Here is a 142344-nt window from a genome sequence, read left to right as displayed (position 1 = left end):
GACTTGGGCACAGTGCCAGGAGCCGAGCCCTGGGTGGGGTGTTGTCCTGAGTCAACCTTTGGTTACAGATGTGTGGCAAGTACTGAGAATGAACTTTCTAGATCCCCAGAGACATCAGGTCTCCTGGCTTGCAGCCTCCTTCAGGACCAGCTCCCATAGTTTTCTGCTTTCCATATTCACCATGATACGTGGATGCTGGCCCAGTTGATCAGTACCCTTCATATGAGTATTTTGGTCTCATCTCTTGGGTGGGGTGTGTCTAAGAGTAGATAGCACATGGTCTCCCTTTGCTGTGTGATGGGATGTGAGCGTGATGTTGTATCTCTTATCTGCAGAGCCTGCTCAGTCTATGTCCCATAAGACACAGGTCTCGATACCGAGCCTTCGGACTGTGTTCTATTTGCTTTGATGAAGGTGGTACCCATAGAGGGGCAGAAGTTAGGCTGTCATTTGGTAGGTGTGACCGCATAGAGGGGCAGAAGTTAGGCTGTCATTTGGTAGGTGTGACCGCCTACTTTATGGTTATTACTGCATCTTTTGTGAGCACAGGGGCAGAGGGAAGGGTACATGGACCAAGGGGAAATCACTCAGCATGTAAGGCCCATAGGAAAGATCCTGGTTCTATGGCAAGGGCCCAGAGAGGGGTCCCTCTTTGCTCTCCAGTTGAAGGAGTTCTGGTTGAGAGTCCTTGTGGCTAAGACTTGGTGGAATAGTCCCAAGGTGTTCTCAGAACCATTTACTAACATAAGATGGACAGCCACCCAGAGTGCCCCCAAGACCAGAAGGGACAAGGAAAGGAGAAGGTCTCCAGATGGCAAGAAGAGCTATAAGCACAGGGCTTCCCAAAGAGGGCTCCTGGGAGGTCACAATAGCCTAGAAGTTCATACGTGGCCTGGAGTACTCTCTGCCCTCCAGACTCCTGTGGTTTCACCCGTGTCCAGGACAAAGACCAGTGTTGAGTCCCTGATTGGAGGTTGGCATTATGCTTCCCGTCACTGTTATGGCTGGTAGGATCACATGTCTGCCAAATTTCGATAATTATACTTCAAGGGGTGGTGGTATAGGACTTGGCCACAGAGATTTAGAAGCTACCTGCAGCTATGCCTGTCCTCAAGGCTCAGATCCAAGAGAGCATCCCACTTTCCATGACAACGGCCTCTCCAGTGAGGTGCCCAGGGAGCCCAAGCTGAAGTATCCTGATGTGTACATATATCTACATGTGTGTGGCTGTGAGTCTATGAGTCCCTGTGTGTCTCCTTGTTCCCTGCAGTATCTCCATGCTGTGTATCTTTGTGTTGTCTTTGGGTCTCTCTGTACCTCCATGTCTTACCACATAAGACTCTCTGTGTATGAATCTTATGGTGTGCTATGGTGTATATGTCTACATGTTGACTCTTTGTATGTCAGTGTGCCTGTCTCTGTATTACCTATGTGTTTCCATGTTGTGTCTGTGCAGTCTGTATTTGTTTTTGTGTGTCTCTGTGTCATCTGTGTATGTCTCTTTGTACATCAGTGCTGTCTTGTCTCTGTGTCATCTGCGTGTATGTCTCTATGTGCATCAGTGCTGTCTTGTCTCTGTGTCGTCTGCGTGTATGTCTCTATGTGCATCATTGCTGTCTTGTCTCTGTGTCGTCTGCGTGTATGTCTCTTTGTGCATCAGTGCTGTCTTGTCTCTGTGTCGTCTGCGTGTATGTCTCTTTGTGCATCAGTGCTGTCTTGTTTCTGTGTCGTCTGCGTGTATGTCTCTTTGTGCATCAGTGCTGTCTTGTCTCTGTCGTCTGTGTGTATGTCTCTATGTGCATTATTGCTGTCTTGTCTCTGTGTCGTCTGCGTGTGTGTCTCTATGTGCATCAGTGCTGTCTTATCTCTGTGCTGTCTCTCTGTTGTTTTCAGTGTCTCGATGTGAGTTGATGTTGCCGCGGTGTGCCTTTCTCCATGTTACCTGTGTGTTCCTGTGTCTCTGCGATTTGTTGCTTAGCATATTACTGTGGCCTCTGAGGCAGTTTCTATGAGAACACTTCTGAGTTAGGCATGCACAAAGGAGGGCCAGCTCCATGCTGTTTTCACACACTGGGCAATGTCTCTCACTGCAGCTCTAGGTTCTGCTTGGGAAAATTGTATCCCAAGCCGTACTTGAATTCCCAGAACAGAAATACTGTTACGTTGCCTCTCCTCAGGCTGCTGAGGCTGGAGAGCTAATCCCAGGTGATGGCCAGACTCTGGTGCCTGAAAACCTGCTGCCCGCTGGGCAGACTGTTTGCTTTTTGCTTAAATATTTCATAGGGTGTGGCCCTCCTGGTAATCGGTAAGATGCCGCTAGCTCTCGGCGAGCTGTGCCAGCTCAAGTTCTGTCACTTTGCTGTGAAAGAGGTCTCGCTTTGGTGATGGTTAACTCGGCTTAGCAAGAAAATGCTCCGTGTATGTCCTGTTCTCTTCTTTGCTACATAATATTTAACTTGGCTTCTTTTTTTCCCCCACTGGAGTAGGCTAGGGTTTGAAATACCACATCTCTTTATGGGAAGAAATTTTCTTTAAATAAAGCAACAACATCCAAAAGGTAATCAGAACTAGGCCAGGAAGAGCCTGAGTTGGAGGCCTCAGGCTGGGACTGGGTTTCTTGGTACTAGTGCAAACCCCGCAGCAAAGCAGGGGACTTTGACCTGGGGCATTCGAGAAGACAACAGCTCTGGTGTCTCCTGCTCCCGTGGGAGAAACAAACACGTGAAAACATGCATGTCTGGGTGACACCCACCCTCTCCAATCTACTAAAGACGGAAACTCACAGGAGCATTTGTGTTTAAGAGGACATAAGGCCTTCCCCAACCTGTCGGAGAAATAAACACATGAGTATATCTGTGTCTAAGGTAACCCAGCCTGAGTCAAAGCAGCCCTGGTTGCAGAGGAAGGGACTGAGTGAAATTGGTGCTGTTCACATGCAGATATAGACCTACAGGGATGCAGCTGTGTGCGTGCGTGCGCGTGTGTGTGCGTGCGTGTGCGTGCAAGTGTGTGTGTGTGTGTGTGTGTGAGAGAGAGAGAGAGAGAGAGAGAGAGAGAGAGAGAGAGAGAGACCACTTACTGTATCCATGTATAAGCGAAGAAGACAGTTTCTAAAGCTGTGGGGCCAGGGGAATCTGTTAAATGTGAATGGGTGGGGCACTGGGAAACCATCTACCTGGTAATGGGTTAATACCCAGAATAAAAGGTCCTTCTGTAACTCTGTGGCAACTAAAACACTCAAATAAACCAATTTTTAAAAAATGGACCAAGGGGCTGGGGATGTAGCTCAGAGACAAGGCACTTGCCTAGAAAATAGCCTAGGTTCTATCGTTAGCACTTCGGGATGGATAAAAGGACTTTACAGCTAGAAAATTGGCTCCTGAAAAGATGTTCAACTGACTGATTAGCAGAGACATGCAGGTCGGGACTGTAGCTAAGGCTGAGGGTGTAGCTCAGGATTAGAACACCTGCCCTCTGGCTTCTATCCCAATACCAAAATACAGCCCCAAGCCAAAATAAAATAAAAAAGAGTCCAACCCACAATGAAAAATCACTTTATACTCCTGATGGCTATTTTTTTTAAAAAAAAAAAAGTTGAAAATATCAAATAGTATCAAGGATGTGGAGAAATGAGAACCCCGTGCTTTGCTGACAGAAATGTCAGTTTTCAGATACAGGCCCTGGAGAAGACAGCATAGAGTTTCTCAAGGGTTTAGATTTGGAGCTCTTCAAGGTGGCCTAGAAGGAAAGGCACCTGCCACCAGACACGAGAGCAGGAGTTCAATTCCTGGGACCCATATGGCCACAAGAGGGAACTGACTCGCATCCATTGTCTTCTGACCATACGACTGTCATGGCACATGCTCTCCCACGCTTTCACACACACCTATACCATAAATAAATGTAATAAAAATTTTAATTCAGTTATGTAACAACCAAACAACCGTTGCATTCCTACATGTGCTGGGGTACAATCAGACAGACGGATCTTTGCACACCCACATCCGGAGTGGTTTTGTTCTTAGCCGTAAAGGTGGAGCAGCCCAGTGCCTGTCGGAGGTACTAGTGGTGTGCCGTGAAGTCGTGGGAGATGTCTACGTAGAGCCCCTGCTCTAGGCCAACACAGAACCACTCATGCCAAATACCGTATCATCAGATGGACTCTTACAGGAAGTAGGCAGGTCCCAAATCACACTCGGGCTGACAGAGACTCTCTGCTGCTTTAACCCTTTAAAAAGAAGTAACCTGGGCTAACCAGTCGGGTCGGGTGTTTCCTGTGGGTCTGTGTCCTGTTCCTCTTACAAAACTCACCAGCCAGTGTTGGTGCCTCTAAATAAAAGGCAATTAGACCCCTGGCTGAGTGTGTTAGAATTTCACCTGTTGACAACAGAATGTCACCCAGCCTTTATAAAAGGACACAGGGGGACGGAAAGGCAGTGTGCCCAGTGACAGAAGGGGATGCATCTGGATAGTTCTGCTTATATGAAACTGCTGGATTGTCACGTTAACAGAGACAGAAGGTGGTCCAGAGGTGGTGGGGCTGTTATTTATGGGGGTGGAGTTTCCACTCTGTAAGATGAGATCTGCATTTTACCAGGTGAGGCTGTATATACACAGGGTGCACAAGAGGGGCAGTATGCCTAATGCTGCTGAACTTCACTTAGAATGATGGAAATAGTAAAGTTTATTATATATATATATATATATATATATATATAGTATTCATTTTTATTTAGGGTTTTGTATGTATGTGTGTGTATGTGTGTAGCCACATATATACCAGTGCTTTTGGAAGCCAGAAGAGGATTCAGAGCCCCTGGAGCTGGAGTTACAGACACTTGTGAACTGCCTGACGTAGGTACTGGGAATTAAACTTTGGAAAAGCTATAAGTGCTCTTAACCACTGAGCCATCTTTTCAGCCTTAAAATGTATATTTTATCACACACACACACACACACACTAGGAAAGAAGATGCAAACAGGAAATCGAGGTCTGGCAAAACCACATCCTCCCTGTTCTCCCTTCCTGGAGGTGAGAGCACTCTCAGGGAGATTGGAGGGTATCAGTCTGATTAAATCAATTTACACTAAGGCAGTTGTTCTCAGAGGAGTCCTTTATCATCTAAATCACTCACAGCAAGACATTCTTTGAACAGTTATTTTTGTCTAGGGATCTTCCTGTTGCAAATTACATTCTATTACCTGTAGCTGTGGTCCATGTACACACACACACGTGCACGCACACTCCTGTGTACACAGGTAGGCAAACTATCTTTGCTATAATGGAAGCTCTACATGGTGCGTCGGAAGTTATTTTCAGCTCAGAAATCCTTTTATTTGCTTTGCGCTTTCCTCCTAATTTTAAAGGCAAATCATTATACCTTAGCATACCATCCCATGCCTGTAGTCTCAGCACTCATGTGGTGAGGCAGAGGGATTTTCCAGAGTTTGAAGTCAGCTTGGACTGCTTAGTGAGTTTCAGGATAGCCTAGGCCATAGAATCAGACCCTGTCTGATATAAATAATAGAGACAAAACAAAACAACAATAAAAACTAATTATAAACCCAACCAAACAGAATTTAAGAAATCAAGTGGCTGGGCATAGTGGTACATGCCTCTAATCTCGTTACCAAGGAGTAGAGACAGTATGGTAAGGTCCAGCCAGCCTGCCTTAGAGTGAAACCACAACAACAACAAAAAAAATGAAAGAAGGAAAACAAGGCAGCTGATACTGGTGGTGTAACCACTCTTCCTCATGACTTACAGTGAGGCTGAGCCTCAGTTTCTCGTATCCCTCGAAACTGCCATGACTCAGAGTTTCTGCACAGAAGTCTCTGGTACAGGTGAAGCCAGCAGCTTTCCAAAGGGAAGGGGCAAACTCCACTTCCCCAGCAGACGCTCAAATGGGCCCTGGACCCTGTGGCCAGCACAAAGGCCAAGCGTGGACCACCTGGGATGGGGTCTGCTGCTGTAAATTGGTGAGCCTTCAGCCTTGGGCTCCAGCTTCCTCCTGGGAGGTGACGGAGTTGAGATGAAGCTGGTCTCCGCAGGTATTCCTAGTCAGTCACATCTCTGTGCGCTCTGTTGCATCATCATTGGTGCTAAGTGATTGAACAAGTTGGTCTGCCTCTGTGATGTGGTGAAATTAGCAAAAGGGAGTGTGAACAGGACATCTGGGTGCTGACTGTTCTCTCCTCAATTACTCTGCATACATGGCTGTCTCCTCTGTGATTCTTGGGAGCCCCACCTAGAGGCCTGTGAATCTGCAAGCAAGGACCAGATGATACATGTGCATTCAGTATACCATACAGTGCTGCTGTGTCTGCTCCGTTTGACAGACAGACCCCTTGCAAAGCTAGTGCCCGGTGTGTCGTCTCCAGCACTGTGAGGACGGAGGGTGCCTCTCTCGCCACTCAGAGCCTGTGCTGATCAAAAGTGATGGGTGAGGAAGGGTTGGCTACTCAGAATTTTTTCTATGGGAAGCCAACACTTCTGGGTGTCAGGGCTCCAGTGGTGGGCTGAGGTAGACTCAGGCGCGCTCCACTCCTAGTGGATGCTGGGTGTTTCTAGATGCCTTCCTAGAAACTCTACATTTGAATTCTTTCCTGGCTCTGTGCCTCAGCTTGAGAACATTTGAGGTGAGCCTGCACAAGCCAGTGCATAGATCCTCCTTGCCTGGGGAGAAGTGGGGTGGGTGCAGCTAAGGAAGATGTACAGACTGCGTACAGGCCAGGAACTGGGCATAGGCCCTCTTGGGTCATTCTGAACTGGAATTTTTCTAGTGCTGAGACCCTACTGTAGTGCTGGATTTGCTGAGGAAAGTCTATAGCAGGCATCCAAAGGTGTGTGCAGAGGTGTCTGGGGCTACCGCACCACCTGGAACTCAGGAGCCAACAAAGAGCCCTGGGTGGGGAAACAAGACTGTGATGTGGGGGGGGGACCTCAGAAAATTGATGTAAGTTCTTAAATGAGACATCTTGCCATGGTTAAAGCCTTTGCTTCCAACTAAATGCCCATAACAGATCCTTTAAGAAGGAAATCAGAGCTAAAGGAGGTTGTAAGGTGGCCCTGGTCTGATAGAACTGTGACCTTACTGGAAGAGAGATCTCAGGGGCTCCCAGAGGGAATAAAGAAGATAGTTTTAGGGCCCTCAGCAAACCAAAGAGAGAGGCCTCAGGGACACCAGCCCTTCTCGGCCTCTCGGGGAAATGCCCTGCAGACGCATGGCTCTCTACCGCTTCTTATCTACCTTCCCACTGTGGCCCACTAGGAGATCAAGGTAGGCTACTTGGCCAGCGCTGTAGAAGTCTCTCCCAGACCAGGTGTTTGTCATTGCTCACCAGGGAGTCCCCTGAAGCCACCTCTGCCAGGCTCTGCTGCAACCCCTCTGCTGGCCACCTGCGCCCTCCCTGAGGCCCTACGCTCCTCTGATGCCTCCATCTCGTTGCTTGGCAACTACAGCTTTCTTGTCCCTCCGGACTAGATAGCCCAGGGCTGGGACAGCCTATGTTCCTGGGCAAACCAATGCCCCTGGTACTGCTGGGCCTTCATCTCCGTGTCTACAGAACAATGATCCCTAAGGGGACTCAGAAGAAAGCAGTGTAAAGTGAACAGCAAGGACCAGCAGCTTGAAGTTAAAACACTGTCCATCACTTCTTGCTGTTCACCTGTGCCCATGAGGCCTAGGGGTTGGGGGGATCAGGATTCAGGCGCTCCTGGTGTGCAAACCAGCCTGGAACCTTGAGCTCCTGGTGTTCAGGCATTCACAACTAACCTGGCACCTTGGAGACTCGATGTCCTCCTTTACCTGGCATAAGCTAGCTAAGGGTTGCCCCTACACTGGTGTGGGCAGGAATTATAGGTCCTGTGGGCTTGGATCTCTTCCAGCTTTGGGTACAAGAGAGACCTATGTCTTCCCAGGAACAGTCCTCTACCACACTGGCTTATACGCAGGCGTGCCTAGGACATGTTCTTTGTACCCATCCAGCCCAGCACACCTCTGCCGCTCCCACTCCTTGTGAATGTAGCCTGGACTGTGAGATGCTGATCCCCAGCCAGCTGCCACTAAACATAGCTTTTCACAGGGGGCCCCTGAGGATAGGATGGCTCCTGTGGGAAACTCTTAACAGATGCAGAGATAATGTGCATCCCTGGTCAACATGTGCGGAGTGTTCTGGGCATGAGCAGAGCTCAAAGGGTATAGTCTCAGTTGCATGCCTCCTATGTGCTGTGTGGTTTGAGGATGCTCTAGATGCAGGGATGCAGGCAGGACACATGCAGACATACGCTGAACACTGGCATATTCTAGTATCTGTGACCACAGTGGTCTTCCTGGACAAGTAGACTTCCCTACAGGGGTAACTTACAATGACAATGTATCCTGGACAAGCAGGCTCCCCAACAGGCGTTACTTACAATGACAATGTATCCTGGACAAGTAGGCTCCCCAACAGGCCCAACAGGCGTTACTTACAATGACAATGTATCCATGGAAGGTTACAGGGATGGGATATTGAAGTGGAGGATAGCCACCCAATGGGTCAAGCAAGACTCATGTGGCCACTTACTGGAAATACAACTGAGTCAACTTCTGACAACTAACACTAAGCTCACTCTGATCCTTTCCTTAGGTACGCTTGTTCCTGGGGACCATTGGTCAGCCAGTTGAGGGGACTTGCATGACCCTGTTACTTCATTCTCAGAGGAAATGATTCTTACTACACTTCCTGGTCCTGGTCTCTGTCAGCTATGCCTTTTGAGGACATACTGAGCCACACGGCATTGACTGAGAGTGTTCCACGCTGCTTGGGAACTGCCTTTCCATTCAGGTGCAGTGTGGCCACAGCATCAGTAGTTAGCATTCCCTCCTAGGGAAGCCCTGCCAGGCAAAGGCCAAGGGATACAATCCCCAGAGGTGGGGGTAGCCTGGGGTATAGGACCAGAGGGGCTCCCACAGGGGACCTGCTGCTGCTCAAGTTCTCCTTATGCTTGATGAGCCCCTGAGCCAGTCTGCAGCTCTAGTGGTCAGAGCTAAGAGAGGGTCACCTGTATATGAAGCCATCCAGGTGTGCTCATTAGAAGACGTGGTGTTATCAGGGTAAAGTTCAGGCTGCCAGCTGCTCAAATGCCAGGTCCCAGGGATGCTGAACATTGGTAGGAAGGAGTCAGATTTAAGGAAGGACAACAGACCTGAGAAGGCAGGGGCTCAGTCTTGGGTAACTCAGAGCCACAAAGGGCTTTTGCAGGGAGGGAAAGAGTTCCAGGGAGACAGTGGGTGGGGAGACTACTGTTTCTGGGCAGTTGTTAAGGTGTGTCTAATTCTCCTGCTCAGGAATGCATGCTGGACTTGGACCTCCTGGGGACAGATCTGCCTCTGTCTTTTTAGACTGATCCCTTCAAGAACTGAATATTGAACGGGAGGGGGCTTACTGAGGTCACTAGAGGTCCTGGGATCTGAATCTAAAGAAAGTCAGTGTGCTGCAAAAGATCGGGGATAGAAAAGGATAATGGAGGCATGGCAGCCTTGTAGAAAGTTGCCAGGAACGACTACCCAGAGAGCTGCCTGTCCTGCAGCAAGGTGCCCGTGTGGAGGAGAGGTACCTGTCTGAGATACGTTTCTAGTGTGCTCCTGCTGTGCACACCTGCTGTCCTTGTCTCATAGGGCCATCATGACCCTCCCCCATCAGTGTTTCTGTCACTGTAGCATCCGGGCTATCCCATTATACTACTGTGCCTACCTAGCTCAGACCAGAAAGTGCATCTTGTCTCCATAGCAACTAAGCATTTAAGCCCTGGCCCACTGGGCTAGCGCCCTTGTTCTTTGGGACTTCATGAAGGCCCTGTATGAGGTGTTCCCAGGAAGGCTGAGCATGGTAACCTAGCACTAGTGGACAGCAGTGTGGGACGGAGAGGATAACTTGTGCCCTAATTCCTAATTTCTTCTGGACCTAAGCCAGAAATTCAGTGATCAGAGCAGGGCAGCCAAAGGGGGTCCTCCAGTGGCCAGGTCATTTGCTCAGAGGGGAGAAGAGGTAGATACCCAGGTGGGTCATTATTTCTATTGGACCACCAAAGCCTCTTGATTCTGCCTCACAGGACACCTTCAATTAGGCAGTCCTAATCAGCCCCCTCTTAGACCTTACCTCGGGGATGATGTCACCAACATTTGCAAATCCAGATTTCCTTGAAGTGAAGGTAGCCCTCAGTGGAACTCTGGGTGAGTGACATGTTCCCTTTACACCCCTGCCTGCATTCTGTAGTAATCAGTGACATCCTGTGTTTTGCTCGTGTTTGATGAGAGCTTAATTTGGAGGCTCAGCTGTGGCTTTAAACCATTTTAGGTAAATGTTTTGCTGGATGGCTGCTTCAGAAGCACCCTGATTTCCTGATGGTGACATCAGGTAACTGTCATGAAACAGGAGTACAGAGCTGCAAAAACACTTGGAATTGGACCAGTAAGCCAGAGCGGACAACAGTGGGGTGCCTGGCAGAGATGCCAACGTGATAGGGACAGTAGTCCTAGCCTTGTCCTAGCAGAGAGGACCTGTGACAGCCCCCATTCACATGCTAACCTCATCCCTGACCTCTAAAACTGCAATCTTGAGATGTAGGACCCTGGAGATCAGCTAGTGCTGCACACAACGCCTGTCTGCGCTCTATGTGCTACCATAACAGTTCGCGAGCTTTGGGCAAGGGGCTGGAGGTTAAAACACACAAACACAGACAGAAAGAGACATGGACCTCTAGTCACTAGAAGGAAGCCCATTATTCAATAGCACCACGGAGGCTTATATACCCAACAGGTGAAAACCTTATACACTGATCCTCAAGGCAAGGCAACATGTGCTCGTGAAGCAGAGATAGTAAACAACTTTGACACAGCTTTCAGTAACTCAAATCAGAAGGAAAGTAAAGATCTCTAGCAGGGAAGAGCAAGTGGAGGCCAGGACTCCAAATGGTCCCAACAACCTAGGAGAGCCAAGCTGTTGGACCTTCCCCAGGATGGGTGACATGCTTTGACAATGGCCTCTGTGAGCCAGGAGGCTGGCTATCAGCTATCCTGACTTTCCAGAAGAAATGTCTGTCCTTCATGAGTTACACAGTCTAGGGTCTCTTGCAGCCTAAAGAGGCTAAGGCAGACGACCAAGCGCTGTGTTTTTCTCGTCAAAGTTTACTGTGGTGGTTATTTTTGGTTGTCAGTATGGCTGCATCTGGAATTCACTGAAACCAAAGCACCTGTGGGGGATTTTCCTTAATTAAATCATTTGATGCAGGACGACCTACCCGAAATTATCCACCTTAAATCTGGGCCACACCTGGTGGCAGCCTATATAAGGACGTGGAAGTGCTCCTTCTTTGCCTGTTTGTCCTCACTCTTGGAAGTTCATTCCTTCACTGGAATTGGAGCCTGTCTCTTTGGGCTACGTCTAGCGTGTACTGAAGACAATCTGAGACATCCAGCTTTGTGGACTGAGCAGCTACTGGATTCTAGGATTTTCTGTTGGTAGACAGCCATTGTTGGACTAGCTGGAACACTGCCTGTAAGCTACTCTGATTATTCCATAAATAAACGTGCGTGTGTGTGTGTGTGTGTGTGTGTGTGAGAGTGTGAGAGAGAGAGAGAGAGAGAGAGAGAGAGAGAGAGAGAGAGAGAGAGAGTGTCAGTGTGCAGCTTCACAATGTGCCGGCTGATCGGTAGCTTGGATGTTCCCCTTTCTTATCTGAGCAGGGACTGCTGTGGTGGAAGAGCTAACGCCAGTGAAGCCCCTGAGGGGCAACTCCTGGTTGTGAGTGTGGAGTTCACTTGGCTGGAAAGGGGCTCCTTGGCCAGCAGGTTCCCCATGTCCTTGTGTCTTGTGTGTAATGATCTCTAGTGGCTTTAAACCCAGCTCAGGTAAATGTTTTGCTGGACAGCTGCTTCAGGAGCACCCTGATTTTCTGCTGGTGACATCAGATAGCTACTGCAACAGGAGCACAGAGCTGCCAATGCGCTTGGGATCAGGGTTCCCCTTTGATAAACATGGTCTGCCAGCTTCTAGTCGTTGGGAAACAGAGCCACCTTCTTCAGTGGAACTAACTCCTCCCCTAGCCACTGCGATGCAGGGGGTGGGCACTGAGGAAGGAGGGTCACTGGGTGGGAGGGTGTGCTGAGGAAGGAGGTCACTGGGTGGGGGCGACGGGTGTCTCAGGAGGGTCGACTTTGGCAGGGACAGCGATGGGCCATGGAAATGTGACTGAAGCTTGGAGTGGCCTTTGTCTCAGGGGGCCTCCTCCTTCCATTTGCCTTGCAAATCCTAAAAAGGAGTTCCTCCCTGAGTCTCTAGCTGTCCTGTTTTTTCCTGGAGCTCTTGCAGGGTCTCCTTGCACCTGGGAAAGCCAGAACCCCCTCCTCCATCTTTCTCCAGTCCTAACCAAGTAGAAAAGGAAATAAAACAGCGGTTCCAGGCTCCAGGGGTCAGTCTACTCCTCTGCCCAGTAACTGTCCTTACAACTCAGAAGCTGTTGCCCAAGTGCTGAGGCGGGAAGTGGGAAGGGGGAATCTTCCAGGTAGGGTTTCCGTGAGTCACAGGCATAAGCATATGCCACGGTTTCTGGGAGATCCTGGAGGATTCTGGGTTGCCATCTCAATGGAAAAGCAGAAAAATCACTCAGAGGTAGACTCTCAGGTCCACCAAACAAAAGCAGTTTTAGGATTTGTGTATGATTTTTATTAACTCCTTAGGTGGCTGAGGCTGGCCTTGAACTTCTGGTCCTCTTACACCCCCCACCCCAGTGCAACACCACACCCAGAGTTGTGTGACCCACGTGGAGAAATAAAACCAAGGCCATAACATCCAGGCCTGTGTGGGAGCTTACACTGTCCTGCTTAGGGGGAAATGCAGAAAGGGCCCCTGCTGCCCTGCTGGCCCTGACCCTAAACCACACAGCTTCATGGCCAGGTGTGACAATGACAGAAAGCAGGTGTGGTTAATCACTAGTTTCTAGCAGTGGTAATGTACAGCCTAGAGAGCTGGGCTCTGTGGTGTTCCTGAATGTAATCTCAGCCAGTCTTTTATTTCCTTCCTGTTTAATCATGTCCAGAAATTATATCCAGCGGAGTGGAGCTGCAGCCTCCTTCCTGAAACAGTGGGTGGCTCCTGAGATTTCTTGGGTTTATTTGTGTGACTGAAGCCCTGACGACAGCCGCCAATCATATGCTGGGTAGAATTTGGCCGATGTCAGCTAGGCAACCGGCCCATGCTTTCTCATCCCCTAGGGATCCCAGGAGGAGGATGAAAAGGGCAAAAAGATGCCCTTATATCAGGGAAGCAATGAAAGTATCTCTGGTCACCTTGAGCCTGGAGTCAGGTCAGATTTCTCGTGGCGCCCTGTGTCATCAGTCTGTGAAGCCCCAGAAAGAAGGGGAGACGTAGCCGGTGCATCCTAGGCTTTGCTCAGAATGTGAGTGAGGTAGCACTCTCTGCTCTCAGGCCAGCCTACAGGGATGGATAAGGAGCCAGCATCAATGGCAGTTGTGACTATGAGGGACTCTGCAGAAAGACATAACCGTGCTCCAGGAACAGCAGCTCTGGGTGCCTGATCTTACCATGACTTGCAAGGGTGCGGCTGCCTTTCCTGAGAAGTGCTCTGTGTGGTCATCAGATTTGGCACCTCGGGATCCCACCCAAGACCTGCCAGAGCGGCGGGGTCGTGTGGGCTGTGGGGAGAGTAAAGCAGAGACAGAGCAGGTAATGGGGATTCAGCCATGCACAGAGAAGGAGCAGGTGTGGCAGATGAAGCCACAGAACACTGCCAGGATGGGAAGGCAGCCAGGGTGACTCTGAGGCTCGTGTGTCTGTGGAAGCAGGTGTGCAGGTGTGCCTAGTCTAGGACAAGCCTGAGGGGAGGTGGCAAGGCAGATTCTGCTACTGTGGGGGAAACCGAGGCTGCTCCAGGTAGATCTTAGTCAGGGTGTCTGTGTCCCTTTCCAGAGACATTTTATGAGGCTCCATTATATGACATTTAAATAAGGGTCAAGTCTAAGGGTGTAGTTCTTAGGGGCTGTAGAACCTGTCTTCAGCAGGACCTGGACTCCTCAGGGCCACAGCTCAGCCTGCTTCCCCAAGGACTCTAGTTATGTAGAATGTCCACTGCCAGCCATCCCCGACAGGTGCTTCAGGAGCAGATGGGCACCAGAAGCAGCACATGTGTGCTCACACATACAGCACATATAATGTGCACACTTCACAGGTAACACAAGTGTGCTACACCTCTCTGGAGTTCTCTTAGCCTGTCAGTTTCTTGATGATGGATGCAGTTCTTAAATTTTTTGAAAATTAGTTCTTTCTGTTTTGTTTTTTGAGACAGGCTTTCCCTGTAGCTTTGGAGCCTGTGCTGGAACTCAGTCTGTAGACCAGGCTGGCCTCGAACTCAGAAAGATCTGTCTGCCTCTGCCTCCCGAGTTCTGGGATTAAAGGCGTGCACCACTTCCTGGCAGAACTAACGTTCTTAAAAAAATTATCTGGATATAGTGAGTGTCATCGAGAGTCAGGGCCTGTGTCCCTCCAGGCCCAGTCCTCAACAGGTCAATTAAACAAGTAATGGTGAGAAGCAGGAAAAGGTGTATTCAGTATGGCTACATTTGGAAGAGGAAGAGATGCAGTGATTCCCCTGACCCAGTCTCCTGGATGTGAGGTTTAGATTTAGAAGTCAAGATGGATGCATGACTAAGCAGTCCTGGTTCCAGTGTCATTCCACCTATCACTATTGTCTCAGCTCCAGCCTATCCTACAAGGTGGTCAGAACTGACAGACTTCATTTTTCTGGAGGTAAATTGTCCCTCTGGGTAGCACTAGGCTTCTTTTAGCCTCTTCCTTCTTCCAGCACGAGATTCCTGAGAAAATTCTAATTTCTCGGAGGCCCATAGTTTCAATAGTTTGATAGCCACAGGGAGGGGCACAAGTGTCTCAAATATCTTCATTTCCGCCAGGATGGTAAGTGTTGTTACTGGATTCATCTCCAGTTTCTCACCACTCAAAAGTCAATATTCAAGAAATATAAGCTGGAAGGGGAAACCAGATTTAATCAAAGAAAATGGAGGGTCTGTGTCAACGCTGTCTGAGAATACTCCAGACCTTTCCCTGGGAGGACGCCAGGCATGGAATTATTGACAACCCACCCACAGCATCACCTCAGCTCAACTAAACCTTTTCAAAGAAGCAGTTTCCCATCAAGATCTGTTCTTCTGGGGTCAGGTCGTGTACCCTGTGATTCCCAGGCAAGACCCACTGTGGTTGGGTAGCATAGTGAAGTGAGAACTGGTGTGTGAAGAAGCAAGCCACCTGGGGATGGATTTCCACGTGGCTTCCCAGAAACATAATTTAATCCCCCCATTGTCTTTATAATCATCCCTAGATCCACAAGGAGGGAACTCCCGGACTCCCATCCTGGGGACAAGATGGTGTTAGATTTCAGCAGTGACTCCTGTAAGGCATCAGGTCTTTGGAATGTGTTGCTTAAATCCTCAAGGCTTTAACTCTTTTCTTGTGGTCTGTCTGTGGCCGACTTTCTGCTCATTCCTTTGTGAACAGAGGTCACATTCTCTTTTGTTCCCATGCTACTGGAGGTGAGAAGTCACAGTGGAAGGGTAGCTCGGTGGAGTAAGAAGCACAGTGTAGGGTGTCCGGGTGGAGAGAGAGGTGCTCTTATGCCAGCTTATTTCATCTTCTCTTGATCTTGGATTTCTGATTTTGTTCTGTGCAGGGTTTTCTTTTTTTCATCAGTTATCAAACCTGGTGTTTTGAAATCTCTAACTTCTCACAGCAAATTATCCACTCCTTATTCTCTTAGGTCTGCAGCCCTTCAGTGAATGTCAGGAGTATATTTTCTTTTACCTCCTTTGGGATTGAGCAAACAGTATTGATTTGTTTGTTTTAATACTAGGGATCGAACCTAGGCATGCACCGCCAGGGACTTGTTCTATAGCCGAACTATATTCCTCTCGCAGAAGAGCAAGTTTTATAAGCAGGAATCCCATTCTTAGAATGTGGCCCTAGGTTTTCTTGAAGCAGCTGCCTGTGACTTCGTCAGAGGGCTCATAATTAAGGCCATTTGCACCTAGACCTCTGTGCACTTATGAATTACAGCCCTACCCCTCAGGCATGCCTGTTTTGGACTCTGTTCCACACAGCCCTTGCTGCACTGTCTAGGCAGTGGATTAGATTTACCTTCATGGCCCCCATATCTCTGGTCTGTATTCTGAACTTTCTCAGGACCAGGCCGTCTGCCTGAATGCATCCTTTGGTTTTATGGGTTTGAAATTGTCTTAATTCTGCCTTCATCTTCAAGGAGACATTTGCTGAATGGTAATTTAGGTAAAAGACATCCCAGTCTCCTCGGTCCACCCTTCTTTTGGCTACCAAAAATAAGAATTCTGCCATGGCCACAGATGAGGTTAAAATAATGTGTTTGCTTTTGTTCTTTTAAAAATTAAGTTCACTTAACTGATATCTAAAAACACAAAGTTAGACAGTGCACGCACGCACAAGTGTGTGTGTGTGTGTGTAGAGAGAGAGAGAGAGTTTTAAATCAGGGTGAGCATATCTCTCTCCTCAAACATGCACCACCACCCATGTGATAAATCATTCACAGCCTGAGCACAGTAGAGCTACATTACCTGTTAACCAACTAACTGTTGGGAATATTTTCTAACACGAGCTCACTGCCGACGCAAAATAATCCCAATCAAACCAAATCAGACCAAATTAAAAGATATCCAGGTTAAATTTAACTCCTGCGCTCTTGGGTGGTCCATGGTCCTGAGGGGAACTGGAAAGCCTCCAAGATGACCACAGTTGGGGGCCGGGCGGGTGCTTGACCTTTCCTGGGGAGGGGTCAAGTTTTGGTGGGCTACCTTGACCCTCCTCAGGGAGGAGTCAAGGTTCAAGGGGCATAGGGATGGGGCCTCCATCGGGATTTACACTAACCTGTACTTGGTGACTGTGATCTCTCTCTCCCCACTCTGCTCCCCTCCCCCTCCCCTTCCTCTCTTCCTCCTCTCCTGTCTTCCTTTTTCCTCTTTTCCTCTCCTTCTATTAGGGCTATTTGTATTGAACTCAGAGCCTCATGCATCTGGGTAAGTGCTCTGCACACCTCAGCCCTAGCCCTGCCTCTAGAGAGATTTTATTTTTTTTGGTCTCTGGATTCATCCCTGTCCTGCTAGTGCACATCTTTGGTCTGTGCAGTTTGTCTCATATAAAGGACCTAGCTTCTAGCTGTACCTTGTGGAGGCTGACCTGGTAGAGTGAGTTTAGATTTCTGAAGGCCATGTGATGTTCATGTACTTCAATAACAATCAAAGCTCATTTTCAAAATATATTTTTAACTCATGCCCCGAGGAAGTAGAAATTAATGACTTGCATTATTTGCACAAAGAAGTTCACTCCTCATGGCAGACAGTGTGTTTGTCTGACTCTGTCATGGGACATAAGCCAAATATTTAAAGTTTGAATAAGGTGATTAAGCCAAGAGAGTTATCTAAGTCAGCAACTGCTAGGCAAACATACTTCCCCTTTTCTCTTCTTTTAATGAAATAGAAGAAGAGAACTGGGGCGAAGAGGTAGATTTTAGTCTTTAAAGCAAAATTTGAACTTTAAAACTTGAGTAGAAGAGAAGTAAGTCTGTTTGGCAAGTGTTTACTTCCCTTAGCAATGTGCATGCAGATCCCCCTGGCACACGCAGAAAAGCTCACAGACTGAATATTTCCCAGTGTGTGGGGGAGGGACCACCCATGGTGCCTGTCTTCAGCCCCTGTGGCCTTGCTGAGTGGCTGCCCCTCAGGGTGCAAAACCTGGCTGGGCAGTCTTACTCATTTATCTGGAAGTCATTCTTCTGGGGTCCTCTGGGTTTTGAGGGGCTGGCATTATTTCCCAGCAGAGCTGCCCTGAGAAATGTCTGAGCCCCAGGGTGAAAGGGCCTAGGGTAGGATCTATGGCCCCTCCAGTGGGCTGAGGGTCCTGCAGTAGCTTCTGCCCTGCTTGCTAAGGTGTCTTTGTGTAGCATCAACACACCCCAAGAGTCTGTAAAACTGGCCGTTCTCACCTGCCTCCAACCAAAGAATGACCTTTGTCACAGTCCTGTGTTACCTTATCAGGGCTAGGTTAATAATAGGACAGAGATCGCGGTGGAAGGCAGCCTGCTAATCTCTGGGCAATGACATCTGGTTAACTTAAAGGATTATGAAGTATTTTTGTCTGGACAGTGCTGCACGGGTTACACACTATGCTTGGTTTAGGCAGGGCAAGAAAGTCATCCCCTAGCCCTTCCGAACAGACCACACCATGCGCGTCTTGTTTTTCCCAGATAGATTGTATGTGAATATGTGGTTCTCTACAAAAACAGTGGACACCTTTAACTACTTTTGTTCTACTTAGATATATAGCCCAGGAACTGTTCTGTTTACTAGGGGGAACTCGTTTAACAAGAAAAAATGATTCACAATAGCTAAGAGGTAGAAAGAACTCCAGAGCCCACGAGGTAAGCAAGGCAGAGTCCATCACATGGTAGAGTGTTACTGATCTGAAAAGGAAGGATGAGCCTTGAGGACATTGTGCTCAGCGATCCAAGTCAGTCACAAAAGGACAAATGACTCCACCCACACGATGTCTCTAGAGCCGTGGTACTCATAGACCGGAAGAATGGCGGGGTCAGGGGCGGGGGCTTCTTGGGGACAGATGGCAGTTTGGGAAGAGGAGAAAGTGCGGGAGATGGGCCATGGTGATGCTGTACCACCACAGGAAACATTTCAGGCCACAGAGCTGTGTCCTATAGCTACGGAGTTAATATTTATGCTGTTTACATTCTTTTTTGCAATCAAACAGAATACATTCTTTTAAAAAGGAAAAAGCAAAGCTGTGTGTGTGGATGCATACCTGTGATCCCTGCACTTGGGAGTCAGAAGCAGGAGGTTGAAGAAAGTTCAGAGGCTAGCCCGGTCTACTTAGTGAGTGCCAGGTCAATGAGGACTATGCATCAAGACCTTGTTTCAAAATAAGCAAGCAAACAAACACCCACCTCTGAAAACTAAGTCCTTCCCCCAAACCAGGAAAAAGCAGTCAAATAACTAGATTGATTTTTTTTTTCTTTTTTATTCATTAGTATATGAGAGTGGTGTGGAGCAGGGATAGGCCATGGCATGCACGTGGCAGTCAGAGGGCAACTTTGTAGACTTTATTCTTTTCTACCTTTATTTGGGTCTTGACTATCAAACTCAGGTAATCAGGCTTGAGTGGGAAGTGCCTTTACCCACTGAGCCACCTCGCCCGCTCGAAGCAGATGTATTTAACAAGATGCCAGCAACAGCTAGAGGGACAGTGACTGCGGCCAGCGGTTTTCATGTGACGTGTGACATCCGATGGCCACAGCTACTCCGCAAGGAGGAATTTCCAACTCGGATGGATGTCAGCCAGGATTCTGACACTGAGTGGGTTTTTTAAGTCTCACCTCCAATATCTCCTTGACCTTGAACAGTCCACAAGGGGAGGGACTGGCTTGGTCAGAGGGTCAGCATGTCTTGATCTTCAGTCAACTGGAAGGAGCATGAGTGAGTTGATGGTACAGCTTGCACATCAGACATACCAAGTCTAGAGCATGCAGGAGTACAGGGGAGAAGAGGACCGTGGAGGGAGGAGGTGGCCCTCTCTCTGCAGCCTGAGACAGAGCCACACCTGTCCTGTGTGAATTCCAGATGCCATCTGGGAGCTGTGACTTAGCAGTGGACTGCTGGGCCGAGGAGGTTGGCTTTGGACTTACCCTGTGACGCAGGAGCCACACGTATCTTCTAGGCAACTCACAAGTCACAGGATGCCTGCGTGAGCATCTATTCTGGGCTGGGATGTCCACCTAACTGCTTTTCCCCAGCAGAACCTCCTGAGCTCCTGAAGGCAGCCCGGGCATGTGTCCCATGGGGCCTGGACAGGACACCAATGGGCAGAGACTTCCTGGCCCTTCCATTCACTCCAGGCTTCTAGAACTTGTTTTCTTATCTGCCTCTGCTTATCTATCCTTCTGATGGGTGTGTGACCTTGAGCAAGTGACTTGGCCACCCTGAGACCCACAAAATAGACATTATATTATTACTGTGCCTACAGATGTTTGTTGTCTTCTCTTCCAGGGTAATTTGGGACTATGCACCCAAAGGGGTTAGGCTGTGTATTAGGGTTCTCTAAAGGAACAGAACTTACAGAATATATATATATATATATATATATATATCCCTTCTACACCCGTGCTATGGGGGAACAGAAATGTGCAGATTTTCATGGAGGATATTTTTCCAGTTGACCCTGGGTGAAGGGCACAATTGAAGGTCACAAAGGGATTCCGATGGCAAATCTGTACCAATTGGCAGCTGCTGATGACAAACAACATTGCAAGCTAGGTTTCCTTGTCAGCTTCTGGGGGCCACATATGGGGTCTCCTGCCCAGCCAGGCTCCCATAGCTTGGAGGCATCTGAGCAGTGAACTAGATTTGCCAATCCCTACAGCTGAGCAGAAAGTCCCTGAGCTGATAACAGTGATGGGCAGTGCAGTCTGAGATGATGACCAGGCAATGACACTGAGCAGTCTTTTGGGAGACACCCTGTGTATGTCTCTGGTCTAAGTGGAATGGTTTTGTGTGAAGAAAGAATAGCGTTCGGGAGCTGGTTGACTGAAGGCAGATGGATCTTACTAGAGTCCGAGACTGGATGCCTCTGTCCCTAGCTCAGTCCTCACAGAACAGTGCTAGGTGGACCATTCCTGACCATGGCAGGAATAACGTGCCTTGGGGAAGCCCTATAAGATGTAGGATATGGCCTTGGTCTAACTCGAAGGCATCCTCCTAAGGAAGGGTTCAGCTTGGGCTGACCCTCAGATGCCAGAGCCTAGCGTTGTGGGTGACAAAGCCTAGTGGCTACAGGAAGATGCTTTCTGCCTATGGTTATGTGCACCGAAGCCCTGGGTCTTTTATAGGACAAGTAGTCACGGATGGGTGATACCATATCATTGGGGGTTGAAAGCAGCAACAGCTCTGCCTGCACTACACCACTGTGCTGACCTCAGCAATACCTGGCTATCAGTTTCTTGCCCAAATGGCTAGCAAACTCCATAAGGAGCATCTTCGATTTGCATCTTATTTCTTAGTTTTGTGCTTTAAAAGCACTTCAGGAGGACTGGGGAGATGGTCTGATTGCAAGTGTTTTACTGAACCCCAGAACCCACACAGAAATCTGGGTACTTCATACTTGTAATTCCAATGCTCCTGGGGGATGGTGGGTGGAGACCCTGGAAGCTCAGTGGCCAGTTAAAATTATGCCATGTGTCAAAGTTCCAAACCAGTGACACACCCTCTCGAACAAAAGCTAGAAGGTGCCTAAGGGCCCACAGTGGAGCTTGGCACATGCACTGTCACACACACGGGGGAGGGGGCATAATGAAGCATACGATACATCTCTCAGTGCAGCTGTAGAAATCTTACAATGTAGTGCTCATTGAATAACATGTTCTCAGAGTTTCCCAGCCTTTAGCCTCTGCACATATGGTCTCATGTCAAGAAAAAACATGTATTTTCCTAGGTTGAGTTTTTACCCATCAGACTTTTGTGTCCTATCTGAAGCAGTTATAAAGCACAGATACATTTCCTTTTTATAGTCTTTGAAATCAGCAGAATACCCCTTAGAGTTCCCGGAAGGTCTGGTAGCTGGCCCACTGGTTCAATGTGAACGACTTACTTTCATGTTAAAATACTTGGGGCTGCATTGGTCCTGAGACTCTCCACACTGGGTTGATGGAAATCTTCTATCTCTACTTAGTGGTAATGAAAACACCCCCACAGGCTGCTCTGTCCCATTCTGTGGGCTCTTCCTTCCGTGAGTCAGACAAGCTCAGCAGATGCCCCTTCACCCCTTGACCTCCCAACAAACGTGAGTGGGTGCCTCCATGCTCCTCCTTGGTTTCACTGGGTGCAATGCTCAGTCTTGTCTGAGTTCTTCAGCTTGTGGGTACAGGAATAGACCTTGATGTGTGACCAGTCAGCCACAGGAAATGGGACTGAGGGACAGACACGTTTGAAAAATGAACTATAGCTGGGCATGTCTGCACATGTGTGTAATCCCAGTACTTGATGTTGGGAGCAGTGAGACCCCAGATCCTGAATTTCTTGTAAACAACTTGTTTTCCCCTGATCTGAGTGCCTACAGCTGCTCTGAGCACGAGAACTTCAGGAGTTCCTGATGGCAGGAGAGTGGTTTCTGGTGGGTTTGGCTGGGGCGTGACTATCTCTATATAATCTGCCCCTGAACAAAATAAAGAGAGCATTCTGGGGGCTTTTGGTATCAGTGTTTAAAGGTCTGCATGTCGGTCTGTCTCTGCATCTGTGTCTTCAACCTCCGGCCCCTTGCCCGAAGCTCGGGAACTGGGTTCTAGCGCATAGAGTGCAGACACGGGGGCACGGTGCGCGGCACTTAAGAGGTAGAGGCAAGATGATTAGAACTCTAAAGTAATCTTTGGCTATATATTGAAATTTGAGACTAACCTGGGCTACGAGACCCTCTCTTAAAAAAAAATTGTGGGGGGAGGGCAGGGTGATGGGGGCCTAAGTATCAAGTGGTTTTGTTGCCTGTCTGGAGAGGGTCACTTGTGGGGAGCTGAGGTTGAGAGGGTCCCCAGGAGGGCTTCCAGAGCCGGCAGAGTTCTGTCCTGACCCGCTGCTATGAGGGGTCCTTGTACCTGGATCTGCTCACTCCAGAAGGGCTCTGATCCTTCCAGGTGACCCTTTTGTGCTCATTTTGGGGATGAGCCTAATAGTGTCACTGTTCAAAGAGGGCATCACTTAATTTTCAGTGCTGAATTCCCTGAAACTGTTTTTTTGGGAGGTTGAGAGCTTGCCCTCAAGGGATTGTTCTTAACTGAGTGGATACTTTTGTCCCCCTCCCAGCAATGCCTCCCTATCTTTCAACAACACCCCCCCCCAGGATGTTCTGAGGTCACTGTTGAGGTCCAGCTGATCTGGGGAAACAGGTGCAAGCCCCTCTCTGCTATGGATAGCTCCTGGAGGGAGTTGGGGTGGCAGTGTGGACCCAGCAAGCTGCATCCCACCCTCTATAGGAGCTGGAGTTAACTGTATAAGGGGTCATTTCTGAGTGGGCCATGCTTCCTTCAAGCTCCTGACCAGAAGGGCCTTCCTGGTAAAGGGTAGAAAGGAGCCATGCTGGGCACAGTTGGGTTTTCACAGAAATGGCTTTTCTGAGTTGGTTTAGAAATGTTTTATTCTCATTGGTAGTATATGCAAAGTCCTGTAGCTCCTGTGTCCCAGTCTGGTCACTGGGGTGTCAGCTGCCTTCCAGACCTTGTGCCTGGTTGAACTGGGCCTGGCCGTCCTGACTGGCACGGTTTCACATGTTGTGAGTAGCAGCGGGTGTTTCTGTTTGACCATTTAAAACTGTTTTGGGTGATTTGTTGCACCTGAGGGCTATGGCTTTCGTGAGGTGTGTTGGGAATGATAACCAGGGTCTCTGAAATGGTAGGGAATCCTATCCTACTGAGCAATACCCCAAGTTTGCCCCTAACATTTTAGTTCAATTCTTCCCTGATGAGTATTTGATTGCTGACAGTTTTTCACGAGTCTTTCATTGAGAACAAGGTCCTGAAAGGAAGAACTGTGACTTCCTCTGTGTTTGTATTCTGGAACCCTTTGCTCAAAGCTTCCTGTTATTACCCTGGGAAGTTACCATATTTCCTTGGAACCAAACTCAAGGAAGGAAGCACCATTCTCCGAGGTTGGGCTGCAAGGCTTTCCCAGGTTGGGTCGAGGGACACTCCTGCCAGCAGGTACAAAGAGGCTGGGGCTTGGCAGGCTAAACCCGTCCCAGAGGCCAGTGACCTCTTGGGTGGAATTAACCTCAGGGTGCACAAAGCCCCAACGAACAGCGCCCCTGGCTAGCCATAGACCATTCCCTGGACTAGGTTAGCAGCCTGACCTGGTGAGGGCTCCACCCCACATTACCGGCGTTGTAGGGATGCTGAGCTGCAGACAGGCTGAGAGAAAGGGACCTTGATCTGTGGAGAGCTCCACGGGAGTTAGGAGAGAGAATGGGAGAACTGAAACTAAGGGCAGGGAGCCTGTGTTGTGAACAGGGATGTGGAGGGGGAGACGCAGTTCTGCGGGCGGAACTGGAGTCTCCCGGTGCTGCGGGAGGTCTGCTTCTGCGTAAAGTTCATTCGGCGGTGGCCTCTAGGGATTGGGTTTGTGGGAGCAGAATTTTTGAGGGGTACAGTGTTCCGGAGGGGTAACCCAGGGACTATGGCCTACAGGGGCGGAGATGCAGGAGGGCGGAGCCTTGAGGGGGCGGGGTCACTTGGGAAGCCGCCCCGCCCGGGGCAAACTTTTCTTGGGCCGTGGGGGCGGGCAGGTGAGATCACGTGGTGGCCGGGGCGTGCCTGGCGGACCCCGCCCCTACGCCCGAGTCCTGCGGCAGCTCCGGAGCACCGGCGTGTGGCTGCAGGGGACAGCCAAGTCTAGCGGAGCCATGCCCACGAACTTTACTGTAGTGCCGGTGGAGGCGCGCGCCGACGGCTCCGGGGACGAGGCTGCTGAGCGTACGGAGGAACCGGGGTCCCCCGAGAGTGCGGATTCTGCCTGCCCTACCTCGGGTGAGCTTGGCCGCACCTGCCGCGGGACAAAGGCAGAGAGACTGGGCCCTCCCGCCGCCGCTGGGCCGCTCGGGCTCGTAGGGTGGCAGCGGCCCGCGGCGCGTAGCGGGGTGATGGGAAGGGGTCAGGAGGGTTAGCCGGTGCTTGCCTGGCTCAGAGGAGTGACCCGGGACTTGGAGAGAATTCTTGTGCTGGTAGTTTGTTGGTCTTGTTCATTCCCGTCCCTAGAATTCACTTCCCTGCGTCTTGCTCGGGCTGCACGGGTAGCCTAAGTGTCTGTTGGCCTGGCTCGATTAGCCCTGGGGGCGCGGTCTCCACCTCTCTGTAAGGCTCGTCTGGAGCACTGAGGCTTGAGCACCGGAAGCGACTTAATCCAATAAGTGACGGGACTAGGGAGGAGTTGCAGAGCTGCTGGAGGTACCTATGGAAACGGGAAGGCCCAGGTTCCCAGGAGGCACCTGGGAGAGCTCGAAGTACAGACCCCTGAGTGGGTGGTCTCATTGACACAGAACTTCCTCTGGGCCTGTTTTGCTTTGCTCCAGACCGTCCCAGGGCGGTCGTCTAATAGATCTGACTGGGATCCCAGATTTGCCTCCACTGACCTTGTCCCAGCCAAACCTCCTTTGAGATCTTAGAGGAAGGACAGAGGCCCGCGTCTGACTGGGGAGGGGGCTGCGCTCTCTGAGCGCGGGCTTCTCTTTGCTCTTCTTTGTTCCCAGGATTCTGAGCTCTCTCTGGCACTTTCACTTTCTGCAGTGTGGGGATGGGCCTGGGAATCCATCTCCATCCCAGCTCCTAGAACCCAGCTTCCCCCTGTTGAAGACAAGTCACCTTGAACTGGCTGCTTACTCTGATTCAACTCCTCTCTAGACCTAGATCCTATCAGGCCCTTTGCTTGGGCTGTTGAGGTGAAAAGACCCATCAAAGACTCACAGCTGCAGCTGGCCTTGTGCATGCCCCACAGTCTCAGGTTGGAGAATCAGGCTCCTGGCTCTGGGTTTGGAATGGAAAGAGGGTGCAAGTCTCTTCCTTATGACTTCAAAACTTTTGCCGCCCAGTATATAGGCAGGAAAAGCTGTGCTTCCTCTGGTCACACTTTTAGGAGCCTGCAGACACAGGCTAGACATGCTGGCCAGGAAGTGGCTTAGCACAGGTTAGCCGCCTGCCCTTCTCACTCAGTGACCCTTCCCATGGGGGGGGGGCTGCTGGACTGTTCAGGCTTTCTCTGTGTAGACAAACCATGCTATCTCTCAGAGCAGCTGCCTGGCAAAAAATGTAACACCAGTTCAGAGGTGGAGGCAGAATCTAGAAAGCCTAGGGACACTGGAGGGAGGGTGGACAGCATCACAGTGGTCCTCAAGAGTGGAGCCCCAACAGTCCTTCCTGGTACCCAGTGCCCCGAGGCAGAGACAGTTCTACACATCTGCTGACATCCAGTATTAGTGTCTCAGCCGGAGGTAATTTTCGTTTTGATTCATTATATTTTTGTCCCCTCTGCTATCAGGGCCCTTAAGTGGTGCCTGAGGTCAAGACTGAGGATTCAACTTCTGGGAAGGCAGGTAACTGTTAGGACTCTTATTGCCTGCACATGTTTAGACTAACAGGAGGACAGGCCTGCACTTTTAATTGATTGTTTTGAGACGTGGTCTTCTGTAGCCTTACAAAGATGACCTTGAACTTCTGGTTCTGGTGCCTCTACCAACTGCTTGGATTACAGTAATGTGTGGCCACACCTGCTTTTTTTATTTTTTAAATATACTGCTGATTGTTATTGAACCAGGGCTTGGTACTTGCTAGCAAACATTCTACCCTCTGAGCACACATCTCCAGCCCTGTGTATGTCTTTTAATGATCCTTGATGGTCCAGGTTGAACTTAACTTGGCTGGGCTCATGTAGAACTTGTAGTTATTTCTATGAAGATGTTTTTGGAAGTTTAGCCCGCGCTGCCATGACAGGGTGAATGTGCTGTATTCTCAAGTCTGCTGGGTTTGCCCTGTTTCTAACAGGAGCTTCAGAACCTAGCCCCGGTGGTAGGAAAGGGACCTCACACTTGGTTGTTGGGAAAGTCCAGATCAGGCAGGAAGAAGGTTTTCTAAAGGTCTGTTGTGTGGATCTTAACCATGTATGTGGGCAGCAGGCCAGGGCCAGCTTGCCTGACCACAGGAGTCACCAGGGTACACTGCTGTCTTGTCCTGCCTTCTGTACAGATCCCTTGACTGTCCTTGGAAGTATTGCTTTCTGGACACGTGTGTACTGGGTGTTGCTTGTGCTAAAGTGAGTTTGGGAGACTTTATCTCATGTGCCTACACGGCTCCAAGCTACGGTGGAACTGGCGGGGCCTCGTAGGCCACCCCAGCTTACACAGCCAGCGTCTTTGGGACCAGAACGAGGGTCTGGCAAGGCCGGGTCTGTATAGGAAGTCCTTCAGCCTGTAAATACATGGCTGCCCTCTTGAGCCTCATGCATCTTCTATCCTAGGGAAGCAGATAGCATGAGGGTAGGAAGTGGACCTTTGCCTGGCCCATACAGTGGCCATCTTTACCTTCACACCACCCCCCTCCCCTTAGTGCTCTGTGACCCAGTCAGAGCCTGGGCTGGCCGTTTAGTGGCAGAAATGAAATTGGCCCTATCTTCTAGTGTGTCTAGTTAAATAGTGTTCAGATAAATATATGAGGAGCCTGCCTCCCAGCCCATATAGAGTGAAAATTGGGGAGGGGGAGGGGCAAGTGTGGAAAATGTGACACCCACATTTTTCTTCCTCCATTTTTCACCTTCTGGTTTCCACTCACAAAGGGATTGTTCTCTCAGGGCAGGGATCACACCCCTTAGCCTTTCTGCAGGACAGAAGTTGGACCTGGACTATATTTATTGTGAGATTCTTCTAGAAGCGGAAAGGGCATGTGAATTCGTGGTGTTATGTTGGAATATTTTCAGTGTGTAGGAGCAGAGAGGACACTGCGTGGGGCCAGGACACTTCCTGTCCTACCTCAGAGTGTGGAGCATTGTCAGATCTCAAGACTCTTTGGGAAACCATGTCAGGGAAGGTGAAAGGTGAGGTGTCTCAGCCCTAGGAAAGGAGTTTCCACAATGGGCTCTTGCTGGAGTTCTTGCAGGGTAATCACTACTGGTGGCCCTTCCATTCCAGGTCAGAGCTGACGTCTGCGCCGGCTTCCTTCCAGTCTGATTGCAGGTCCCCTTTCAGATTCCGTCCACGTGATTTCGTGCTCTGTGGTGACGTCATCTTAGTTACCTGGGGGACCCTGTCCACTGATACACTGAGGCAGCCTGAGTCACCTTTGGCTGGGCTGTGGATAGTGTTGTAGGTGTCCCTCAGGGCTGCTGCTGCTAGGTGGTGAAGGGCTACTCTGCCCGCTTGGCCATGGGGGTCACAGTGAGGAAATAGACTGAGCATGAGACTCCAGGCTTTGCCCCACTAGGCTAGGACAGGAACTACACCTCGTCCTGGGATTTTTCAGGAAAGGATATCACATGGGTGCTGAAGATCCAGGCGGGCTGGGGAGCATGGACTTGCACCCCATCTCGCCAGGAGTCCTTGAAGGTGGGACTGAATATGTGAGCTTAGACCCTAATACCGTCTTGTTGGGAGTTCTTCAAGGTGGCATTGAGGGTCATTTACAGAGTCAGCAGCATCTGACGTGTGCGGAATCAGAGTAGGAGGGGGAAGCATGAATTCAAACCAAAGGTGGTGCTGGAGTTACTGGTCAGTGGTAGGATGCTGGCCGGGGGCCATGGGTCTGATCCCCAGTATTGTAAGACAAGGCTGTACAAAGCAAGTAGAGGAAACAAAGGATCTCACCAAGCAGGTGCCTGCTGGGAACCCAGATGGTCGTGGGCTGTGCCCTACCTCCTGCTAACTGTATCCATGCAACAAGCCCTTCCGTTAGGAACCAGTGGTACAGGTGTCAGCACCCGCTTATCATGCCTAGCCCATGTTCATGTGTGTGAGCATGCATATGAGGGTAGAGGTTCTGGTTCCTCCCCAATAGAACCAGTATTGAGCATTGTCCTTTGCTATGGTCAGACTGCTACTAAGTGTTTGGGTGTCACTGGTGTGACCTTCAAGAGTGAGGCACCTGTGTTTGCTAAGTCTGACTCTTTCCCCAGCCATTTTTTTTTTCTTGTTTTTGTTTAAAGTGAGGACCTCCTGGGTCTGTGTCCTTTTCTGGAATGTTGCCCAGGCCTTTTGATCACTCTGCTGGGTGAATGTCTGAACTGCTCCAAGGGGTTGAAGAGACAGACAGCTTCTGTGATGAAGGGCTTTCTAATGGTCCAACATAATGCCATGCCCCTTAAAGTCAAGCAGACTTAGACTGTCTGGGAACTGGATATTGCAGTATCATTGATCCAGAAAGAACATTTACTAAGGCTGTGTCTCTGTTGGGCCTGGTGCATTCGTGTCCAGATGGATTCCCTGCCTCATCCTGGCACAGCAGGAGCCCAGTATGTTATGTGGTACAATATGTGATGGAGGGTGAGATCTGGGTATCAAGGAGATGCATGCAGGATGCTGACGTCGCCTATAGGAGCAGTGGGAGAGTGGCGGGCATGCATTCCTTTGGACACGGGGAGCAGTGAGGACCCTTGGTGGGTGATCAAGGAATGGATGTGAACCACACACCAGTTATGGTAGAGACAAGCAAGTAGTTGGCTTCCAGAAATGCAGCCTTATATATATAGCCTCAGAGGACATGTGAAAAGCCTAGGCTTAGCTTTTGATGGTGAGTCAGGGTAGCCACGGGGTGCTGAGGTGGCTGGGGGAATTCCGTAGGAAAGATGGCTTTGAGCTTGTAGGTAGAGCCCTGTGTGCAAGTGTGTGCATGCCGTAGGGGCCAAGACAACTCCAGCAGAACAGTCTGTATGAACTGTAGTGGGGAGAGGCTTGCTTCCCTTAGGAAGAAGAAGCCAGCAGTGAGTAGCATTACTGTGGCTGCTGGGCGATGCTTCCTTAGCATACTGCTTCACCTGTTTGTGCTGGGCGTGATCCTGTGGCGTTACCTGCTGTTTCTAGTACATCACAGGTGTTGTATATGTAATCTACAGCAGCCAGAGCCGCTCTGGGCGTTAGACTCTGGCTGAGTTGCAGCTAACCTAGGCAACCACAAGCCCAAACGCTGTATCACCTTCTGAACCGAAGAGAACCCCCATTTTACCTTTTGTTCTGTACTCAGCTGTGGGAGAACACTAGGAACCTTCTGTGAGGGACGTTCATGGATTTCAGGGTGATTTTCCTTTCGGTAGGCTGCCCCAAGTGTCCCTTACTTAGAGTTGTGTGGCTTGTGGTGTGGTCAGGAAGAACATTCAGAAAGAGGAGGTGCCCAGCGAGGAGGAGAGAGGTTTTGTCGAGAGCATAGAGTTTGTTACACAGAGGAGCTTTCAGCAGTGTCTGGCTTCACGGGACCTTTGTGCATCCCAGCCAGACATCTCAGACCTTAGCAGGAATTTTGACCACATCCAAAAGACCATTTGGGAGCTATCACCCTCTGTCTGCCTGGCAGTGAATGGAGTGCAGATGTCAGTGCCTCTGCCTGCTGGTTGTAAGACTTAGCAGACTCCTAGATCCAACCAGGGAGTGTCAAGGCAGGCCTGTGCTCCAGTGTTGAGGGGCAGTGACATTGGACCAGAGCCACTGCCTTCTGGTGCTTTAGACAGTGACTCCCTCTTGTCAGCTCTACAGTTGGGTGTAATGTGGGGGTCAGACACCCAGTATTGCAGCAGGGAGTTCAGCCTGCTGGACTGCCTGCAGTTCCTGTTGCTCTCCAGACTTCAAGCCCTGCCTTTGCAGGCAGAGGGCAAAGTTTGATGTTCACTGTTAAGTATTAACCATTGCTCCCAAGCTCTCTTGGTCAGGCCCTAGCCAAGTGGCCGGGTGGTGTCATTTGAAGTGACAGCTGCACTGGAGGTAGCTACTGGAGTGTGATTCCTGCTAGGCTGGGCCTTTCAGAGGGCAGACTTCCTTACCCAGAGGCTGTATAATCAGGAGTGAAAGATACTCAGGAGTAGGCACAGGTCTTGGGGCTCGAGGTGCCAGGTCCCAGTGAGCACTGACTGAGTCTCCACCAAGGTTACCACCTTCCTTTATGCAAAGGAGGAAAACTGCTCTTCACGGTAGGCTGTGAAGATAAGCCTTCCACTTCTGCTCAATAGCCGGCCCACCTTGGTGATGAGACTGCCAGCTCTCAGTCCATGTGTATGTCCATGGTGGCCAGGCCACAGGCAGGCCTAGGGTATCTAGTTTGGGGGTTCTAAGTGTGTAGTTATGGAGTTCCTGGGTCTGGGTTGCTGAATGAGCATGTCAGTTGACCTCTGGAGGTTTCTGTAGGATCATGTCCCTGCTAAGTAAGGGACTGTGCTGCTGGTGCTGGTGTCTTGGGGTCTGGGATGCCTGCAGGTGGGAGGCAAGACTGGCACCACCAGCCAGTCGCTGGGGTCCCCAGGCTGTCTCCTCCTTCTTAGATCTGTGTCCTTTAGGGTGACCATTTCTGAAGATGGCAGACGATTCTTGAACATTTCTTTATGCCTCAGTTTTCCTCACCAGGACCTGGTCTCTTACGAAGATGGCTGTGACCTCTCATCTTTTGTCCCATCCTTCTGTTGGGTCTTTGGCGCCAGCAGGCTGGGCCTGGCTTTCAGGGAGGCTCAGCAAACATCTGATGGTCACTGGGGAGAGCCGAGCACTCTGGAGGTCAGAGCAGAGAGTGCCAAGTGGCTCTTGGGTTTCCCTTTTCATTTAATGGAGGGACGTGCCCACAGTCCAGACAAGTTTGTAACTGAAGCTGTCCCCAGGAGGGTCTACTGGTGTCCTGCAGGGATGCTGATCCAGGCACGGGTCCTGTCTTCTGCTTTGTCCTTGGCCTCTCGCATGCCCCTCCTCAGCTCTGATGCTGCTCTGGCTTCTGGGGAGGGAGACTGGTGACAGGGGATTTTGGAGAGTGAGGTCACCAGAAGCTGCCTTCCTGAAGGACATGTCCTTTAGATTGAAAGTCCCAGGCCTAACTGCTACTGTTGTAACTTCTAGGTCTGTGGTCCCATAGATGCCCGATGTCCTGGGGTCTGTTTCCTCAGTGGCAGAATCTGGGGGCTCTAACTTCTTGTGGCTTTGTGTGCTGTGTATGGTGCCATGCAGATGAACAATGAGGATGTTTGTGTGCATGTGGATATGGATGATATGCACAGTAAGTGCAGTGTACACATGATTGTCACGGTGTATATATGAATGGATGAATACGTGTGTATATACGTTAGTGCACATGTCTGTGCACCTGCATGTGTATATGTGTATACTGTGTTGGAAATAGTGTAATTATGTGTGACAGGCCCTGACCGCTTGTCTGCAGAGAGACTTTTGAACAGCAGGCTGCAAAACTCTCCTGTTTTAGGTTGGTTTGAATTTCAGATTTAAAAGCCTATTGGAGGAGATGCCTACCAGGCTGCCTGCTAAGGACCTTGTAAGTGGGTATAAGGAAGGCCAATGACCTTGTGGTCCTGTTTTGGGGCTATCCCTGCCTATTTCAGGGTAGGAGATGGAACAGGCTATGCTTTGGGAAGCCTTGTCTCACTTGCTTTCTGTTCCCATGGGTCTTTTTAGTGTTCCTCTGAGAATCTTTGCTCTTCTGAACTGTGTGACGTGTGGTGCTCCTGGGTTGGGGTGAACAGGAGAGTGGGCAGCTAGTTGTGTATGTGGGTGCTAACCAAGGCTTCGGGGCTTCCAGTCCTCCTGGGCCTTGGCCTTGCTCATAAGTTTGGTTTGCCTGCTTCTGCTCAAAGCTGGACCTGCTCCCATGGAAGCGTATGGAAAGAAGTGGGGTGGCCTGCCACTCTGGAACAGTTGCCCTGAGAGGCTAGGACGCCACTCAGTGTGGGGGTGTGTTATCAGGGCCAATGCGCCTCCACCTGTTGGCCAGAACCCCCCTGCAGGTCAGCATCAGTGCAGCGTCAGCCTTGTGGAAGAAAGGGAGGCTGGGCCCGAGTGCTGAGGAAGCTCTCTAAGCCACTACAGAAGTTCCCACACTGTGGAGACTCCATCTCCTCTGAATCCTGGTGGCAAAGAGGCCAGGTGGGGCCTGAAAGTGTTGAAGGAGACTTGGGACAGGTGGGAAAGGGCAGGGCCTGTTTTCTGAAGGACTCTTTACAGCTCTCTGCTGGACCTCCCTGGCCTGGAAACCTGAGATGGGCGCCGGGGTTGGAGGAATGTGCACGGAAAATGCCGCAAGAACTAAGTGGCCCCCTTGGGCTGGAGTTGTTGTGGGTGGCTGTTTCTCAATATTTCCTTTGTTTTCTTTTTAGAAAGGGTTATTCACTCAGCCAGCAATTTGTTAGGGGTGCGAAGGCCGTCAGCCCGGGGCCTATCAGTCAGGCGAGGCTGGCTGTCAGTAGCTATGCTCCGAAGGCCGTCCCACTGACCTGGGTTTTCTAGGTTGCTGGGATTTTAGGATGCATGAAGGCTCAGAGAATCTGGAAGGCAGTCAAGGCCAGTGGTCATTCTTTAACTTTCAGGGCCCTGGGACTCTGAAACTCATTCTCACATATAACCATTTCCCAGTGCACTCACCCGGGAGGGTTTATGGCAGTGTTCTCGGCTAGGCCCTTAGGAGGCCAAAAGACACCTTTGGTTACTGGGTGGGACTCCATTTTGTTGTGGGTGCTTAGTAGCTAGTGCTGTCAGCTAAGAAGTCTGCCTCCCTCCACTTCCAAGCCTCTGTGTACAGACTGGGTTCCTCTTGACCCATGCCCCATCTCCAGTGTTGCTAAGCTGGGTAGACTTTCCGCCTACACATTGATTTCAGGAAAGGGAGGAGGCTGCTGGACTTCGCAGCCAGCTCTATTGGCTAGCCTACTCAGCTGACCAAGGGCTATGGCTCGGAGTCTCAGAGGTTGCTTTCCACCCCTCCCTTGAGGCATTGAGGGATTGGTGGTGATGCCTTGGAGCCCCGCCTCAGGAAGAATGGGGGTGGGAAGAGGGCAATGTGTTGGCTACAGTCAATGGAAGAGGCCATGCCTGGGTCACGCTGTTAAGGTCTGGCTGCCTGGGAATGGGTCTGGGGGCCTGCCAGGTTGTGCCTGGTTTCTCCCTATTAAGATACTGTTCTGCAGGGAGGAGGCAGGGAGTGGGACTTCAGCTTGCTGTCCAGGAGCAGATCCTGGGCTGAGGGCCAGCAGGGACTCTGGCCCTGCTTGTCAGTGCCTATGAAACTTGGCTGAATACCACAATTACCTGATGTTTGTCTGATGGAGAGGTTGTTTCCCATGCCCAGAGCCCTGGCCACCTCTGACCTATGCTCACACCTCTCCTACGTATATAGTTAGATTCTCTGAAGGGGCAGTGTTCCTGAAGCCTGCAGTTTGTAGCCCCTCCTCCCACGGGACTTGACTCTTGAGACTGCTGCTGCAGGAAGACATGGTGCATTTTGTCACCTGCTTGCTGAAAAGAGATGCTGCCTTTGCATGCCTTAGAGGAATCCAGTGAGACATATTTGAGAAGCTGGACCTGAGGTTGCCTCTGAGGACAAGGGTCTTTTTTTCTCATTTTATTTTTTGTTTTTAATTGATCAGTACCTTTTCCCCCCACCTTCCTCCTTTCCTCCCCTCTCTCCTTCCATCCTCCCCCTGTCCCCGAGGACAAGGACCTTAATGGGAGGGTGTTTGAAGGGCTTCTAAGTAGCAGATGGGTAGCAAATTTGCATTTTTATAGGTGAGTCACATCCAAACACAGCCTTAGGTGGCTTTTCCAGGCACTGTGCATGTGCACTCTAAAACGCGTCAGACCTCAGAGTCTATAAAGCAGAGACAGCCTATAGCTGGCCGGCATAGGCTAACATCAGGTCCCCACATAAGACGACAAAGTGCAAAACCAAGGTACAGCCTTTTCTCCAAGTTGAAACCCATCCTTGTAGCCTGTATGGTAGAGGTCAGAGTTGGCCAGAGTTTCATGCAACTTACAACGTCTTGCTGAAGCATTTGATCTGCCTGTAAGAAAACTCTGTGATCTCTGTGGGCCCAGGGCTGTGGTCTGAGCTGGGCCCACTGACCAAATGGTATTGGTTTATCACAGGAGGCCCTGGAGTGGCTTTCCTTCTGTAAAGAGCTGCAGCCTGTATGGATAGATGGGTTTGTGGGCACTGTCAGACCTTGTGTGGTGAGGAGAGGAGCCAGTGACAGTGGCCAAGCCCCTTCATGTCATAAACAGGATGCCTAGAAACCCTGACCATCTACGTCAGCAACAGGGTGTTTCATCAGATGGATCTCATAAGTCCTTGGGGTTCCAAGGTTGACAGGTTGTTGCAGTGGCTGGTCAGGAGCTGGGGCTTGGGTGCTGGGCAGGAATGATACACTCCAGCCTGACCTCATGACAGAATTGGGAGTCTGTGCTGGAACTAGTTATCACTAAAGAGCCATGATTCTGGAGGGTGTCTACCCACTGAAGCCTAGGGTTCTGTGGGTTTCCATTGATGTTTTACCTACATGTATGTGTGTCTGTTCCCATGGAAGCCAGAAGAGGGCATTGAATGTTTGGAACTGGTGTTACAGATGGTTGTAAGTCACCTGTGGGTTCTGGGAATTGAACCCTGGAAGAGTAGAATGTCCTCTTGATCCTGTCCTGAGGATATCTAGTCCTAAGCTGTGATAGTTTCTCACACTCATTTCTGATAACCTGACAGGCCTGGGAGTGAAGAGGGATCCTGGAGAGTTCCCTTTGTGGGATCATGTCACATTCCCCGCCTGGGTCTGTGTCTGGGGAGGAAGGATTCAGGGGATGAGTGCTTGTCTTCATTCCCTTCATCTCGGTGGTTCCAGTCTTGATCGCTGAGTACCTATGTCTAAAGCCCCTCTCTACACTGTCTCCACTCTAGGAAGCTCTCAGAGAGTTGGCTGCCCCATCTCTTCTCTGACTCATCCACAGTTAGCCTCTTTAGCCTTGGGTTTGTTGTAGTTGTTTTCAGCAGATGACATGAGACTTACGGATACTCATCTGGTATTCTGTCCTTCTCTGGGTTCTGTTCAGGCCAGCTGCCCCTGGGATGGTCCTTTGCTGCTGAGGCATCAGCTGGTAGCTTGTAGTTATTACACAGGACAGGCTTTGGTTGACAAATGGGACATTGAGGAATTCTAGAGTTACGAGCTGCTGAGCTGCCTGAGACCTTTACACATGCATCTTAAAGGCCACAGGATACAGATGTCAGAAAGCAGCTGCGTGTGGTACAAGAGAGACACGATACCTCCTGTTTGGAACCGCAGTTGTATCTAAGAGTCTGGCTGACTTCCCTTGGTTTTGAGGTTTGTTGTTTCTGCAGTTGACTCTGAACTAGTTTTAGATGTGATGTTGCCAGGGTAGGCATCAGCTCATCTGGAAGGCTTGACAGACAGACGTGCATGCCTTCATGAGGATCCTCCATGAGGAACCACCCTCTACTCTAAAAGCAAATGCCCTCAGTACCTTAGGTCCTCTCTTCTATGTCCCAAGCCCTATGCGTCTGTGGACTCAGACTCTGGGGGCTTGCGGCAGACACAAGATGACAGCTGAGCCACTTTTCTGTTGTTTGCTGGTAGGAGAGGAGTGCACCCGTAGCTCACTTGTTCTAGTTTAGGTTTTATGGCTGAAGATCCTTGTCTTAAGATCTTGTTTGTTGTTGTTTTTTTGTTTTGGTGAGCTAGGGACTCTCTACTTAATTGGGTTGTCCTGAAACTTGCTGTAGACCAGGCTGACCTTGAACCCACAAGGATCAGCCTGCCTCTGTGATAGGATTAAAGGTGTGTGCCAATACTACCAGGCTTTGTCTTATTTCTTAATAACAAAAGCAGCTGGTAGAGATAATCACTGTGAGAAGAAAAGAGATGCAGAATGACTTGTCTGCATCTCTGTCCCCCATCATCCACCCTTGCAGACCCAAGGTTATCTCTAAGTGGTGCCGTTCTGTCTCCCCATTTTGCATTTAGAGGGAGTGCATGGCTTTGTAATTTTCTAAATGTTGATGCATCTCAGCTGGGGAGGGTCTGGGCTCAGCCTGCCCTGACTTCCAAGTGAGCTCTTTCTAGTTGTTCTGCCATGAAGTGGGAGGCCATTGCCACCTGGGTGTGAAATGAACAGATTTTTAAAAGTATTTCTGAAAATGAGGGAAGTTAATCACTTTTTATCCGTAAGTGTGGAGGTTCATCAGAAATGAGTTTGTCTTCTGATTGCAGAAGAAAGGCTGACTTTGTTAGAGAGTTAGCCTTGTGGTCTTGTGACCTGGCCACATCTTACCCACAGGTGGAGAGAGTCTGTCTTCCTGGCTTCTTTCTCCCTGCAGAGTACCGGTGCCTCGGGTTTTCTCCCAGCTGGGGGTGAAGCCTGTGTTATGTGCTTGGCTGGCAGCGGATGCCCACCCTATTATCCATTCCTCATCATGCCATCCCTCTGCCTAGGATGCTTCTAGTTGTTATGAATGAGTAGTCTGAGAGAGAGGACACCTCAGGTGAGCTGCTTTGCCCTGGTGCTCAACAGTTTTCAGTTCTAGTATAACCCAGAACCCTCAGTGCAGCTCAAGGCCTGGCAGATGCTGGTATAGGAGCATAGGGTGGGGATAGTGAGGGGCTTGTCTTACCTGTGCCCTCTCCCTCCGTCAGCAACACTGTCGTCAAAGCCTCTGTGTGTGCGCAGAAGGCCTGGTGACTCCTGAGCTCGCTTGCGCGTGCTCGCGCACTCTCTCTCTCTCTCTCTCTCGCTCTCTCGCTCTCTCGCTCTCTCGCTCTCTCGCTCTCGCTCTCTCGCTCTCTCGCTCTCGCTCTCTCGCTCGCTCTCTCTCGTTCTCTTTCTCTCGTGCTCTCTCTCTCTCTCTCTCGTGTGCTCTTCTCTCTCTCTCTCTCTCTCTCTCTCTCTCCTCTCTCTCTCTCTCTCTCTCTCTCTCTCTCTCTCTCTCTCGTGCGCTCGCTCTGTGTGTGTGTGTGTTTAAGTTGAGGTTTCCTTGTGTAGACTTTATAACATACTCAAAAGTATGGTTCAGATTTAAGTCTTATTTAGATATAAAAGTCATTAGGGAAGATCTGAAAATTAGCAATCATCTAGGTAATAAAATGGATCCTGGTATTTTCATGTAAATACAGGTAGACTTCTCAAATGGAAGTGTTTGATTCTTAATTATCTCTTGACTCTGGGGGAATTCAGCAGGGAAGACTCTTGGATGCCCTCTCAATGCCCAATAAACACTCCCCATTTATTTGGTTCAGGTGTGACCCCAGCTGATAGTCTCCCTGAATGTGCCCAGCCAGAGTTCTCTGGAGCCATGTGCATGGGCATTGATGATGGGGTGTGTCTTTTAACAAAACTGGTATGAGGCTTGGAGACTAGAGAGAATGCTGTGGTTGATCGCAAGCTTACAAGTCTTCAGTGCAGCCCCAACTGGAGGAATTTACTGAAATTCTGATGATGTCTTTTGCTGTTTTTTTTTTGGGGGGGGCATGTTGTGTTGTGCATTCATACATTACTTTGATGAGCAATAAAATGAAAACGCAGAGGTACAGAAGCTACATAGTATGAGCCACCACAGCCTCAGCAAGTCAGGTTGAGACTGTCACATTGACCCCAGTCTCCCAGCCTTTGTTTGTGTCCTTACATTGTCTTCCAGCGTTAGCAGGCTTGGCCATGCTATACAGTCGTCCATTGAGCAGGTTTGAATGACATCTGTCCCTCAGCTTCCCAAGTGTGGTGCCACCTCATTAGTGCAGGGCACTAGTGCCCCCCTCTCCTGGGAGTATTTGCTCAGTCTGTGGGAGTGATGTTTCCTTAGATGAGCGATCGTTGCTGTATCTGTGTATCTGGGCAAAGGGTCAGATAAGTTTCTTGAGGACACCAGCTACGACTGCTCGTTTGGCATTATGACTGCACTTTGTGAGAGACCCAGGCAGGTGACTCCTATGCTCAGGTCATGGGTGCAGGCTGGAGGAATGGTTTCTGAATAGCTCCTGCCCTCTGTGTCCTTCCTTATCGTCCCCTCTTCCCTGGAGACTAGCAACGTGAGCTGAGCTGGAGGGGAGCAGCAGAAACTTTTCTCAAGGTCATGAGCTTGAGCTGGCTCCATCTGAGCATCTAAGGTAGAATTGAAACCCTGTCTCCTACCCTCTGGAGGGTAGTCGGGCTTTGAGTCAAACCCTGGTCCTCTCTGTCCTCAGAGCTTGTGACACCAGGGCCTGCTGCATGTGCTACATTTGCGTTCCCTGCTTTTGTTTATTTCCCAAACAGGTTCTTACTATGTAGCCATGGCTGGACTGCAACTTGCAACTATGTAGACCAGGCTGGCAACTATGTAGACCAGGCTGGCTTGTAACTCACAGAGCTTTTATCTGCCTCTGCCTCCTCAATACTGGGATTAAGGCCACCACATTTGGCTTCTTTAACCCTGGTATTAACTTCTTTCCAGACATCAGAAAAATTGTAAGAACACAACGAAATCTCTCCATTGCTTGGCCTCTCCTCATGGGGCATTTTCCCAAGTTGAAGTATTCTTTGTCTTTTCCTTCCTCTGCATCTGTCTTTCACACACAGATTTGTTCTTAAACTAAACTGCTTGAGAGCATGCAGAGACTGTGAGGCCCTTTTGGGGGGATATACTTTTCCCCCAAAGCACATTTTCTTTCAGAATCTCTGTATGTAGCCGTTACCAGATAAAAGAATTAGCGTTCACATGACAAAGATCTTATTTGAGTTTTCACTAGGTCGTAGCCTTGTGATATCACCACAGAAAACCTTCATTCCTGTCTTATTCTAGAATTTTCCTGTCTTGCCTCTGCTTTCTAGGCAGTAGAAACAGCAGGCTTGTGTCTGTGGACCCTACAGTCTGGATAGTGGCGTGGTGGGGACACCCCACTGACGATGCATAAAATCAGGAGTGCTTATTGTCCATGTGTCCTTTACTGTGATGTGGTGGCTGCGACCCCTAGATGACTCAGCTTGGCCTGCCCCGCTAGGCTATGTGCCCCCCCCCATTGCCTCCCAGCCACAGGTTCCAAAGCAGTCTCTTCTTCTAGCCTGACTATTTCTGTACACCAAGGTATTGCAGCTGGTCGCCATGGCTTGTGTGGTCCTCAGATGTCTGTGTCTGTGTGTGCTCCAATGCCTAGATGGCCTTGGAAGTGGTCACAGGAGACTATCCAGATGGTGCCTATTGCTTTTGGATTGTGCCACTGACATTTTCTGGCTACTTTTAGTCTCAGCATCCATCCCCCTGCTTTAGCGCTGTAGTTGACAGCTCTCCTGAGATGGTGTGTGGAAAGTGAGCTAGAGGGCCCTGCGTCTCGGCCTGTTAGCTGACATAGCTAGGGAACTGCACATGTGCATGCATGTGGTAACATGTACACACACTATGAAAAGTCCAGAGTTTCCGCTCATACTTCAGTTTTTATCACACATCTGCGTCTCCTCCCTGATGGGGAGAAACGGGTCTCCACTGTCCATAGTATACTTGGGTGCTTGCTAAGTTTATATCACATTTATCAGAAGACATGGGGTGCTGTTCTAGAATGGTTCTTTAAGGATGAGGCTTCTGTGTTTGGTTATAGTGTTTCAGGGTGGTCAGCATAATATGTGGGTTCAACGTTAGGTTATACTTCTTTCCTTTGGGGCAGTTGTGTTTATTTATGCCCACTCTCTCATGCAGAGAGCAGAGTCTCATCCAGAAGTGTAATCTCTCATCTGGCAGGGCTTGACAAAGTATGCGTAGCTTGTGGAACCATTTCTTGTCCTCTTAGCTGGAACCCTGTAGTGTGTGGGAAAAGTGAGCCTGCCTGCCATCTAGGTGTATGCTGGCAGTTCTCTTCCTTGAGGGTGGCCCCATTTCAGAGTATCTCTGTGTTTCACTAGTATATCTGTCTCTGTTTTGACTCCTCAGACAGCTCCATGGTGGTCAGGGTACAGAGAAGTACATGTAGTGTCCTCCCCGCCACACCTGATAATTTTTAGAGCTTACCCAGTGTCCCATCTGGCATCCAGCATGCAGAAGTCTAGTGTGCTTAGTGGCTTTGGGAAGAGGTTTGGAGTACATCTCCTATCAAGTCCCTTGGCCCTGAATATCCTTCCTTCCAGGAACATCAGTGGGTTCTAAGCTGCCAGTAGGAGTGTTGTATGTTTATTTGGGTGACCATAGCTGCTAGATGGCAGAAGATACCTTAGCTTGCACATCACTTTCCCTTTTGAGGGGACCCTGGTTTGACTGGGGAGGAGCCACTCTGGGGAGGGAGATATATGTTGATTGAAGTTTGCATGTTTCTGAGAATGACATCATGGGAGCTGTGATCAGGGACCCCATGTCTGGTGCCTTGCCTGGTGTTATGTGCTCCTATGGGAAGGGGGCCCATGTGGGAACAGAGTGAGCTAGGGAAGGTTCTACCCTCCCTCTATTGTGGAGACCTGGTTCTCCTGGGCTTCCCAGCATCTCTCGCTACAAGTCCAGTATTATGAACTCCGTTTCAGTGAGTCCAGTACCTACCTTACATTTCCAGTTCTGTTCCTAGGGTGTATGGCCTGGCTCTATGCCCTCTTTCTGGCCCTTTACTGGCAGCCCATACAGAGAAGTCATAGTAGGAAGTTGTGGGATGGAGTTTTGGGAGTCAGTCATTCAGAAGATTTGAGCTACACTGGTCTCTTCTCTCCTGGCCAGAGTCTCTTAACACCTGGTGAACTTCTACCTTGCCGTGATCCACCTCCCCTGTGTCCTTTGGTGGTCCTTCATCTGTCCGTTGACTGTCTTGTGTCTTCTACATGTAAGATTTGAAGCTGGTGAGATGAGGAGACCCCACACCTGGGAATACTTGAGAGTACAGGTTCTTGCCTCCAGTGGAAGGGGGCTGATTTACCTGATGCTGGCCTGGTGTCTGTGTGGTGGTGGCAGGTTATGAGTTTGTTGGGTACCCAGGGAGGTTGTGCTTCGGCTTATAAGCGTTCACTTGTGTGACAGGCTCTGCATGGTTATGGTTGTGCTAGGGTGAGCATGGATGCATAGGTCGATTCACAGACCTCCCTCTGCCCCCAGCTTCCTAGTGATCTAGTAGAGGACCAGCCGGTCATGCTTTCAGCTTCAGTCCATGGTGGGCCATACAGTCCTATCTCCTCCTGCTTGCTCTGAGGTCCTGATGTGAGCGGAACTTGAAGGGTGTGAGGTCCCCACGAGACTGGATAGTGTGCCCAGAACACACAGGGTATGCAGGCCTGCTCTCTGGGTGGGACTGTGCCTTGCTATTTATATCCCTGTGTCCCCAGAGCTCCTGTCCTGTCGGACACTGCGGACAGGTGTAGTGTGGCTGTATCCTCAGCTGTCTGCTGCCCCAGAATTCTCTGCAGAGGACCGTCATCATAGTCCTCTTCCTACCTTATCTCTGGGGAGGCTAAGGACCATGAATTAGGAAAACCAGGAACACCAGGGGAACTTGGAGAATCTTGGTGATTACTGGCGAGGGAATCTCTGATTAGAACAAAGCCGCTTCGGGTTGTGGGCCCTAACAAAGGTTTCTCCCTCTGCTTTGGTTTTGTGTCTGTAATCAGATGCCACGTTTTTTAGGGGAGCCTGCTTAAATTCAGGACAGGGCACGTTGTGTTTCTTTGTTCCCTGACCCCTGATGACCTTGATTATTGGAGCCTGTGACTAGGACCTGGGTCAGGTGGATCCTGAGGCAGAAAGGGCCTAGTGAGCACCAGGGAACTGCGTCAGCCTTTTCTGCGCAGGTGCCATCCGGATTGGTGGTAAAGCCATGGTCTGAACTAGCTTATAGGGTAGGAGGTGTGTGGGGGCGTGTCCGGAAGGCTGGCATAATCCATTGGGATTTGAGGAATTTGAAATTCAAAGCTCCAGTCAAAACAAAACAAACCTTGGTGTGTATGTGTGTCTGTTCTCAAAGAGGGCTTTAGTCTTTAATGGGGCCAATCTGTCCGTGGAGTTATTGGCTTTTAAGATAGTTGTCTCCAGAAGTATCACACACAGAGTTTGTGAAACCTGAAAGGGGACATAATGTAACTTGCTGTTCAGAGTTCTTTTTACCTGGTTCCTCCTTCCAAGTAGCTGCCTTGGAAATGTCCAAGTAAAGAATCATTGTCCTGCCTCCCAGTCGTCGCCACACTGTGCTGCTAGCCCAGGATATGTATGCTCAGGGGCCATGGCTCTGGTTCCAGACACCAGCTCAGGGGACTCAAGCCCATCACATCAGGATTCGGTTCTTGGTCCCCAGGCAGCCCTTTCTGTCATCTGAGGTTCTGTGTCTTAGTCGTACTGCCAAGAGGGGACCTGTGCTCCAAGAGAGAAGTCGCCCACTAGAAGTGCCTTTGGGTCCTTCCTTTTTCGGGGATGCTCCCTTTCTGCAGACTTCTGGCTGCAGTACCTTGGGATCCCTGCGTATCCCTCAGGGGATGCCCGCCTATGTCCTCTGTGACTGAACAAATGTTTACATCCTTGGGCATCTGGAACATGAGATATCGAGGCCATGGGCCCAAGCCTTGGTACTCTGTGTTCAGGAACCAAAGTCCCTGAGGTGTGTTCTCCTCTCATCCCAGGGGCCACGAGATTACACTGGTTACTGGACCTGCCTGTCCAGGGCCTTGAATTGACTCTGGACACGAAGAAGCAGCAGAACTGAGGATCCTACCCAAAGAGGGTAGCTATAAGGGCTAGGTACCAAATACCAAGCTAGAAACTCCCTTACAGTATACTAGTACCGGCCACACTGTGGGGCCTCACCTGTTGGCATCACCTTGTCCCCCTTTCTCTCTCTCTCTCCCTCTCTCCCCCTTTCTCCCCCTCTTTCTCTCCCCTCTCTCCCTCTCTCCTTTCTCTCATCTCTCTCCCTCTCTCTCTCCCCCTCTCCCTCCCTCTCCTCTCCTCCCCTTCTCTCTCTCCCCCTCTCCCTCTCCCTCTTTCTCTCCCCTCTCTCCCTCTCTCCTCTCTCCCTCTCTCTCCACTTTCTCCCCCCTCTCCACTCTCTCCCCCTCTCTCCTCTCTCTCTCTCCTCTCTCTCCCCCTCTCTCTCCTCTCTCTCCTCTCTCTCCTCTCTCTCCCTCTCCCCCCACTCTCCCCTGTCTCTCCCCTCTCTCCCTCCCTCTCTCCCTCTCCTCCTCTCCTCTCTCCCTCTGTCCCTCTCCTCTTTCCCTCTCTCCCCCGTGCCCCTCTCCTCTCTCTCCCCTTTCTCTCTTCTCTCTCCTCCTCTCTTCTCTCTCCCTCTCTCTCCCTCTCTCTCCCTCTTTCCCCCTCTCTTCTCTTTCTTTTCTCTCTCTCTCCTCTCTCTCTGTCTCTTGTTCTTGATTTTTTTTTGCCCCATCTTACCCCGCCCCCTTGTTCCTACTCTCCTAGACCCCCGAGGCTTCTCATGGTAGCTCTTTGATTGATTTCCCCATATTATTCCCATAAGGTGCTTGAGCCATGGCCCCTGGGCCATGATAAGGTACTAGGGCTCCAAAGAAGTGCTGCCCACTTTTCCCATGAGGCCCTCCTCTGTGGGACCCTTCTCCCATGAGGATCTGCCTTTTGTGCAACTGTCTTCCTGTGGTGACCTCTCTGTGTGGTCCAACTTGGCCTGGGTTTGTTAAGTGACTACACCCTGCGTACCTGGGTTGCTCAGCCTTGTTCTGAACTCCCAGAGGTATCGATAAGGCCATATGCTGTTGGGAGCAGTGAGACCCCAGATCCTGAATTTCTTGTTTTCCTCTGATCTGAGTGCCTACAGCTGCTCTGAGCACGAGACCTTCAGGAGTTCCTGATGGCAGGAGAGTGGTTTCTGGTGGGTTTGGCTGGGGTGTGGCTATCTCTATATAAGCTGCCCCTGAACACAATAAAGGGAGCATTCTTGGGGAATTCAAGGATGACTCGTGTCGCTGTCTCTCTGTCTGTGTATTTTAACCTCCAGCCCCTTGCCCGAAAGTTGCAAACTGGGTAATAGCGCACAGGGCGCAGACTGGGGGCACGGTGCGCGGCAATTGGAGGTCTCCACCGAGATATCGATATTGGCAATTGGAGGTCCTAGCTGAGATATCGCGAACTAGGGAATGCTGAGAGGTTGCCCTCAGAAGGTGAGGGTGAATTGGGGTATGTGTTAATCCTGACATCCTTCGCTCGGTTTGGCAGCAAGTGGAAGTCAACTGAGAAAGGGGTAAATGGACAGGGTTGTCCCCGGCCGGAGGGGGATGTATGTATTGGGAAATGATAGAATGTATATAGCTTAAAAAGATGTGTACAGATGTGTGATATGTGGATTGTGTTGTCTTTTGTGTTCTGGACTGGAGAAAGACATTTGATTCTAGGAACTGCTAAGAAAGGTATCTTGTGTGGGCCTTAGGGCACAGAAGCTCAGCACTACCACGACAAGGCCCGTTGGCCTGGACCTGTGCCGCACCGCGCCTCCACCTTCCAGCTCAGTGTGGAGGTGGAGCCTCCGCCTCTCCCCCGTTACCACGACCAGCGTCCGAGCAGGACTGGAAAATGACAGTAAATTGCAGTAAATACCCCTAAGAATGCAACGTACCCGCTCAGCAGGAAGTAGCCAGATTGATAACGCCCAAATTCCCTAAAAGATAATTTAAGTGGGGCCCCTTCAGTGGTGCCACGGGGGTATGGCAGCTGGGGTATGTTATTTAGGGGACTGCTGAAGGAGCGGTGGTTTCTGACTGCTCCTGGGGTCATGGCAAAGCCACTCCTAAAAGTCCCGAGTCTGAAATGGTGCACTTGAGGGGAAAAGGGTGTGTGGGAAATAGTATGAGGAACCAACAGTCTCTGGGATACTTGAATCTACCTGTCTTACAGACTTAAGTTGCTCTCTTGTGTTCCCTAAAAGCCAGTATTCTGAGGAGATGCTGTCACTCTCTCCTGAGTACAGGTTCAATAGAGTGCTGGCCAAAGTGAATCTAGGTGCAGTAGAGACCAAAAGGCTGTGTGGTCAGGAGGGTCTTCTGCTTCATAAAAAATTTAGGGGGGAGATGTTGGGAGCAGTGAGACCCCAGATCCTGAATTTTTTTTTTTTTTTTTTTTAATATTTATTCATTTATTTATTATGTATACAATATTCTGTCTGAGTGTATGCCTGAAGGCCAGAAGAGGGCGCCAGACCTCTTTACAGATGGTTGTGAGCCACCATGTGGTTGCTGGGAATTGAACTCAGGACCTTTGGAAGAACAGGCAATGCTCTTAACCACTGAGCCATCTCTCCAGCCCAGATCCTGAATTTCTTATAAACAACTTGTAATGAGACCCCAGATCCTGAATTTCTTATAAACAATTTGTAATTCCCCTGATCTGAGTGCCTACAGCTGCTCTGAGCACGAGACCTTCAGGAGTTCCTGATGGCAGGAGAGTGGTTTCTGGTGGGTTTGGCTGGGGCGTGGCTATCTCTATATAATCTGCCCCTGAACACAATAAAGGGGGCATTCTTGGGGAATTCAAGGATGACCCGTGTCGCTGTCTGTGTATTTTAACCTCCAGCCCCCTTGCCCGAAGCTCAGTAACTGGGTGCCAGCGCACAGAGCGCAGACACGGGGGCGCGGTGTGCGGCAATATGCCAGTATACATGTCAGTCCTATCTCATGTGGAAACTGAGGCAGAGAGGACCAGTCTATGAACTTGGTGGCACGAAGCGTGTCCTGTGTGCCAAAGGCTGAGGAGTTCCTTGGAGGTACATCTCTTCCAGGACCCTGACAGGGAAGGAACTAGAAAACAGAGTCCTGTCCCTACTGACTTGGCCACTCCCCAACTCAGGGGGGCTGGAGAGCTGTGATTCAGGACAGATGTCCTTCCCAGAGTCGTGTTGAGCTATTTAGGTGGACCCTGGGAGTGGATCGGGTGGACAACTTTAGGGTCAGAGGTCAGAAACAGGAAGATACACCCTGGTGTTGACATCCTGCCACCTGAGGACCCAGGCAGGCTCGTTTGTGGGTGCTCCGAGAAGGCTGTGTGACCATGCCTGCCTCTTGGGCTGTGAATCCCAGCTGTCTTGTGGCTGGATCCTGAGCGGCCATAGTTCTCTGCAGTTTGCGTGATACCTCTCCTGTCACCTACATAGGGAACATTGAACCTGGAAGCGTTCAGCCCAGGGCTTTCAGGTCCCATAACAAAGTATGAGGAGACCTTCTGAAATGGCAGGGTGCGCAGAGAGGACCAACAGGTGCTCCTCTACCAAGGGACCAGCCCTACTAAGGGGAGTAGACTTTCAGTCCTCAGTAGGCAATGTGAACAAATGGGCTGATGTTTCATTTTACACGAAATTACCTGTGCTGGGGATACACAGACTCTTGTGGGATGTGGACATGTGGGCAGAAAGAAAGTTTAGACAAAGTGTCTTTAGCCAAGGCCACAGATAGGGACTGGTGGTCATGGGAATGAGGTACCTGGTGCCTGCTTCCCAGAGCTGCATGCTTGGCTTCTGCCAATCCTCCTGAGACTGACCTGACTGTCTTCCACAGGAGATGGAAACCCCAGGGAAAACAGCCCATTCATCAATAATGTGGAGGTGGAAAGAGAGAGCTACTTCGAGGGGAAGAACATGGCACTTTTTGAGGTAATTTTGTTTTAGTTTCTACACAAAGAAGTGACTTTCATGTGGAAAAGTAAAGGAGCAGTCATCTCCCGCATCCTAAGCAAGGCATCCTCAGCCCTGATGACAGCAAGATGCTTCTGTCTGAGATCCTCTGAGATGATCTGTCCCTGATAAGTGAGCCTCAGCTTGGGCAAGTCCATTCCCTATAATTCCTGAAGCCTTGGGGAGTCTCTCAGAACCCCTCTGAATCCAGACCTGCCAAGTAGGTATCTCAGGGTGCACAGGTTTGGGGGCTTCCATGCATCTTGACGGTGGCTCTGAGGCTCCACATAGTCCTGGAGTAGAGGTATCTGCTGGGTCCGTTACCTGCTGCCCTAGGATGCTGATGAACCTGGTTCCTACCTCTCTGATGTTTTGTACCCATTAGGAAGAGATGGACAGCAACCCTATGGTGTCATCGCTGCTGAACAAACTGGCCAACTATACCAACCTGAGCCAGGGTGTGGTGGAGCATGAGGAAGATGAGGACAGCCGGAGGCGGGAGATCAAGGTACCGGTGCTGCCCTCTGTGTGGACAGCAGCCTTGAAACTTTCTGGTCAGAGAACACCCTTGCTGGGCTTCCACATCACACCTATTCTCCTTCATGGCCATGCTTCATCTTTCTGGTACTGTGTCTCAGTGGATACTTCCAATGCCCTGTGCTTCTGGGAGACCCACAGACCTGGGTGAGAAGAAACAAGGTCTTAGTGGTCCTGTGCAGACTGTCCTGCCCACTCTGAGTAGGTGTCTGTGGGGCCACAAACTCCAGGGAGTACAAGAGTGGCACTAAATCCTGCCTGAGATCTGGTGGTGTACTGACGTTCTGTCTCATTTGATTTATTATTTGGCTGTGTTGTGTGTGTGTGTGTGTGTGTGTGTGTGTGTGTGTGTGTGTGTGTGTGTGTGTGTGTGTTTTGAGACAGTCTCACTCTATAACCCAGGCTTCCCTGGAACTATGTTGCCCAAAGTTGGATTTGAACTCACAATCGTCCTTCTGACTCAGCTTCCAGGTATTGGGACTACAGATGTGTGCCACTATGTCTGGTTTAAAGCTGGCACTAAAGATTTTGACTTTTATTCCCTTTTTATTCTACCTCCCAAAGGCCCCTGTTTTCTCTGGAAGGAGGAGTCCAGTGCTGGTGAACACAAATGAAGGTGTTCATTCGTGTGACACCTGCCAAGTCAGGTGACAGCCAGCTCATATGCCCTCCACCTCTCCCTTCTGTGTCCACCCTGTGTGCCACATCCCGCTGTTTCCTGGGTGTTTCCCATGAGCCGGTGCCCAGCCTGACGGTGGCTCCAGGGAGGTCAGACCACAGAGTGGCCTTAGCTGCCTTCTTTCCCTCCTAGTGTGAGCCCAGCAGAGTTAGTACTGTGTTGCAGGTCTTCACGATGTTCAGTGCTTTTGAAACTGGTCGGATCTGGGGGCCTTGTGGTCTTTGGGGACAGGGTTAACAAGGGCATGAGCTGTCTTCCTGGCTTCCTCAGATGTATTCTCTGGTCCATGCCTCTTCCTGCCCCTTCCCAGGTCCTCTGATCAAAGTCACAGCTTTCCAGATTGCTGAATGAGGAGAATGTAGGGGCTGCATGTAGACGGAAGTTTCTGTACCACCCAGTCCCACAGTCATTTAGTCCCAGAGAAACACAGTCTTATGTTAATCATAAACTGGCCTGTTAGCTCAGGTTTATTATTAACTAGCTCTTACAACTTAAATTACCTCATGATTCTTATCTGCATTTAGCCATGTGGCTTGGTACCTTTTCTCAGTAAGGCATTCTCATCTTGCTTCCTCTACATCTGACTTGTGACAGGGTTTGCACCTTTCCTTTTCCCAGAATTCTCTTAGTCTGGTTGCCCTGCCTATACTTGGTGCCTGGCTGCCGGCCAATCAGCATTTTATTAAACTAATACGAGAGACAAATCTTTACAGTGTACCAGAGCATTTCCCACAGCAGCTGTGGAATAGGTTTCTCACTCAAGTGCTTTATTGGGGTTTTGCTTTTGTGCTCCCATCACTGCCTCATGGCCCTACAGGCTCTTGGACCTCAGAAACGCCAGGCCTTCCCTGTCCATCTGCCCATCTCTTTTGTCTGCTGGAATTTGTAACCAAGGAAAACCTGAATAGATACTGGTCTGACTGAATCTTAGAACTGACTGAGGGTCAACTCTGCTCAACTAAGGCACTGCTCAAATTGATCCCATAGTTTAGTTCTTATTACCCACGAGTGGAACCCAGTAGGCTTGGCTGCCATTCCCCACTCCCAGGGCTCCTTGTAAACAGAGCAGTCATGTTTGGAGAGATTATACTTAGTATATTTTACCCCAGCCCAACATATAGCAATTCTTTGGTCAGTGTTTCCCTTGGGGACATGGCTCCTGGACTGGGTTTCAGTTGGTAAAATATTCGGTCCTCAGCAGAGGTGCTTATCTTGGTTGGACGTGAACAGCTGCCCTACTTAGGGATCCATTGGGTGGACGGGACAGGAGTAGAGCCTGACTCTGGTGTCTCCTTTGATGTCACAGAAGCTTGTCCCCAGAGACAGGCATCACTTTTCATTGCTCTGTCCTCTGGGCTACAAACAGGTTCAATGTGTCTGAACAAAGCTAAGCATTCAGGGTTGGCCGTTCCCTTTAGAGGCATCTGGGACCCCAGGGCACTAGGATACTGGGGAGACAGCTAGCTCCTGAGCCTGTATCTCAGTGGGAGCTGAAGCGAAACCATGTGACCTGGGCAGCTGCTTGTGCACTTTCAAGCTGCCCAGTAATGGCCTGTTTACAAGTTGTTCTCTGCCATGCTTCTATGGGCTGTCTCTAATGTCCACCTCACACTGTGACCTTTAATTCTTCCTTTCTTCCTTTCTTTCTTTCTTTTTTCTTTCTTTCTTTCTTTCTTTCTTTCTTTCTTTCTTTCTTTCTTTCTTTCTCTTTCTTTCTATTTTGTTTTGCTTTTCAAGACAGAGTTTCTCTGTAGCTCTAACTGTCCTGGAACTTGCTTTGTAGACCAGGCTGGCCTTGAATTCACAGAGAACCACCTGTCTCTGCCTCCTGAGTGCTGGGATTAAAGGCGTTTGCTACCATCACTGCCCGGCTAATTCTTTAATTAAATTGTTTAATTTAACTGGGAAATCTAACAGATGCTTTGGAGAGAGGGCTCAGCAGGTAAGGGTGATTGCTGCCCTTCCAGAATTCCTGTGTTGGGCAATTCAGAACCACCGATAACTCCGTTCCCAAGGGATCTAGTGCCCTCTTCTGCCCTCCATGGGTGCTTGTACTCACATGCATGTACCAACACATGCGTACACGCACACAACATAATTAAAGATAAAAATATTTTTAAAAAGTTCAAAGGCATTTCTCCATCTGCCAGCTTGCAGAATTCAAGCCCACAAAGACTTCTGCCCCAGAATGCATGGTCCGCACCTCAAAGACAGGGAGGCCATGGGGTCAAGGCCTAGGTCTCCATCTTGTTATATCTTTCCCTTTAGTGTTGCCCGCTGCTGCCCACTGGCCCTGGGCTCAGGGCTAAGGCCTCCCGGCTTTCAAACCCAGAGCTTTCCACATATTCTCTATTTTCCTGTGAGACCTCTGGTCTCCAGTTGGTAGAGCTCAGACTGCCCTGCTCTGGGGTGGCTCTCTGGGACGGCCCTGTGCAGGCCTGAGCTGCCATCCTGTTCTCTCAGGTTTAAGTGGTCAGTTTGTTCTCCTTGGAGTCTGTTCTCTGGCTACGCACAACCATTCAGTACCACTCTTTAGCTGCTGGGCTCTCCCTGCCTGTTGTCAGGCTGTGTGACATCCTGTCAGGCTTCTATGTGAGCATCGCTCTGGGCTCTCCCTGCCTGATGTCAGGCTGTGTGACATCCTGTCAGGCTTCTGTGTGAGCATCACTCTGGGCTCTGTCTGTTGTCAGGCTGTGTGACAGACGTCCTGTCAGGCTTCTGTGTGAGCATTGCTCTGTAACAATCTTGTGATCATTACCCACAGGGAATGCGCCAAGCCAATCCTCCATGGTCATTCTGTGCTCACCTACACTGAGATGAGCCTCCTTTGTGTTGGGGTCTGGCTTCCGACCATTGTGTCCTCAGATCTTCAGTCTGTTCCCTGTTATGTTACTCGGAGACTCTTGAACTTTGCAGGCAGCCTTACCTGTTTCTAGCTCCTCCCTGGCCTCCCCTCTTTCATGCCTCACGCTTCCGGGATCCAAGGCTCAGGCCCCTAGCTTGGCTCACAGATCCGGCAGGGATCCTATCTTGCTGTTCAGACTTCCCCCTCGGAATCTTCTCCCTAGTAGGGAAGCAGACCAGGAGGCTTGTCCCTGTGCTCTGCCTCGTGTGATTTTCCTCACTTATGGCTCAGTGCCCTAGACAGCTGGGGTCAGCTCTAGGACCATGAATCTCATCTTATTTCTGACATGGGTTTTTGTCAGGCATCTTTGCTATCCTGTCTCTTCACCATGTTCCTCCTGGTTCCTCTATTCCTCTAAACCAAAGCATGGGTCGGGTTCGAGGCTGGTTTTAGTGGGTACAGACTGTGGGAGACCCCTGACATGTTTCTCTCTGTTCCAGGCCCCACGCATGGGCACCTTCATTGGCGTCTACTTGCCCTGCCTGCAGAATATCTTGGGTGTTATCCTTTTCCTGCGCCTGACCTGGATTGTGGGGGCAGCTGGTGTGCTGGAGTCCTTCCTCATCGTGTCCATGTGCTGTACTTGTGTGAGTGTTCTCAGCTGGTCCTGCGGCAGTTCCCGAGGAGCTGGGACTGGGGCCCTGGAAGATTCCTGTTGGGGAATCAGGCTTGCCTTGTAGGGTCCTCTATAGAAACAAGCTCCTGCAGAGAACTTGGGAAAGACGCTGGCCCATCTAGTTTGGCAAAGGCCAGGTTCCCCACTAGTCTGAGGACCTTATGTAGCTGTATTCTATAGCAGTGGCATTTCTACATCTGGGGACACCTGGGTTGAAGGCCGAGTCAGGGGCAGGTGCCTATCACTAGGCTGTGGCAAGACTACCCTGGAAGGACTGTGGGCATTTTTCAAGATCGCTGTTGTAGAGAAAGGGACACAGGTCCAGGCTGAGGACGGTGGAATGAACTCAGAGCTGACTCATCACTGCCTCTGTTATGTCTCCTTATTTCTAGTGACTTTTTTTTTTAATTTTACCTTTTATTGTTGCTCACAGTCTATTTACCTGCTTTCTCTTCTTCCCCTTTCTCTGGTGAAAGGTATAAATTTGTTTTAGTTAACTCAGGTGTCACTTGAAAGCACAAAGGTCCTTTCTGGAGGGAATTCAAATAATATGGTTGAATGGGAGTTCCTTTACCTCCTGGTCCAGGCCACCTGACCACTTGTTCCCTAATAGCTCCTACTGCTGTGCCTATCCCAGGCTACCTACTGCCCTTCGACTGGCCATTTCTTCTGTCCCCTGACTGGTCAGTTTCCCCAACTTGTTACTTCATGTGTCTGGTCCTGCCATAGCTCTCCCGAGGGCATGTGCCTGTGCTTCCTGACTGGTCATTCTGTGAGGCCACTTCAGGCCTGTCCTCTGGTCACTCTGTGTGGGCACTTCAGGCTGATACCGCTCTTTGTGAGGCTATTGACACCCCTGACACCCACAAATAAACTTTCTGGAGCAGAGGGTGGTTCCTGGAGGCAAGGCGGATACAAGGTGAGGTCCCCTATACCGTAGTGTTGGATTCACATCTAGATAAAGTGTCCCCTTGTGCCTCATGGGTTAGTAGAGACAAAATTGGGACTCCTTAGAGGTCAGGCACCTGAGTAAAGGTCAGCTTTCAGGGCTGTGTTGGGCAGGGTGTGGAGCCTGTATTTTCTTTTTCTTTTGGCAACATATTTGGGGTTTGGGTAGGGAAGGACCTGTCTTTCCTGATCATTTAGCACCTCCTTTGAGGTCAGAAGTCTGCAGCCTCAGGCTCAGCATGTTGGAGAATCTTGGGGCACACGTTTCCTGAAAGAGCTGTCTTTCTTTGCAGACAATGCTGACTGCCATCTCTATGAGTGCCATTGCGACCAACGGTGTAGTCCCAGGTGAGGATGCCAGTGCTTGTGTCTCTTGAGTTTATTGACCTTTTCACCGTGCAGGACGAGCTACGTGTGTAGGGTTGCTATCCCCTTCCCCAGACTCATGGTGACAATGACATTAACTGTTTGCATTAGGATAGCACTGGGGTATTGGGGCTGCCCATGAAGAGAAGCGAGTGGCCCTGTCCCCAGAGGCCCTGGTGTAAACCTCACTCCTGCCTATCCTCTGTTAGAGAGGACAGACACCATATCCTAGAGATGGACACAAACCTCAGTGGAGGGCAGGTCCTTCTGAAGCTATAACTCTTAAAACTAGCGGTGACAGCTCCACCAAGCACTACTTGTCATATGCATAAAAGAGTTGGCAGGCCTGTGCCAGTGTCTAACCATCTGAAGGCACAGTAGATTTTTCTGAAGACAAATGAGGTACTGGACCTGCTTGTTTCAGGTACTTCACATCACACCTTAGCTACCCAATGGACAGGGTAGACATGACTTCATTGCCCAAGGCTTCCTACTGGATCTATTTTGAAGGAAGACTAAAGCTGCTTGTCCCTTCCTGGGGACACTTCTTTTTGAATGAATGCTCTATGTTCATAGTGAATGGTACTTCCTGACCCGTGTTTTCCTTGGGCTATCTTTACAGCGGGTGGCTCATACTACATGATCTCCCGTTCGCTGGGACCTGAGTTTGGAGGGGCTGTAGGCCTCTGCTTCTATCTGGGCACAACGTTTGCAGGCGCCATGTACATCCTGGGTACCATCGAGATCTTCCTGGTGAGTTCGTCTGTGAAAGTCTTCCTTACCCAGGCACTTTGCCTGTGAGCCCTTTTGTACTCTTCCCTCTGACTGTCCTCTACCTTGCTGCTCTGGACATCTTGGCTCTCAATACTGCTCTCTGGTCTGAGGGTTTGGGTCCCTGATGGATGAGAACTCATAGTCTGTGCTGTCTTAGGAGCCATGGGCTTGTATAACTCTTGAAGGCAAAGCAGGCCTGCTCAGCCCTCGTCCTTACAGTCTTGCACTCAAAGGAATTCCCTGCATTGAGGTAGGACTTGTGCTCAGTGTCAGTGAGTTTTATAGCCTAAGTGTCTGTAGTGTGCCCCCCAGGTACGGTATAGTCAGCCTTGGAGACAGTATGTCTTCTGTGACCCTTGAAGATGAATGTTCCAGGTTGGAACAAGGCAATGGCTGAGGCTTGACCTATCTCACATCCCAGAAGCCTGGGGAATTTATTCTCTGTACCAGTTCTTTCCCAGTTGCTATGATGAACTATTACAAAAGCAACTTAAGGAAGGGTTTATCTTTCAGTTTAAGGATACTGTTCATCATGACCAGAAAATGGCTAGGGCAGGTGGTCAAAGCAGCTGGTCTCATTGTTTCTGCAGCTAGGAAGAAGACAGAGATGAATCTTAGTGTTCAGATAGCCTTTTCTTTTTATACAGTTCAAAATCCCAACTCAGGGACGGGGTTACCCACTTTTAGGATGGTATTCCACCATCCTAAAATTAAATTCCACCTTTAACTAAGATATCTCACTGGTATGGACAGAAGCTAATCTAATATGGATCACAGGTGTCCCCAGAGACTTTTCTCCTAGGTCATCTTAGATCCTGTCAATTGACAATTAATATTAACCATTACTATAACCATCTCCATAGAGTTGGCTCTTTTCTTTGGTACCCAGGTATCTCAGAGCCTACAGGGAAGACATCCCATGCTAAGAAAGGCTTCCTGATATATTCAAGTTTGGAAAGTCTGGGCTGGGACCTAAGAGTCCATGTTCCCCTATAGGTCTTGGGTTACAGACGAAGGGGATGCTCTAGATTGTCATGCCTATTCCTAGGGTCTGGTTGGTCTCTAAGGTAGAGCAGCTTGAAGGACACAGTACCTACTTGCTGGCTCTCTGGAGATGTTGGCTGGCATTAGTAAAGACAGAGGAGATGCCCTGGGTTCTTCTGAGGCAGTTGTCAGGAGTCCCTGACCCCTCACTACAAGGGTTCACCCCTGCCTGTGAGTAACCTGACCAAGTCAGGTCGGCCACTAAGAAGGTGACCAACCTCCTGTACTGCTGGTTTTAATCTGGCTTTGGCAGTTTGAGGGAACTGGACAGGGAATGACTTTGGACTGGCACCCTGGGTCCATCTTGGATGAAACACAGGATTCTGTCTCAGTACTCCCAGTGCCCTCAGTCCTAACAGGCTTTCTTTGTTAGTCTCTGTCAGGGAAGGAGCAGGCTTTCTTTGCTAGTGTCAGGGAAGGAGCCAGGGTGAGGTCAAGGCTGGACAAGTCCCTGGCCAGGACCTCCTTCTTCTCTGACCTGCCTTATTCCCGCAGACCTACATCTCTCCAAGTGCAGCCGTCTTCCAGGCAGAGTCAGCAGATGGTGAGGCAGCGGCACTGCTGAACAACATGCGTGTGTATGGCAGCTGCGCGCTGGCACTGATGGCAGTCGTGGTCTTCGTGGGTGTCAAATACGTCAACAAACTGGCGCTGGTCTTCTTAGCCTGTGTTGTGCTTTCCATCATGGCCATCTATGCTGGGGTCATCAAGACAGCTTTCGCCCCACCTGACATCCCGTGAGTCCCAGGCTGTTCAGGGGGGCCTTGATCTAATGCTGGGTTTATCTTGCAGTGTTTCTCCAGGGGCTGGGCCTGGACCTCCTGGTTTTCTCTCCTTTCAGACCCTCAGTTCTTTTCTAAGCAAGAGTATGGAGGTCATACTTGATAGTCACTCGTTCCTGGGCTTCAGTGTGGTTTTGAGAAACTTTGGAGTACGGGATGGTAACAGTGCCCATGCAGCTGGTTCTGGGTGCATCTATGAGAACCCATGCGGCTGGTTGTGGGTGAATATGAGAACCCATGCAGCTGCATCTATGAGAACTTGTGCAGCTGGTTCTGGGTGCATCTATGAGAACCCATGCAGCTGGCTCTGGGTGCGTCTATGAGAACAGGAAGCTAATGAAGGTTGTCCACACCTCAGGGTAGCCAGTGGCCCTCTGGATAATGTATTAGTCCTTTTTAGGTTGCTGTGAAAAGCAACATGATTACAAACAACCTATGGAAGAAAGAGTTTATTTTGGCCTACAGTTCTAGAGGGATAAGAGTCCATCCTGGCACGGAGACATAGCACGGACAATAGGAAACAGAGGGTGAGGTGGTTGTTTGGGCGTGGACTGACCAAAGCTGCCATGGTCCTTGATAGGGAATGCAGGAGCCAGGATGCAATGAAACCCCCAGAGCTGTGGGTTTGCCATCTTTGTGGAGGATATGACCACCTCCCTTCCAGAAAGAGTTGCCCCAGGCAGGAGGAAGGCAGCCCTGATCAAGCTCTATCCTCTCCCCGCTCCAGGGTCTGTCTGCTTGGGAACCGCACGCTGGCAAAACGCAGCTTTGAGACCTGTGCCAAAACGCAGGTTGTCAGCAACGGCACAGTGACCACTGCACTCTGGCGCCTCTTCTGCAATGGCTCTAGCCTGAGTGCCACCTGTGACGAGTACTTTATACAGAATAATGTCACTGAGATCCAGGGTATCCCTGGTGTGGCCAGCGGTGTCTTCCTGGGTAAGTGCTGGTGGGGAAGGCTGTGACCACTTCCCTGGGTTATTTGGGACTACTCTTAGGGTCCTGGTTCCTCTTGTATAGACAAATCCTTGGGGTCCTGTCCAGCCAAACTCTAGACTGAAATGGCCTTCTTCAGCTGCTACAAACCAGCTGGGTAAGGCCAGGCACTCAATCTTTGTTTGAGATACTCACTTTATAGCCCAGCATGGCCTGGAAATTGCAATGTATCCATGATTGGCCTAGAACCCTGATGACAAGGATGGATTGGTACCATCCCTGTCATCCCCTCCCACATGCTGGGATAACAAATAGGGGGCAGTTTCATCTTAGTGTGAAGGAACTGTTCCTGGAGAGTCTGAACACTCGGTCCTAGTATCTGCCCTCTGTGAGGCTGAGGTTCTGTGTGCTCCCCAGTGGTGTGGTGTGATGTCAGTAGGTAGCTGAGGGTTGTGTCTGGGTGAGGGATCCCTCACAGGGCCTCCTGGAATCTCTGAGGTAAGCCCTCCGGAGGAAGCAACTCCCAAGAGATCTCAAGGGAAGCATCAAGTGCACGGGGATGGCAGGCCAGTTTTGGAGAGGTCCCTATGGGGTGTTCACAGTTGGTGCAAGACTGCACTGGGCCAGGCTGGAATGCAGTGGAAAGTGAAGGCGGCCACATTTCTTGGATTATTGGAGGAACTAATACGATTACAGCTTTGCTGCCTTGCTGGTAGGTGCCCAGCAGGGAGGTCACTAAGACTGTGGGCAACTAGCTGTTTAAGAGCATGTAGGTGCTGTGTGCAAGGATCCCCTAGTGCTGAAACCTTGTGTTGAGGTTGGGGGGAGGTGGGAGGATTAGCTTCTTGCCCTTGGTCCTTTCAAGCTGAGTATCTTTGATTGAAATCAGAGCCACGGAAGAGCGAGAACCACCTGCTGTTGTGAGTGGTGAGGCCGGGCATACAGTCCCAGTGAGCATTCCCAGCAGAAGGTGGAGGAATCCTGTTAGGAGGTCTACTAGTCCAGCCTGTTCTCCTTACAGACAACTTGTGGAGCACATATTCGGACAAGGGGGCATTTGTGGAAAAGAAGGGCGTGTCCTCAGTACCCGTGTCTGAGGAGAGCCGGCCTGGCGCGTTGCCATACGTCCTCACGGACATCATGACCTACTTCACTATGCTAGTTGGCATCTACTTCCCCTCCGTAACAGGTGAGGCTCCCCGTCTCCCTGCCTCCCCTGCCTCTGTTTCTCTGTGTATTCTCCCCATGAATATCTTCCTTTGACTCTGTCTTTATGGCTGTTGCTGTCTCTGTCTAGTTTGTCTTTTAGTCCTCAGGGACCATCTTCCCAGCAAGCAGTGGTGGTATCGGCCTGTCTTTCCTGACCTACAGATGAGTTGTGCTGTGGGCGATACCTCTAGGCTTTCAGTCACTGTCACTCCTGTCTGTTCTGCAGGGATCATGGCAGGATCCAACCGCTCTGGGGACCTCAAAGACGCCCAGAAGTCCATCCCAACAGGGACCATTCTGGCCATCGTGACCACGTCTTTCATTTGTATCCTTAAAGGGGCCCTGCTGCCCTTGTTCAAGCCCTTCACTCACATTCTCATTGTGACCTTCTGTGGTGCACTTTCCAGGTTTAGGGCCTGACCACAGCCTGCCCTGCTTGTAGCTCTGGCAGCCCTATGTGATGTGCCATATTAAAACATGGCACCAGGATTCCTGTTCTCTTGTGATCGTATTTGGCACATGTCCCTCCAAAAACCCAAGTGAGAACTAAGGGTTATAATTCAGTGGTAGAGTGCTTATCTAACATGCACAAGGCCCTGGCATCATATATCCAGTAATATCAAAGGAGAAGAAATACAGCACACCATTGGATTGGTCTGGGACACTAGTTATACAGCCTTGGTTGGGTGTAGTGTGGTATGTGGCATAAACACTGATCACAGTTGCTTTTGTGAAACTGACATTCCAGGAGCCCAGTGTCCTTCCAGCAGGATGGTCTGGCCACCAACCAAGCACTTTTTGAGTACCCTGAGGTTGCATTCTCTTTAGAGAGGACAGTGTCCAAAGGACTGTGGAGGTGTGGGATACCACCGTGGGGACAGGGTATGGGGATATCTTACCAATAAGTCATCCTGGGTTCAGCCCCATGGGATAGGACCCACTGGCCAGTATGCATCTATCTGGAGCTTGGCCTAGGACTGACCACTCCTTAACTTCAGCTCAGATCTTTCCTGCATAGTGCTATTTGGGGCCTGCATCGAGGGTGTGGTCTTGCGAGATAAGTATGTTGGTTTTTTACTACATGAACTGACTCTAATTGGTATATTGTCTTTCCTGAGAGAGATTTCAGCTTTGAAACTCAGTTACCCTTGGCCTCACAATTGTGTATGAGCTAAAAGCTCTTATCCAGTCACACTGCCTCTTGCCTGACTAAAGCATTATGTGTCAGCCCCTTGAGCGGGGAGCCTAAAGACTACTCAGAAAAGTTGAGGCCTGATGAAGCTGGAGATGAGGAGTAGACAGGGGTGTGAGAATGAAAGAGATGGGACCTAGAGACCCCAGCCCCGCTGCTGGGTCAGTGGGACTTTAGTGTCGACTATGGTGGACCCTTCCTTCTTAATGGTACAAGTTTGTCAGAATCTCAGGGCTTCAGGGGGGTCTTACAAACTGTATGGTGAAGAAATATAGTTACCCCCAGACCTAAATATGACTGCTGCAGAAGTGGTAGTGGCCAACACCATCTTGGCTTAAGCCAGAGCTTTCTGTTCTGAGATGATTCCAGCAGAACGGTGTCAGACCACCAAAGCCCCTTCTGAGGGAAGCTGCCAAGCTGGTTGGGTCCTCCTACTTGGGTTGGGTTCTTTACCTCCCTTCTCCCTGAGCCCAGAGGTTCACACTCAAATAGAGGACAGAGATATTTTTTTTTTCCGTCTTCAGATCACTTTCTGGAAGTTCTACTGACCCCCTTCCCTGCTCACCCATAGGTTTGGGGAGGCCCTGCAAGGGAACCTGGTCATTGGCATGCTGGCCTGGCCATCCCCCTGGGTCATCGTCATTGGCTCCTTCTTCTCCACCTGTGGTGCTGGCCTACAGAGCCTGACTGGGGCCCCCCGCCTGCTGCAGGCCATCGCCCGCGATGGCATCATCCCTTTCCTGCAGGTGAGCTGCAGCAGATGGTGCTGGCTGCCCTGAGAAGAGCCTTGGAAGGCCCTGTTTGGGTGTGTAGGGTCCCTAAGAGTCCATCCTGCAGAGCTGAACCTATGGAATAAAGACAGGGGACATTCGTCCTGCTTTTGGACTCTATACTGGTCATCTCTCACACCAGCTACTTGGCTGAGGGTGCAGGGCAGAGGCCACCGAGCTCTCTGAAGTCTTTTTCCAGTGGGCCTTGTTTGTCCATGTGACCTATTGAGGCTGGACCAAGGACGGTCCCACTGAAGTTAACCAGGTATTGGTGTCCCTGAACCTGGCATCTGTAGCTGGGACTGCAGTTACCGGGGTGAACCTAGAGGTGCAGGATGTAATGAGATTCCTGGGACTATGACATCAAAGCATCCTAGCCCAATAACTTAAACCAAAAGAAGTTGTTTTCCAAAAATTCTGGAGGCTATAGAGTTCCAGTGAGGCCACTGACCACACAGAAGTGATCTGAAGATAGAAAAGAAAACCAAACAGAAAAGAAAACCAACAAGCAGGTGTGGCAGAACTGTCCCCTGAGCCTGTCTGTGTGGCTGTTTAGTTTTCTCTTGGGCCTGGCTTCTACAGCATAGTGACTTGTGCCGAAAGCTGGGTTTGCTTGAAAGTCTTGAACACCTCACTTGTCAAGGACAGTGCCTTGTCCACTTGTTCCACTCACCCGTGGTTGGGTGTTCTCTTGCCCCAGCCCACCTACCTCTCTCTCCATACTGCAGGTGTTTGGTCATGGAAAGGCCAATGGGGAGCCCACGTGGGCCCTGCTGCTCACGGCCCTCATCTGTGAGACGGGCATTCTCATCGCCTCCCTGGACAGTGTGGCCCCCATCCTGTCCATGTGAGTAGCCTAAAGGACACCAGGGTGGAGGGTGTGAGGACCTGGCTACTGTCCCTTCCTATGTGGACACAGGGTCAGGAATAAACATACAAAGCAGGCACAGAGGGCCAGGTGGTTGTGCTTTGGGTACACAGCTGTTGGTCCAGCCTATGCCAACGTGGTTTTACAGAGAGCTGCTGTGGTAGTGGCAATGGCTACTTTTCTGGTGTTTGGCCAGGGACAGTCAGGATGTGACCTGTTTCTCAGCTGCTGTGTGGAGGCCCCTAGAGGAGGCACCAGTGTGTGTGAACGGGGAAGGTCTCCCTGGAAGATGATGAGCAGTGTGTGGTGGGGCCCTGGCTGGATACCACAGTGCTGCTTTGGGGGCAGCCATCTTACTGTGCCTTCCGCTCCAGGTTCTTCCTCATGTGCTACATGTTCGTGAATCTGGCTTGTGCTGTCCAGACCCTGCTGCGCACACCCAACTGGCGCCCACGTTTCAAATTCTACCACTGGTAAGGCCTTCTGCATAGATGCCCTGAGGAACCCACAAACCTGAGCACATGCAGTCTGTTCTGGAGGCCCCCCTTGTTGCTGGGCTTAAAACTGTTTTTGTGGAAGGAGCCCCAGTGAATTCCGTGAGGTATTGGTCCTGTCCAGGTCTCTGAACTTTAAGGAAGGTCTGACTCGTAATTATACTCCTGGGTGCCCATGTGATTCTTGTGTCATTCTGGTCAAGTCGGAAAGGTGAAGATCTTAGGACTGCCAGTCTGCTTTGGGGGTGGGGTGCATAGAGCCCGTTCTGTGTTCTGCATTGGCTGGGGTGTCTTGTCCATCTCAGGAGGTAAACAGGCACTTGCTGTCCTCAAGTTGCCACAATCCTGGGCCACAGCAGGGTGCCTGGAAGGAATTTTATATTTCAGGGATGACTGAGTGACAGGCCTGACTGCCAAGGGTTGAGGCTGATGTGTTGTTACAAGGAAGGCTTTCATGATGGGGAAGGTGCGGTTTGTGAAGCAGTTTCAGGTGCCAGTTAGGGGCTGTACTGGCCTGGTCTGAGCTTCCTGTTCATTAGGACCCTCTCCTTCCTTGGGATGAGCCTCTGCCTTGCCCTGATGTTCATCTGCTCCTGGTACTATGCTCTCTTCGCCATGCTCATCGCTGGCTGCATCTACAAGTACATCGAATACCGCGGGTGAGTGGCAGCCTCTCGCATGGCTGTGACTTCCCCACAGTCCTCACGCTCACACGGAACCAGGGCTTGACCTGCGCCCGGCCTGGGGGCGCGAATTTGGGTGCTGTTGATGAGGTCTCAGAGGTTAGACACCCTGTGAGATTTGGGAGTACTGTGTCATCCTCTGACCCCAGCCAGGCTGACATGCTCAGGTATACACTGATTTCCTGCCCGGGAGCCATTGTGCAAACAGCTGGGCAGGTTTTTTGTTTCGTTTCGTTTTCTGTTTTTAACATCACATGTTTTTATATATATATTTTAAAGATTTATTACTTATTATGTATACAACATTCTGCCTCCATGTATGCCCGCACGCCAGAAGAGGGCGCCAGATCTCATTACAGATGGTTGTGAGCCACCCTGTGGTTGCTGGGAATTGAACTCAGGACCTCTAGAAGAGCAGACAGTGCTCTTAAACACTGAGCCATCTCTCCAGCCCACACCACATATTTTTAACGTTCTATTTTATCAGTGGGTACATCTATGGCTGCATATAGCAGCTGTGACTGTTACAGTCTGTTTAAGGAGTTTTGCACTCTGTCGACCACAGCACTGATGTGACACTCATTGTAAGCTTGTACACAGATGCGCACACTCTGGACAAGGGTGGCATGTATCAGGAGCTACATGTGAGAGTTCCGTTCCCACAGAGTTTCCTTCGTCCTTCCCTGACTGGGCCTTGAGACCAGTCTGGTACAGGGCTTCCAAGTTATGGTCTTACCCTCATTCTTCCCTCTGTCCCTGGTGGTCAGTGCCACAGAGGAAGTCCTGCTGTTCGTACCATTCCATGCTACCCAGTAGCCCCTGCCTGTCTTGGGAAGCCCCTTCATGTCTCAGGTTTACAGAAACTGAATGCCCCAGCCAGGCAAACATTCTTAGAGTGTTACAGGCACAAGATGACCCTTTTCTCTACCCACCCAGGGCTGAAAAGGAGTGGGGTGATGGCATCAGGGGCCTGTCACTGAATGCTGCCCGCTATGCCCTCCTGCGCGTGGAACACGGGCCCCCACATACCAAGAACTGGAGGTGAGTACATCCTACAGCCATAGAATAGACAACAACAGAGCAAAGACCCTAACCTGTTCACGGTTAATGCTGTCTCAGAAGCTTTTACTGTTGGCCCCTGGGGAGATATCTGACAGGGCAGCACTGTCTAAGAATGGGAGAATAGCCAGAGATAGGACCTGGACATATGTAATAAGCCACCAGCAGTATGGATCGGAGGCACACTCCTCTAAGAGCATTTCGTTTGCCCTAAGGCCCAACTGAGCACCCTTAGCTGGGACACCAGTAGCCTTCGACACAGGGCCTGTATCCGTCTCTCCTATCCTTCCTACCTCACCTGTCTTACCCGTCCTGTGCTATCTGTCTGCTGTCCTTCCCATCTCTATCCCATCTGGTTTGGTGAGCACTGGAACCCGGGCTGTGCATTGCCATTGTAACTCCTGTCCTTGCTTACCCTACCACAGGCCCCAGGTGCTGGTGATGCTGAACCTGGATTCCGAACAGTGTGTGAAGCACCCCCGCCTGCTGTCCTTCACCTCGCAGCTGAAGGCTGGCAAGGGCCTGACCATCGTGGGTTCTGTGCTAGAGGGCACCTTCTTAGACAAGCATGTGGAGGCCCAGAGGGCTGAAGAGGTGGGCAAGGGGAGTGTCATGACTGACGTCAGGGTTCCAGCTACCTAGGAAGGGCTGAGCCATGTCCTGCATCTCGAGGTTTAGGAGCCACGATTTGAACATGTGTTGTCACTTGTACCTGTCAAGGTGGCTGCTGAGTCTGAAATGGTCAGGAGTAAGACTTGAAGAAAGGAGGTGTGTGTTCTCCTGGCATAGAGAGGAGCAGGGACAGCTCCACTCAGCGTGCTGTAGAACTCAGGCAGTAAGGGCCCCCGTGGCCTAGTCTTGGTACTCTGCTCCTGATGCCTGTTATAGCTGCGCTCCCATGCACCCCAGCTCCTTCTAGTATGTAGAGACAGTGGGTAAATGAGGCAGTATGCTGCAGATGTCCTGATCCTGTGAATGAGGGAGAAAGTGACTAGAACCTGCTCCTGTGACATACTGGTGCCATCTCTGTAGCCTGCTGCCCACAGTTTGGTGGCTGTGTAACTCCCAGAATCCTATGCACGCTTTTGCATTTCTCTGCTTGCAGACTTGCACAGGAAATCTTCAGTCTAAGCAGAGGCGAACAAGTAGAATCATCAGTCCCCTCATGTCTACCTCTAGCCTCTGCTGTTCCCATAAGACCAGGGTGCTGTCACCTCCCTCCCCTTTCCTGTAACATCCTATTCTGTCATCTATCTAGAACCCTTTCTGATTGTCCACCTCCAGTGTCCAGCTTCCCAGATTGTCAGAAACCTTCTTACTCCTCCCTCCATTTTGTGGACCTGACCCAGGGTTCCATCGTGGCTGCCATGTCTGGGTATCACCCTCTTCTCTGGAGGGGGGTGATCAGCTTTTCTCTAATGGCCGTCCATATCTGGTCTCGCTTGTACATTCAGGCTTCCTGCCACCTGAGTGTCTGCAAGTTGCAGCCTAGTTTCTGAGTTTAGGCTGTGCCAGGTGTACGAGGTGTGATTGTGAGCATGGGTGGAAATGGCTGTTGGTGACCCTGGTCTGTAGTGACAATCTCGTGGCCTTTTCAGTGATGGCATTGCTTACCCAGGCAGCTTTTCAGGTCAGTCAGATTCAGCAAGTTCAAGGACAGGAAAACCATGGATCCTTCTCTTGCCCCTCCAAAGAGGCCAGCAGTTGTCTATCAGCATGTGTCTCCTTGGATCTAAACACTGGCGCCTGTTGACTGTAAACCCATGAATTGAAACATTGTAGCTATTGTTCTTAAGGATGGATGGGTTCTCTCTTGTGAATTGAAACATTGTAGCTATTGTCCTTAAGGAGGGCGTGTTCTGTCTTGTGAATTGAAACATTGTAGCTATTGTCATTTAGGATGGCTGGTGTTGTCTTGTGAATTGAAACATTGTAGCTATCATCCTTACGAATGGACGTGTTCTCTCATGAATTGAAACATTGTAGCTATTGTCCTTAAGAATGGAAGGTGTTCTGTCAGTGTCTGCTAGTAACTAACCTGCAGCTGGTCAGAGAGGCATCCTGTTATGGGGAAGGAGGTAGCTCTGTCTTGGAGGTGCTCTTGCTTTTATTCTGTGATAACTCAAGGGCACAGAGAGTCCAGTGTCTGCTATATGCACTGTCATGCACTGTGGAGGAAATCCCTGGGGTTGAGACCACCAGTTGGGCATAAGAGTGTGCATAGGCTCCTGTTATCTGGTCTCACTGGCAATGGATGGGAAAAGATATTTGTGTGGAAGTGATGGCTGCAAAGGACCCTCGGACCCCACTTTCAATCTCCATCCTGATAAGACATGAGACGCACCCTTAGCTTTCTCACTTATGTCTGTCTGATTCTCTTGTTTTTTTGCAGTGCTGGTGTGGGGATGGGGAACCTAGGCCCCCATACATGTTAGACAGGTGCTCAGCCACTGAGCCATCCCTAATCCCTGGGTGGATGATTTTAGTCTCTAAGTGCTTTTAGGCAGAAGGTTATGAGAAAGGCTTTAGCTTTGGAATTAGTCATTTCTATTGATCAGCAAAAGCAAGAAGGAGCTGCCCAAGGGTCCATCTGTCTGCATGTCAGTATCTGGGCCCTGATTCACTTTTCTGATGGATCACTGTCCTCCAATCAGACTGTTGTTGGTAGTATAAAAATAAGGACATTTTGGTAAAGCCTTTTTATAAATCATCAAAGCTTGTGTAAGAAACTTGTTTGCATGGTTTCTCCTTATCAGAATTAATGTTACTTTCCCTTCAACTGTACCAATTGTGTGAGAAGGCTTGAGAGTTTGAGACTATCCTTTCCTAACTGAGGTCCCATCTTCTCCTGTATGGTCTCCCTAGCCACAGTCACCCTGACTTGTCTGTTACAATGCCGACCTGGGCTAGGTGCTTGCCTACTCAGGGCTCTGGCCTTTACAGCTTTAGTTAGGCTAGGCAGGAGCTTCTCTAGCAGTAAGGCGAGAAGACCCAGCTCCAGCACCTTGAGTCTGTAGCATGGGGAAAGCAACATTGAAGCCAGTGTCAGGGACACAGGCATCACAAAGCCAGGGCAGTGATGTTTTAGTGCCCTGTGAAATCCTGGTCTCTGCTGTGACCTTTAGCCAGCTTCAGCCTGAAGGATAACATAATGTCCCTTCCACAAGCCCTAGTGCTCAGTCAGCCTGTTTAGTACTTCTCCTATGAAACCCCCATCCTGGGCACTGTCTTTTCCTTCCTGCTTAGGAGCAGCTGTGTCCCCGTGACCACACCTCCTGCCTGGGCTGCCTCCCACTCCCTGGCATGTTCCCCTTTTAGGACAGTGTGTTTAGATTGTTCCCGAATTACGCAGAATTCTATAAGTGGAACATGTCTGTGTGAGCCTGGTCTGCCCTGGATGGGTGGTAAAGATGAACAGGAAGTAAGGGAGGAAGGAGAGGGGTGCTGGGGAACCATGTGGAGCTTTAGTGCAGGGCACTGTGGGGCTGACATAGGCCCCTGAAATCAGGCAAAGGAAGGAGAAGTGTGTCACGTGACCAGTGGAGCAATCCCAGACTGGGTGAAGACTAAGATTGAGGTGTGGGCATGGTGGGCTCAAATATACTTCCTCCCTTTTCTAGCTCTGGGGCTCCAGGCCTTTCAGCCTCTGCCTCCATCTCTACACAGCTGCCTGCCTTCTGCCTCAGGTCTCTCTGCCTATCTTTTTAGGGTGACTTGTTACTGGATTTTGGGTCCCATTGAACAGTCAGGATTACTCTGCAAGGACACTTTTTCCAAATAAGGTCACATTTCCTCATCTTGGCTATAGCATGGTCACAATGGGCCTCTTTGGAGCATCATTCACCCCTCCCTGGTCCTAGTTCCCCAAGCACATCTGTCTCCCATGCAAACTATGCTCATCTCATTACAGGGTCTCCAAAGTCTTGACTCTGACAGCATCAGTGCTAAGTCTGAATCTCATCAGGGACTATGAAGAGGGACTCTCCCTATGCCTACATGAAGTGTGGAAAATGTGTGCCTACAGTGATGTGGCCTTCCTAGACTTAAAGGGAGGGCGCAGAGGCTGAAGGTCACCCTCCACATACATGTGAAGTCTGATAGGGCTGTTTCTCTAGGTTCTATCTGACACCCTGCACCCAAGGGGACCTAGTAGGCCGACCACTATAGATATGTAATGACAGCATCCCTAGGGCTGTTGATTAGTGTCCTGAGTCACAGTGGCCACCCTCTCTATCGACCCCTCTATTGACCTCTCTATTGTTCTGGGGAGGGAGGAGCTGTCCTGCTGGATACCTGACAGAGTAACAGAAGTGGAGACCGACTTTGTGGCTTGTCTGATAGTTCTTGCTGGAGCACTGGATTTGCTCAGAGGCTGTTAAAGTTGGCCCATTACTATGAAGCATTTAAACATCTAATGATCATTGTCTGATATGACCCCCACCCCCAGTCCAAGTAATAATGAGTGTTTGGTAAAGACAGATCATTTTAAAGCACTATCATATTTAATATACTCTCTCAGGGTGGTGACCCACATTGAGACCTACACACAGCTGTGTCTCACAGTGCCAGGTTTATGTTGTCTCTCACACATATCTGCAGACACATATATGTCTCACACATATGGCCAGCAACTCCCAAGCACCCCCTCAAAGTCTCCATCCCTAAACGTCAGGCTGTGGCATATGTGTAGGGCCCCCCTCACTGCAATGGTGACTGACAGGTGTCTTGACATCACATAGTGACACTCCCCTGCAATTTCCACAGAACATCCGATCTCTGATGGGTACAGAGAAGACCAAAGGCTTCTGCCAACTGGTGGTGTCCTCCAACCTGCGAGATGGTGCATCTCACCTGATCCAGTCAGCTGGCCTCGGCGGCATGAAACACAACACTGTCCTCATGGGCTGGCCAGAGTCCTGGAAGCAGGCAGATAACCCTTTCTCCTGGAAGAACTTTGTGGGTAGGTGTGGCAACCATTTTCCACCAAGGTTCCACGATAGCCCCAGCCGTGTTACTGTCACACCCAAGTCTGGCTAGAGAGTATATATTTGGGACCTTTGAATGTGCTAGCCACGTTGTTAGTCCCTGGGAAAGCAAATGGCTACTTTATAATCTTTAATACTTTCTCCCCTAATACCCAAGCCCAATCTCCATTTGGGGGTTTTCCTAGAATGTGGCACACAACCCTCTGAAGACCATGGAGTAGGTGGTGACATGGAAGTTGTTCCTTGATGCCCTTCTGGGTAGAGGACTTCATTCGACCCTGCTTACTTAGCCCGTGACAGTCTCCCCACTCTCTGTAGGGAAGCTAGCTCCACCACCCTAGATCTCACCCATGTATGCCTCTCTCCACAGACACCGTCCGTGACACTACAGCAGCACACCAGGCATTGTTGGTGGCCAAAAACATTGACTTGTTCCCGCAGAACCAAGAACGCTTCAGTGACGGGAACATTGACGTGTGGTGGATTGTGCATGACGGGGGCATGCTCATGTTGTTGCCCTTCCTGCTGCGCCAGCACAAGGTGTCTGCCGCAGGGACACAGGGACACAGCTAGGCTACAGGGACACCATGGCGTGAAGGGTATGGCCTTGCTTGAGTTCCTGCAGAAATGTCCCCTCCCTTCCCCAGGTGTGGCGAAAGTGCCGGATGCGCATCTTCACTGTAGCCCAGGTGGATGACAACAGCATCCAGATGAAGAAGGACCTGCAGATGTTCCTCTACCACCTCAGGATCAGTGCCGAGGTGGAGGTGGTGGAGATGGTGCGTACCCACCTGCATGCTCTCGGTGGGTAGGGGAACCTGGATGTCATGCTCCTCTGAGTTACTGTGTGGTCTCTATCTTCAGTTGACAGCTGCTCTGGTGGACGAGGCCCGTGGGGTACAGTCCCTAGGGGTGAGGCCTTCCCAAAGGTCTGGAGCCGTTGGCTTTGTTTTGTCCACGTGTTCATAGTTCGATGGCTAGAATGATTTGTCCATCTGTGGGTAAATAGGGCCACGAGTGTGGGGCCAACAGGTAGAATAAAGTGATTGGGTTACAGTAGATGCAATTCACTGTCTGAATGACGGAGGAGTGAAGTGAATTCTAAGATGCCTGCTCCAGCTGTGCCCGAGGACCCAAGGTTGTCCCTATGAACTGAGCAGCTCCATGGGGATGAACCGTGTACCCTTCGCTCCTCATTGCCTTCTGCTTTCTCTGAATGCCATGTTCTCAGTTGTGTGGTCTTGGATGGCTTACTCTCTGATCGTCCATTTGATCATGGATGACACCCAGTGCACGTTGACCCTGTGGTCTGTGCATGGCTGTGTAGCTTGGTCCCTAGAGTAGAACTGGGAGGGTGTCACATTTGGTAGAAGTAGTCCCAGAGAGGCCGTTTGGTCAAGGGTATTCCAGAAGGGCCCATTCCCTTTCCACGGCCATGTGGAGTGCCACGTTAGGTAGAGGGAGCCACTACCCTCCGTGGTCCCATGGAGAAGTCCCAGCTCTAGGACTGCAAAGCTTGCAAACTGCCTGCCTCTGGCTATGTCTCTTTAATCATGGATGAGGCCTGGCATCTCCGTGCATTATTGACGACCTCCTGCATTTTCTTGTCAGCTCCCAGGGAACCTTGTGGTACAGGGCTATATTCTCCTCCCTCTGTAAGAGCTTTTTGTAAGTCAGAGTGCAGGTTGGCTATCACTGGGTTTTGTGCTCTGGGCGCATTTAGACGTTTCTCAGCCATTTGGAGTTGCAGACTCTCTCTGTGGCTTCTACTTGCAGCCTCCTCTGGAGATGGCTCTCTCGGTCTGGCTGCACCTAGAAGTCGTAGAATCAGCATTGTAAGCAGTCAAAAGCCATCATTCGACTTAGTAACAAGCTGCCCAGAAAAGAGCCATGGAAGGAGACAAGGTCCTGTGGGGCAGACCAGGGCTAGGCATGGAGACCAGAAGCCAGGCCCTGACCTGGACGTGTCTGTGGTGTACATGTATGAGGCTGCCCAACCCCTCGGTTTCAGTCTTGCATCAGGAGTTGGTTTCTAGAGTTAACCTCCATTTCCGAATACAGAAGTCAATGACCTACAACTGGTAAACCCAGTCAGCTGACAAGGGGCTACCCTGAGTGTAAGTTTTGGGGTGTTTGGGTGTAACAGGCAGGGCTATTCTGAGTCCCAACAGTCAAGATCCTCAAGTGCTTAGATGCTGCTGTCCCTTGGTTTGGTATGTTTACCTATGGACTTAATAATTCTGTGAGGGGTCAACTTGTCTGAGACAGGAAATGACACATTATTTGGGAGCGTGTGTCCCTTGAGACCACAGCTCCCACACACAAGCCAGGAATGCCGTGCCCAGAACCCCGAGCAGCTGTGTGCTTGGTTAGTATGAGATGCAGCAGCAGCATTGCCTGTGTGGTAGTGCTACCGAGTCCCCAGGAGGGATGAGGTAGGCTGTAATTTCTCCATGCTTCCCTCCGTAGTCACACATACTCATACCTTCCCGGGCTGCTCTGGGATAGCGTTGTGTCACTCTAGGGGCACTGTGTCACTCAAGGTCTAGGATGTGTGGCCACTGCTTGCTTAGTTCTGCTTGACAAAGGGGGTTAGGTCGCTGGTTGGCAACAATGTTGTTTGTATACATTGTTTACTTTTGTGGCCTGACACTTTGTAGGTTGAAAACGACATTTCTGCATTCACCTATGAGAAGACACTAATGATGGAGCAGAGGTCACAGATGCTGAAACAGATGCAGCTGTCGAAAAATGAGCGGGAGAGAGAGGTATGTGCTTCCAGGAGAAGAGAGTAGCTAGGGGGTAGCGCCATCTGACCCCAAGTGTGGGGATCTGTGCTGATGATAGGGGCAGAGGACAACCCAGCAACACGTGGCTCTGGATTGACATAGTTCCACGGCATTTGGCATTGCGTGTTGAAGAAGAGCAAGCATGGCCCCCTGTGCCTGTTAGCACAGTGTGACTCTGAGGGCTGGCATCTCTGTGGTCCCTTCTTACCTAGGAAAGGTACAGATGGTGAAGAGCATGACCTCCACCTCTTGAGGCTATGCCCATAGGTCTTTTGTTGTATGAACTCCAGAATCTTATCTGTGACTTTGCAGTGGCAGAGTGGATGGAGGGAATGATTCTCTATGGAATCAGTGATAAGATGTGGTCACAGGGGCACAAGAACCCTCTGTCCCCCACCACTTTGTGACCTCAGTGTCCATGAGAATTGGCCATGGTCAGCACATGGATCACGTGACTAACAGCTAGGATCAGAGCGGTGATCACGAGTTGGGGGCATAGGAGACAGGAGAACTAGGACCCAGATGGGATGCCCTCTGTATCTGTGGAAGAGTCTATAGCAATGGATGCCTGCCAGCTGGCTCCAACACTGTCTGGGAAGACTTGGGGGCTTCGTTTCTGTCACCGTCCCTGTGTACTACAGGGAGTCCCAGTGGTAATCTCTCTGTTTTGGCCTCAGCCCGAACAAAAAATATTGGATTAAGTGGCAAATTTAATCTTGAGAATTCCTAAACTCAGATCAAGGAGGGTTTGGGGTAGGGGAATGACATTCAGGAGTCTGACTTCAGCAGAGATGTACCTCCATGTGGGACAGAGGCCACTAGCTTGTTTGGAGCAGCTCAGCAGGGTGGGTGGGGACCTTCGGTTGCACTACTATTGTGGTGGGTTACCAACAGACTCTTCTTCCCTGTGGAGGCTGTGAGGAAGTTAAGGCCATGGTGGGGGTGAGGGCACTGAGGGACCGTGAAGTTCAGACGTAGTTGAGTTAGCCCAAGGTCTCTATCGTGGAGGCCCCCGATGACCCCTGCTGAACAGACAGGTCTGAATGGCACAGGATGAGTAGTGATCCCCGGTGGACTTTGATCCACCCTGGCTGGGGCTCTGCAGGTAAGCAGGCAGTGAGTCCTTGCCCATACTGGCTAAGGCTGTGAGGGTCAGGCAGGTGCAGTTCCTCACCCAGCTGGACTTACTTGTCTGGACCCTGCAGAGGGCATGTGTCCTCATCAGCCAGTGACTCCCTCACATTGTCAAGTATGAAGAGGACAAGTATGAAGCCTCTTGTCACAGGCTCCCCTTGAGACCCTGATTTGTCATGTGGGGACATTTACGATTCCTAGTTATGAGGGCCTTCCATGTGGGGATTGCTATATCTTTAGCTTCATGTTGGCCCACTTAGCTTCCACGTGGGTGACTTTGTTTATTGGAGCAAGGTCTCTTAGAGTCTTTTGTCCCCAGTGAAGTCTTAGAAGTCCCCGCTCTACTGTCTGAGCCTTAGCTGTGACTCTGAGACAGATACCATGTTCCATTTTGCCCCTGGCTGTTGACAGCCTGGATCCAGAGAATTAGTGATGACTGTCATAGCCCAGACAAGAGGAAGAACTGTCTAGATCTCTGCCTCTGACCTAGAGTCGCAGGTTGGTCTCAAAGAGATCTTTAAATATTCACCCCACTTCCTTGGTGCCTAAGCCCTTGGATGGGGCTGTTAGGCAAGCACTCTGCTTGTTCATCCTCCCAGGACTACCAGGCACCACCCTGGTATGACTCTCCAAAGCCTCTGTGAGCCTGGCAGGCCCTGCTTCTCTAGGGGAAGCCAGAGGGGTTGAAGCAAGCTCCTCCCTGAGATGGAAGCTACTATAGAGGTACACTACAGTGTGTCTGTTGGTCAGGGTTGATGACTGAGAGGTCGGGGGCCACACCACGTAAGGAGTCTATGGCACTGGTGTTCCTTTAATTCAGCAGAGTCCTAGATCCTTTTTTCAGCTTTTAAGGCAGAAAAATGAGGTAAGAAGAGGTGGTGGAGGGAACTAAAAGCCCATCTGGTAGTACAAGAGATAGGGAGACTGTTGTGGGGTGAGGCCAGCTCTGGGCTCTGTAGAGCTGCTGTCCAGTGGTTGAGGGGTCCTAGCCAGTTACACACGAGTCCTCTTGGTTTATTGGTCTTGCTGGTCAGGTTCCCTCTAGGGTAGCTTTCAAGAGCAACCATCTATTCCAAACGTCTTCTGTTCCCTCACCAGGCCCAGCTGATTCACGACAGGAACACAGCATCCCATACCACAGCAGCTGCTAGAACCCAAGCCCCACTAACGCCCGACAAAGTGCAGATGACGTGGACAAAAGAGAAGCTCATCGCAGAGAAACACAGGAACAAGGACACCAGTGCATCAGGCTTCAAAGACCTCTTCAGCCTCAAGCCGTGAGTTTCTGTGTGGGCTGGGCCAGTGCACAGTAAGGGCAGACCACAGGTCATGAGGGGACTGGGCTGGGAACTGTACTCTCCTGCTGCTGATGACTTCCCTCTGCTTGGAGAGAGGGGCTTATTCCCCTTGGAAATGTAGAGAGAACCTTAAGACTGAGGTCCTTGTGGCTGTCACAGTTGTGGGGATGCCATTATGACAGGTTTAGTTAAGTTCCATTGACATAGTCCCCAAGCCCGAAAGCAAGCTAGGGGCCCCTTTGACCGGCTCTTCATGGTGGGATGATTCTAAAGCTCCAAGTTCCTAGGGAGGGAAAGAGGGCTTTGGGGTCCTGTGAGGTGAGAATCCGTCGATGTACCATGGTCAGCCATTTTACCAGCTTAGGATGGCCACCATTACTTGAATTAACTCAATCGTGTGGAATCCTCTGCTGGAGTAACCCTTCTCTTTGTGTTCTCTTCCATGTAGAGAGTGGGGAAACCTGTAAGTGCACCTTCGTTTTTAGCCTTGTAGACTGAGTTGCCTTGCATGCCTGCGTGCGTGTGTACAGCCCTGTGCATGTAGAGCACCCTGTTTGACCTCACTGCCTCCTCTCAGAGTCGCTCAGGGCACACACCCAGATGTCGTTCCCTAAGAAATGCCAAAGATAGTGTCGGAGGGCTGGTTCTGTGCTGCTCTGAAGGAGGCTAGGTGTGTGCTTCCTGCAGCAGTGAGCGGCTTCACCCACATCCCTCCCGATCTACTCAGTTAAGACAAAATTGCTTCCTTAGCTCACCGTCCATCCAGGAGGCTCCCATTCCTTCCTCTCCAGCGAGAAGGGGATGTGGATCAGTTCTGTGTGATCAGACTACCTGTGTGTGAGCTCTTGGACTGGACGTCAGGGCCAGGAGTCCGAGGCAGGGATCTGAGGGTCCAGCTGCCAAACCTGTGGGTGGGAGCATTCTAGGAAGACATAGGCTGAAGTCGCTCTGGTCCTTTCATCTGTGTTGTCCCTGTCCCCGTCCTGCCTAACGTTGGTCATTCTGCGTTGTTGTCCCTGACAAACAGGTAGTGTGCACAGTACTGGTAAGGAGCCCTTAGTTATATGACTTTACCTGATTTACTCAAACACTGAGGGAACCTTGAAGCTTGGCCAACTCGGGAAGCTGAGACACCCCAGGCTTTCTGCTCTCTGGAAATCCAAAAGCTCCCCGTCTCCATAGTTTATTAAAACACATAATCACATAGCAACAGGGTTTGATCCCACACCTCTTGCACACATGTCCTTTTACATACATATAGATGCCTGGTCACACACAGGGAATCTGGGTGAGGTAATTACTTACCTTTCAGGATCTCGGGTTGCCTTACTCAGCCAGGGTCAGGAAGAAGTTCTAGAGATCAGGCCCATTTCCTGGTTAGTCTAGCAAGGGATGTGTTTTCTTTCACAATGTCCCTGGAATCTATATGGCTGTGGATGTGTGTTGGTTAGAATGCACGTGTGTACCAGTTAGAAAATGTGTACACCTGCTTAGAACATGTGTGCACCAGTTAAAGCTCATGCATGTGTTGCCAGTCAGATGAGCATGTGTGCTGGTCTGAGTACATTTGTGTTTGTGCACACACCGGTGTACCCACCTGCATGCGTGTGTTGGTATGCACCTCTTAGCATCTGTAGACATTTGAATGCATGTATTTTCTATTTTGGATGGTCTTGGGCAGCTCTGCTGACAGCGTGCCAAGGACATGTGACTTTACCTCCTGCTGCCAAGACTGCTGTGTAGACTTAACTCCCAGGTCTGGACACTATCTAGAAAGTTCATTTGAACAAGACATTCTACTGATTAACTCTGCTGTGTTACTGGGAGCAGAGATGGGATTCAGGTAGCTTCCAGAACTCAAGGGCCTTTTCCAAACCCTCTGGTGTCTCTAGCTCCAGCAGGTCAGACCCAGAACTGACATTCGGCTTCCATGTGGCTGCCGTAGTCTCTCACCCCTGGGCTCTTATATTTCATGCAGTTTGGGAACTGCTGTTGGACCAAACACACAGTAATTGTGCCCTTCCCATGCAGTGAATTCAGGGTTACTGTAATGAGAGGCCTGGATGGTGCCACAGAGACTGGCCTGTAATTTTATCAAATTAAACTGAAGAGAGAAGATAAAGGGCCCATGACTGTTTTCTTCCTGGAAGAATGGCAGTTACAAGCTGATATATTTGGCTTAGAGTCGAGTTGATCAGTGGGTGTGATCCTGGACCTCTCTATGACCCTCAAATGGCAGTTTCATCTGCCTGTCCCTGTATCTGAGGCAGAGATGCCTCTCCTCAGAAGGGCTTCAATCAAGACTGTATGGGCAGATGAGCAGGCTGGCCACAGAGTCTGCCCTATGCCCTGAGCCCAGGGATGTGCCAGATGTCCCAAAACAGATAAAAATGCAGATTCATAGGGACAGGAAGTGCTCTATGGCAGTTTCCCAAGGAAGCTTCCTAAACATTGGTTCTACATTCGGTTGACAGAGTCCTCTAGAGAGGGGATGAAGGCTAGCCTCTGTGGTATCCTCAGACTTACATGGCTGTGATCTCTAGCACCTGGGGCATTGAGGAGTACAGAGCCCCATATAGCAGCAGGGCACATGTGTAGGGATCAGTGATGCTCTGCTTGCTCCGGAGGTTACAGACAAGTATCTGAACCCACACAGTGGTAGAAACTTAGTTCTTAGTCACAGCTTGGCAATATTATCTGTACTGGCTAGGGGCAGGAAAGAGGGGTGCTTAAGCCCAAACCCAGTTCTCTGCTAAATCCCGGCTGTAGCACAGACCCTGACAGTCCCTGGGTGGTGATGTCGTGACTTTGGCAGACCTCCCTAGACCTGAGTGCCGTGTACTCAGTTCAACAGATGTGGGGTCAGGAGGATGCCAGGGATTCAGTAGTTGTAGCCCCTGCCCTAAAAGGCAGGCCAGTTCCCACGTCTGCCCAGACAGCCGCTGTGCCCCATACCCTGTCTCTGCCTGTACCGATGGCTGCTTCGCGAATGCAGCTGATTGAATGCATTGTAGTTTACCTGCGTTACTTTGTGGTCCCTAGAAGTTTAGCAGTTTAGTGATGCGCTGTTCTGAAGTATCTAGAGCCAAATGCTTTCTGCTGCTAAGTTGCTCCACACCTGACCTCAGATGATCTGCTGAGCCCTTCCTAGCATATATGAACAAAATGGGAGGGCTAGGTAGGCTGCAAGCCTTAAGCCCACTGTGCTGCTTGCTGTACCACCCTTCTCCCAGGGACCAGTCCAACGTCAGGAGGATGCACACTGCTGTGAAGCTCAATGGTGTTGTTCTCAACAAGTCCCAGGATGCACAGCTGGTCCTGCTGAATATGCCAGGCCCTCCGAAAAATCGTCAGGGGGATGAGAACTGTATCCTTTCCAGTGTTTCCTGCTTGGGGTGGTGGTGAACAGTATTACTGTCAGACCTGGATCCCCTTGTTCTCGGAGGCTCCACTGGGGTCCCCCTGAGCCTCTCAGTACCAGAGCATGCTTTTCTGCCTGTTGTGTACTGTGCTTACCCTAGGGACCTTGGATAAGACAGAGGAAGGCAAGTGCCACAGAATCTGAGCAGACGGTAGGGCTGGCTGGGTCCTTCTAGCATTTGGAGAAACAATGTTACATCTCAGCTCCTGAGAAGAGTGAAGGGCCCTTTCTTGTGGTGCCGGGACTGAGCACCAGTATGCTAGTAAGCATTCCACCTGGGCCATAGCCCCATCCCAGGATGGGAGGCAGCGGCAAATCCATCTGGTGTGTCCCTGGGTGATAGGCCTGGTTCATAGGACACAAACTGGGTTCCCCAAATGCCTAGCAAGTGCTGTCTTGCCGTAAGCCTTCCTGAATAGAACAGTAAACCCACACAGGAAAAACTGAGCCTACCCACTCTTGGTCTCAGTGGCCTCCCTCCCACAAGCAGAGCTGTCCTCAGAGACAGTGCTGAGACTCCCTGTCTGGATGGGTGTCCTCTCAGCATGCTCCCTGGGCTGTTTCCTCCAGTGGCATATCAAGGGGACAAGTGTTACTGCTCAGCCTGTTGGCCACAGCCTTGACAGTTTGCTTTGCGAGTGCCAAGCTATCTCCGGGGTCTTGTCAGGCAGCCACTTGGGACCATTGTGGCAGATTAGGGAGACATTTCCTCAGGTTTCTTGGTCAGAGACCACCCAACCACCAGGCTTCCCATGACCCAGTTGTCATGGGAATGGGGTTAGTAACTGGAAGCTCCAGGACTATCTCTGTTCTCTGGAGGTGGCAGTTTCCCTCCTGGTCTTTCCTGTCACCACCCCCTCATCTCTTCTTAGAGCTCCCTAGCCCATCTTGGGGTCTGCCCATCTGCCACTGGCCTTGGTTTCTCGGGCTGTCTGTAGTGTGAACTGCTGGAGTACCTTGTGTGTCCAGTTAAGACTGGTATGGCCTTAACTATCACCACAGACATGGAGTTTCTTGAAGTCTTGACTGAAGGGCTGAACAGGGTCCTCCTGGTCAGGGGTGGCGGCCGGGAAGTCATCACCATCTACTCCTAACACCTGTAGCCTGGACACACCTGGATGGGGTCAGGACTATGCTAGCAGCCTATGGCCAGGCTCGGGCCCACCAGCACGCCTCTGACCGGTGGCTACTGCCCTACCAAGATGTCGCAGTGATTCTGGTCACTCTGCCACACATGGCTTCCCACAGACATAACACCCCTAGGCTTCCTCCAAGCAGGAGATGTTCCAGGGGCAGTGCCTAGAGCTGTTCTGACAGGAGTGGCTCCTTGTGTCCTTGTGGGCAGTGGTAGGTATACCCAGGACACTGGGGTCAGCTCTTCCCACTACAGGCAGGGCCTCGCCTCCAGATACTAGTATCACTTTTCTGTGGATGACTGTCCAGTATTTTGTGGCAGTTACATTTCTACCCTGTCCAGAACATGTGAACAAACGCATAGTTCCCTGGGGCTAGAATGTCAGTGAGCTGTTCCCCATTGGCTTCTGCCACCTCTGTTTCTTTGAGTATCCCTGGTGTGCTTTCTGTACCGTAAGCAAGCTGAGGACTGTCCACTCTTACCTCCTCTTTCTCTGCCCACACTCCTCAGGCACGGCTCAGGGTACCCCTGGAAAGTGAGACAGTGTTTACAGGGTAGGAGTGGGTCACCCTTTGGGTGGGTGGTGCCTGCCAGCTGTGTTCCCATCTGGGTTAATGCCCTAGGAGCTCCTGCAGAGCCAGGGATGTCTGCAGCCAGTCTGCTTCCTCCTCTCACGGGAACCCAGCCACTCTATTTCCTAAGCACTGAGCTGGGACCCTCAAGCAGGTGACCACAGAGCCCCACAGTGTGACGAGCAAACAGCAGGAACTCTGAGGAGTCTGCACACAGTCCATGACAGCAAGAGCCTCCCAGAGTGTGAACCACGAGGGGGCGCAGCATACCACTTGGCACATACAACATGCTGTCCCACCCTCCTGGGGAGAGCACACCCCGGCCCAACACCTCCAGCAGCAACAGCCATGGCCCTGGGTCTTTCTGGCCGAGTCTCTTGTCCCCTGCCGTGGATAACCCCACTTAGCTGGGGCCACAGGGACCTCTGTACTTTCAAGAACCTGACATGATTTGCACTGTCCCCTTGTACACTCTGTTCTGTAGGTCACGGTCTGTTCAAAGGCTGTGGGCAACAGCAGCGATCAGTCCCTCGTGTTCTGTATGGCATATTTATTTATTTAACCCTCTCTGGGGAAGCTTGATAGAGATATCTTCTGTGTGGATACTCCATGCTGCCAGGCCCTGGGTCATCTCCGGCTTCCCCCCAAGAGAATCAATCCTATCCATATTCAGGAGGTCCCCGTTAGGGTAGAGGCCAAGAGTGCACCTGTACAGGTTCACTCAGACTTTGTTAGGCACCTGGAGGTCAGCTGGCCAGAGTAACCACTGCCAAGCTTGTGTCCCCATCAGTATAGTGGCTTCCACTCCTGATTTGACGCAGCTTTGACTTTGGTTCACACCCTAAATAGCCAGATCAGAGCAGGTGAGGTGCCTCTGCCAGTAGTTGGGAACGCCCTAGGTGGCAGGCCTTTCCAGGTTCTGGGTCACTGCTCACAAGAGCCCCCGTCAGAGTGTCCTGCATCCTTTCTCTTGCAAACTCTGTGCTCCTGGTAACTGGCCATTCAAATCAGTTTCACGTTTTCCTTTTTATAGGCTTTTGTCTTTGTATGACTTTGTTTTAGTAGAAGAGTAAAGTTCTACGAAATGTAAGTGTTTGAAGAACCTCATGTGTCTCGCTTACTGTAAAATTTAGTGATGGGACTCATTTCTTTCCAGAGCTCCTCAGAGAGGTCCATTGTGGGGCCGACTCGGAGTTAGGGTTGAGCCTCCTGCATCAGAGAGGCACTGCAAAAATACTAAAGGGAACCCTCCTGCCTGCTCGTTAGGTTAATAACTGCAAGCTCAATATTGCCCATTGTAGGGACTCAACACAGAATTTGTCTAAGGATGAGAGCCCCAGAATCATCACAGTACAAGTGGAGCTATAACCCAGAAAATGGAGTAATGAGTAGAAGGGTGTTGAGTCATTGGGATACAGAACTGTGCACCCATGGGAATGGCATTAGGACTCCCCAGATTAAGTAGGGTTATTTTTGTGACCCAGGATGTATCTTGCTCCCAGGCATTCATCATGGCATCCATACCTGAGCATCCGTGCAGAAGAACAGGAGGTTCTGACACATGTGACAACATGCACAGACCTAGGAGACCCGCTTAGAGACCAGCTGACACTCCGCTGTCATAGACCGGGCTGTGCCGGTTCACATGGCGAAGGTGGATGCCAGAGCTGCGGCCTCTAGGCAGTGCCAGAGCCAGCTGGGGATGACCGGGACTGCCTGCCTTCAGAACTTGTCTTGGTAGCAGGCAGGAGCAGAGTGTCTGTGAGCCCTGGTCTGAGCCCTGAAGAGACAGAGCAGCCCTAAAGGTTTAAAGGATCAAGGACCCTACATGTGTCTGAATGTGCTAGGAAAAGGAAGTTAAGAGACCTTGATGTATGAACAGAGTACATGGCCAGCTCAGGGCAGCAGAACCCTAGATCACATTTGAGAAAGAGCATTTGATTAGAACCCAGAGTCAAAAGGTTTATCCTGAAAGTGATGGGGTATCTGCTGAGAAAGGGGCATCTTGGCAACACCTTTGTTGTTCCCTTGGTGGTTTTTATTTGGAAATGTACAGATAGCAGGATGTTCAGTTCTAAGAACACATAGCAACTTCAGCCTTCGCTTAACCAAGACCTTTTTGTTTCCCTGACAATAGCCGCCCTTTCCCGTTGCCAGGTACCACCAACCCCCATGGAGACACTGTCCTGGCACCCAGCACAGAGTAGACTAAGTGTCACATTGCAGTTTTACTTCTGGATGGTCATGGAGTCCCTGCATCAACCCTGGCCAAGTTACTGCACCTTAGCAGACTCACCATCCTCAACTACATTTGCAGACACTAGTGACCACATCCACAGTGGCTAACTGTTGGAGAACAAGCAATCGGGGGTGGTTGGGGGAAGCAGTCTCACTATGTATAGTCCAGGGTGGTCTTGAATTGTAGCCTCCCACACCTATCTAAACGAGCTGACTTTTGTTTTTACTTTTTTTTTTTCCATTTTGTTTACAAATGCTTTCCCATCTCTATAAGCCTCATATATGTAGCACTGCCACAGAGGACCCTGCCATCTAAGGCTTGGTCCCTCAGCTGGATGGAGTGGTGTTGACTCCTCTGCTTAACATTCTCATAGTAGCAGGTGCTGGGCCCCTGCCATGAGTTTATTAGGACTTCTACCTGCCCTGAATTTCTAAAACAACGTTCTGACTTGGCAGGATCTCCCCACTTCTAGGTGTTCAGCTGAACCATAGCCCAAGGTGTCACTAGGAATATCCTGTGTGATGTCTCTCGGCCTGAATGCTACATTCTGAGTAACCAGCTGGGTGGCCATGATGATTCCTGCTCAGTCCCTCTGCTGCGTGTGAGTGATGTGTACCATCTCCACATCCATGGCATAAGGGTGGCACACACTAGTCTTTTGGTATTCAGGAGCATGTGTGTGATTTCTACCTGTGAAGTGACCAGCAGCAGCCGCCTTCTGAGGGCTGATAATCCCCAGGTCTCCCTATGCATATGGGACAGCTCACAGGAGACATCACACTCAGATCTCCAGGAATTCCATAGAATTTAGTGTTTAAAGGAGAGAGGATAAAGTGTTGCTTCTCAGCAGTCCGCATAAGCCGTGGCCATAGTGGATATGGTGCCAGTGTTCCTGTTAGCATGAGCTGAATTCTGGGTTTAGGGTTCTGATTTTCCTTAGACCAGTCCAAATATATATCTTAGAAGAATTACTATAGAGTTGTGAACATCAACCAGCATTAGCCAAGATGGTTCTACAGCACTCAGCCTTCATAACACGTACCTGTCATCTTCGCCAGTAGCTACAAGGTATAGGTAGACTGACCACAGCGCTCAGAAAAGTCTGTTTTAATACAAGGTATGGCATGTTACAGAATGCACTATTTCATATATGCTAAGAAGGCATAATACCACCTGTACAAACTCACGAGAGGTAAAAATTGCTTTTACAGGATCCTGTGCTGGTGGAGTCAAAAGACCATGGCTTGTTAAGGTTCCCACACCCTTGCAGCCCTTGTAGAAGGGACACTTTGGTACAAGAATGAGCACAGCCTAGGTGAGGGCCTCCAGCGTGGTAGCTGATCCTTTTCAACCTGTGTCTTATCTGCATCCACCTGGGATGCTGGAAGCTCTGGAGACCAAGCCTCGTGCTGCCCGCTGAACACCACCCTGCCCCTCTGCTCACTCATGCCCCCTCCACATCTGCTGATACCCTGACCTCTTTGTTTCCTTTGCTTGACATCATGTGGGAAACTAAGGACGTGGTGCACTGAAGAGCCACTTGGCAAGCCCAGCCTGCGGACTTCATAATGAATAAACCCCACAGAACGCTTCCATCTCCATTGGCTCCTAGCCTTGTGCCAGTAACAATGCAGGGCACCCAAAAGTCAAAGGATATGAAGAGTGTCTAGGTACAGTCTCTCAAACATCCCAGGACCACGGTGTGCAGCAAAAGTAAGAGCTTGATGCCTTTCTGTCCTCACGTGTGGGCTGTCTGAATCACACAGTAGCACTTTTTACTGAGAGCCATCAGCTGCATCAAATGTACTGGTATCCAAGTGGCATGGAGAAAGGAAGGCTCTGTCCATGAATATCCAGCCTGGTGCCATCTCGACATCTGCAGCTGGGTGTTGGGCCAGGGAATGCTGTATTCTCTTCTGGGCACATGCCAGCACCTGCTCTATGTCCCTGAGGGCATGTGGGCAGAGTACTTGTTTGGGTGCTAGGATGGGTGGAAGTGGTGGTGGTGATGGTGGTGGTGGTGTTCATGGTGATGGTGGTGTTCATGCCTCTGGATCACAGGGACCATGTAGCCCTCAGGCCCCAGCATGGGAGGCAGGTCCCGAACCACTTCATGCTCCACCATGGTAGGCTGGCCATGTCCCTTGAGTGGCGAGTGGCCTTCTCTGCCCTTCTGCCGGTACCGCTTGTGACCATAGGGCTGAGGTGGGGGCTGTGGTGGAGGCTGTGGAAGGTGGTGGCCATCCTGAGCACCCTGGGGCAGTGGGACAGCCTGCAGGCAATAGGTGAGCGTTTTCCCTGGCTTGCTGCTGCCTGTTGCCCCAAGAGGTTTTCCTGGACCCTTGGGTGACCTGAGGAACTGCTTCTCCTGCCCCTTGAGCCGGGGTTGTGCAGCCAGGGCCCGGAGAGCAGACTCATTAGTTAGTACGACATGATCAGCCAGGACCTGGGACCTGCGGTGGTGTACAGCGTGGGCATCCGACTCCTGTGATCGGGATCTGCTTGGAATGTGTGTGGCCCTGCCGTGATGATCTTGCCTGGCCTGCTCAGGTGGTGACCCTGGGGACAAGACACAGTGGTGGCCCAGAGTAAGGCTTGGGACACATGTCATACCTGCACTGTGGGTTTGCAACAGAAGTGACCTGCTGACTGGGTTACAGATCAGATGGCCAGATGCCCCAAACTCAGTCCCAGATCTGACATTCAGATGGGAGTCAGCCCCACATTAAGGACCCTGGATATCACTGTTTTACTCTTTAAAGAGGCTTAGAGCCACCCTGGCAACTTGCTGCCTGGTTCAGCTGGCCCTTTATCCCTGTTGTGGATCCTATTAGGAGAGATTCTCTACTGGCATAGTCAGGGCTCTGTCTAGGACATGAGGGGACATCAGAAAGTTGTGTCCTATTAAGGGATACTCCAGTGAAGGACCAGAATTCATTAATATGTCCCCCTTCCCTCTCTCCATAACACACCCAGAGGGAAGGAGGAGGAAGAGAGGAGAGAGGAGACTTCCAGAATAACCTGGTTGTAGCTTCATGAAATACTTAACCCTTAAGGTTGGCCCTGCACAGTGCCCTCAGTACAGGGGGGCTACTTGTGGTCAACTCCCCAGTAAACTCTTTGGATCCCCATCTACCTCTTCAGATGCCCTTATCAGAGGACTGAAGCTCTAGAACTAAGCACACAGAGCCAGCCCCTTCCAGGTGAGGATCAGCTTCAACCAGGGACCTCTAGCCCTGGTTATCTGGAACAGATTGGAGGGGACTTAACAGAGATACTGTCACAAGTGGACCCCAGAAACGATGGGTGCTAGTGGGGGACTTGCCAGGCTGCAGCTCATGAATCTCAGTATCAGAAAGGAACATTGAGTAGAGCAGTACAAGTGTCTACAGTACTGGCTGTCCGCGTCTTCTACACAAGCTGGAAATCCTGGAAGGCTCCATTTTCCCTAAGCCAAGGCATGCCTCATACACACACCTGGATGTTTAACCACCTTGCTTTCCAGGTCCCTGCCAGTGCTGGAGGGTAAGTGTGAGTTCACATCTACGCAAAGGATGATGGGATGCCCAGGCGAGGAGTGGACACCTGAGACCCGGCACCATTGGAATTCCAGAGCCTACCCATGCCTGCCTGCACCTCTAGGGAGGAATCTACACCAAGAGGGCAGGTCCTCTAGTACCTACCAGGACCAAACTTAGATGTGTAGTTCTCGATGCCTGCAAGGTCCAGGTAGTGGTTCCTGCGCTCTGTGTTCTCATCCACACAGTAGGGTACTCGCACAGAGCAGGGCTGGGAATCAGCATTGGGCTTCCTGTGTGGAGCAGAGAGGACAGGCCTGAGCTTCAGACATGTGGCAGGAGTGCCTGCAGAGGTGGACAGTTGTCTAGGAGGTGAAGTGGGGACTTTGACTAGCGCCCACTGTCTAAAGAAGGCAGAAGGGAAGCCGTTGGGTAATATATGTTGTCCAGAGAATTAAGGTACACAGCTCATTACGGCAGCCTACCAGGACCCAGGATCCCACCCCAGGTCACCTCACTGGGGGCCACAATGGCCCCTGCTTGCTTCCTTTTGCATAGCATGGTGCTCAACCTCACCCAGGTACATCACCCTTCACAGCACACAGGGCCTACCTATTTCCCCACCCTTGCTGACAGGAACCCCAGGGAGGCCTGCAGGATGCAACCACCTGACCCCACACTTCACCTGCTATAGGCAGACAACCTTCTATCAGCCGCTCGGGGGTCCTCTGTGAGCTCACTCTCTGTTCTGCCACGAGTGGACTCCCGGTCTGAAAGAAAGGTGTTCTTTTTGCCTCACGGAGCATCCATTTGTTCATGCCCTACATACCTGCTGATCCTTGCTTTGACTCAGACATTCTTCGGCCTGTCCTTCACCCACTCATTCTCCATGTCGTATGAATCCGTCCATCCACTTATTCTGTTTTATTGTCATATTTTATGACACACAGTCTCGCTATGACCAATGCTGGCCGTGAACGTTTAACCCTGTTGCACACCTAGTGCTTGGGATGGAGGTCTACACCACTCTGCCCTTTGTTAATGAATTACTTTCCTTGCTCATCCATCCACTCACTGAGCACACAGTTTTGTCCACTGCCAGGTACCAGGTCCTGCTTGGGACATTATGGAAACAAAATTTTTGAGTGAAAGCAGTTAGGGGACATGAACAAGGCCGATATCCAGGGGTCAGTGGCGGAGAGGTAAGTGCTCCAGGGAAGAGCAAGTAAGTGTGAAGCATAAATCAGGTGGTTGTAGGAGCGGCCCACCCTGTATAGGCCTGTCTGAGGGGCAGTGCTCATAGAGACGGCGCCATCTGAGCAGGAAGGCTCCTGGCATAGACCCCCTCACCTTGGCCAGTAGGACATTCCTTCCTCTTGTTGGAGGGCTCAGGACTGACAGTTAGCTTCACTCGCAGGGTCTTGCTGCTGCCCGAGGAATGATTGACAGAGGCGTCAACAACCTCATAGATGGTGTGCATTAGGCTGGACATGTCCTGGGACCAACATGACAGATTTCAAGAGACCTTCTTTACCAAGCATGTATTCACCACCTAGCTACAGCAGGCACCTTGAGTCCACTTAGTCCCCATCAGAGACTGCCTTGCTTTATGCCCAGAATTGCTCCAGATGTCATGCTTGGCTTAAAGGTAGCCCTGCTGTCTGTTTCTAAAGCCATATATTTTACATTCCAAAATTAGATAAACGAGCATGTAACCTTTCCAGCATCAATGTCACATGCAGATGCTTCCTCTGCCCTCCTGGACACAGCTCATTGGAGCAGGGACACTCCAAGAACTCAGGCTGCCCCATGAAGGGTTGTTCACCTAGGCTTGGCCTAGGGACATCACAGCTATAGAGAAAGGCCATGCTGGACTTGATGAGATGTGTAGACTTCAGAGAAAAGAGATACCAGCTAGCAGAGGCTATAAAAGTGGGTCCCCTATCTGCCTCCCCTTCTATCTCAGCAAAGTTCTAGTCTTTTCCTCCTCCCAAGACTCATTCTGTCTCTCCATCTGACAACTCAGACATCTCTACTGAACCAGACTGGTTCTGCATCTCAAGAGGCCACACCCCTGACCTGAGCCCTCACCCTATGGGTGGTTTGACGCATGTGGGCACATTACCTCTCTGGTGACTTTCCCACTGTTGTCAAAGTCGTACAGTGTGAATGTCCACTCCTGACGGTTGTCTTCTTCCACGGAGACATCACACTGGAGGGCCTGTAGGTGGTACGCAGGAATAGGAAACAAGAAAATCAGCTGTGGGTCTTCCTAGTTTCCAGCCAGGACAAAGAAGCTGAAGGGCAGTTGGCTTGCAACCTTCAACCTCTATCCTTCCCCAGCTCTACCCCCACCCCAGTGATGTACTAACTCTATGCCTTATGACTCCGTTTCTCCCCTGTGGTATCTGTGCCTGTGCATGCAAATACTTAGGATCACTTTGAGTAAGAGGAATTAGAACCAAGTGTTCTTGCCTGTGGGGCAGGAGATCCTGCTGTTATTCCCCATCCAGTAGTGCTGAATGCCATTACATATGGAGGCCCATCTGCCCAGCATGGCCAGCTCCACAGCAATACCATGCAGCCCACCAGAGCGGCACATTTTAGTCCTGCTTAAAGGTCTCGGAGTCTACAGAGACCCCAGGGCTGGAATATCCATGGTCCCCATTTAGGCCACCACTATTTATCCTGGCCCCTAGAGACCCCTCCTGTAGGTGTGCAGGGGAGAGGACTTACATCAATGTTCAAGTGCTTCTTGCTGGCTCTTAACAGGCCCTCATGGGTGGCTACCTTCTCCCCATCGTCCACGCTGAAGAGCTGCCCCTGGCCCTCATGGCCTTCAGACTTCTCAGGGGGCAGCACAACTGAGGGAACAAGAGGTGAGGCAGGGGCTTGTCCCATGTGAGTAGCATGAGGACAGGGGAAATGGGTTGACTATGTCCGCTCTCTTCTGTTCTACCAGGCCCTGAGCTAAGGATGCTCCTGTAGAATAGGAAAGTAGAGAGAGGCCTCACCTGGGTTAGCCTCAACCTGGTAAGCCCTTGCTGCACATGTATCCCATAGTGGCCCCCAGTGAGCAGTCTGTCTCCTCTAGGCTAACACTGTAAAGATGGGGTAGGAGAAGGACCTTCAAGATCGTAAGAGTGATCTCCAATCCAGAGTCCTCACCAGACTTTTCTCCCCATTCTCGTGGTCATTTTCCAACACCTTCAATTCAGAACCCACTTAAAAGGACACGTGGGCTATCTGATGGCCAAGCAGTCTTGTCTCCCCTGACTCCCTGGATGCTGGGTGGGTCTCAAGCTGTTTGCTCAAGAGAGAGGCCCAGGTCCATCTGGTCATGTGTCTGTCCAGGTTTGAGCTAAGAGGATACAGGGCTTGACTTTTAGCAGGCAGATCTGGGAGCCCCTCTGGGCTTCAGCTGCTGTCTGAAGGTGGGTCTGTGGGCCGCTCCTTTGCACCTACTAGCAGACTGGATGAACTTACCACATTTCTGTGTGGGGTGACTCTGCCAAAGAGGCACACATGATAGTGACTCAGATGGGGTTCATATGACCATGAGGCTCAGCAGAGGAAGACAAGTCACAAGTGGTATGTTTAGTACTTCTCCGCCACTCCACACTGTATTAACTAATCATGTTAGCTCAGAATTCAAGAGTGCCATCCCATGAAGCCCAGCCTCCCTGTTCAGTCCTAGAACTACAAACACTAAGTGAACAAGGGTGTGGGGATACTGTGTTCAACATTTTACTGCTTCCACTGATTGATCCGAGATGCCTGCCTGGTAGAGTAGGAACCAACTGATCCTGGCTCTTGTATGCCAGTATTGAGAGTTCTGTGGTGTGAGCCCTAAGGTCAGGGTGAAGTCTGGGAGCATTTGCTGTAGCTGGACTCACCTTCTAGAGAGCCTGTGTCCTCCCAGAAAGGCCCCTCCCTGGGATCCCCATTGGGCAGGTCCTGCAAAAGAACAGGGCAACATGACCATGAGGCTCAGCAGACCCGAGGAAGACAACAGATATGAGCTCTTATATGAGCTCTTGAGGCTGAGACCTGAATAGAGGCCGGCATCAGACCTGGAGAGGCCTCTAAATCTGTAGGCTCCCATACACCATCCCAGCTTCATACAACAGAATGCATGAGGACCATGTGCTGGAGTCTTTTCCAGAATGGGGCCTCATTGTCTGCGAGCAAAGCCCACCGTCCAAAGTGAGACTTGGGACCTCCCTGTAGCTCAGGCCTAACACAGCCAACTCCCAAATATAAACCTTGAGACCAAGAACCCTACCTGGCATTAAAGCTGCCCCTATGGTACCCATGGAATCAACTCAGGATGGCATTCACTGGAGCTGCAGAGGGGCCGCTGTCTCCTCCAGTCCTGGACTGAGGAGCAAGGTTGGCTGCCAAGAAACTCCCTTGGACTATAGCTGATCTCAAGACCAGTTATGGAAAAATGGGAAGGACTTCAAACACATCCAGGCGATGTTTAAGCCAAGAAAACTCTGCAGAACAAAAGCTCACATGGTTCTTGTAAATAATCCACAGAAGCAAAGGCTACAAGAAAGGAAATATAAAATGTTCCATGGAAGCCATCTGTAATCAAAGGGCCCTTCGTGGTGGGGGAACTCTCAGCCCCCAGCGCCCCCAGGAGCATTTCCCACCAGTTTCCTGGCATTTATGTTTGACTCCAGGTGGCTTCAAAGCTTTGAGAGGCTTCAAGTAGATGGGAAGCTGAGCTAAGACCCATCCAATCGGCCAGATGACAGTGTCCCTAGGGGTAACATGGGCCAAAGGATGCTTTTGGTTTGTATCTGGAGGCAGGAGAAAGACAAGGTTCCCCAATTTTATATCTCATCCAGAAAACAGTATTCCAGGTTCAGTTTTGCACATTCTTACTCTGTCAGTGACCACGGGAACAAGAAATACCTCTCACCCTATTCCTCACTGTGGCGAATATGGGATGCCTGGCAGGCTGCCTAGCACCACCTTGTGGACACAGGTCTCACTCAGACTCTGGCAGAGCATATGTAAAAACCTGATGCCTTTGTGATAGAGTGGGGAGAGCATTCTGCCTCCAGTAGCAAACGAGACAATAACCATGAAAAGGCCCAAGCCTGAATAAACAGGCTGACTGTTGTGCAGAATGTGTGGAAGAGGAATACCAGAAACGCTCAGGTGCAAGGGACAGAGACAGGAGTACAGCCGTATTCTGGGTACTAGCTGTGTGAGGTTGGTAAGGACAAACCCAGTGTTGGGCTCCTGAACCCTGGAGTACAGCAGGGGGGAAAGGGAGGAGCTCTTTCCTAGGTTTTTTTGGCTGTGCACTGATTTTGGGAAACACAGCATTTGAGGAGCCCGCATGGCAGATCAAAATGGTCAAGGGTGAATGACTAGGACCAGGAAGTAGAGGAGACCCTGCTCATATCTGCATCTCAAATACCTCAATCGTCTCTGGACCTCCCAACTCATGGGAACCATTAGGGAGAGGCTGCCTATATAGCTTGTTCTTAGGATGTTATTTAGGGGATCACACTGGAGATAGTCTTAATGGGAAAACCTCATAATTATTAAAAAGTTCCCTTTCTAGCTGTGTGTGGTAGCATTCACCTTTAATCCCACCACTTGGGAGACAGAGGTTCTGAGTTTGAGGCCAATAAGTCTCAGGACAGCCGGGACTACACAGTAAGACCCCTTAAAAAGGTGTAGGCGTCCTCATTCATTCACTGAATAGCCACAGACTCAAGGCTCAGAAGATCTGATTTTACTGAAGTGCAAGGAGTTTTATGTCTACAGTGCACAGTGCCATGTCCTTCTGTCCTAAGACTGGAGACCCAAGCCTAGAGGGACAAGGGCCAGTTCACCCTAGGTGACATGAAATCATAGAAACTTGTAAAGCTTCAGTTCCAGCTCTCTGTGAGGCATGGAAGCTGGAATCTAAGGACATGGACCTCCCAGACTCAGCTTTATCCTGGACAGATCCAGGGTCCTGTGTCTGACTGCAAATCCCAGGGTTGTAGATTACTGCCCGTAAAATGCAGTTATGCAGGGAAACCCAAGCTGGCTGATGCCAGGGAGAGGGTTGGAGACTCGAGTCACCGTTAAATGATGGGGGCAAGGGCAAGTGGAGCAGACACTAAGATGGGCATCTCCTGATCACCTGCACCTGCCTCCAGGACGGGCCTATAAAGTGGTACAAGTGAGAGGATCCCCAAGATTCTCAGTCCCTTCCCCCATGGAACTCCAGGGCCATTCGCTCTTGGTTACAGCTTGAATCCTTCAACAGATAAATATCTCACTGAGAAATTAGTGGGTACAGCACCCCAAGATAGAGATACAGCTGAAGTCTAGAGCCTAGGGTTGCTAGTCTCTGATTTACTATAACATACCATTTTTTATCTTGTGTGTCAGGCTGGGACCACTAGCTTTCATTAATACCTTCCATTTATTTTACAAATAATTTTGAGTGCCAGGTTTTGGAGCTTTGCATGGACTTTAAAAGCACTGGTAGATGGAGAAACAAAAAGATTTAATTCAGAAAGAGCTGGGATGGGTCTAGTGGAAGACAGCTTACGTGGGATGCACCGCTCTAGGTACAAAGCCCAGCACTGCAAGAAGAAAAACGATACAAGAAAAAAAGATCCTACACAAATTCTAGGCTGGTCTCCTGGGACATTCCTGAGGCTACAATAATAGGACAGGGCTGCTATAATTGACCAAGGCCACACCATGTGGGCAGGGCCACTGCAGCAGACCGTCAGCATACCCCAAACCCCGGAACATAGAGGATTTTAAGCACTAGTCCAGGGGTGGCTGCAGAGGCCCTGGATCAAAGAAGAAAATGAATGTTTGTGGGGTAATTCTGGCCTCTCCCTGGTGATTTAAGTCAAATCTGTCCTGCCTACATAGAAATGCCCTTTAATCTGAGCTGCTTTAGTTAAATAGAAGAGCCAAGGGCTTTAATTACATCATATAAAACCTGTGCCGGGCCACTGGCCAGGAATGAAGCCCCCTCCCCAATACAGCCAAGTCAGAGGCAGACAATACCTACCCCTGTTGTGACAGAGTCTGGTAATCAGAGTGTGACATTCTCATTCACTTCAGTTCCTCCTGAGGAACCTGAGCCACACCCTCTACCAGACCCTCCTTGTTTTGGCCTCTGAAGCCATTCCTCTCAGGTCCAGCGTTACATCTCTTTAAACTCTATTTAAACTCTAGTTGCTAGACACTGATGTCTGGCCCTGTCCGGGTCAGTATGGACCCCAGATGCCTGATGAAACTCCAGTTTAGCATTCTGCACATCTCTTCAGTGTCTGACCCAGGGCCACCTCCCTCCAGTATTCACCCTATCCCAGGCCCTGCTGGCTGCCCTTAAAACATCACCATTTTATGCTCCAGTCTCTGATGGGTGTTCTCCTAGCCACTGGGGACCCATGCCACAGTGGGAACACGACCCATAAATAAGGTGGAAAGCATCTATGTTGTGTTTGGGATTAACTTGCCTTGCTGGCTACATTCGTGGATAGTCCACATCCTACAAACACCCGTTTATTCACACCCAAAATGAGGGGCTCACAGTTCTCCACAACCCTGTCTTTTTCCATCATCCCATTCAGGAGGTAAGAGGCCCCGGGCTGGTTCAGGTCACAAGTCCACAAACATTCCCTATAATTGCCACTTGGTGGCAGCAGCGAGTGAGGAAGTTTCCAAACAAACCCAGAGTACTAGTTCCCTAAGTCAGCAGGCAACTTGTCCTGCGGTCAGCACACAGCAGAATCAGAGATGGTGGCGCACACCTGTCCTTGAAAGAGGGTCATGTTCCTGGATCATATCACCTACTAGAACCTGCAGGGCCTCAGCGTCTTCCAAATGCCCACTCAACATAGGCAGCTCTGAGAATAAGCACAGGGCAGATGGGCCTCGGGATAACTGTGTGCTGGCTTCTCACTGCCTGAAGTGTCCCCCAGACTCAGACACATGAGAACATTGTCTTCACATGGGCCTCGTGCGAGGGTCAGGCGAGTGTAGCTGTCAGTCACCAATCACCTGACTCTTCAGGGTATACCACTGGGCTGCTGGAGGCAAACTGGCACCAAGAGATAAGGTTCCTTTAAACCTGTCTCAGAGTTTCTAGAAACCAAGCTTCTCTCTTCTGGAAAGAGGATGATATGGAGAAGGGGCACCTGGTAGACGTCTGGACTCCCAGGGCAGCTCTGTGAAAGCCAGAAATGCTGGTGGACACATGCAGGTTCTTTCAAAGAGGCCAGAACCCTCCTCAGGCTCCTCTATAGGATTCCTTTTTAATGGGTTGTTAAGACAGGGCCTCTGTGGGCTGGACAGTATCTAACTGCTGGCCTTCCTGTCTCCACTTCCCAAGTGCTGGAATTAGAGGCATGCGTCACCACACCCAGCTTCTGAGAATTTTCTTTCTCTAGGGGGCAAATATTTGCTCCTGTCTAGAAAACTATCTGGGTGACTAGTCCAAGAGATAAGACCACATCTTCCTTCCTGAAGCCAGGTCCAAGGACTTCCGCTGTCAGAAGAATCCAGGCTCAGGTAGAGTAATAAGTCATGCCTCTAGTGGAGGGATGGACAATGACAGCTCCCACAGAATCCTGTTCTCTGTGACTAAGTCCACATCTCCGCTTGGCCCACAACCCTTATGCTTGTGGAAGCACTGGCCCCACCTATCAATTTCAAGGTTGATGTTGTGTGCCCCCTCAAACACAGACTAGGATGAATGGCCAGACCTTGTCAAATGTCTCAGAGATGGGGTGAGGTTGTGGGGAGGGACATACGAGAGACAGATACAGTCAGATAAAAAAAAAAAATACAGAGGCAAAAACAGGCAGGGTTGGGAGAGAAGTGGGGATTTAGTGGTACTCTACGGGAGGGAGACAGAAGGTGAGGAGGCCACTGGGGCTGGCACCACAGGGCCTCTGTGAAGGGTGTGTGGTCTAGAACACATGGTTGCCAAGTACTAGGATGGATTTTTTGTATGTCAACTCCAACATTAGCTTCTGACAACTATTAACCTCCTAGTCCCTGACAGACCCCTGCACCCATTCTACCCAGCCACAGAACTCTCCAGAAATGTGACAGAGACCACCAGGATGACCTTTGGGTGTAGCGTTCCCATAGCATTTGGGGGAAGCTTTGCAATGTCAGTCCTGGTCACTCTAAGACTGGTGCTGGGGGTGAGCCCAGGCTAGAATCGCCTGCTGGTGACAGAGGAATTGCCTCTGGAAGACAGAGTTGTAAGACTTATGTGAGAGTCACGCCATGTCTGTGGGGTCAGGAGGTGGAGAAATACATGACAGCAGCCAGTAGTACCCCAAGTGTATGCTGTAAGCACCTGAAGGTCTGCAGGAGAGCCCAGGGAGCCAGAAGAACATCTGATGCTGTGTGTGGGATTGATGTGGGCATCCCTCAGGCATCTCGAGTTCAGGGCATCACCCATGGGTCAGCCCTGAAGGACACGACTGAAGCCAGGGCCATCACAGTGCCAGAGCCAGCAGGGTCAAGAGGGAAATGAAGAGGCTTCAGGGGAGGTACCAGTGGAGTAAGGATTAGGGAGAAGCAGGAGGCTAGGAGGAGACAGAGGGAAAGTAGGCTATAGACACCGTTAGAGCCGGGAAGCTGTGGACCCCGGGTGACGATGGCTTTGAAAGTCCTCAAATGCAGGGACCTTGTTCCTCAAATAGGTTTCCAGGTGTGGCATCTAGCCCTAGGCTCTGAGGAACAGTGTTTTCTTAGGAAAAGGTGAGGAGGCCACTCTGCCTGCCGCCAGGGGCTGGAATTTCACTTCCAGGTGCCAGCCCGCTCGTCTGTCTGGAAACGCTTGGCCAGCTTTGAAGTCCCGTCTCAGTTTCAGCAGCTAAACAGTTTCAGATGTGACAATCTAGTTTTATGGGCTTAATAATTCCGACACATGTGCAGTAGGGGCCCAGCAGTTCCTGCGGTGCCTGGCGGTCCCCTGCAGGGGCTGAGGGCCATGAGGTCCTGAGTGCCTGAATCCAAAACAAGATGTCTAAGGACAATGACTCCAAAGCCACCACAGGAAGGGAACACAGCAAGTGCATGTTAGCGTCTTGCTTTCTTCTAAGATCTGCAGGATGTTTTTGCTCTACACATTTTTTTAGTTGGGGGGAATTGGACCATTTTCATCAGGAATTTTATGATAACAGAAGCCTGTAATTTATAAAAGATGGGTAGCTGGGAGAGTAACGGTTTCCTAAAACACACACTCATCCTTCACCTTCAGTATTTTGCCCTCCACCATTTTCTGTCCAGGCCAGAAAATACAAATATTTCTGCCATCCTCTTCCTCCTGTTCCTACCAGCGTCCAATCATTTCCATCATTTGACTAATAATAGAAAACATAGCATGGGCCACATTCCCAATACCCACTCACCCTAAAATACAATGACCCCAAAATGGTCCTCTAAAGGGCCCACATTCACTGCAGGATTTGATCAGCCATAGTGTCCTGTGGGGAGCTGACCATCTACTGTCCACAAGCACCAAGGAGCACAGCACATGGCTAGTTCACAGGGAATATTAGACAGTGGAAGAGGGTGCCTGAGTCACTGAACACATTACAAGAACGCACCCTGGCCACTTGTAGGAGAAACTTTTGCTACGTGAGATGCTGCCAGGAAGGTCATACTCAATAAGGGGTCAGCAAGACACTTTACCCCTCACTCAGAAGGATTCAGGTGACTTGTATCATGCACATCAACCCACACATGTGGGAAGCAGAGCGCTATTAGCCCCAGGCCTCTCCTTCCCAGGAATCCGTCGCAAACCAAGGCATCCACAGAAACAGAGGGCCCACCTTGAAGCAAAGTGCTTTCCAAACACACTTTAAATGTATACATGCGGGGGCTGGAGAGATGCTCAGAGGTTAAGAGCATTGCCTGCTCTTCCAAAGGTCCTGAGTTCAATTCCCAGCAACCACATGGTGGCTCACAGCCATCTGTAATGGGGTCTGGTGCCCTCTTCTGGCCTTCAGGCATACACACAGACAGAATATTGTATACATAATAAATATTTAAAACGATAAATGTATACATGCATGTGTGTATGAAGCCTGTGTATATTCATGTCTGCACACCCCCCCTCTCTCCCTCTCTCTTTCTCACACACACTCTCTCCCCTCTCCCTCCTCTTCTCTCTCTCTCCCCCTATCTCACACACACTCTTACTCTCCCCCTTTCTGTCCTTTCCCTCTCCTCTCTCTCCCCCTCTCTCTCACACACACACACTCTCCCCTCTCCCTCCCTCCCTCTCTCTCTCTCACACACACACACTTTCTCACAGACACTCTCACACACACACACACTCTTCTCTCTCTCACACACACACTCTCTCCCCTCTCCCTCCTCTTCTCTCTCTTTCTCTCTCTCTCTCTCTCTCTCTCTCTCTCTCTCTCTCACACACACACACACACACACACACACACACACACACTCTACACACACATGCCCAGAGAATTAACTAACGTCAACCATGCTCACTACTTCCCCGTTTCCAGTCTTAGACATTGACACTGCTGTTGGTTTAGTCCTCGGTGTTCTGTGGTCGCTTTGTAGCTTGGTCTACACCCTGATGATCTTCAGTTATGCCTGATACCACAGCCGTTTTTCAACAAGGATGGCCAGCCCTCTCTGATGGTGACCACTCACGGTCCACAGAGGTTGCAAAATCACAAAACAGAACCCAGACGCAGACCCCACACAGCTTCCGCCATCTAGACTGCTACTCAGGAAACCCACTGGACACCTTTGTTTCTTTTCATTCCTATTAAAGCTTTATGTTTCTCATTTCAAAGGCAGATTAATTCCAAAGCTGGAAGAGAACACGCCTGAATCCTAAGTTACTGTTTTTGTTTTACTCTGGAAGGTACTGTGTGATGTGGTGTTCTTACCAGAGATAAGCAGGCTAAAAACCGGCGCCAGGCCCCTGGGGAGCTCACAACTCAGAAAAAGCAATAAATGGTGTTCATTTTTGTTAAGTGCTCTCTGTGGAAATGTACCCTCACTGACTCTGCTGCCTGGCTGGGCTGTGGAGATCAAAGGGGGTCTCAGAGCTATGCTATCTGGCAGCAGCTGCATGAAGGTCTTAAAGGGACAAAGGCCAAAACTAGATCCTCCAAACCCGCCCTAAGGAAATTTGGTGGGGTCCTTATGACAAGCTTACATGGTCACCTCTTAATAGTCTGTTTCAGAAATTGGTACCCGCTCCAGGCAGCTGAAGGCTGCGCAGCTGCAGGGAGAGCTGAAAGGAAGGAAGTCCAGGTAGAAAGCCTAGACACAGCAGGGGCTCCTAGGATATGAATCAAGTCCAAAGGGTCTGGCTAAGCATAGTCTGGCTGCTAGGGCTGGAGGTGGCCAGCAAGAGGTGAGAGCTCTGGCTTGGTTTCTTCATCCACCAAGGCTCTGGTCCCCTGCAGCATGGGCAGAGATATGGTACCCACCGTTCCCCTAACTACTTCCTGAGGAGCCCCAACACACAAACAGGTGCCTGTCTTCCTGTTTCGTGCTAACCTCTATCCTACTCAATGCATCACAAGTGAAAGGAACCCTGAGACGAAGTGCAAAGAACCTTCTTCCTGCTTCCCCTCCCCACAGATGAGCTGATGCCCTTTCTGTCAGGATATAAATATGTCAAGCCAGTGGCCAGTTCCTGCTGCCTTGCCATGCCTGGAAGGGATGGGGTCACCATTTCATTGGTTTTCCCACAGACGGTATGCATGCCGCTTTGATCCCCTAACATCATTAGATGCCATTGGTTCCAATCATGCCAATTATGCCCAGCCACAACCGACTCCATCGGCTACTGCTCAAAACACAGCCAGGGATCCAAAGATAAAGTGCCAGTAGGCTCTTTTCTCGGAGTCAACACCAGCTGTGTTTTTTTTAAAAAGCCCAAATCAACTGAGACAAGTCTGAAGACAGGGTTATGCCACCTCCCCTGCTCCACAGCCATGGGGTGGGTCCCAGAATCCCCATAAGTGCGGCGAGGGGGGGGTGTCATTGCTCCCCTAGAGCTTCCAGTACCCTTCTAGCTGTAATGCCTGTCACAGACAGTAAGTAGCCTCCTAGAGCCTCAGAAAGGTTGGTACACACATCTTTGTTTACTGCAGCTCCTAGGAGGTGGGTGTAGCTCGTTCTCTGTATATACTTCCCCTCCTCCTGGAATTTGCACTGTTTATTCCTGCCTTGGGGCTTCTGCACTTGCAGGGCCCCCGTGACTCTGGACAGCCACCCTTTGTCAAGGTTACCTCCCCTCTGATGTCACCTCACCATCCTGTCCTGCACCCTCTGAACCATCCAGAAGCCCTTATCTTGAGCTCCTCCTTCAGCCTAGTAATGGCTGAGGTATTGATCAGGGAGGTAACCTAGGGACTTGAGAGCAGCTAGCTCATGGGTGGGAGGTAGGGGTCAGGAGACTCACACAGGTTAGGTCCAGACTCCAGAACTTACTACAGTGTGATTCAGTGAACCACCTAACTCTGCTGTGTCTTAGTGCCTCCTTCCAAAAGAGGTCTCGGGGTAGGAACTGAGTGGTCCTAAGGATAAGCTCTGGCATGTGGGGTCTATAGCCACCTTCCTCTCCTGATTCCTAAGACCTTTCTTCTTTAACCGTTCATCTTTTCTCTTCAGATGCCCCCTGATGTGGCTTCTCTCACCTGCTTGGAATACTTTTTGCTTTTACCCCTAAACACTTCCTTACCATATTCCTATCTCCCCTGAAGTCCACACAGATCAGGCTGCTAGAAGGTGACCACTGCAGCTGGTATTCTGTTGACAGTGTGTTGTGCCGTCTTTCTAGGCCTCATGCTGGGCCATGTCTACCCTCTGTGGCCTCACATCAGCATTTTAGACTCTGCGTTCCACTCGAGCTCTACTTGGCTTCACCTTCTTCCTCTGTTTGCTTCACCAGTGATTCTCGTAGCCTTCTGGAACCCACTCTTCCCTATGACGCAACTGTGAGCAACACACACATGCACACACACACACTTTCCAAGGAATTTGTCAAAGCAAGTATAAATGTGCTTCCCTTTTCCCCACTGATCTTTCCCAAAATACAATGTCATCTTCAGATTAAAAGTAGCTCTCCCTGACCCCAGGAAAATGGCTCCAGGACTCCCAGCAAAGGTGAGGTTGGCCTAGAGTTGGCGCAAGCAGAAGGCAGCTCCAGCCTAGTAGGTCACTATAGGAGCCCGAGGGCTAATCCTGCCAGTCAACAAGAGAGAACAACAAGCTGGAGCCCCAGGGAACACCTACACAGGGAATGATAAGGACAGGCCAAGTCCAGGGACACCCTACTCATCTGGGAGACTCGTGGGCTTGACATCCTGAACTGGGTGAGATATATAGGGGGCTCTGAGCACCCCCAGGAGGGCAAGAACCAGGGTTGCACAGAGGTTAGAGACCCAGTTCCAGTACAGTTAAGGAGTCCAGTCAGCTATGGGAAAGGGGGACTAAGTGGACAGGGGACACTTGAGCAGGGTATGAAGTCAGCATTTTGGGTGAGCAGTTAGGACTTCCCTACCAAGAGCACTAACAGGACAGGAAGGACAGGAGAGCACACTGAACAGGGTGAGAAGGTAGTGGAAGGGTCTGGCCAGACCATCTGTACTCTCAGTCTCTCTGGGAGAACACTGGAGGTTCCTCAAGTGAGGGCTTTGTGCTAGGTCCCTGGGTCGGAAAGGAAAAGGGACCTATTTTTCCAGGTTGGTTATTTCATGCAGGTTCTTCCTCAGAGGCAGAATGAGGTCAGGCTTTCACTTCAAGGAGATACAAATATCTCATTTCCCTTCAGTGAACACACCAACTCTGGAATTCCACATCACAGGTATAAAAGATGCTAGGAGGCCCTGCCAGTCCCCTTCCCCCACCCACAACAAAGGCTAGTGGTACCTACAATTCTGGGGACAAGCAGCAGAAAGGGCTGTGCTTCCCAGCACACAGAACATCCTTCACAGAGCTCTAGATGCCGATATACCAGGATGCCTGATATGTTAAAATAATCTCCATTTGAATTTATGTATTAAAATATTACATGCTTTTTAGCTTCTCTGATTTCAGGGCTCAAAACTAGCTATGGTTAACTGAGAAGATTCTGCAGAACAAAAGTAAAACAAATCCTTCCTTCTGGCTGCAGGGCTTCCCTGCCATCAGTACATTCCAGCTGTGCGTGGCAAACAGGATCGAACAGACCAAATTTGTTCAATGTTGGCACGAAGGGCTGCCAGCCAGATGCTGCCAAATCTCCCATCAATGCAAAAGCTGATCACAGCACACACCAGCCCGGCAGGGGGGTGCAGCCTGCTGTGATCACTAACAGGCTTATCTGTCAGTAGCAGCTCCAGCCAGCCAGTCAGTCTTGCCCAAGCCAGTGCTGTGTTTCTGCCCAGGATGGCCAGAGTATCTAACAGGCCATAGATGTACCTGGTGAGGTAGCCAGGCCATGTTCTAGGCCAGGTTTCAAATGTTACCCCTCCAATCTCAGTTAATAAAACAGGATAGAGCCCAAGGATCATCCTCCAAAGGGTAGTCCAAGAGGAGCCCACAAGCTGTGACCTGTGCTGGATGCTCACAGTGGACAGAGGGTGTTCGTGTTTGACAGCCCAATATAACCATAGAAAGCCAACGGAGCAAAGGACTGGGAAGGGGGTGGGGGCTGGGTGATAACCTTTCCATATGCCACCTCACGTGTGAGAAGCCTAATTTAAGTCACATGATCCAATGACCCTGTAGCCACCCCAGAGCCCCATGTTTCTCCTGAAGCTATGGCCACCTGGGCCCCACCTGCCTCTACTTGCTAGCATGTCTCCCAACTACTTGACAGGTCAAACACATGGACAGTGCCCCAGCGGGCACAGACAGTTCTGTGCAGCATGAGGGCTTATCCCATCCTCTTTCTCACATAACCCAGGACAGATTCTGGGGACCTGCCCTACCTGGTCGCTCTCTGACCACAAAACTCATAAAACACAGAATTGATTTCTCAGAAGTGCTTGGGTTGGAGGGATAGGGGCCTCTTGGGTTCAGACCCTATCATTTGTAAGAAGAAAAGCCCATCAGGAGGCTATAAAGAGGAGAGAGACACAGCAGTAACACCCTCACCAGACCCTTCTGGGCACAAGTGTCCTGATGTGCTTCCCTATTTGTCAAGGCCTCAGGTGAGCAGAGCTCCTGTGTGGATGAGCTGAATGGCATGAGGGTACGTACCGCTCAGTGCTGCCCCCACTAAGAGCACCCACAGCTGCTCCATCTAATGCCAACCTCACTCTCAGTAATACAGCATATATCCAGGGGTTATACAAATGAGCTTTCTCCATGAACAACTCTTTCCTGTGACCCACAGAGCCACACGGCTCTGTAGGACTTCTCCACCAGCCAGTCAGGAACAACAGCCTTCATGAGCTGCTGTGGGTCAGCTTCCCCATAGTCCCCCGGGGTGACACAAGCCTGTCCTCATAACCACAGACTTTCTGATACAGGCAACATTCCGGGGGCTCCTCTCGCCTATAGGAAGAACATAAAGTTCAGCTTTCCTAAGAGCAAGGCTTCCTAGCCACAGACAGGTGGTTAGCACTGACTTCCTGGGGGACTAGCCTGGGAGAATCTCTGGATAGCTTCTGCCAAGCTCCAATATCCCATTATAGACCCCTCATCTCTCCTTAGATGATGAGAAGTATGTGAAGTCAAGGCCACAGAAAACAAGCTAAGCTGAGCTTCAGAGACGTGTGGAAGATGCCACAAGACATGGCCACATGGCTAAGTCACAGCATTGTGGATAGAGACAGTTTCCTACATCCTGGCCATAGCGGGAAAGAGTCATGTTTTAGTTAGCTGTGGCATTTGGAGCTCCCATTGTTCACTCTGACCAGGATTTTCAATGACCTCTGTGCAGAAGACCAGTGGGTACTCCTGACCTCACTACTGAGGCTTGGGAGTAAGACATAGTCCTGTCTACTTCTTGCTTATCAAGAAACAGAAACTACAAATCCCTGACCCCAGACAGGGTCCAGAGCAAGTAGGGCTGTACCTAGTGCTGGGAAGCGTCTGGGTCTGGATATGTAGCCTGCATATCAAGCTCTTGACAAGCTGTAGCCCCTGGGAAGTTGTCCAGCCTGTTCCTGCACGCAATGTTGGACCACAGTTCTAGGAGAGTGCCCATGAGGCCAGGCCATTCCCCTGTATCTGGCTGGAGCCATGGTTCCTAGTTATACCACCCCTACTGGCCTTACCCCAGCTTACTTCAGACCCCTCACTCCCCACCAGGGCTCCAGGTTGAACAGGACTTCTGGTCAAGAGTGTTAATCTCTCATTGACTATCTCAATGAGAAATACTTACCAATTAATACTTCTAGGAAGCCAAAATTTTAGCTCCTCCAGCAGCTGTGATTTGAAGCTGTTTTAGAAACGTAGACATGACAAGCCGCCCAGATACAACCCTCAGTCCCAGCTGTTTATGAAACCCCCCCCGAATCTAGGTGGCAGCCTGGGGCAAAATGCCCCACATTCTTAGATCCTTGGCCCAGGCACTTTATATGACGCTCCTCGGATGCAGGGGTGGGCACATCCACATCTGTACATATCTGCTCCTTCTGTGCCTGGCAGGGAGCACTCAAATCCCATGGGAACACGGCTCCAACGACCAATGCACACAGAAGGATTCCCCACTGTAGATATCAGGAATCTGCCCCTCCAGCCCTAACTGTGGCCTCACATGGTCAGGGTCCCAGGGCTCCTGTCATAAGACGGCAGAGTGCTAGCCAATGAGCAAAGGCAGAGCCCAGTATGCCCTGCCTCTCAGAGTGCATCCCAGCAGCCCCAGAGCCTCCCACAAGTACCAGACTGGGTCAGACACTGAGTGCATGGCATTTGGCTACTTCTTGAGGCCTTAACCCCTGAGATGACTACAACACTTTCTGCAATACAGGGACATTCCACTGGCCTGTGCCTCCCTTCCCTTCTCTGTTTAGCGCCATCCACAGCATGGGAAGTAAACTTCAGCCATGTGCCTGAAACATTATTCCAAGCTCCCTCAGGTTGGGTCTGCAGGCCAGCTTTGTCTCCCCTCTCTCAGAGGCATTTCCTGCAAGGTGGGTCCCGGGGCCTCTGCTAGATTGTTTTAATCCCCTTGGGTAAGAACCACTCAACTTATCACAGATTATGTGGGGGTCAGCGAGACACCTGCAACTTCAGAAGCAGGGAAGGGGCGGGGATTCAATGCCCCTCGACCACTTGATCTTGGGGAGCCTCAGTGCTCCTTGAGATTCTCCCAGGATTGTCCTTGGTGTTCCTGCATCAAAGTGGGCCCTGGGTCACTATGCACTTCTCTGCCAACTTCTCAAGAGTCAGACTTGGGTCCCAAAAGCCGGACTCAGGGCACAGAGAGAACGAGGGGCAACAATGATGTGCTGTGATGATTGACACCCAGGCTACCCTCTTCCACCCTGGCACCTCCAGGGCCTCCCTTCCAGCTGTTCTGTGAGTAGTCCGGGGAAATACTGCTTCCTCTTGGGGGCTCTAAAGCTTAGCAGGTGAGGACCCATCACCTCCCTGGAGCTCCATATCTTCCCTGCAGATGGCTCACAGTCCGTGTGTCATGTTTCTATGTTAACCAGGAATAGGAAAGTATCTAGGCTGTGACAAAAACATGAGGAGTTTCTCAAAGGCTAACATCTCCCTTTCTCTAGCAGAAGCAGGTAAGTTTTCAGATGAGGTGGCTCCCGGTCCAGGTCAGGGGAAGGCCTGGCTACCCCTGCCATAGCAGGACCAGCAGAGCTAAAAGGTTTAGGTCCTCCAGTCGGCTCCAGAGAATTCTAGATGGTTAGAAGGAATCAGAGGATAGGTGGGCAAGCTTTCCCATTCTGATGAACCTGTAGGCAAGGTGATAATGAGGGTTAAGGGTTTATTTTGTTTTGTTTTGTTTTAACTAGAAGCCAAGGTTTGCACAGCGAATTCAGCCCTGGTCTAGAGTTCAGCTCCCAAAGACACCACAGGGTCTCACACTGGTCACTCCCATATTTTCCAAGGTTATCTCCTTGTGAAAGGTATGTCAGCACACAGAGAATGGTCGGATAGATGTGGGTGGAGGTAGTGAGTCACACTGTGAAGTTCAAGTTTGTGCAAGATGACCACACACAGTCATCCACAGGCTGAGCACCCTCTTACAACTATAGACAGTTGTAGAATGTCCACAGACAGCCATGGACATGGCTCTCATGGCCTCCCGAACTTATACAAGCAGATCCCTCAGAATCCAAGTTAAAAACTCTACCACTAGAGTGAGCAGAATGCTCCTTCCTTGGGCTAAATGGAAATCTGTGTTTAATTCACAACAGAAAACAGTGACTCTTGTCTTCTGTGCAATTTCCTGTCGGCTTTAGGGGGAGCTGGAGAAATTAAATATAGTCTGGTGGAACAGTGCACACATAAGGAAATTATCCTAAGCGGAGTCCCATGGATGACAGCTCATCTACACTGAGAAGAGCCACCACCAACTGCTGCCTGGACGACAGCCCCATCAGTTCTGCCTCAAAGCCTGTGACCACAGTAGTTCTGATGTCACACGCTTCTCTCTAAACCATCACTTGGTTATTGCTAACAAACCCGCGCCCCTCCCTTTAGATCGCCCCAGGCAAGGAGCAACATAGGTGCTGCCATATGGCAGAGCTTCTGGAAATAGCAAGGATGGCCACTCAGGGCAGGACGTGGTACCCAAGTGTCTTAGATGTACATAGATGCACAGACCACTGCAGCTCAGTAACAGAGTCGAACGCAAAAGAGCAGATGAGAACCCAGACGAGGAGATACAAGTCCCCCAAAGGTCTGTCGCAAGCCTCTGGGAGTTCGTAGTGTGGAAGTTGTGTAGCGATCAGGGCTGGTCTCTTCAAGGAACAGCTCCTGGGAGGACACTGAGTTGGGCAGAACAGTGGACACTGTGAAAAGGATTTGAGAAAAGACAGAGACCCAACTCTTAACTGTCCCCATTAAACCTTCCAGACAGAAGACACAAGGTGAGGATAGAGTACCTCCCAGACCTGGGAAAGGGCTGCTTGGTACAGCCCAAGCTGCCAGGCACCAGCGCAGCAATGTGGCTTCAAGAATTCCTGAGTACAGTGAGGGTAATGACTGGGCTAGGGCCTCAACTCCAGGTACGACCTGGCCAGGAGCCACAGCTAGATAAGGAAAACCAGGAAACACAGCGTTGTTGACTATAGATACTTAAGTCAGTCCTGCTGAGACTCTGCTCTTCCCACCTTAGAAAGACCTTATCATGAAAGAAGAACAAAGCAGAGGAAACAATGCAGGCCAGAACGCGCGCGCGCGTGCGCACACACACACACACAATCCAAGGTCGCTGCTTCACTTTAGTAATTCCACAACTACACCAGAAGCACCTGCACTCTCCAGAAAAGATGCTCTGGCTCTCAAACTCCAGAGACACACACTTCCTCATCAGCTAAATTGTGCCCCTTTCTGAACACCACTGCTCTCAAGTGGGGGATTCCAAGGGTATGCTTTCCCATGACATGAACAAGAGTCCCAGGTTCCCAGTGAGAACGAAGTTCAGAGACATCAGTTGGCCACCAACAACTCCTCAGCAAATGTAAGTGGTAATAAAATACACCTGGGAATCACCTTGGATGCCTCAAGCCTGGAATACTGATATCATAGTCCCAGCTGATCCCAATCTTTGCCTCATAGCCTCTTCACCAGCTCCTCCTGACCAAGAAGTGGAGCCACAAATCCACCCCTAACTTAGCGCGTGGGGATTCCAGTACCTCCACGCTATCCCCCTCTGGGATACTATGGCAGATGCTGGGAAGGGACGGGCTATCCTGGCTCAGGCCAGCCATCTGAGTCATGGTTTCTGCATCTCCCGGTGATAAAAAGGAACAGCTAGGGCACTTCTCCCAGTCCTGGGAGGCCCGTGGTTGCGCGACCCCGCCCACCACCCGGTCGCTTACCTGCTTGTCCCGTGCGCGATGTTCCACGCCGCCGCTGCCTCCTGCGCGCCGTTCGGTCTCTTCCGCGCCTTTGCGGCCACTCGCATACGCGGACACCACGAAGCTGTCCCCTGTGGCCCGCCCACAGATGCGTGGGAAACACGGTACCCACGGAGAAGAAAGGAGACCGTAAGCCCCGCGGGGTGCGCTTTTGCCAATTCCGCCTCGAGGCGCCCACCCCGTCTCCAGAACCCCAGGACCACGCGCTCCCGGAGACCTATGGCGTGTCCCACCCGAGGGCGCGAGACAAGGCGCGCCCCAAGCTCGGAGCTCTGCGCATCCGGCCCGGGGGCCGCCTCGCGCCCTGGCTGCGCCGGGGCTTACCTTCGGGGCTCTCTCTCCGCTTGCAGGCTGCTGCAGCTGCAGCGCGGTCGAAGGACGCGGGGAAGAGGGAAGGGACAGTGAGTGGCGGAGGCCCCCGCACCCTCCTCCATCGCCACCCTCCCCTCCCGCTCTGGCCCGCACCTCACCGTGCTTGGACTGAAATTTCCCCATGTCGCCGCCGGGCCTGGACCTCCGGCCGCGCTCTCAGGTGCACGTCCGAGGTTCAGAGCCCGGGGCGGGTGGATAGTGCGCGGAGAGCGACTCGTGAAGCCTGGATCCCGGACGGGGCAGTCGGACGAGGCTTGGCCGGGCAGCGGGAGACAGCGGCGCGGGCAGCTGCCGGACTCACTCTGAGAGCGCGCGCCCGCGACGGGGCTTTAACAGCAGCTCGCGCAGCGCCCCCCGCGGCCGCGGCCCAGAACGCACTGGACCCCTGTGCTTTGGGACTTTACTAGGCTGTTGGGAACCAAAGCGACTGCTTTCTACCGTGTTACACATAACCAAGGAGACATACACGGGGTACCTATGAGGATAGGCAGGCCCTGCAGTGGACTCCGGGTTTCTGACTCTGAGGTTTCTTGCAGGAGACATCTTCCACCCCCTTCCAAATGTTGGTCTTGAGATACCAAATTAAAGAGGTTCATGAGTGTTAGAGTCCTCCTTTGGAAGGAGTCATCTAGGTCTTAAAAACGCTTCTTAATTACTTTGGCTTGGAGAGGGGATGGACCCAGACTCTGCGAAGGGCGGGCGGAGGTAGACCACAGGAAGGTACCTGGAAGAAGTGGAGAGCAGGTAGAACCAAACTGTCCTGGTCTGCTGGGCTGGATCCCTTTTCCTTCCTTCCCAAATGTCTGCCTATCTCTGGCCTCTTTCAATTCCACATTGATGAAGGAGCAGCTGGGCCTATCAGTTTGAACTGGCTCTGCACGCTTCCCTTTTACTTTAGCTGGGGCAGGGTCCTTGCTAGTCCTTAGTTGGTCCACCTGGCTCTAACCAGCCCCTCTTTGACTGGCTAAACTCTGAAACCCGTCTCTCTATCTCCTCCTGTAGCTTCTCTCTTGGAGGGGATCACCCATTCTTGTTCTTTGGCCTGCTTATCTTCAGAGAGATCTTTCTCCCTTCTTTCTTGAGCCCCAGCTTGTTCTGATGATACTTCTCTGGTTCCCTACAGAGCCCTATCTTCTTTAACACAATGGCTTCAAGAACAAATGCATAATTTTTTCTGTATGCCGTGCCTGGTACACAGCCTCTGTTCTTTTCAGCTTTCTTGAGATGTGGTTCACATCCCCGACCACTCTCCCACTCAAGATCCAGTGGCTGTTAGTCTGTTCATAGGTGTGACAGCACAGTCTAGAACGTCTGACTTCTAGAGTAATTTATCTTTAGCACCTACTTCCTCCAAAGAACTTCATTCCCAGGAAACAATGAGCCCCCTTTCCCCCTTTCTCTGTGTATTTTCCTATTCTGGAATTTCCTACAAATGGACTCATTTGATGTGTAATCTTTTATGTCCTCTCTCTCTTCCTCCCTCCCTCCCTCCCTCCCTCCCTCCCTCCCTCCCTCCTTTCCCCCCCTCACACACACACACACACACACTCTCTCTCTCTCTCTCTTTCTCTCTCTCTCTCTTTGTCTCTCTCTCCTACAGGATCTGTAGTCCAGGCTAGCCTTGAACTTCTGAATTCCTTTGGAGTTGCTGATACTGAGGATTCTTGACTGCAAAAAACAGGGCAAACTTTGCTTACCCTAAACAGAACCATGTCACAGCCACAGACATGACAGAAATGGAATGGACTTGCATCACTATGGGGACTCCTTCCCCACCACTTTACCCACCTAACCTCCTTCCTCCTTTATCTGAGAGAGGGTGAGAAAGAAGAAAGGGAGTTCCAGGAAAGGACTCGCAGATCAGTGTCCACAGCTGTATCTGGGGAAATGTTTGCAAATACAGCCATCACCACCATTGAAGTCGCATTGAGGGAGGCTCCAACAAGGACAGGTTTCACTGTCTCTCACAACCCAGGCTCACCTTTGGGCAAACCAGCTGAGGTTGGCTTGGTCCATATCTTCTGCTTCATCCTGTTTAGGTATAGGGAATGTAGCTTCCCAGGTGATGGAGACAGAGTTGGATGGAAGTTTCCAGAAAACTATGCTATTTTTTCTACCCTCCCCACTCAGCCATGTGGGTACATTATCGGCCCATGGAGACAGGACCCAGCAAAACACTGGACAACAGCTTGGGCTGCATGGAGAGGCTGGGACTTGAGGCCTGGGAGGCAACCTGGGTTGGGAGTGGATTTCCACTCCTTGATCCTGTGTCCAGGCCTATCTCTGTCCCTTGAAATCGTCCCTTTCACCCCTATGCTGCTGTGGGCTCTGAACCTTGAACCAAGGGCATTGACATCAAGAAAGAACACAAAGACTGTTATGTGGCTTCCTGGGGAGACATAGAGAAACATCTTTTTGCTCCCAGAGTCCAGACAGACTAAAGACAGTTCCATCCAAGAGCAGCTCGGTGAATCAATTAGTTTATTAGGGTTATTCACAGGAGCACAGGGGACAAGCAGCAGAGAAACCACCCACTGGCCACTGTTTGCTTCTTACATAGTATCAGAGAGGGGAGGCATTTAGGGAGGTCTCCCTCTTGACCTTCTGCCTCCTTCCATGATAGGAAATAATATGAGGATTCAGAGCAGGTGGCCACAGCTTCTCTGCTTCAAGACAGCAATGCTATTTCCAACCTGGAGGAAACTGCTATACTACAAATCCACATGCGTGAAAGCCTGCCCTCATCCAAGTGACAAAGCAGAACCCATTTAGACGGAGCCAACACCCTCCTTACATGCAGCCAGCCTGACATGTCCTCTCTGGTTCAACCTCTGCCCCTAGACACAAGTTTCTCAGTCTGTTTCCACCTCCCATTTCTCACTGCCAATTTTTGGAACAGCCTGAGCTTGGGTCCCTCTGGCTGGAGCAGCAGTTTCTCTGCTCAAATGCCCTTGTTCCCCTGGATGCCCAGTGTGGGAAGGTTGAACACAATTGGGCCGGCTATATGAGGACTCGTCTCTGCCCAGTATCCAGCATCCTGTGTCCTTGGGTCCTGTCCATCACCTTGGGTCCTGCATCCCACACCTAGTATCCTGTCTTACTCAGGCCTGAGGCTCTGGGAAGAGTTCATCAGGTGATAAAAATCAACTCTCAGAACTTTCAAAGAGCAAGGCTGTGCCACGGCCACGCCTGTCTCATTAAGTTGTGGGCTTGAAGCTTTTCAAAGCACTTTGTCATTATCTGTCAGAGGTGGGTAGGGCAGTGCCCTTATCTCTAAGATGAAGAGACGCTGCCTGGCGTCCATCCCTACATCCAAGCTACCCATGCTGCTTGCTCATGTTGGTGTCCCATGCTGTGCCACCTCCAACAGGGAAGGCTCCAGACCTCCAATAGTAGTGTGTACTCTGCTCTTCGAGGCTAAATGAGGCGTAGTTATGGAAGGCCCTCCACAAGGACCCTCCACTTTCCCACTTCTGCCTGTGGTGGTGATCTTCAGTTGGGTCTGGCTCAGGGAGAGGAAGGGGGAAAATGCCTTCATGAATTCTTCAGAAAGAAGCCCATTATGTGTGTTCTTCACTGGGTTAGCGCGCATCACCTCTTAGCTGTGGCCCCTGAATGGGCTGTTCTTACATGGTGCTCCACCGTGCAGAGGGGCAGGCTTGTCCTGTTTCTGTGGTCGTCTTTGCTATGGTTGCTGGTAATCGTCCCTCTCCCCTCTTCAGAAGTGAAAGGAGGTCTGTGGTGTGTGTGGTGCACTTTGGCCAGCTGCAGGCAGAAGGGGAAGGGGGAAGAGCAGAGGACCCTGGGTAGAAGGTGGTTCTGGGGCCCAGAACTGGGCACTGCTGATCCTGCCCTGTTTGAGGTCTCTCAGCACATGGGCAGACTGCTTGAACTGTAGACCAGGGCATATACAAACCAGCCTCCTTGTGAGCCTTGGGTCTTGCTTAGGAAATGAGGCCTGCTTTAGGACAAACATAAAACATTAGAGACAAAGTTAGATAGAATATGCCAATCTATCTTTTCAACCTCCTCCATGCAGATTTCACACACATGTAGAGACTGAGAGAATTTCCTACACACAGTCTGTGTGCATCATACTGGATTACTGCTTCTGATGCACAGAGTGCTCTCAGTCCCCAAACAGGCCCATGCTTTCTGCATGCCCCCCTCTGATGCACAGAACTCTGGTACAGTGGAGGTTGTTTGTGAAATACTAGCTGCCAGCTCTCCACAGGCGTCTGTCCACTTTGTACCAAGACACTTTGGTATTTTACAGATCCTTCTAACGCCTGGACAGAAAAGCCAACACGGGTTCACAAACACACAAAGCTGTGTCCTCACGACTATCACCACCTAGGAGCTTACCCTGAGCACAAATGAGTTACAATGCCATTGCTGGTGTGTCAGCTGCTTCAAAGCCAAAGGGAAGTGAATTTGATTTGAGGTAATGAGCCCTACTCCAGCACATCTGGAGGTTTCTACACACGGGGTTTTTGAAAAGTTCACCTCATCACCCTGCCTGAGAGTCACCCCCAATAAATGAAGTGTGTAACCCTGCTACTCAAACGAGACTGAACTGGTCTTGCTTTGTGGACGGAAAGGAACTGTAGTTTTCAATATCAAGCAATATTTGCACAAACCTTTCATGCAAAATTGGATTTACAAATCCAAAAGGGAAAAGTCTAGCCTATTTACCAAGTGGCTTTCCAAGCATGTCTTCAGAATAAATTTTGTGTGTTACTGGTTTTAATCAAAGTTGTAAAACAAGGGCACGTGGAAGGGCTAAAGGAGCAATAGAGAACACAGAGGTTGAACCATCTCATATCTTAAGCGCAAAGGGCAGATGCCAGCAGGAGAATCGGGTGGAGGAAGGCAGTTCTGACAGGAAACACAGGCTGGGCAGAGAGCGTCTGAGATAGTCCTTGTGGAACACTGTGTGAAAAGTGAGTATAGGGGGAGACATCTGGGAAGGTTGAAGCAAGGCTCAGTTTTGCAGACTCAAGCTCATCTGGAGGCCTAGGGGCCTTCCCTGGGACAGAAGCTGTTCAGCTTCTTCCACACCACAGCTCCTTCCCTGTGGTAATAGAACCTCGGAGTTCTGGGCTTCTGAAACCTCGACAGCTGGCTATGCCCCATGATGCATTCAGATCAAGGGGGTGCTCAGGTTGCTTCCAGCAGACTCCCTGATAGAGTAGCATCCTCTCTATGCCCTAGGACATAAAAAAGCTTTGGAAATGGACTGCCCTCCCAGAAGGCTCTCTGTGCTGGACATCAGGGTACAGTCAATGTCAGTTGAGGTGTTACCTGCTCAACTCCAGGTAGCCTCGAGGCCCCCAACAGTGACTTCAGTGGGAACCCATGCCCAGCTAGGTCAGAGATCTGGTGCCACCCAGATAATGCATTCCCCAGAGCCAAGGACCTAGGCATACGCCACCAGGTCTGCAAGAAGCCATACATTAACATAAAGAGCTGTAGTCAGGTGACTGGGGTAAGCTGCCCCAGACTTCTGCAAGGGGTTCTCTTGGTAAAATGAAATCTTTTCTGTCTTCCTGAGTAAGAGCAACCACAGCTGCTGTTTACCCCACTGAAAGGCATTGTGGAATATTAGTTTAAGATGCTTTACATTAGTTTATGCTGTGGAATATTTGTTTAATTATGCAAAGATGTGTGGCATTCTTTTATGTTGTATTCGTTTAACTCTGTAAAGCTGTGTTTCTTTGTCTGCCTCAAACACCTGATAGGTCTAATAAAAAGCTGAACCTTCAATAGTTAGGCAGGAGAGAGAAATATGCAGGCATGCCAGGCAGAGAGAATAAATAGGTGGGGAAATCTATGCTAGAAAAAAAAAAGGAGAGCAGGGAGGCGTGAGAAAAGGAGAAGGGAGCCAGGGGCAGTCACCCAGCCTTGCAGCCATACAGCCAGCTCTAGAGTAAGAAGGAAAGAAAAATATATAGAATAAATAAAGGTTAGAAGTCCAGAGGCAAAACATAGTTAAAGAGAAACAGGATAATCTAAGTTAGAAAAGCTGGCTAGAAACAAGCCAAGTTAAGGCTGGGCATTCATAAGTAAGAATAAGTCTCTGTGTATTTATTTGGGAGCTGGGTGGAGGGACCCAAAGAGTAAAAACAAACAAAAAACAACTACAGAAAGGCCCAGAACCTGGGCCATGATGGGAGGTGACAACCCCTTAGGCTCAGTGTCAGAGGCAATGATACCTGAACTTCCAGCATCAAATAGCCATCAACTACAAGTTCCTTCAGAGCCAGCTAGTTGTAAGAAACATTGTAAGCATTCAGTAGACACTAGGCTTTGGTGAGAGGCTTCTGTGTGAGCTGAATTCTGTCTTGCTGGGATAACCTCTTAGTGGGAGGTCAGTCCAACAGTGCATTCTTTTATCTTGTTTTATCTTGTATCTTTCCGCAGCTCTACTGAGCAGAACCTCAGTGCTGGATGTTTGCAATGTCCACCACCAGCCCATGCTGCCACTTGGGGCTTAATTATCTCCAATCAGAATGCCCAGAGCCTCACTCAACCCAGGACAGAGAAGAGGGTTGAGAGAGGGCAGAACCGAGAGTGTATAGCTTGTCCCCTGCTTGTACCCCACCTCCAACCTGCTTCTCTGATTTCTGTCTTAGTCTCACTGACCTTCATTATCCCGGTCTAATGATTCCAGTCCAAGTAACTGGAAATTTGGCTGCAAGTTTTTCTTGTGAAGACTTGAAGGGGGTGGCAGAAATAGGTGAGAACAAGTCCCTAGCAGCCACATTGGAGGTCCCTTGAGAAACTCTTGCCCTGGGATAGTGAACAGGCTGGGTCAAACAGCTGACTAGGAACTCAGGTAGTTGGACTTTCTTTGGAACACCAGCTCCCGAATAATGACACAGATACTTCTTATTAATTATGAAAGCTTGGCTGTAGCAGGCTTGTTCTCAACTAGCCTAATTTCAAACTTAAATTAACCCATTTATATTAATCTAAGTTCTGCCACATGGCTCATTACCTCTCCTCAGTACTGTATGTCTGACTTCCTCCGTGTCTCGCTGGCAAATCCCTATGCCACATTCGTTCCCAGAGTTCCTGTCTCTTCCTGGAAGTCCCTCCTGTCCTCTCCTGGCACTTATTAGCTGGTCAGCTCTTTATTAAACCTGTCAGAAGGAAGGACAGGGACACATCTTCACACAGTGTGGTCAAACATCCCACAACACCCACAGCAGTGGAGGGAATACCTGAGAAACAGCTGGCTCCGCTGGCCCTGGTATCTCTCGCTCCCATAACTGTCTCTCTGGGAAGGAAGGACAGCAGATTCCCAGAACTACCAAAACCAGCACTGAGGGAGCACTCCAAAGCCTTGTCCAGAACTGGGCATCCACAGTGGTCACCTTCCCCAGGTTTTAGAAGATAAAAGATTATCTTTGTTACACAGATAGTTCTACATGGTTATGCAGGAAATTCAAGAAGTACCAAAGACTATCAACTGGGAAATATAACACTCCCCTAACTCCTTCTTCCCAGCTGGGCCAGATGAGCTGCAGTTTAGCTGCAGTTTCATCAGAACTGTCTCAGGGCTGTTCCCTCCTTTGCTTGATTAGCATAAGTACATTCTTGTCTGGTTCTCCTGGTGCCACATGGGGCTTGGTGTCATTGTTCTCTTCCATTCTACTTAATGTAACGTTTACTCTTCAGGACGACTAGCTAATGATTCCCAGGGAGCTTTCCCCAGACAGACTCTTAGACTGTGTAACTGAAATGCTTTTCAGAAGGCTCTTGCCAGCTTACACTTCATCAGCAACACAGGAGGAGACTGAGATACTGAAGGACAAACAGTAGGCTTTGGAGTTTACATTCTTGGCTGTGGGAGACAGACATCTGAGATGCAGGGCAACAGTTACATTTCTGCTGCCGAATTGTTCATATTGAGTAAAAGAGATTTTCACTTTCAAAAGCCATATTTTCTCTATTATTTTTACGCAAATGCTCACCACATTTACTCTTAGGTTTGTTTGTAACTTTAAAATTTCTGTGTAATAAAAATACATTTTCCTTACTTTGTTTTATTTTTTTTGTTTCTCACTACATAGCCCAAGTTAACCTCAAATTCATGATCCTTCTGCTTCAGCCTCCTCTGTGTGCGGGTTATGGGTGTGTGTCTGGTTTCTTTATAATCTAAGAGTGTTTATTATTAGAGTATTTGGGTTTCTCTGTATGAGAGAGTGGCAGTTATCCTAGACTCCTGACTCATCTGCCAGTGGAAACTAGATTTCTAAAATCTGGCCATCGTGTGTCTGCTACAGGCTGAGTCAGTGGGCTCAGCAAACAAGAGGGTGGATGCTCAGAGAGGATCCAGGCTGGTCTATGTGGTCCAAGACGGTGGATGCTCAGAGAGGATCCAGGCTGGTCCATGTGGTCCAAGAGGGTGGATGCTCAGAGAAGATCCAGGCTGGTCCATGTGGCATGTTGCAGTCAGATCTGGGACTCAGAATGGACCTGGAAGACTGAGGTAAAAATGTCTAAATGATCAGGGCAGAGGAGGCAGGCTTTGGAAGAAGCTCCTCAGTGGAGACATGAGCAGTCTCAGGCTACCCAGATTTCTTTCTGTGCACAGCCTTTCTTCCAGTTGCTCTCACTTCTTCAGAAACCTCCTAGTTTGCAAAAGGAGAGTGGCAAACCTAGGCGGGACCAAGATTAGAACTCCCCAAGCCTGTGGGATATGGTTAGGTTGGTTCCCCTTTCCCCGCTGGAAGGCTCTGAAAGTGGGAGAAGCATTATGACACTCTGGCTAGATGGTCAGAGGTCTACTGGACCTACATATATTATCTCTTCCCCACCCCCAGGGATAGTAGGACTCACTCACCTTGATTATCCATTATGTGCTAGCAGGAAGTGGTCTGGAGCACAGTCCGTGCTTGGATCAAGCAAGCTCAGACGTCCAAGATAAGAAGTGTCAGCACGTAACTTTCTCACAAGGTTCCCTGGCCACCTTTTGATCAGAAGACTCTCTGGCCATGGGCCATCTGTTTCCCAGTGACCAGGCCCACACAAATCAGACCCCTGTACAACCTCAATAAATTCTTTGGGGTAGGTCCCGAAGGGTGGTTTTAATTGTTTTCCCCCAATGTTAGGGTGTGCCTAGGGCCCACCATGGCAAAAGAAGACTGTGTGGGACAACCTTCTCCTTCCACTTGTCCCTAAATATTCACATAGATGTACACACTACCTGCTTTGGCAAACGTGTGTGTGTGTTTGTAAACATATTTTTGTACCTTCTCCGGAGGTTGAATGAGCTAGGCTGTGCTGTCCCATGTTTGCTCAACTTGGATCTTGGAGTCCAAGTATTACTTTCTTTATCTGAACAATGATGTCTTCAGTTCTAAATTCAGGACTCCAGCCTGTGGAATTCCAGGCCCAGAATAGCACCTTCAGGATGCATCGTCTCCAGGGTTGGCAGCTTAACTCAGCCTCATCATCCCCAAATGGTCAGAGCTTGTAACTCTAGAACCACACCAGTTTCATAGCTTAGAGTTATAAAGTTCTGGTGATTAAAATAAGGCAGAACTCACACATGGCTGGTAGCACAATTCTGTTCTCTTTACTTCCTGGGAAGAAAGACTCAATGTGCCTGTTCTCATGTGCCTGTGTACCACAGTTCTAGGCATCCCATCCCCTTATGTCAGACAGAGCCACTGAGACCACTGAGGAGAGAAGGGTGAGTAGCATGGCTCAGTCCTGTGGTCGGGAAACAGGAGCCAGGCAAAGGCAGGATGGCAAAAAAGTGGAGTAGTCCTGGTGTGGTCTTGGTGGGTGGCAGAGTCTAGTGGACCCTGCACCAGCGGAGAAGCCTGTCAGGTCCTGAGCAGTGGTTTTCTTCCAGATTGTCGTATGAGACAATGCACATGTGTGTTCTTGTTTCCATCAGATTTATCTGCTCCAGCACTTAAGGATTCTGACACCTGTTCTTGGTTACACCCTACCTGAAAGACCAGGGGAGACCTCCCAGAGTGAATCTTGTCCAGGTGGGCTCCATCCACACACAACAAGTCTCTGAGCTGGAAAAGTTCAGTTTCCTACAGGACAGGAGTAGCAGGTCTGAGCAGGATGCAGCATTACATGTTCAGGAAAAGATCAGACCTGTTCAATGACCAGAGAGAAGTGGAAAGTCTTCCCCATGGAGGGACTGTCTGGACTGGGTCTCAGGTGGCCTCCCAGGCAGGACCCTGGACATACTCAGTTCAGTGACTCAAAGCCACGGAAACCCAGGCAGGTCATGCATAGTTAAGTGGGGGTATATCCCAGGAGTGTCCAGGGAGGCAGAGTCAATCATTCTCATCCTCCACTTACCTGAGGGCCAAGAGTGTCTCTTACCTCTTGGTGCAACTGTGGCCTGAGAGACCTGGTAAAACTCCATAAGGTGATGATGGACAAGACCCCCTGCATTCCCAAGGTTTCAAGTGGCTTCCATATACATAAGACAGTAGGTGAAAACAAAAATAACAAAAAAAGCCAGTCAAGAGGATTTGTAAGGTTCTAGGCACTGCCCCCACAACTTCCTAGCACACAAGGCTCAACAGACTATGGCGGGATGTGTCTGCATCTCCTTCTCAGGTACCTGGAGTTGAGGATGTCGTAGTGAAAGACCAGGGTTCCTTTTACCCATGGACTCCAAGACTTGGCTGCCCATGAAACCAGACTTAGGGTCCTTGTGTCAGCAAGGTTCCACATTGTTTCTGTAAGCACTTGTGCACAGTCAGGGTGGAGTCTGGCTTAGGGCTGTTGAATTGTGAAACACTGGGCAGGTTCCTCACTCTGTGGTTTGGTAATGGGTGTAATTATGGACCTCTCGAGTCAACAGATTGATTGTAAGGATAGACCAAGGCAACTATTAGCAAGGACATGCAGAGAGCTGACACTGCCCCCACCTTGTCTCAGGGCTACGCATGTCATATTTGGACACGGGGGCAGAGAGGGTCTCAAGATGGACAGTGACTGTCAGGAACTCAAATCCCCGAGGTCTTCTGCTGTGCCTGGGTCACAGAGGTCATGTTAAGACATGCCACTTATCTCCAGGGAATCACTGATGAACACTGTACCTGAAACCTCTTGATGACTGCTTGGGTATCAGGTGGCCTGGCCCACCCGACAGGCAGCTACTGGCCCTTTTGTGCATACCCTATCCCTGGATGAAGCCCTCTAAGAACACGTGTGCCTTCTTTCCTAGGGCCCTCAGGCCTCGGTTTAGTGCTATTCCTTGGGTTAGGGGCTTTGGGTGTTACCTCATCTGTACTATAGTTTGCTGGCGTTACTTCAGTGTAGGTAAAACTCAGCATTAGGGCAAAGGGGACACTGAGTAAGAACATGTGATTCTGTTCTGAGCACCACAGTGGATTTTAGCACGAATTCTAATTGATCTTAATAAATAAAACCTGGAGTCAGATATTTGGGGATGAAAGCTGAAGATGTCGGAGAAGCAGTGTGGCCAGCCACTAGAGAGACTTTTTATCTCTACCAATGCCAATGTTCAGACCAAAGGGGGCAATCCTGTCCTCAGACTGTCTCCTCAGGCTGCATCCTCAGACTGCAGTTGTCTCTACCAAACCTCAGATTACATTGCGCTCTTGTTTCCTCCTGCCTTAGATTCCTCTCTCTGCCCAGTCATGTCCCTTCCTGTCTCCACCTCCCTAGTGCCTGGATTAAAGGTGTGAAGCTCCCAAGTACTGGGATTAGAGGTGTGAGCTACCACCGCCTGGCCTCTAGTGGCTTAACTTTGTACTCTGATCTTCAAGCAAGCTTTATTTGTTAAAACACAAACAAAATATCACTACAGTGGATTCTGAAGCTTTACAGAAGAACACCCCTCATTTACTACTGGAATAATATGGGCCTGCCGAACCCTAGAGGAAGAGGGCCAAGTGCCTTCACTGGAGGATGGTAGTGGGGCTAGTTGTTCCAGGGACATCTGAGTCCAGATAAGGATAAAAACATCCACTGACACCATAGAGTCTCAAGTGCATGTAGACCAGTATAGCCAGGTACCAGCAGGACCTTTGAGGTATAGGCACAAGGCTGGGATAGGTGGGAAGAGAGCCATCCGGCAGGTCCCAGAACACAGACTACCTCCTGGTACACAGAGTACCCTTTTCGAGTAGTGCAGCAGAGAGGGGTTTATGCCTGCAAGTCCAGTTCTGACCCTATGTCCCTTATCAAACCTTTCCATATAAGAAGTAGGCAGGGAAAATCATGCCATGCCTGTGAGGTTTGCCTGTAACATGCTGCCCCCCATAGACTCCTGTCTAAAGATTTGCTCTCCGGGTGGTGGAAGTGTTTGGGGAGATTGTTGAACTTTAGAATGTGGATCCTGGCTGGTGGAGGTGGACTTTGAAGATGATACCCACTTCTTCCCTTCACTGCGGGTTCTGATTCCTGTCTGTAACCAAGTTGCTGCCCATGGATGCAGCTGCCATCAAAGAGCTACTGCACCTTTCTCTGCCTGCATGATGGACGGCAAACTTCTGAAACTGTGCGCCAAAATAAACCTCTCTTTTCTTCTTTCAGTTAGGTATTTTGTTAAAACCAAAGAAGCAACTCAAGAAGAACCCTCTGTGTTAGGAGTGACTTTGTACCCCTGAGAATGGGAGGTCTTGTGGGACTTTAAGTAGAGGAGGAACATCGTTAGCGAGTTGCTCCAGCAGAAGGAGAGGTGCAGGTGACAACAGGCTGGGAGTTGTTGTTGTTGGGCTGCATGACGGGCTGTGAAGAACACAGCAGAGGTGGCCTGGTTTTATATGTACGGTCACTATTCCAGAAACCCTGTGAGGCGGTGCCACAGACAGATCTCAGCTGCTGTGCTGTTTTGCATTTGTTTCAGAGGCTATTATATCCTCCTCCAACTCATGACGGCCCCTAGGCATCACAGGGCTCATTAATGAATAGTCTAAAAACAGGTCCTTTACCTGGCATCTCCTCTCCTGCCCTGTTGACATTGCTGCTGTATTACTTACACAGCTATAAACCTCACCCACAGTGTTTCCATTTTGGCTTGAAGCTATTGGTCACCTTCCTATGAAGGCTTAGGTAGTGAGATCTTTCCTATGTGCTTGCTCACCCACATGCGTGCCATCTCTGATGCTCTTCAGCTCCTCGTTTAAGTTTACATTCTCTCATGAAGATCTTTAGCCTCCCTCATAATATATATGCTTTTAGAATTACGGCTTTGTTTGTTTGTTTGTTTTCAAGACAGGGTATCTCTGTAGCTTTGGAGTCTGTCCTGGAACTAGCTTTTACAGATCAACCAGGCTGGCTTCAAACTCAGAGATCTGCCTGTCTCTGCCTCCTGAGTGCTGGGATTAAAGGTGTGCACCACCACCACCTGGCTAGAATTACAGCTTTTTAACATTTGAAGAAATCACTACTATGTGTGTGTGTGTGTGTGTGTGTGTGTGTGTAATGCTCTCATATGTGCTCATGTGTACATGCATGTGAAGGCCAGAGCTTGACATTAGGTGTCTTTAGAGACTTTTACTGAATCTGGAGCTTACCAATATGGATAGATTGGCTGATCTGCAAACTCCAGGGATTCATCTGCTCATCTATACCTCCCCTATACTAGGATTAAAGTTGGTGCCTCCATCTCCAGCTTTTTATGTGGGTTCTGGGACTTGAGTTCAGATCCTCACGACTGCACAGCAATCACCTTACTGAGTCATTTCCCAAGGTCCTGCTCTTCTCTTTGTCTCAAAACAAACAAACATCAATGAAAATATTTTTTTTTTGTTTTTGTTTTTCGAGACAGGGTTTCTCTGTAGCTTTGGTGCCCGTCCCGGAACTAGCTCTTGTAGACCAGGCTGGCCTCGAACTCCCAGAGATCCGCCTGCCTCTGCCTCCCGAGTGCTGGGATTAAAGGCGTGCACCACCACCGCCCGGCTTAATGAAAATATTTTACTTGCAGAGTCTCACTATGCAGCCTTGGCTAGCCTAGTGCTCTCTATGGAGACCAGGCTGGCCTTTAACTCATAGAGAATCTCCTGCCTCAATCTCTTGAGTGCTGAGATTAAAGGCATGCACCACCATACCCAGTTTAGCTGGTGGATTTTTATTTTTTATCTATCTATCTATCTATCTATCTATCTATCTATCTATCATCTATCTATCATCCATCTATCTATCATCTATCTATCTACCTATTGTTTTTAAGACAGCATTTTTCTATGTAGCCCTGGCTATCCTGAAATTAGTTCTGTGGACCAGGCTGGCCTCAAATTCAGAGGTCTACCTGCTTCTGCTTTCTGGGTGTTGGGATTAAAGGTGTGTGCCACCAAACCTGGCACTGATGGGTTTTTAATGTTGGTACTTTAAAGATTATGCACTGTTGTCTCCTAGCTCTGGGCAGTAAGCCTGCTGTCAATTTACATGAATTCATGTATATAATGGGACTTACTTGTTCTTACTAAGATTTTTCTCTTTATTCCTGGCTTTGAAGACATCTATCTGATCCCAGCACTTGGGAGACAGAGGCAGGGGTTCGGGGCCAGCCTGGTCTACTTAAGAAGCTCCAAAACAACCAGGACTACATGGAGAGACCCTGTCTCAACAAATAACAAACTAAACAAAACAGGTATCTGTTCCAGGCATGGTGGCACATGTCTTTAATCCCAGCACTCAGCAGGCAGAGGCAGGTGTCGCTCTGTGAATTTGAAACTAGCCTAGTCTACATAGAAAGTTCTAGGACGGGGGCTGGAGAGATGGCTCAGCGGTTAAGAGCATTGCCTGCTCTTCCAAAGGTCCTGAGTTCAATTCCCAGCAACCACATGGTGGCTCACAACCATCTGTAATGAGGCCTGGTGCCCTCTTCCGGCCTTCAGGCATACAAACAGAAAGAATATTGTATACATAATAAATAAATAAATAAATATTAAAAAAAAAAGAAAGTTCTAGGATGGCCAGAGCCACATAGAGAGAACCTGTCTCAAAGTAAACATATACATGTTTATACACATTACTTACATGCATGCATACAGGTACCATGATGCACCTACCAGTCTTCTATCCTTTTCTTGTTTCTCATGTATGAAATTTGTTGAGGATCACAAATCTTTGGGTGTGTTTTCATCAAATTTGAAAAGGTAGGCTATTATTTCTTTGAATATTTATATAATTTCCGTCCTTTGGAAATCCTACTTAACACAGTTCCCCCTCCTCAGCAATTACTGTTGTTATTTAAGGAGGGGCTCATGAGTCTGGCAGCTTACTGGTTTCCCTATGCCTTAACTTAAGGAGTTAAGTTTCCTTAACTTAGGAGATAATGTTTCAATTTAGAGGAAACAGTGATACAACACACTTAGGATACTAAAACTTTCCACACTTTTCATACTAAACACACACACACACACAACATACACTTCTTTTTCTTTACCTGTGTCATTTTGGATGGATTCCTTCATTTCAAGTCCCAGGGCAGCAATTACTCTCTGGAACATCTGTTTTGTGTCCATCACATCCACTCCAAGTTTAGTTTTGGTCTCCAAAATCTCCCGTGCTTCTACACGCCTGTTTAAGCCATCTATCCTCTGGTGTTTTAAAATGTGGTCACACTGTTTTGATGTCATTGTCTGTGGAATCTGTGTCATTTGGAGATATGTTATGAGTCACATTTTCCTTCTTTGCAGCTTGCCAGTTTCTGGTTGACTCTCAGCATTGTAGACTGCGGGGTAAGGTACTGGCCGTCTTCCTATAAACATCCCAGGCTTTGCTCTGGGCTTAAGTTATGCGGAAACAGTTTGGCTCGTCTGCTTTTGCTTTGAAGCCCTCCAAAGTGGGATCAGACAGCATGCAGCCTAGTGACAATTCTGAACCTTTGCTACTGGGACTGAATTTGATCTCTACTCACTTCTTTGTTGAAATCCTGATGCAAGGTGCCTGGGAGTCAGAATGTATTTGAAAATAGGGTCTTTGTAACAACTGAGTTCAGAAGAGGTCATCAGGTTGGGTCTTGGGCAATGTGAGCCAGGATGCAGATGCATATGGGAGAACACAAACTGTCATCAGCTGGTGCTCCTGCAGGCCAAGGGTCCAAGCCATCAGGGGCAGGGGCAGGGGCAGGGGCAGGGGCAGGCCTAGGAGGTGAGGTCCCCTTATTTCCAGGGGACCCAGCCCTGCCCATTCTTCTTGTCTAGACACCAGACGCCAGAACTCTGGGCTGAAACCTTTGTTTTATTTAAACCGTTTGCTCCATAGATTTTTGTTTGTTTTTCTGAGAGTTTCAGAAAACCTATGTACCTGTGAGGCAAAACCCCTCTGACTGGTAAGATGGGCACTGGGCTTACCCTGTGCAGGTATTAAAGTAGCAGACACCTTCATACTGAGGGCCCACTTCTCCTGTCTTCTTTAGCCTCCTGTGCCCTCTGTTTTTCTTGGCCTGCCTCGATTAGCACCTCCCAAGGTTAGTGAGACTGCCTGTTCACTTGAATGAGCCTTCCTCTGCTGAAGCTTAGAAACGGTTGCAGAAAGTACACTGAGGATCAAGGCCCTCCTTGTTTTTGTTCTCCAGTGCCATTGCCTGGTACTTTAGAAATCAGGTCGGAGGGTAACCCCAGTCTTCTTACTTACCTGTGTCTGAAAGCAGAGGTGTTAGAACATTTGAACAGAGAATTATGTTTTGGCAGAGCACAGCATCTTTCTATTTTTTTCATATTTTTTATGAACTAGTCTTCTGTTTTATTGATTGGGTATAGTTACATTTTGTTTTTAGAAACCTTCTCTTTGTAGTGTGTCCATTTTGCCATTTTTTCCTGTTCTTTAAAGCACAATGCTTAGTCTACTTATTTTCAGTCACTCTGTGTCTCTTGAATACAATATAGTTATAAATAATCCTCTCAGAGATGCTTTGACTATATTTATAGATAACTAAAGATTATGGTTTGGATAAACCTACTTTGCCTATGTGCTAATCTTTATTCCTTGTCAACTCAATGCAATAGTTATTAAGTATATGAATGAATTTTGATTTTCTTTTTCTAGTTAATTAAAGTTCTGTATTGTGCTATGTAATCTGTCTATACTTTTTTGTTGTTGCTCGTTGGCATTGGCAAAATTCCTATGAGTGTTTAAAAGACTATGTACTTTTGCTTTTCTGGGTCACTGGTTTCTATGTAGATAATACTTTAAAATTGGTAACTATGCATTTAACTAATCTATCACTGTGTTTTAATCAGGTGATTATGAGTTTATGGAGTAGGCTAATTAATCTCTAGCTGTGGATTTGCTGATGAATTTTAGTTGATACTTTATATTTTCAAAGCTATGTCTTGTAGTTCACAGCTCAGTTCTCTCATGTTGGCCTGAGTCTTCTATGCAGTGTTTACCCTGTTCCATGTAATGCATTTTGACATATTTTGACACACAGAGGTGCTGTCAGCAGACCTTATTTCTTGTTCATATGTGCCTGGCCCAGTTCCTTTCTAGATCTTTCCTCCTCTTCCATGGCATCTGGCTTGGGGGAATCTCTCACAGATAGAATAAACTACATTTTAGATTGGTTCCAACTAAGAACATGCTAATTTAGCTAGGCATGGTGGTCCAGATCTTTAATCCCAGTACTCAGGAGAAGGAATAGGATCTCTGAATTCAAGGCCAGTCTGGTCTAGACAACTCCAGGACAGCCAGGGCTATGGAGAGAGACATTGTCTTACCAGCACTCTCCCCTGCAGAAGAGCAGCCTAACTGCCTATGCTCCACTGTAAGGTGAGAAAAATATTGAGCTTGGAGCCAGCACTGCTCCTGTCTCACCAACCTTGTCACGAACACTGTAGGTAATGAACGCAGCCTCAACTTACCCTCCAGAGTCCGGAGCACAAGGAAGGGAAGCTGGCCTGAGATTCCTGTGGCAGGGTGGGGCTCTCTGCCTATGAGATCCTGTGGCCAGGGGTGGGGATCTCTGCAAACGGAATTCCTGTGGCCACTAAGACAAAGAACCACAGGTAGGTGGCTGTAACAATGAACATTTATTGCCTAACAACCCCACCTGCAAGTTAAGGAACAAGGTACGTGCAGGTCTGTACCCTGGAGGCTGAGGGTTGTCTGCCCTTACCCTTCTCAGCTCCTCAGATTAGCACAGCCCTGAGGTCGTCGGCTCAGAGACCTTTACTTGATGTCAGTCCTCAAGTCCTGCCCACTCCCCATCTGCAAGTCCATTTAAAGTTCTTTCTATAAAGAAACTGACAGACTAGATTGAGGCCAATCTGTTCACCTTGGATGATCTTGAATTCTGAGATTTTGAAGATGCAGATTGGTCCATAACCTTCATGACATCCTTACTCTGTAAGATGCTTTTCTCTCCCTCATCTTCTCTCCCTCCTTTGTGTCTGTGTTACTCTGCCTTGTCTTTCTGTATCTGTGTCTTTTTTGTCTCTGTCTTTGGGTTTCTCTTGGTGTCTGTGTGAATCTCTCTATGTGTATCTCCCTATCTCTGACTTTCCCCATCTCTACCCAGAATTTTGTTTCCTTAGAGGCCCTCATGCTAACCATGGTAACAGGCCCAGGTTTTCTCTAACCATCCCTGAAGGAAGTCACTTTGCTTCTGATGCCTCCCCAAGTTTAGGGGAGGGGGGGCAAAGACATCCCTTTGTGTCCATGAATTCCTGCTCCAGCATTATCAATTTTCTTCTTAAGGAAAACCCCCAAACAGAAAGCAACTGGCCAGCCCTGCTGACCTTCGTTGGGGAGGGGCAAGAGCATTTTGAAGCCCAGTGCTGCCCCTTGAAATAGGCATTGACTTCATGACAAAGGGACTACTACTGGTGTTCATCTTCCTATAGACTGAGACAATATCATAGGGGCTATCATCTTCCTATAGATTGAAACAATATCATATGGGCTATCACTGGCATTCATCTTCCTATAGACCGAGACAAATATCATATGGGCTATCACTGGCACTCATCGTCCTATAGACTGAGACAATATCATATGGACTATCACTGGCATTCATCTTCCTATAGACCGAGACAAATATCATATGGGCTATCACTGGCACTCATCGTCCTATAGACTGAGACAGTATCATATGGGCTATCACTGGCATTCATCTTCCTATAGACCGAGACAAATATCATATGGGCTATCACTGGCATTCATCTTCCTATAGACTGAGACAGTATCATATGGGCTATCACTGGCATTCACCTTTCTATAGAGTGAGACAATATCATATGGGCTATCACTGGCACTCATCTTCCTATAGACTGAGACAAATATCATATGGGCTATCACTGGCACTCATCGTCCTATAGACTGAGACAATATCATATGGGCTATCACTGGCATTCATCTTCCTATAGACTGAGACAATATCATATGGGCTATCACTGGCATTCATCTTCCTATAGACTGAGACAATATTATATAGGCTATCACTGGCATTCATCTTCCTATAGACCGAGACAAATATCATATGGGCTATCACTGGCATTCATCTTCCTATAGACTGAGACAGTATCATATGGGCTATCACTGGCATTCACCTTCCTATAGAGTGAGACAATATCATATGAGCTATCACTGGCATTCATCTTCCTATAGATTGAAACAATATCATATGGGCTATCACTGGCCTGAGGACAGGTTTTGTGAGTCATTGGAGAACACTGGCCTTAGAAGTTGCAAATAAAGGCAAAAAAGATGAAAAAAACAACAACAGCTAGCCAAGGCTGCAGCATGAAGCAGGCTCAGAGGCTGATTTTTGGGATACAAAATGCCTGGTAGGGTAGACTCAGGTGGTTCAAAGAACATATCTTATACAAGAATCAAGGAAGCAACTCTGGCAGTCGGGTGAGCACACTAGACTCTGCTCTCCTAGGAAGGATGGTGGTTATGTACAGGGGACGCAGAGCTACTGACTCCAGTAGGGTCCTCAAGATTCCATTGGTTGCAAGATCAGCCAGGCCCAGCTGGAGACTTGAACATTTTTATCTGTCCAGGCTCTTGACATAGGCATGCTTACCTGCAGATGTCACCTTGGATCCTCATGTGCAGCAGAGCTGAGCATCAGTACCTAGGCATTGCAGGGAGAGCCAGGCCCAAAATAACTACACAGAAACTCTATTAATTAAAACACTGCTTGGCCCATTAGCTCTAGCTTCTTATTGGCTAACTCTTATATCAATTTAACCCATTTCTATTAATCTATACATCGCCATGTGGCAGTGGTTTACCAGGTAAAATTCCCATTGTCTCTGGTGGATCCATGGTATCTCTTTGACTCATTCCTTCTCCCAACACTCAGTTCTGTCTTCCCTGCCTACCTGAGTTCTGCCCTATCAACAGGCCAAGGCAGTTTCTTTATTCATTAACCAAGAAAAGCAACACACAGAGGGGACTCCCACATCACCTAGGCAGGCAGCTGAGGCTTCCTGGGACCACAACAACTTGCTCACATCCCAAGCCACCCTCCAAAGTGAGCCTGTCACCCCAGGAATGGAAACTAAACCAAACAGCTTTGTGTTCATTACATGGACGGTTTCATTTGCCACCGCATTACCAAAATAACAAAGTCAAGTTGGCAGAACTTGGGGCCTGATGCTGAAATGGACATTGCCTTCTCAAAATTTGGCATCCTCACTCTCATGCCTTGCCTATGAACTAGAAATGATGAGAAATTCTCAAGATGTAGGTGGACTAACATGTCTCTTGGCTGTCGTCTGTCTACATACTGCCTCTACCACCTCCACCTAACTCTCTAGCTAGCACCAGAAAACACTGTGATGTGAATAAAATGGCAGCTTTCTTCTCCTGGGAGTGCTTGTGGGGGGGTATTCAAACTGCAGCAGATGATTCACAAGCTGAAATGTCATGTGTGTATGTGTTCACTGTATCCTGGTTTACAAACAGATTTAAACACTAGAAACATTCGATGTTAACCCATGGGAAGCTGAATATGAACTGATCATGTCTCTAGTATGGAATACCACTCTTAGCCTTTTAAAACCGTCAGATCTAAGACTTGGTATCTTAGTCACTCTTCTATTACTGCGAAGAGACATCATGACCAAGGCAACCCTTAAAAAGAAAGCATTGACTTAGGGGCTTGCTTACAGTTTCAGTTTGCTTACATTATCACCATGGTGGGGAGCATGGCAGGCATGGTGCATGAGAAGTGGGTGAGAGCCATGTCCCGATCTTCAGGGAGAGAGAGAGAGAGAGAATGAGCACACCTGGTGTGGATGCTTGAAACTTCAAAGCCTATTTCCAGTAACACACCTCCTCCAAAAAAGCCACGCCTCATGATCCCAAACAGTTCCACTATCTGGTGGCTAAGCATTCAATTTTAAGAGTTTCTTTCTGGGAGAGGGAAGTGTTTCATTCAAATCACCACACTTGGCATATCTAAATACATATTTATTCTATCATGTGGTCAGTGTTCAGAAAGATGCACATTGGGTTGTTAATGGAAGCTACATATTTTAGAAGTTGTTTTAGTTCTGAACTTGTAGTTTTTATACTTACACAATTTTTAATGGGAAAAGGGAAAAATCTTATGCTGTAGAATAATCCTCTTGTACACTGTAAAGATTTGTCATTCAAATTGGTTTAATAAAATGGTGATTGGCAGGTAGCCAGGCAGGAATTATAGATGGGGCAATCAAACTAGGAGAATGATAGGAAGAAGAAGGGCAGAGTCAGAGAAGACACCAGCCAACCTTAGGAAATAGGACATGTAGAAAAATAATGTAACAAGCCAGAGCCACGTGGCAAAGCATAGATAAGAAATATGGGTTAATTTGAATATAAGAGTTAGGTAATAATAAGTCTAAGCTATTGGCTGAGTATTTATAATTTACATTAAGTCTCCAAGTGAGTTATTTGGGAAGCAGCTGCCAGTTATTTGAGAGCAGGTGGTTGGAACAGGAAAACTCTGTTTACAATCTGATTAAAAATTAAAAGTTCTGTTTAGTTTCATTTAAAAGGCACACATCTTTAGTCCCAGCTCCTGGGAGGCAGAAGCAGGGACACCTCTTCAGTTCAGAGTCAGCCTAGTTTAGATAACAAGTTCCAAGTCAGATAGAGTTACATAGTGAGACACTGTCTGAAAAAAAAAAAAAAAAGAAAACGAGTTCAAAGAAAGGCAGACAATGAAGTGTGCTGCACACTCTGTGGAGTTGACCTCGGCAGAGTCCCAAGTCCTGCTCAGTCTGTCCAGATCCCAACTCGTGAGTTTTGGGCAGTTGCCTGAGTTCAGGGGTAAGAAAGATGGATCCTTGTTTCCCAGGAAGTCTCACAAAGCGTGGTGTAGACGGGACAGGGCTCTATGCCTCAGCTACTTTTCTACTGTTGTGACAAAGCACCATGACCAAGATAACGTACAAAAGAAAACATTTAATTTGAGGCTCATGGTTCCAAAGGGTAGTCTAGAGTCCATAACTATCATGGCAGGGAGCGTGGCAGCAGGCAGGCAGACATAGCCCTGGAATAGTTGCTGAGAGCTTACATCAGATCCACAAGCACAAGATGGGAATGGCATGGGGTTTTGAAACCTCCAAGACTACCCCTAGTGACATACCTCCTTCAATAAGATAATGCCTACTAATCCTTCCCAAATGATTCCACCAAGTGGATCTCAAGGATTCAAAATTATGAGCTTATGGGAGCCATCCTCATTCAAACAACTACAACCGGAAAGGCAAAGGGATGCTTTGGAGACAGGTCCATGGAATCTGAGTTTTAATGGCTGAGATAATATTCTTTTATCATTAGTTTTGCTTTAAATGAATAAAAAAAGCACCCAGATTTCCTCCCCCAAAAAAGGACACACCAAGAATTAATTTCCATTAATTACAATTGCAGCACTGAAAACAAAGGATGTATCTGACCCTAATCAGCTGGATTGGATAACTGTTTCCTCTCTTATTAGCTGTTGAAGGTACAGTGGGAAGGCATGTGATGGGGGCACGATTCCCAGGGCACAGTCACTGGGTTTGGTCCTGGACATGGAGCTTCTGTAGCTTGAGTAGAGATAAAGATGGGTCCCAGGGCAGATTCTGGGCTGGCCATAACCTCTCCAGGTTGCTTTATAGACACCAGGCACCAAGCATCCCCCTTTCTAAGCAAAATATAGTGGTAAAGTGGGTTTTCTGTTTTCAGTAACGAAAAGGAAAAGTAGTTTCTCTCTAACTTTGAAGTAGAGGAAGAAGGAAACTGGTTTTCTTTCGTTTCCCCTCCTTGGGATTTTCTTGTTTGCTATAGTTATGCTCTCAGGGGCCAGGGCTGCTTTCCAAGAGGCTGACACAAGGACCGGCGCCCCAGACAGAGAGGCTCTTTTTCCTGCTCTGCTTTGAAAGGAAGTTAATTAGAAACAGAAGGAAGAGCCTTTTCAAGCCTCTAGAAAAAGGCACTTCTCGGCCCTTAGAAAACTTCAGAATAAAAGGAGGAAGTGAGTTCTCAAAGGGCAGAGATAACAGGCTGCTCTTGGCCTCCAGAGGTACAGCTGGTGTCTAAGGACAAAGCCCAGGGCCGCCTGTCTTCCCAACAGCCTAGGAAAAACACACTGATCCTGCCATCATCCAGGATTCTTCTTGTTCAGATGGATGAGACAGTTATCTACCCACCCTTCACGATACTTTCTATAGAATGTCCAGGGAGGACAGAAGTCTCTGCTCCATGGCAGTAGAGTCTGAGCATGGGTGTGGGCTTCTCCTGGAAGAGTCACACTTGACTGTTTCTACAAGAGTTATGTAAAGGATGTTGGTGGAGGATTCTGAAGCTATCATCTCTAAAAGGTGGCTAAAGAACACAAATGAGATCACAGGATTATTCCTGGGGGGTACTGACAAGGTTACAATTGATATAGCAAAGCTTTAACTCACAGGAAAGCAGGGAGATAGAATATCTCCACTTAATAAATAATGATATCCTGCCTAAGGTCATATCTAACCAGGTCTTAAATCTGGGTCATTACTTTTTAACATAAAATATCTGTAAATAAAAGGAATATTGTTTGTATGACAGAAACTTTCACAGAAAATGTTGTACTGAATTTTCTGATTTTTAGCTGGCAAGAAGTTTCAACTGGGCTTTAGAATGATACATCCTTCCTATGCTTTCCTAATTTACTGATCTTTCTATCCTGTATCAGTCATATTCAGCCACCACTAAGGACCACGACCCTCCTCCTTCCCATCCAACCCTTACTCATTTTCTAGGGTGCAACCCCGCATGCGGCCTCACCACAGCTCCCCCACTCCCATCACAGAGTCTGTGATGGGGTTTTCTGCTTAGCATGGCTCTGGAAGGAGAAGACCCATATAGCAGCACAGTTGTGTTGGCTCAGGCCTCCCACCTGAAACCACTCCTGGACTTTTTCTCCATCTACTCACTGTCTGTCTCACTCAAAGCTCAGAAGATGAGGAAGACTGAATAGAGAATGGAGATTCAAGAAGCAGCATGGTTCTGCAGGACCATCACAGCAATTACACGGTTCCACATGCATATACATGCCTGCATGTGTGTACACACACAGGTGCATACACATACACTCCAAGTCCATACTTGTATACTATGCACAGTGACTTTTCATGGTTCTGCAGTCAACAAGGAAGCAGCGGAGACCATCAAGCCTAAAAATGAAGACCCTACACACTCCTCTCTAGAAGTCACATGTACAGATATTACACAACTCTAACCCTCCTCACTCCTCAACCCCAAAAGCAAGAGCTGAACCTGGTGACTGGGGAGTAAGACCCTGCCCACAGTCCAAGCAGCAACATCAACAAGACAGCATAGTCCTGCTGCTTCTGGAGAGCACTGACCACCAGGTGTAGACAGGTCCCCAGAAGTCTAGCCAAACCGTATTATTCCATGTAGCAAATATGGGCCTGTCCTAGAGACATTTGAGGTCGCTTGGATGCCTGCATACTCACAGTCTCTGATGGGGTTTTCTGCTCAGCATGGCTCTGGAAGGAGAAGACCCACATAGCAGCACGGTTGTGTTGCCTCAGAGCTGGTCTGTTTTGTTTTAGAATGCACCAGCCGATGGCAGAAGCATCATTCTAAGCCAGCCGGATATGAGGTGTGGCCCCTGACCTCGCAGGAACCTCAATGACAGCCTAGACATCGACACAGAGAGCATAGTCCCAAACCGGCCACACCTATACTTTCAAAGCAGGTCTAAGGATCTGAGGTCTTGGCATAGCACCAATTTCTTGGCGTTTCCAGCCACCCAACACAGCCTTTCTCGGAGGTGCCCAACAAGGACAGGGTTCCTCTGGGCCCAGGCTCCCTGCTGTCTCTCTCTCTAGCTACCAAGGTTCCTCAAGTAGATTAGACCTGACCAAAGATGTAATCCTGTACCAAACAGTTGGATGGGCTGAGTAAGGGATGCCTGGCTTCTGACACAGCTTGGCCCTGAGATAGAGTCCGACAGTGACATCTTGAGAGTAGCCTGGACACAGGTCATGGCTTGCCTAAACCTTCACTGTGAGAGGACAGGTGAGGCTGTGCTTGGGACAGGGACAGTTGGGGTCTTGGGTCTGTGGTGGGTATCTGAATGGCTGAATATCAGCTATGGGCCAACAAAGAAAACACAGCATGTTTCCTCTTCTAAGAAGGGAGAAATTAGTGCACCCACTTTTATCCTGACATGGCCTCATATATCCCAGACTGTCCTTAAACTCTAACTTGATAGGTAGCTAAAGATGACCTTGAATTTCTGTTTCTCCTGCTTCTACTTCCAAAAAGTACTGGAATTGTAGGCAGGTAAAAGCCCAGTTTTTAGGTGCTAGAAATTGAACATTTAAAAACAGAACTGAAAGCCGGGCGGTGGTGGCACATACCTTTAATCCCAGCACTCGGGAGGCAGAGGCAGGCGGATCTCTGTGAGTTCGAGGCCAGCCTGGTCTACAAAAGCTAGTTCCAGGACAGGAACCAAAAGCTACGGAGAAACCCTGTCTCGAAAAATCCAAAAAAAAAAAAAAAAAAAAAACCAGAACTGAAGCTATAGTAAGCAGTCAGCTCTCTGATATGACTGAGTCAATTAGATAAGACTAAAGTTGTTTATACAAGAGTCCTAAAGGAAATGTCTTAAATCACATTGGAGTGGGGCCTGGTCCCGGTCCTGGGCAGCTCAGCAACTTATATTTTTACTCTGTTCATCAAGGTTTGTCTTTGTTAGAGTCTTACAAAATCAAAACACTATATGTTTATTAGAAAGGAAGGAAGGAAGGACTAGATAACATTAAAAAGAAAATAACTTCACATCTCCACGCACTCAGACAAATGGCTTAGTGTCAAGTATTTGCTGTTCATCTTGTGTACAAGGCTAAGCTAGTCCTGAGCAGTGTGTGTGTGTGTGTGTGTGTGCTGGCGAGACTGATTGGCTAGAATGGCTGGCTAGTGAGAGGCCCTGGGACCCTTCTGTCTCTGCTTCCCCAGTGCTCAGATTACAGATATATGTCACTGTGTCTGGCTTTTTCGTGGTTAATTTCAGCTGATTTTCTTAGTTTTAGCATTTTAATTTGAATAAAAAGTTATTACAATGATCCTGTTGATTTGTTATATTGTGTATAAATGAAACACAACAATTAAAATCATGTTTGGAACATCCAAACTCTGTCTTTATTCAGCTTTACATCTAGAAGCTCATTTCCTTTTAGTGTTTGGTTGTTTGGTCTGTGGCCTCACTGGAAAGTCTGCATGTTGAGTGCGCCACACAAAAACATCAGTTCCAGGTGATATATGCCACTTCCAAGTGATCAAATCCACTTACAGGTCAAGACAAGCTCTTAGTCAAACAAACTACACCAAGAAATTCAAACACTGTACTGTAGCATGCTGCGTGAAGCCACACCTGATGGCAATGTAGAGAGCTGCGTGGAGTCGCACCTGATGGTGCTGGCTCCCGCCCTCCGCGATCCCGAAAGCGAGTGCTCTCTGTGATAATCAACTCCTAATATCAACTAGGCCTGACTTATGCTATTATCACGCAATGACTGTCAGCTGCTTGCATATGCGTGGACCTATGGGCAGTGCCCACCTGGCAATCTGAGGTTGGCAGCCCAGGCCTACTTAAGGGCTGGGAAAGGTTTGCCCAGAGAGAGGGAGAGAGAGAGAGAGAGATTTTACAGTTGTCAAAAGGTCCTGAATAAAACTGCAGTGAGAAGAGCTCCGGTGGTCGTGTCATCCTTGCTGGACGAGGGGGGCCGCGACACTGTACAAGATATGGTCACAAACTAGAAGCCAGTGGCAGGTGAAGTGGCTATTCAGATAGAGGGACATATAGGGTCCAGACAAAGTACAGTGCATTCCTCAAATCCAGGGAAGAATTAATAATATAAAAAGAAAAATAATCTGGAAAGAGATGAACAACATAGAAATAGAGGGAGTAGAAATATTAAGAGTTGAAAGAAAGAACTATCTTAAGACACAATAAAAATATTCCCACAAGGCTTCAGAAGATCTGCCAGCATAACCCACAATGAAGTCTCCAAATAAGAAGAAAAATGAATGCAGGGAAAGCTGTAAGACACGAGAATAGGGGAAGAAAGATTAAAACAATATGAAGTTTGTTGTTGACTTTGAAAAAGCCAAAACCACACACACGCAAACAAGGGTCCCAGCCAGACTAATAAGTGGGTGGCAGAGAGTGGATAGGAGAGTGGCCAAAAGTGGCTGTGGACAGGGGTGCCTCACAATCATGTCAGCCAAAGAAGGAACACAGAACAGGGAAGCAGGAAAGGCAGAGCAAACCAGAATTATCAAGGTGCAGAGAAAGTGCAGAGGCATTCAGTTTAGGACTGAGCTTGACTCTGGATACAGCAAGGCCCTGGAGGCCCCACAGGGACCACCTTAGAAGGCAAGGGCACTACTGTAGGACAGGGCCTTTGTGGGGTTTGCAAGACACCCTTCATTGTATCTCTAATTTGCCCAACTTCCCTCTGTGCTCTCAAGTCTTGGAACTTGCCCTGCAGTGTGGGTGTGGCTCAGAAAGAAGGCACTGTCCAGCTGAGGGCCTTGTATCCCAGTACTGACATTCCTGCCTTCTGGAGCCCTGGCTGTCTCTCTGAGACCCTAATTTAAATGCTTACACAGTGTCACAGAAAACACCTCCTGTCCCTCACCTCCAGGGCTCAACCCTTCTCAGGAACCATCCGGCTACCTCCAGGAGGGATCTAAAACAGCCTATCTTTTACCCCTGCCTTGTTCTACACTCCACACTGTGACCCGTAAGCTTTGTTTTCAAATCCACTGAACCCACCAATGCCCCCAGAGGGTCACTGCAGCTGCACCACGGAACACACATACCCTTTACCTCTAGACCCAAAAGAATTCCTTCACAGAGCAGAGACTTCTGAACAGGTGTGAGGTTTTTTTGCAAATTAGGCCACTCCTTGTCCAAGTTCTTACCGCCTTCAGTCTCTCCGAGTAAGAACTAGAGTCCCCAGATTCCCTCAGCCTCACTGGGTCCTTTTCTACCCTAGCTTCAGCCCTCCAGCCCCAGGTCATCATAAAGCCACTACATGTATGTTGTATGTTAGTCCTGACTCTGGGCCTTTGCAGGCGTTTCACTCCTTGGAGCACTTTTCCTGAGATCCCGACTTAGACCTTTGGTTTCTTCCCAGAGGACCCTCTCATCACCAGGCTCCTGGTCCCATCATAACTCATAAAACTAGTCACAGTCCTCAGATGTTACTACACAGCAGTATCTAGTGCCATCAAAGTGTGCTCAGTGCCAAGCAAGGGGCCAAGTTGAAGTAAGTGTAAAATTGTATTTCTGTACATTGGGAAATATTTCGGTGGCCACTCCCCATTTCATTTTCTCTTTGCCTTCGTTTCTGTTTCTAGGCCCACCTCCCAGATCCATTTGGAAGCTAAGTCCTTGTCCTGGGGTCAGTTAAGGATAGTTCCCATCTCTCTGACCTGCATCCACAGGCCAGCAATCCCTTTTCCCATAGAAAATTTCCTTTTCCCATAGGAAGAGAGCCTCTTGAGGCTGGGACATCATCTCACTCACTTCTAGAGGCTGGAGGAGCTGAGAAAGACTGCCTGCATACAAAGGTGCTCCGGAGAGTAAGGAAAAGGGAGGAAAGTCAGAATAGCAAAAGGGATGAAGGAGGATTTAGGAATGGGCTATGGGTTCTCTCTTTGGTGAATAGTCTGCTGGAAATCAGGCCACAGTGGAACCTGAGGTCATGGTCCTGTCTGTTGCTTCTGCTGGGGTGGCTAGGGCTTCTGTTGCTGTGGCTACTGGACATGCTTGGAGGGAGGGTTTTCAGTTAGTGTCCTGGCCCTAAGTTTCCAGAAACCCCAGGCTCCTGGCTGGCTTTTGGCTGACCAAAGGGTTGTGGAAACTTGTACCTAGGGTCCCACAGAAAGGCCTACATCCAGGAGACTGGGGCTGAATTGGCTCCTAGCATGTCAGCTCAACCCCAGAGACTCCACTGTTTCTGCACCCTCATATGGAAATGATATTGGCCTCATAAAAGATCCAGGTTCTTATTTCAAATTATGAAACAAACATTCTCCTCAGATAATACCATGTGGAGCCACGGTGAAGTTTTGAATTCCAGCTTCAAGAGGAACCTAAAATTAGTTCTAAACCATAGCGTGTAAGTTTGTAATAAATTGGGGGCCATGCTCTGCAGCCAATTAAAACTGTTGGATACATTTCTTCAAATTATTTGAATTTATGCTGATGGTATGCCCTTCAGAAACCCTTAAGTTGTGAACAAAAGTATAAGCTTCAAAAATGATTAATGCAATTTAGTGACAATAAATAAACTTCAAAGTCCTGAAAAAAAAGTACTTCTTCATCAAAGCAGAAAAAACAACCACGTTTCCAGCTCCGATTTGGAGTCGGCAAATGCCTGGTGATGTTGTCTCAAGGGAAGGGATTGCGAAAGATTGTGGAATGAGGGTGTGTGGGCCTTGCTCAGTGTCATTTTTCCTCTGGACAATGAAACATTGTCATCTGCAGACACCGTGTCCCATCAAGTGTACATGGCTCTAATTTGCTAACAGAGGAAGGCATGTTTCTTCTAGAAGTACATCATGGGACCTCCCAACATTTAGCAAACTGCTGTTTAAACTTTTGCTTTAACTGTTGCTACTTTTAAAAGCAATCAGCTTCTCTGCTTTTAGGACTTTGTAGCAAACTTCAGCTCAGGGTCTCTTGATTGACAAGAGTGCCTCACTTGGCCGCCTTTGGAAACTGAAAACAAAGGATTCTCCAACCTGAGGAGTTTGTTAAAACACAGAGATTAGCGCCAGGTGTCTATCGGCTTGATCTTCACAAGGATGGCAGCCTCTTCATCCTGTTTGTAGCTTCCCGCTATTCTAGGGATAATTTTATGTGCATAAATAAGAGCATTGTCCTATTTTCTTTTGGTGACATCTGGCGCCAAACTGAGCCAGCTTACAGGCCCTTAGGATGTCTGTCTTCCCGACTACTTTTTCCAGCCACAAACATGACTGCCCAAAAGCTGACCAAATATCCTCCATGGAGTCTCCAGAGAGGAGAATAATGGAGTCTTTCTTGGAAATTCTTGTGTTTGAGCCCCTGACTGGAGGCCATTCTCTTTGTGTGTCTCCATGACACCAACACACAAAGTCAACTGAGGCAAAACTTGAATCAGCGCCCCCATTGTGTGTCTGTGAGGGGCTGAATAACTGGAGAGCCTGCATCATGGGATGTGACATCACTGTGGCTCAGCTATGTCTGGATAGTCAGTCCCCTGACAGAGTACTGACCAGCCTCTTTATCTTCACCGGAGCTCAGGCACCCTGAACCTGGGAGCCTTGGTACCCTACTCCAGGTCACTCAAGAAAGTGGACATCCAAGCAGGTCTCAGTACACATGCCTGGACCCTGCAGGCCCATACTCACTGTCACAACACCATCCTTGCCAGACAAGGGTGTGGTGTGGGCCTGTGAAGGAGATGGGAGCACACTGAGTCAGAAGACCCAGTTCCAGCTCACAATCACTGGGACGTTCCAACAAGGTCATAAATCTCCCTTTCTCTGCCTCTTTTCCTTGCCATGCATCTATCCACCTCAATCCATTAATTGTTGATCCATCCGTACCTCCAGCACTTAAAGAGTCCCTACAATGTGAAGGTACCAGGGACTGAAAACTTCTGTTTGCCTGTTTTGCTTTAAGAGATCCAGAAACTGAGGAGAGAAGGAAGTGACAGAGGATGGCAGGGTCCCTCAAATCATCCATTCATCCTGTGAACACCTTCCTCCATACTGCCCAGATTCCAGCATGATTGCTGCCCTTGCAACCTCTTCTGTAGGCACCAGGTGAAGCAGACCTGCTATGCAGACAAGAGAGCCAAAATTTGACCCTTTATAGACACGCTTTTTATACCAAGGAGACCTGAATGATTCCCTGACAGTCAACTTTATTCCTAGATTGGAAGAACTTAAAGGTTGATAAAAGGAGGCAAGGTATGCACGGGCATGCCTGTATGGACATGTTTGTGTGTAGACATACAGTAGGAGGCTGAGTAGGTGTGTGCATGTTTTCGTGTTTGTTTTGGTGTTTGCACCTGTGTACAATTTTATAGCAAACCTATTGTGTTGTTTTCATGAGACTTTCACATAAGGCCTACTTGTTGTGGGATAATCTTTTTGTATACTGAAGATATGTCTCTGCCAAGACACCTTCTGATTGGTTTAATAATAAAAAGCTAAACAGCCAAAAGATAGACAGGAGAGGATAGGCAGGACTTCTGGGCAGAGATAGGAACTTGGGAAAAAGAGAGGCGATTTCAACAAGCAGACACAGAGGAAATGGGATGTACAGTATGAAGGAGAGGTAACGAGACACAAGGCAGAACACAGATTAATATAAATGGGTTAATTTAAGTTTTAAGAGCTAGTTGGAAACAAGCCTAATTTAAGTTCAAGCTTTCATAATTAATAGGAAATCTCCATGTCATTATTTGGGAGCTGACAATTCAAAGGAAGTCTAACTACACCTACTTGATAAAGTTCTTGCCTTAAAAGCACGAGGATCTGTGTTCAATACCCACCACCTGTGTTAAAAACCAGGTACTGTGACACGTTTGTAATCTCAGCACCAGGAAGATCCAAACAGGTGGACTTGTCAGCCTATCCAGAGGCTGCTTCTCAAAAAACAAGGTAGATGACTCCCGAGGAAACACACCTAGACTGACCCACACATGCGAGCACACACACACACACACACTTTGATCTGGACTTCAGTGAATGTAATGGTGAGATGCTCTGAACTCTGGGTTTCTTGGCCCCAGTAACATTAACTGCTAGGGGAGAATTCCATGGTCCATGACTGCGGCCACAGGCCTGATGGCAGTTAATAAATGCCCAGGGAGAGAAACTGGGGTTCAACCTGAAGATCCAATAAGCAAAGCAGTCGCTGGCTCTTACCTTGACCTTAGTCCAAAAATGGTAATCCTGCCTCCAGAAATCTCAGAATGAGTCTGTGTTTGAGAACTGTTTCCCTCTGTTTTATAATCCTCGCTAGGGCTGGGATTAAATGCGTGCACCATTGGGATTAAAGGCATGCACTGCCCGGTTTCTACGGCAACCAAGGTAGCCACTGGAATTAAAGGTGTGTGTTACCACTGCCTGGTATAGGCTGACCAGTAGGGCTGTTTTACTCTCTGATCTTCAGGCAAGTTTTATTAATATCAAAGTGAAATGCCACACACAGGCCCTATTACCTGGATGTATGGAGCCTTTGGGACTCCTTAGCCTCTGTCTGACTTTAGGAACTGCTTTTGAAACCCTGGATGCCCTGGGTTTCCACCTACTGCTGCGAGGCACAGAGGGGTTACTGGTATTTAAGGCACATAGGGAGCTTACAACAGAGCTGGAGCAAAATCTGGGGTTTCAGGACCTTATGCAGGACTGGCTCCAATCTATGAAATAATCCTTCCCCTTCCTGCCCTGCTTTTTATGCTTTTTATATGAGAGTACCTGGATCTAGCGGAGAACCACTCTGTTCTTTCCTTCTAGTCTTGGCAGTCGGGGGTTCCCTTTTCATCTAGAAGACCCGTGAGAACTTCCCCTGAGTCTCAGGCCAGTGTGTGCCAATCACAGGCAAGTCCCCATGGCATCACTTGGCCATATTCTAGAGACCAATTCCTCTCTCCACTAAGCCCCAGAGTTTAGTTGATCTCAGTCAATGGTCATCCACTTTCTGCTTTCAGTTTCTACACAGAGTCTATAATTCAAGGGTGTTGACCAGGTAGGTAAAAAGGAATAGGGAAAGAAGGACCAATACAATAGTCATTTTCAGAGCAGCAGTGGCGACAGCCAACAGAAGATGCCTCACAATGCACTTCCTGAACAAAGAGTACACGTGCAGATCTCAGCAAACAGACTCATTCATACTCAGAGCAGTCTTGAAGGAGAATCAGTCTTTGGAGCGGAACAGAGAGCTCAGTATTCAGGGGCCACAATTCCTCCTTCCTACTGAGAAAGGAGGAGAGACTTGCCTGTTTCACTGGGAAGATACTCCTGCAGATATATGTACACAAACTCTCAGGCACATGCTCTGTACAAATGGGAGGGAGTAGATATTTCATCCGGGATAAATACGTGGGCCTGTGGAGATATCCCACATCCACAAAGACCCCTAGAGCTTCTCAGGAGCCTGCACCCAGGAGTTCCCATTAGACTCCTGAGTAACTGTGGCTCAGTGGATGCATGGAGAACAATGTGGAATTATTGGAATTATTATCCAATAATCCTTTAACACAGTCTCCAAAACCACAGGATGACTTTGTGTTGAACCTGAAGGGAGCAGCAGGGAAGGGTGGGGCCAGTTTGCTGACTGCCCAGCTCCTTTGGGGCACATCCTATCCAAGGCTCTGTTTTCCCCATAACTGTTGGCTATCCTGAGTCACACAGGCTGTCATTCTTCCCTTTCTGCATAGTGCAAGGTGACCTTTAGCTTCAGCACCGCAAATCCCAAACCATCTGCTCAAACTTGAGGTCCTTAGGCCTCTGTGAGCTTCGAATGCAAGTCAGAAGGTCAGAGGTGAGTACCTGTGAGTGATGGGCTTTCCAACCTGGTAGGCACATCCATCCTGGAGAAGAGAAGATGGGGAGTAGAGAAAGGAGCCATCACCACGAGTGGTGCATGGCCCTGTCCTCAGAGTCAGAGGAAACAGGATCTTTGGGCTAGAAAGATACAAGAGGGATCTCTGGCTCTGAGGCCATCTAAGTTTGGAGAATGACCACTGGGATGTACTGGGTGGTTCTTTGTGTCAACTTGACACAAGCTAGAGTCATCAGATGGAGACTCAGCTGAGGAAAAGCCTCCTTGAGATCCAGCTGTAAGGCATTTTCATGATTAATAGGAGAGAGCCCAGCCCATTGTAGGTGGGGTAATCTTTGGGCTGCTGGTCCTAGGTTCTATAAGAATGTGGGCTGAAATGTCACTCTTGGATACATACCCAAAGAATGCACACTCATATCACAAGGGCATTTGTTCAACTGTGTTCACAGCAGTATTATTCGTAATAGCCAGAATCCAGAAACAACCTAGATTCTCTTCTACTTAAGAATGGATAAAGAAAATGTGGAACATTTACATAATGGAGTATTACTCAGTGGTAGAAAACAATGACATCTTGAAATTTGCAGGCAAATGGATGGAACTAGAAAAAAACCTTTCTGAGTGAAGTAACCCAGACCCAGAAAGACAAACATGGTATTACTCACTCATAAGTGGATTATTAGACATAAAGCAAGGATAACCAGCCTATAGTTCACAAACCCAGAGAAGCTAGGTCACAAAGAGAACCCTAAGAGAACATACATGGAACCCCCTGGGAAGGGGAAATAGACAAGATCTCCTGAGAAAACTGGGAGTGTTGGAGGCGGGGAAAGGGACAGCAGAAGAGGAGAGGCAGGGGAGGAGGGGAGGGGAGAGGAAAACATGAGGGACAGGATGATTGAGGTGGGGAAGGACAGAGAGGGGGAGCAAGGAAAGTGATATATCTTGATTGAGGGAGCCGTTATGGGGCTTATTAGAAACCTGGTACTAGGGAAATTCCCAGGAATCCACAAGGATGACCCCAGCTAAGCCCCTAAGCAATAGTGGAGAGGGTGACTGAACTGGCCTTCCCCTGTAATCAGATTGATGACTACCTTAATTGTCATCATAGACACTTCATCCAGCAACTGATGGAAGCAGAAGCAGAGATCCCCAGCTAAGCACTGGGCTGAGCTCCCGGTGACCAAAGAGAGGGAGGAGCAATAATATGAACAAGAGAGTCAAGACAATGATGGAAATACCCACAGAAACAGCTGACCTGAGCTAATGGGAGCTCACCTACTCTGGACATAGCCTCTGCATAAGCTCCTGCCTCCGCGATCCTACTCTGTTTGAATTCCTGTCTGAATTCAGAGGTGAACAGCAATGATGAAGTATAAGCCTAACAAACCCTTTCCTAACAGATTTGCTTTTTGGTTATTGTGTTTTGTCATAGCAGTAGAAACCCTAAGACATGAGGAAAGAAGGGTGGGCATTCTATCCGTATCCTCTGGTCATAGGCAATCTTTGCTTAAAAGTCCAGCCCCAGCTGGGCATGATTTATGTCTTTAATCTCAGCATTCACGAAGCAGAGGCAGGTGGATCTCTATGAGGTCCCGGTCAGGGCTAAAAACAAACAGGCCAACCCCCCACATACAGGACAGACACAGTTGTCAAGACCTTTATCCCAGTCCTCTTTGCAGACTTCAGCACCCTATGCTGCAGCTGCCCTGTGTGAACCAGTAGAATTTGAACTAGAAGGATCTGACAGGTGTTAATAGGTCCTTGTTCCCCTTTACCCCCCCCCCCCAGCTTTCTCCTTCCCTTCCTTCCTCCATGGCTTCCTCCTCCCCTCTCCCTTCCTGTGACTGGGCACCTTGCCAGGGGGAACTACTTCTTATATCTCGAGATGCCTTGGCCACTACCAGCAGCTAACGACAGCAATATTATGGAGGGAGCTGGGGGTGAGGATTCCCTGTTCCAAGTGGCGTAACAGCAGACAGACAGCAGCTCGAGTGACTTCAATGTCTGTGAAGGACACTGGGTCAGGGTTCCTTAGCTGAGTTGCTCATGAGCCCTGAGGTAGCAAATTTGCACTTGACAAGCGAAGAAAATACCCATGTGCATTACTAAATAAAAATTAAACTCACCTCTTAGAACTGCTCCAAGAAGTCCAGCCAGAAGTCCCACCTGCATGGCCCAATCCAGTAGCTTTGCCATGGCAGCGCACCCTGATCCTTGTTCACAGGTGGGAGACTTGAGACTTGGAAACACATGCATAGTCCTGTCCATGGCAGCACACCCTGATCTTTTTTCACAGGTGGGAGACACGAGGCTTGGAAACACGTGCGTAGTCATGTGGCTGGATTTGGAGGCCTACCTCTCCACCCTAAACCTGAGATCATGTGACTGTGCCACTGGGAGGGGCAGCCAAACAGCTTGCTCAGTCTTGTACCTTCTGGTTGTCCTTTTACACATGAGCACAGGTTTCTGAGACGGGTGCCTCCTGCTGTACCTTTGTGCTACAGTCTTTGGTGTACAATATACAGGTGACTAGGGGTGGCACCCACACTCATCCAGGGGCCCTAGGCTCTACCAGACTACTGTATACTTCTCCTACTCACAAGCTGACCAGGGTTCCCTCATTTGTTCTTCCTTGTTCCATTTTGTTCTCTAGGACTTGCTGAGTTCCGTGAGTATGCAGTGTGCGTGCCTGTGTGTGTGTGTGTGTGTGTGAGGGAAGCTCACTGCCCTGAGCCTGAGTGACCATAGGTCCCTCACTA

The 142344-nt window shown here is 49.5% G+C and overlaps 2 protein-coding genes across 2 annotated transcripts; one reads left to right on the top strand and one right to left on the bottom strand.

Moving 5' to 3' along the window:
- The first annotated feature begins 24492 nt into the window (after window positions 1-24492).
- Slc12a7 (solute carrier family 12 member 7) lies at window positions 24493-79476 on the top strand. The gene is made up of 24 exons (XM_057789813.1): window positions 24493-24667; window positions 47089-47183; window positions 47590-47712; window positions 51766-51912; window positions 53183-53237; window positions 53878-54008; window positions 55569-55810; window positions 56583-56794; window positions 57813-57980; window positions 58227-58325; window positions 59004-59061; window positions 59764-59938; window positions 60691-60809; window positions 61205-61303; window positions 61864-61983; window positions 62944-63048; window positions 63492-63660; window positions 67831-68026; window positions 68422-68591; window positions 68699-68830; window positions 70712-70819; window positions 73073-73251; window positions 76506-76639; window positions 77696-79476. Exons 1-24 carry the CDS (start codon window positions 24544-24546, stop codon window positions 77785-77787), a joined length of 3252 nt encoding a protein of 1083 aa, XP_057645796.1. The 5' UTR covers window positions 24493-24543; the 3' UTR covers window positions 77788-79476.
- A 1518-nt stretch (window positions 79477-80994) lies between these two features.
- On the bottom strand, window positions 80995-105845 carry Nkd2 (NKD inhibitor of WNT signaling pathway 2). Its single transcript, XM_057789721.1, has 10 exons — window positions 105657-105845; window positions 105511-105546; window positions 105148-105257; window positions 88054-88114; window positions 86894-87021; window positions 86283-86378; window positions 85508-85652; window positions 84843-84927; window positions 84323-84450; window positions 80995-83198 (listed from the first exon to the last, which is right to left on the bottom strand). Exons 1-10 carry the CDS (start codon window positions 105679-105681, stop codon window positions 82621-82623), a joined length of 1392 nt encoding a protein of 463 aa, XP_057645704.1. The 5' UTR covers window positions 105682-105845; the 3' UTR covers window positions 80995-82620.
- Between the last annotated feature and the right edge of the window lie 36499 nt (window positions 105846-142344).

Source organism: Chionomys nivalis, chromosome 15 (genome assembly GCF_950005125.1).
Source record: "Chionomys nivalis chromosome 15, mChiNiv1.1, whole genome shotgun sequence".
Lineage (NCBI taxonomy): Eukaryota > Metazoa > Chordata > Mammalia > Rodentia > Cricetidae > Chionomys > Chionomys nivalis.
Note: the sequence above shows the minus strand (reverse complement) of the source record. Positions and strands in the feature narration are given on the sequence as shown.

Bases quoted from the DNA above. Each gene is read 5' to 3' on its own strand.
- Nkd2 (XM_057789721.1), bottom strand. From the start codon at position 105,681: ATGGGGAAATTTCAGTCCAAGCACG. The intron at 88,115-105,147 runs GTAAGCGACCGG...GTTCTTTTGCAG, and splicing joins ATCGCGCACGGGACAAGCAG to GACCTGCCCAATGGGGATCC. The intron at 84,451-84,842 runs GTGAAGTGTGGG...TGCTCCACACAG, and splicing joins AGGTTGTCTGCCTATAGCAG to GAAGCCCAATGCTGATTCCC.
- Slc12a7 (XM_057789813.1), top strand. From the start codon at position 24,544: ATGCCCACGAACTTTACTGTAGTGCCGGTGGAGGCGCGCGCCGACGGC. The intron at 55,811-56,582 runs GTGAGTCCCAGG...TCCCCGCTCCAG, and splicing joins TTCGCCCCACCTGACATCCC to GGTCTGTCTGCTTGGGAACC. The intron at 68,592-68,698 runs GTGTCTGCCGCA...TCCCTTCCCCAG, and splicing joins TCCTGCTGCGCCAGCACAAG to GTGTGGCGAAAGTGCCGGAT.